The sequence below is a fragment of the Ambystoma mexicanum genome, chromosome 8, assembly GCF_040938575.1.
Source record: "Ambystoma mexicanum isolate Mex_15411 chromosome 8, UKY_AmexF1_1, whole genome shotgun sequence".
Lineage (NCBI taxonomy): Eukaryota > Metazoa > Chordata > Amphibia > Caudata > Ambystomatidae > Ambystoma > Ambystoma mexicanum.
Genome location: NC_090929.1, coordinates 281,045,069 through 281,189,247, shown reverse-complemented (window position 1 = coordinate 281,189,247; position 144,179 = coordinate 281,045,069).

Here is a 144,179-nt window from a genome sequence, read left to right as displayed (position 1 = left end):
AACTCTCCCAACAACACCAAACCTCTACCTAGCATTCTCCATCCCACCCCACTCCTCTAACAGCATCAGAACCTTATCGGGTGTTCTGCCTTCACTCCCCACCCAAATACAGAGACCTCCATCTGGCATTTTCCCTCCCCATCTTACTCCACACACAGCACCACAACCCTGTCTGGTATCCTGTCACCCACTGTCTTCCTCTATAACATAAGACACCCACCTGGACTCCTGCGTCTTCATGATTTCCCAGCTTGGGACCCCTTTAATTCGAGCCCTCAAGTTTCCCCATCCCCTACATGAGAAAGACATAGCCGAGGAAGATATTTTTTTTAAAGTTTCTCTGGACAGTAGGGCATGCAGGGAAGGCTTGGCATGTGTTTTGATTTGGCAGTATCTCTCAACTTGAGTCAAAGTGGAGCCAGCCACTGTGCCGGGGCCAGCCGAGCACTGCATATCTCCCCCACCTCGTGGTAAAGGGAGTTGCACTAGTTAACACTGTAAGAAAAAGTGGCCATGACTACAATGGTGGAAAGTTCCTGAGGTGGGAAAGGTAGGAATCTGTGCAGGATCTTTAGTTGCAAATGAACCAAGCTCACCACAGGCTTAATTTGAGGAATAGATGAGTTACTGAATTTAAAACCCTAGATTTGTCCAATAATATTGGAGGCTTTGGAAGAGAACAAATGAGGCATTCCAGAGTTTTGAACTTCTTTTTTTCTGTGTTAAGCTTCAACCAATGCTGGCTCATCCAGTGAATGACAACTGTGAGGCACTCTTGCAGCAGGGCAAGGTTGAGGTGTTTGGTGCCATTCTGAGGGACAGAAACACCCACCGATCCTGCTTTCTGTTTGGCCATGCTCCCCCTGGAAATATCCTTCTGGCTACATGGTGCTCTGACATTCAAGCAGCGCTCTTAGGTAAAATCGAGACCCTGAACTTAAAAATACTCCCACAACAAGCCAAATTCAATATTGACCCAACAGCCACAAACATCAGTTGCATTCCCCACACCCCCGTTTCCTTCACCAATCAATTCACCTTCAGACATCTCACTGAAAGCAAAGTCTTAAAGCTAATCCAAAGCCTTAAACCATCTAAATGCAAAGGCGATATTTTCCCAACATCCCTCGTCAAAGGCTGTGCTGACGTGCTAGCCCCAGTCATCACAGCCTTCATAATCGCATCCTTCTCCAAAAGCACTTTGCCAGCCAGCCTTAAAGAAGCTTGGGACACTCCCACTTTTGAAGAAATACCTCTTTAGACCCTTCCATTCAACTATAGGCCAAAAACAACTCTCCCCTTTCTACGAAAAATACTAGACCGTGCAGCCTACTTGCAGGTTCAGCAATTCTCGGAGGACAACATAACCCTACGGATTCACCAATATGGCTTCCGTCCAGGACCTGGATCAGAATCAGCCCTTCTCGATTTGAAAAATCAGCTTGATGAGATCAGGGATGAAGGAAACTGTGCCTTTCTCCTCCTCATAGACTTATCTGCCACATTCAACCTGGTCAACTATCAAATCCTCTGCCAACACCTTACCACCCATGCCAATTTCTCCCCACCAGCCTCTGCATGGATTGCATTCTTCCTGGAAGGCAGAGTCATGAGAGTCTTCTCAGACACTGCCAATGCCTTCCACTCCCCCATCACCTGCTGTGTTCCCCAAGGGTCCTGTTACAAAATAACACCTTCAGAGTAGCCCTCAATATCTCGAAACGTGAACACATCTCAAAAGCTAGAAGAGAAGCTAATTTGTTGCCCATCCAGGGGCGGATCCCCTTTAAATGCTGTCCATTGCCTGCAAGTGCATCTCCAATACAGCGCCCCTTACCTCACACAAAGAATCACCAAAGCCCATTCTTCAAGGCCCACTAGGACCCCATACACAGACACAGACAGACTTCTTGTGCCCAAAGTGAGGAGTGAGCTCCAGCTTCCCCTATCGCGCTGCCAAACTCTAGAATGCCCCCCCACTCCCTGAGGGCTGAGAAATCCTACCGGATCTTTCGTAAAGATCTCAAACCTCAACTCTTCTCCTAACCTGCCCTCTCCACCCACCCTATCCATCATGTCCGCAATTTAACCATAGTATACCATCTTACAGTATGTACAGTATGACCAATATGTAGGAGAATGCTCTGTCTCTATGCAACTGTAATATGACCGTTGCTCATTTGTGTCTATGCAAAAAATACTTTATTGTATGACTAAGCTTGCCTCCTTGACTTGTACCTCCAACAGCGCCTCAATGCCTCCAGGTTGTATGTGTGCTTTACAAATGAAATAAATAAATAACTAAATGAAGTCTCTGCAGCAGTGAAGCCTGCAGCCGGGCAAGGGTGCAGTGTTTAGCACTGTAGATGTTCAGTGCATTGGGGGGGGGGTGGGGCATCTGACAACAATCCCAGCAACTCTGTGGGGGAGGCTGACTCTCTGATAGAAGAGATCCACCAATTCCTGGGGCACAGCCAGGAGGCTATGGGAGGAGTAGGAATTGCACCAGATGATGGCCACCGAGAGGTGACACCCAGCAGCTTGGATGGCTTGCCTGCCATGTCCCATGGAGCAGGTTGCACAGTTATAAACTAGGGAGTCTTAGTCACTAATGGAAGTATGTCTTTAACTGGAGGGACATCTGTGCACATGTATATTGCCATGGTTGAAGCCATTGGCCTTGCCGGTGTGAATGCAAGTGTGGATGATTCCTCTGCCCCAACCCCAGTTGGCACCTCCCGGCACTGTGGCCTCCCAGATTCCAATTTGGCATCTATCGTGCACACTAAGCATCCGTCACCTGATCTGAAAAATCTTGTTATGGTGAAGCTGCTAATACCAGCGATGGATGACGTTACCTCGCCCGTACTCACCAATTGTACCCCAACACCACCAAAGCTTACCCCTGAGCCCACTGGCCCGGCCCGTGACTCTCTGCTAGCCCTTGGCTCCTATTTAGCCAATCACATACCCACCTCTGTTTCATGTTCTTTGGCCATGGCGGACACAGAGACCTATGATGCACCTGAAGACAAACCCCCTTCTAGCTCCTCCTGCAGCACCTGGAGGGAGATCCCGTCGATCATTCACTCAGTGGCTAGTTCCTTTGTCCACTTGATCCCATTCGGGGCCCCCAAACCTCTAAGACGTGCAATTAATTATGGCACTGACACCATTATCGACTTACCTGCTGAGGATGTTCGAAGAGCATGGAGGTCTAACTGTAATCAATTGCTTGCCGAGTTGCCAGTTATTAGAAAACGCCTACTAGTCACGATAGAGGCTCAGGTCAGGAGAGGAAGGGGGCTGCTCAGGGAGTTTCTCATTGTTTCACGTGCCGCCATGGATTCAAATACTCTACCCATCAAATGCTCTACTGAACAAGATAGTTTGAGTCCATTAACTCCTGAAGAGAACACTGCCCACAACATTATGGACCCTGTGAGTCCTTATCTGGTTAATGCCTCCTAGTGCACCTAACGTTAAGACCAGGGAGCTTAGCAAGGCTCTTAAATTTAAGGCAACATCTACATTACTGGTGGCCTGTGACTCAAGTACTATGGGAATCCAATGTCCTAGCATGGAGGAACTTAGTGCACATAGTCCACGGCATAGAGGGAGTACATCTAAGTGCTGTGATCAAGGGGGGCCCAGAAGTACCACAGTATATCTCCATGGGGAACCCAAACTGGTGGCAAAGAAGCAAGAACAAAGCGATGCCCTTTCAAACAAATGTCTGCACTGGTTATGCACTGTCAGGGGTTGGGCCTTTATGTCCAAGGAAGCCATGATGGGATACTGCAAAGTGCCCAGTGAGGGCAAGAAACCCTATGACACAGTAAAACTGGAATTTTGGGATTGGAGAGTGGCCAACGGTATCCTGGGAAGAAGTGGGCAGGGTGTCCGAACGGTCAAGAGTGGGATATCAATTAGCCTGCACTCTTGCCTAGGATCTTTTGGCCAAGCCGGAACTACTACACTATCTGCTCCCCTGACTGATGCAAATCTTACCTTAAATCTTAAAATCAGGGACTTCTAATCCACAGAGCTACGTGCTGTTCCTGTGAACCTCCATCCTACTCACATTGTTGACCCGTGTGTTGAAGAAACTCTCTCCCTTGGGGGTGAGTACACATGTTTTTTTATCTTTGGGATCAGACTTGAACAGACATCACCAATAGCACAACTTTTCAATGAAACTCCAGTTGTACTTTTGTTTGCTAATTGTTATAGAAATACCAGAGGTATTGTCTACACAGATATCCGTACATAACAGCCAAACTGATGTAGAAAGATTTAACTTAATTTGATGTTTTACAAATGGTATGGTTATCTCAACACTAATTATAGCTCACACATGTTACATTTACAGGTTGAACATTTAGATTTGGAAAATATAACTCGAAGGGCGTGAAGGTGAACTTATGAGTTTGAAATGCGTTGGCACTATTATGAGTTAACACTTTGAGTTTATTTGGATTTACTAACAAAATTTGAGGGCAACTCTGTGGAGCAATATGGGCAAGATCCCATCAAGGATTCCACCAACCAAGACATTATCCTAGCGGACGTTTACTGTTGGATGTAATGTTGTTACTTGCCTTACACTAATTCAGAAAATTGGTTGTTCTTCACTAAGAAGAAAGTATATATATGTCTTTGGTGGTTGTGGATTACACTTGAATGCAATTGTTGATTGAAACAATTGGGGCATTCTCTTTATGCCCCGGCTGCTTGTAATTACATTTTTGTACCTTCAAACTCAGACGCGAATTGCATGTTTTCTGTATCTACATACCTCTGTACTCTTACAGAAATAATTAATGTTATTTAAATCACAAAAGCTGTTGGAGCTTTTATTCTAACAGTGTGTGTTTGAAGATTTGAATTGGTTGTGGTATGACAACAAAAACAGGGCGTAGCCCCTATAGGAGTGCAGGAAAGTCTCCCCTTTGGCAACAAAGGGTTTACCTTGCTGACTGTGTTTGTTTCAATTCTCTAGAGAATTTATACTTTCCTGCACCTGAAATAATAAGTGAACGACTAAGTTATACGTAAAGAAACGAGGATACATTTGCATTACACAGGGTGTGCCTCTCAACAACCTCCTTTCCTAAAACAATGTTTTTCTTATACTTTTGTCGTTCCCTTTTCCTTCTTCTCTTGATATGCTGTATTATGTTTACTAAGTATAGTATTGTGATAGGATGTACTTTGATGGCCTGACGGCCGAATACAGATATTTGATGATGATGGAAGAAGGGCATAGAAGTCTTCTTTTTCTGTAACAGCATCCCTAAACTCAGAGGCAACCACAGTAGTAAGTGTGTGTGTGTGTGTGTGTGTGTGTGTGTGTGTGTGTGTGTGTGTGTGTGTGTGTGTGTGTGTGTGTGTGTGTGTGTGTGTGTGTGTGTGTGTGTGTGTGTGTGTGTGTGTGTGTGTGTGTGTGTGTGTGTGTGTGTGTGTGTGTGTGTGTGTGTGTGTGTGTGTGTGTGTGTGTGTGTGTGTGTGTGTGTGTGTGTGTGTGTGTGTGTGTGTGTGTGTGTGTGTGTGTGTGTGTGTGTGTGTGTGCGCGCGCGCTAAAGTGAATGTAAAGTGGTATTATATAGCAGACTTCTGCCACTTACTGTCTGTGGCTCTTTAAAAAAACTTATAAACAGTGGAATGTGTTAGTAGGATAGAGGTATAGGCAGATGATGAAAAACCTGTGGTGTTGAAGAGTGTGGGTCAGAACTAGCATTTGCCTTGGTGTCAGGGAGAAAAGTCGGTTTTATTGTGGGGCGGCGGTATATACCATGCAGTTTAGTTGTAAAGGGAACCCGTTGATTTTGATTATTTAAGTTCCTGATACAGGATGAAGCCATTTGAGCAAAGTCACACACAGCACAGCACTACCTAGTAGCAATCACTTGAAGTTCCCCTCCAGTCCAGACCCAGATGGGCAATGAATGCATTGTGGGTATGCAAAAGAGCTCAAATGCCAATTCTTTCCTGCAGGAAAATGTATTTGCCTATTTTAAACATATCATGTTTCATCCCAAAGCGGACAGTTCTCAAGGCTTCAGACAACTCCATTCCTGGTGTCACTCTTAATAGGGATGCTGAACGACAAAGAATAGGGTAGGTTTGTTAATGCCTCTCTCTACATCTCTACATACTTTACTAGGCACTCATTTGGTTTGGCCTGCTCCAGCAGTAAGCTACAAAACTATCCGAGAGGCAGATTTTAACTGAGCCGAGGGCTGCGCTAAACCTGCCCGTGCTTCTGAAGTTTGTGACTGCCTAAGTCTTTAAAAGCCTGAAATCTCCACCCCTTGGATTGGTAGGCCGCTGGTGCCCTGCATGAACTCTGCTAGGTGGGGTCATTCTTGTGATTGCTGTGGGCTGCTACTCAGTCAGGTGGTCTGTGGCAAACACTTTGGTCCCTCAAGACAGGGTCGATGGAGGGAACGGAAGCAATTAAATCATACTGAGGTAACCAGACCCAAATGTTGGAGCCTGGTGAGGAAAGCCCAAGTTTGGAGTTTTCCATGACTCACTCCTGGTGTTTATGGCTTCCTTATTAATGCCGAGGTCTCTGTAATGAGAACAAGGCAACTGTTTTTTTTTTGTTTTTTTTTAGCAAAATGAACATTTCGAGCAAGCCGCCACACAGTTTTCATGTCTAATAGCAGGGCCTGCCTCGTGGTGAATGCTGCCAGCAGAGTACTTGTAACAGCTCCAGTATGAGGGAGCAGATGTGCAGATCAGCCTTTCCTATGCACGGTGAGCACAAATACACGTTCCAGTCGAAAGGCATCTCCCATCACCAGGCAGAAGGCGCCATAAAGTTTAACAGGCAGCGGCAAATAGGAGTATTCATACAAACAAAATATGTGTAGTGGTTTGTATATCTTTGGTCTTCCAACATTCCTCCCCTTCTCCGTAATGGTCTATTCTAAACAGTTGTGTCGCTCATCCTTGGACTGCAGGCCTGGTCCACAGAACTGTTTGGCACAGAGGGGAGGCGCATTTTAGCGGATTGGCCTTGGGATACGGCGGCTTCCAGTCCGCTGACGGTGATTCTAAGCAGAGGTGAAATCTAGTATAAACAAGGGGTCCGCAAGGGATAGAGAGCATATTGCGCGCAGGCACGTGCAAGTCCCCGATTGCTTCCTTTTCATAGCAGACATCCAATCACCGACTAACAACATTCTCTCCATGGCCAAGTTCACAAAGGTTATATATCATTAACATCATATAGAAGGGTACACATGGCACATTGTTTTGATGGAAATCCCACAGTTTTGCAGGTTGTTGTGAAAGCAGCACATAGGACTCCTGAAGGGCGCCTCCATGTGGAATTTCTTCGGTATTATGCAAAGGCTCTCCTGTTTCTCTGCTCACTGAATTGTATGGTAACAGTATCCATTTTTAAAATAGCAATTCTATCCACATTGACCCCACATCTAAGCATGTAATATCAAGTGTTATTATAGGAAACCTTTATTTATGTATTTATGTATCAATTCACGGAGACCAGTTATCTTTGCTGTTTCCATAAAAAAAAAAAAATGTTTGCCTTGTTTGGTAATAATGCTTTTTACAATGTATACTATATTTTTTTCAGTTGGTATTTCATGCCTGAGTTGCTGTGTTGGATTGGTGTCCAAAGTGTGTCCCAACGATTCCTTTCATCTCTGTGTTGTGTTCACAGGGGACTTTCGGGTGTATCTCAGCTGGAGTCGTGCCTGCTTTCACCCAATGGGAGACGTGCATCACTTAGTACAGGTCAGAGTGATATAGTTTGTTATGTTTTCACTGTTGTATGTATTTTTGTTTTTTCTATTGCGCCAAACTGGTTGGAGCTCAACAGAGCTTTGTGCCGGAAAATGAGGAAAATAAACTGCCTCATCACGAGTTTGGCGGTAACACATAAGTGCTCTGAGCTGGGGGCAAATCCGCTGCTATTCTGCTGATTTTCAGCGATATTACCGCCACGCTAATACCGCCGGCAGAAGAAGCGCTGAAAATTCACCATTGGGCCCAATTGCCAATGGGGAATTCCCGAATGTGCCCAATGGGAAAGGGGACTTACCGTTCCGCCAAACCCGCAATCCAGCGCTAATAGCGCCAGGGGGTTTGGCAGTAACGCTAATAGCCCCAGCGGTAATACCACAGAGGATGCTGCCCAACTCGTGATGAAGCTGTGGCACATATCGAGAGGGTCAGAGGAGCAAAGGAGACCAGTAGTGGCCACACATTCTTTGAAGAGTAGAGCAAGCATTCCGGTATTTGAAGAGTAGAGCATTCAGATCATTGAAAAGTAGAGCATTCAGATCATTTCAGAAATGCATGAAGGTGGGAGCCTTCCTGATCACCACTGAAATACCCAAACCACATCAGCCATAACCTATGTCACATTGAGACTTTACGCACGAAGAGGAAGGAGAGCGGCTGTGCAGAGCACCACCTAATAGCCAAAACTAGTGAGGGATGCTTTTCTACTTCAGAATCATTCTGCCTTCATTCTTATCTATTGCTGTCCAATGTGTAGCAACACACAGTGTGGTAATAAAGCAATGTGTTCTATGCTGACCTGACTCTTGAAAAGCCTACCTAAGAGTGAAACACCTTTACAAAATAGAACAATGTCCTGATACGACTGTTCCTGGGAAGACCCAGGCATCTCCTTTCACATGTTATGTCCTCTCCCAGGTTATAGGTTAAAGGTTTGAATCAAAAGGTTCAAAATACAATAGGGTCAAAACAAAAGGACCGAAAACAAAAGGTTCGAAAAAATATATATATTTTTTTTATATTTGTTTTGGGGGGGCTCCCGCCCAACCCCTGTTTTTGTGGTAAAAAACACTTTTTTTACCTATACGGAAACCCCCAAAAAATATATAATAAAAAAAAATTGAACCTTTTGTTTTCGGTCCTATTGACCCAAACCTATTGCATTCGAACCTTTTGTAATCACACCTTTAACCGGATACCCCTCTCCCATGCACATCTGTCCCATAGAAAAGGTAAACAGAGAGAGAAAGAGAGAGTGTGGGTGTTTGTTTGTGTGTGTGTGTGTGTGTGTGTGTGTGTGTGTGTTAACTGGAGAGCAGGAATGGTAACCATGTGCATATTGTGTAAAGACTGTCTTTCGCCCATACCGGAAAGTCCTGATGGAGAATATCTCCTTCATCACCCTTGCTCGCCCCAGGTTTGGTCTTCCAATGATTCTTTAATCAGTTATCCGATAGGCACAGCTGTAATCCTATACTTGTGACACACATAGTGCCCAATCAGTGATCCTTTAAACACTCTCCACTCCAGTGGTATGTCGTTCTTAGTTCTCCACATTTCCATCCCTACCAGGCTGTTGAGTGAACCAATCAGATTTCAAATCCCCGGCTTGATGCTTCAGATCATTTAATGTGCTTTTTCGTTAGGGAACTATGGTAGTGTTACAAGCAACTTTCCTGATCATGCATTTGAGCCTATATTAAACCCTGAATCTAAAAGACTGCCATCTGGCAGAGGGAGCCAGCAGCATCACTGCTGAAACAGCATGGTCAGTAAGATCAACTGTGGTTCCAGAGATCCAGAAGCTTCACATCAGATTGGTGGAATATCAGCATTGAACAAATGTCTTCTCTACTTCACGACTTTACAAGAGGTTGAGCTAAACTAAAGTCTGTTACTCCATCAATGAACATTTTTGTAGGATTAAAAGTAATCTATCTTGGAAAGACAGGTCCATGTTGGTGCTTCAAAACAAGCAGTAGCAAGTAAAATATGTTTTCCCCTTCACTCGGGCTTTCAAATGTACCAGAGTGCATCCAATAGGAAAACATGCTGTGACATACAGACCACAACCAGAAGAAGGCTTTTTCTGAAGAGTGCAATCCTGCTTTATTTCCATAACAATTTTAGTGAGGGGAACTCCTGTCAAATGCCGGTCTGCTGCCCTGTGATCCGTCTTAGAGAGACTGCCACAGATACAATGAGAGTGAATCGACTCTAAGAGAACAAACACTCTGTGCCTACCAGTTTGGACAGGAGCTGGGACAGACTCTACCACTGTGAATCAACGTTTAAGGTTACGGATGAAAATTCAAGTTTGATTAACAACAGTTCGGTTGCCTGAAGATGGATATGATGACATATCCGAAACATGGTGGCATTTAAAAATTGAAATTTCAGACCTCATTTTTTCATTTTTTACAGTTAACCTGGACTTATCGCTTACAATGTGTTTACCATCAAGTGGTTCTGACTGATTAAGCCTTATTTTTTTCTGCTTCCCTATGAGTTCAACATTTTTAAAAAAACATTGGCCCTTGAATATGCACATAAACCCAGGTATTGGAAATTCAACAGCCGCTTGCCCCAATGGACTGAGTGATTATATTTTTTAAAGTGACTGAGTTCTCTGGGTGAACCTACTGTTTTATGCGATTCAATGATGAATGGCAGTTGTGCTTTGAAACACAATTATGTTGTATAAAGTGCCTTACAAATGATCAATGAATACATAAATAAATAAATACAATGCTATCATACTCACTAAATCTACACTAAAATCTTTTAGAATGTCAATCATTCCCATTTATAAGACGTCTTACTGCTTGAATCCAAGCAACTACCGCCCAATAACCCTCATAGATGTGGAAAGTAAGATCATAACATCTGTTGTACTTAGGGAATTAGAACATTGGGTAGATTCAGTGGGGAGGCTAAGGAAGTTTGAAATTGGATTCTGGAAGGGAATGGGGATGACATTAAATGGTTTTATTATGAACTGTCTACAGAAAAATGCATGGTCAGATGGCACTCTGTCTGTTTATGTGGCTTAGGTAGACTTCTCCCGAGCCTTTGATACTGTAAATAATGCCCTTTTATGGGAGAAATTGAAGAAATTGAACCTCCATAATCCTCTATAACAATTCTAATATATCTGAATACAGACGCAAGTCGGCAGGTAAGGCTGAACCGACAGGGTGGCCTAACAAAAGATTTTGTAACTCAGAGGCCTCCGCCAGGGCTATGTCCTTGCACGCTGTCTGCTCAACCTTTATCTTTTGGAACTAGGGGATTATTTTTCAGGCTCTTCAATTGCACCACTGAGAGTCCAAAATATATTATTCTATTGGCTAGCCTACGCCCATGTTGCTATCCTCTTAGACTATGCACAGCCGGGCTTACAATGCCTCATCGATGATATCAGCAAGTATGCTACGGCCAATGAATTATTAATCAACACTAATAAAACCAAAATGATTTGCTTTGGCAGAAGAGCGAGGAAACTGCATGTTTATTAATGGAAAATTGGGAATGTTCCTTTGATACCGCTTTTACACCTAACCTAACTGGGGTATGAATTGGATGCAGTCCATAATAATAAATTAATAGTTATGGGGCTAACAGGAAAAGACACTTTGCTGGAGGCTCAAATGAACAGAATTAATAATAAATATAGTAGATTCTCACTGCTACCCCATAGAGATTTTCAGGGGAAAATTATTCCAACCTTGCTCTATGGTTACAAGTTATGTTGTTTCGTTAGGAATATTGACTGGGACACTATTGAAGGTATTAACTGGAAAAAAATCTCTTAGCCTTCTTAGCTGTCATCCGATTGCGGCACTTAGGTATGAGTTGGGCCTTATTTCGATGACCGACTGGTGGCACTGGAAAGTACTTACCTTCAATAAAAACCTATTGAACCCACACAAAAACTCAAATTATACAGATTGAAAAGAAAGAATACTCAGGGGAACAAGGGCCTATTTGAAACATTATGGTTATAGGCGAGTAGATCTTCGGAGATATTGACCAAATTGCAGAAAAAATAAAGTGAAAATCCAATGCAAACCAAAAGACCTCTCTTTTGGAGAGATTGGAGGGATACTATCAAGTAGATGCGTAATTGTAAACTCTATGAAGCTTCTCCTTGACCGATAAACCATTTGGATCATTACCCAGATATCTGAAAAAAGGAAAGAATTCTTATTGGAGGGTCGAGTTCCTTTGATTCAGATTAAATCTGCTGCCTATAGGTGAAATCCAACACATTCTTTCAAAATATAGGGAAAAAGCCAATGTTTACCTCTTATGCAAGCATGAAGAAGGTATTCAAACTTTGGAACACCTATTGGTTACTTGTCCAACTCCACAAAACCTAAGACTGTTACTCTTTGGCAGACATATATATTTATTTATTTATTTATTTATTTATTTATTTGTAGGGCGTCAAAGCCCGCAGGTCGCAGGCAGCGCTAACACAAACATAGGACAGAGAAACAAAAAAAGATGGGACAGATGACCAACATGGGAAAGAGAGTCAGAAGCGGGGCGGGTTCTATGACAGAGAGGCGTGGCTGTAGAGAGCATTAGTTGAAAAGGACAGTTTTCAATCTCTAGCAAAAGGGATTGTATTCCTTTACCAGCCTGAGCTCCAAAGGCAAGGCATTCCAGATTTCCACGGCCTTGAAGGGGAAGGATCTGCCTAGACAACTGGAGAGAGCGAATTTAGGGATGTTGACCACCGCCAAGCCAGAGGAGCGCAACTTCCTTGGTGGCTCATAAAAGGACACAAGTTCTTTAATATAGACTGGGGCAGTACCATATAAAGCTCTATGGGTTAGAGCGGCAGCCTTAAATTCCAGCCCAGAGGCCACAGGGAGCCTCTGAAGCTCTTGCCGGCTATCAGAAATATGATCTCTTCTAGCTTTCTTTGTGATAATGCAAACTGCATCATTTTGAAGAGTCTGGTGGGCATGGATGTTTTTCTTGTTGGCCCCAATTAATGATCCATTGCTATAGTCCAATCTGGCCATCAAAACCGCAAAAGCCACTGAGGAGCAACTAGATGCTGACAGAAAGGGACTCAGGTTTCTCAGTATCCTAAGGTCGTAGGAACCAATTTTTACTGTCTGGTTGATATGAGTCTAAACAGAGGATCAAGATAGAAGCCCAAGCTGTAACACTCTGTGAGACCGGAATTAGACAACCGTGAATGGAGAATGACCAACAGCTTGGTATTATCCCCATTCAGACACATCCAGTTGTCGCTCATCCAGGTCTCAGCGCGAAGATAGATGGTCTGAAGAAGGACGGCGTCCTTGGCATAATCCCCTTATAACTCAAGAACTAGCTGGGTCTCAGCATGGTTCAAGAAGTACACTTCAAGCTCATCCAACAGGTAACAAAAAGGTTGAATATAAAGTTTGAAAAGTAGGGTTGTACATACATGCTCCCTGAGGGACCTCACAAGAAATGGGGGAAGAGGGAGAAGTGGCCTCACTAAACATACTCGAGAGGTACAATTCTGGAGAAATTATCTCACCCATAGAATTGAGTCAAGAGTGCAGCAACCATGTTTCTCTAAGACGAGCATGAGTTGGTCATGGTCAAGAAGATTAAAAGCTGCTGGTAAATCCAGCAGAACCAGCATGGCACAGCGACCTCCATTCAAGATTCTCAGCATGTGTATCTGCAGATCTAACAGAGTGGCCCCGGTACCATGGAGGGGTCTAAAACCAGACTGTCTAGGATGCAGGATGTTAGTCTTCTCCACAAAGGCTTGTAGTTGGTTGGTAGCAAATTTATCAAGGACCTTGAGGAGAAAATTACAGTTGGAGATGGGGCACAGGTTACCAGGGTCTCTTGGGTCCAGTCGTGGTTTCTTAACCAGAGGGGTGATGGTGGCTTTCTTTATGGAATCAGAGACTTGATTACTGGCAAAAGAGGAGTTGATGAATCTTATCAAAAAGGGTGCAAAGATATCCATATAGTCCAAGAAAAAAATAGGAGGAATGGTGTTCTCTGGACAGAGGGAGGGGCACATAGTCGAGAGGATGGTCATCATGTTGGCAAGAGAGACAGGAGTGAGGCTAAACATATGCTCCAATTTATTTTTCAAAGCAACAGGAGGAGGACAGAAAGATAGATGTTTATTAGCCCTAATTTTGTCCCTTGCCTTGTCCATCTTGGCTTCGTAGACAGTCTGTGGGCCTCATTACAACCCAGGTGGTTGACAATGGTGCTATTAGCACCATGGTCCATGCCGGAATCCGCCATGGTGAATGGCGGAATTACCGCCCCATTCCAAGGTTGGTGGGGCGGGAATTCCCCATTCACCATGGCCCCTTCCCATTTTTGGCCTATAGGGCTCAATGGGAATGGGGAAGGCACTAATTACGGCACCATAAATGATGGTGCCGTAATTAGCTCCTAGGTCCCTTTGCGGGTCGATTAAAGTGCAACCCGCAAAGGGACCTCGTAATCAGGCGTTAAGGGTTTAACGGCGCCGACACCTTTTACAGCGTTGTTAACCCCTTAACTCCAGGGTTGTAATGAGGCCCTGTATATCAACACAGACTTGGTCCATGGGAGCTATGATGAAGGAAAGAGTACTGGGTTTCTCTAAAGACTTCACAATCTCAAATCTTTTTTTAGAACTGTTGTTTGCTTCCTCAGTATGTTTAATATAGATTTTTTTTGTTGCTTTGTTAATAGCTATCCTCACGTTTTTGAATTTTCATTTGGCACAGATCCAGTGTGAACCATTTCTGGTGAGAAGGATTGTCTGTAACCAGTTTACTCCAAACCGGCGCCACATGATTTAGCATGGAAAGCATAAGGTCCAGAGCAGATGTTGCTGACATGATGCTGTCAAGGCAGTCTTTAAGGTCCAGCTGCGTAATCTTATTAAAGTTCTGATTTAAAAAATATTCTACAGGTTTAGTGGCTTACGAGTTGGGCCAGGATTAAGAATTGTAAAGAATACATGATAGTGGTCAGACCAGATGCAAGGGAGAATGTCTATCGCATTAGCTTTGAGATTATTTACTACAACCCAGTCAAGGGTGTGACCCCTAATATGAGTGGGCGCACTATTAAGGACATGGAAGTTGAGGTTAACACCTTCGATAGAATGGTTGCTTGCTGGTCAGCGACCTCATTACGCCAACGGTTGAAGTCCCCAACTAGCAAGGTGGAACAGTTAGGTCCTTGTAATTTATTGAGAAGGTGGAAAAGATCTTTATCAAAATTAGGTGTTTCATCTGGAGGATGTTAGATTAGGACAACATTATTGCAACTATTCGTTGATGGTGTCAGTTTGAAATGCAGAAACTCACAATCATTGAAGGAGCAAGGTGACTGAAAGAGATTAAGGTGATTTATTGCTATAATACCTCCCCCCGGCCAGAAAGGCGGTTCTGAAAGAAGATGCTGTAGCCATCTGGGGTGGCCAATTCAATCAGTGGGCTACTGGCTTCATTTAGCCATGACTCTGTAAGGCACAGTAAGTTCAAGTCTCCTTCCAGAATATAGTCATGAATATTAGTGGCATGCTTAGAGAGTGAGTGGGTGTTAAGCAGAGCACATAAATAACACATTAATAACAAGCCACTGGCGTAACAGGGGCCCCCGCAGCCCCCGCGGTGCGGGGGGGGCCGCGGTGTGGGGGGCCCCACCAGCACATGGCTGGGAGGGGGCCGCAGTAAAAAAAAAAAAAAAAAAAAAAATTCTAAAAAAAAAAAGTGTCTTTTGAAATTCACTCTGCATTCATAAAGAACATTTCTGTAACAGAAATAATTTCTTTATGAAGGCAGAGTGACTACAAAAAGAAACTTTCTTTTTGAAGTCTGGGGGCCCCCGTACCCCATGACATGGAAGACCCTAGGCTGGAGGCCTCCATGTCATGGGGTGGGGGGGTGGGGAACCCTATGCCTTCAAAAAGAAATTGTTTGTTTTTGAAGCCACTCAGCCATCATAAAGAAATTATTTCGATTATGGTTCGGTCCTTAACTGAAATAATTTCTTAATGAAGTTATAGTGACTTAAAAAAGAAACAATGGGGCTCATTCTGACCATGCCGGTCCGGAAACAACGGTGCTGGTAAGCTTACAGGCACTGTTGTTTCCGGACCGGCATATTACAGGTCTGCCTGGTGGGGCTGCTGTGCCCGACAGGTCTGACCCTGCCAGGCACAGCAGCCACGGTAGGCAGACCTGTCACGGAAGCACCGGCACCGTTAACAATGGTGCAGGTGCTTCTGTGTCCCCATTCCCGTGGAGTCTGGGGTTTAACGAAATTACCGGCACCTGATTTCCCAGCCGCCGGACTTGAAATAGCACGGTGGCACCGGGAAGTCAGGCCATAGTAATTTTTTATGGGTCTGGCGGCAACCCGCCGGTAGCACCGGCACGGTTACCGCTGGACCCGTAATGAGCCCCAATTTCTTTTTTAAGTAATAGGGCCCCCCATCAACTCCATGAGGTGTGCGTGTATGAGTCTATGGTGAAAGGTTGCACACTCAAATGTATAGCCGGCTGCCTGTGTGTGTATGGTGAAAGGGTGCACACTTAAATGTATGGGTGGCTGTGGGGGTGTGCCTGCATGGTGAAAGGGTGCACACATAAATGTATAGGTGGCTACCTGTGTGAGTGTATGGTGAAAGGGTGCACACTTAAATGTGTGGATGACTGGGTGTGTATAAGGTGAATGGTGTGTGTGCTTGTGTACAGGGGCACAAGAAAACCTTCATTTCGGGGGGCTAACCCTTCAAATGTTGGGAGAGGCGCTAACTTCACATGCGGTGGGGAGGGGGAAACTTATTTGTGTGGGCGCATCCAAACTATTTACGCATTTTAATGAGACTATTCTAGTGCAGATTCAATGTTACAAGCAGTTAACTCTCTCCTATAAGTCTCCTGTTCCCTCTCTACCCTTCCAATCACTCCCCTGGCATGCAAGTACTAAACCCACATCACGATTTCAATCGCCTAAACAATGTGGCATTTGAATGCAGGTACTAACAGTGAAATGCTTTACGTTGGTAATTGCTGGGTTCTTGTTAACAGCAAAAACCAGGTGCCGTTTAAAATCTGTGTCCTGTTCGGTCTGGCAACTGCTCTAAAGGTTAGCCAAGTTGAGTCAATATAGCCCAAAATGTCAGGGGGGGTAGTGCTGAAGCCCAGTCAACTCAATGGTGTTGCGCTACTACTTGTGTTTAATGCCTTGCTTACTCCTAGCCCTATTCTTCCTCGTCCCAGTACTTATATACGAGGCAGTACGTGTGTTTGAGGCACTCTGCCTCATACAAAAGTACTGGGAAGAGGTAGAGGTACATGGAGGTAATGCCTGATTTAGCTACCTGTAATCTTCATCACTCCTAGTCCCACTGTTCCTCATCCCAGTACTTACCTATGAGGCAAGGAGCCTCATACGAAAGCTCTGGGACAAGGAAGAGGGACGCAGAGGTAATTCTGGGCCAAGGAGCTGATTGTGGAGCTTGGGGTGGTGGGTGGGAGGGAGAGTGGATGTGTGGGGGGGCAGGATTGTGTGATAAATCATAATGGTTGTCCATGTCCAGGCTAAGCAGGCATGATATGTGGTATTAGTGGCTAGAGAGGCATTTTGATTTAGCCAGTCTAGTCATTCCTCAGTTTGGTATGACTTTCTTTTAACTGGACATTTCTGATAAAGTAGTCCTGCTAACTTTAATTACCTCGCTAGATTGGCATTTGGGTGCTGCCAGTCTAGCCATTTCTTACTGCGGCATTGTATATTTTTTTGGGCATCTGTGATAAAATGATATGATTTGATTCAAGTCATTTATAATGCGCCTGTACACAAGTGTACACAAGGGAGGGATGATAGAGGGAGGACAAGACAAACGATCTCACTAGGCCTTGTGTCATTGTGAGAACGAGAAGTGCAAGGGAAAAGGGAGCAGGGAAGTGCAAGTGAGAGGGGAGAGGAAAACAGGGCAGCAATGCTCTCAGTAAGTGCAGCCAGGGCAGAGCAGCTATTGGTTGTACAAGGAGAACAATGGACTGCAGGGTTACAGTTACAGCCCCTAAGTGCATGGTAGGCCCGGAGGCAGTGCAAGGGTGACCAATCAAGAAAGAGCCTGGACTCAGAGAGACTCTGAGGGTAGCCAAGCAGCCAGTCAGTACAGCAGACAGGTAGGTCAGGTAGGTCAGCAGGGGGGGAGAGAGAGCGAAAGCAGCAGAGAAGAGGAAAGCTTTTAGCTGCTTCCGAAACTTCAGGTTGTCCGCCTCAAGTTTGAGAGGGGCAGGGAGGCCATTCCAGTTGGAGGCACCAGCAGAGGAGAGAGGTCTACCCCCACTCTCTGCCTGGAGAAATGTCTAAGCCTTAGAGAGTTGGAGGTAGCTGAGTGAAGGGTTAGAGAAAGAAGGTATTTTGGAAGAGAGCATTGGATTTAGTGTTGGCACTGGCCCCAGAAAGCCTTGTGGGCAATGCAAAGGTTCTTGAACTTGATCCTTGCAGCCAGTGGAGAGATTTCAGGGCTGGAGAAATACAATCCCAGGGCTTGAGGCCAAGGCTAAATCTTGCAGTCCTGTTCTGGATTATTTGCAGATGACGGAGACTATAGGAAGACAGATTGAGAAAGTGGCTGTTGCAGTAGTCCAGCTTAGAGACAGTGAGCTTCTGGTGGAGAGTGAGAAAGGGAAGAGTCCCTTTGAGGAGGAGCAGCTGGTAGTGGGACTTCTTGGTGATGTCCGAGATGTTAGGCGAGAAAGAGAGTGTGGCGTTGAAGATGACACCAAGGTTTTTTGCCTCGCAGGAAGGCAAAGGAAGAGGGCCCAAGGTGGTCTGCTATAGTGAGAGAGGAAACACAGTGGCAAGGGTCCCAATGAGAAGGATCTCTGTCTTACTGGCATTAAGGCAGAGATTGTTGGAGGCGCACCAATCCTGAATCGTGGATAGACAGTCAGGAATGAGCAAGAGAGGAGAGGAGGATGAGGGTAGAGATCAGGGAGGCCAAAGTGGCCAAGTAGAGGTTTAAAAACCAGCGTGAGAGGATAGAGCCCTGGGGAATGCCACAGGTAGAGAGAGGTGGCAGAGGGAATGGGACCACGATCGACCACGGAGCGGAGTGGCGGTCCAAGTGGAAGTAGGTCAGTCACTCTAGGGTCTGATCTGTGATGCCCAGGTTCTCACAGAGTCGATTGATTAGGATGGCGATGTTGACCCTGTCGAAAGCAGAGGAAAGGTGAAGGATGAGAATAGAAGGAATGCTGGAATCAAGGTTAGAGAGCAGCACAGGTGTTAAGGAGAGCAGTTTCCATGCCTCTGGCAGCTCTAAAGCCAGACTGATGGTCATGGAGACAACCAACAGATTCAGTGTGGAGAGTAAGCTGGGAGATGGCAAGCTTTTCCAAGAGTTTGCTCAGGAAAGGTGGAGATTGAGCGATAGTTTTCCAGCAGGTAGGATCAGCAGACTGCTTCTTGAGGAGTGGGTGCACAAGGGAGTGCTCAAAGGGAGAGGGGAACATTGCAGTGGCGAAAGAGTGATTACAGAAATCGGCCAAGGCTGGAGTGAGGGTGTCAATATGGGCTTTGATGGTTCTGGAGGAGCAGCGAGGAGCACCTGTTTGGACGACACTTTCATAGATCGGACTTGTCTAGAAACCTCGTCAGGTGTTGTCAGAGAGAAAGAGGAAAAAGGAGGAGGAGAGAAGAGATGGCCAAAATGGGCCGAGAGAGGAAGAGGACATAGAGGACAGGATGTCCTGAGATTTAGCAGAGAAATGAGAGGCCAGAGCTGTACAGAGGGCATGGGAGGGAACAGAAGAGGTATAGACCACAACAGGATTGACCAGTTCCTTGCAGATTTTAAAGAGTTTGGCCGTGTTGTTCGAGGCCATGGAGACACATGCTTTATTGTGTGCTCTCTTCTTGATGAGTGTTATTGCTTTGACTGGCATTTTGCTGAAAACAGTCTAGGTATGTCTAAATGTGGCCTGGCATTCTGTACTATAATGTTATTACGTGTTTACACTGGTCTACATTGTGCAGCCAGTTGGAAGCATTAATGTTCCTGTGCACTGTTGGTGACTTGCATGTATTGGATTGTGTTACCCTACAACACAATTGCAAACACTCTGGCTTTATAGCCAATTTATCTCAGAAAGTGTGCTGTTTTTTGCATTAAAACACATATTTATATCTTTTTCCTAGTGCAGTGTGCGGCATACCCCTTCAGCAGCACGTTCATGCGTATTGTGCAAGCGTGACAGTCTAGGCCGGCCCAGAGTGTGGCGCAACCCGTGATTTGTTGCCGAGTTGGGGGGCCCCCTCAGCATGGCTCGCAGGGGGGCCCCCACATTTTGTGTTACGCCACAGCTGTGGTTGACAACACATGCGTTTTGGGTGAGATTGATGAGTGGTAATGAGACCTCCCTGTATATAGTGGTATTACATTTTTACAATGCATTAATTTGTTTGAGATTAGATAATACAAATCTTAGTGTTATAATCACATAAGGTAGTAATGTGTTGCCAATAGTAGTTTCAAAATGTCTAAAAAATGTTGGCTGCTCATTCTCTAGTTATCACAGCAGCTGCGATGCATATTTGGGACAAGATTTTGCCCAAATTAAAGTGATGTGATCTCTCTAGGCATATACACATGGGATGGAGATTTAAGATTGCTGCAAACGTGATTATGAGTATGTATCATACTGTGCACATGTTTTGTTTGTAAGATGTATGTATTTGGATGTTGAGGAATTAGAAGAAGTTTTTAAAGGATGCATTTTAAGTGTAATAAGGATTTATATGAAATGAAATGTATGTTTTTAATTTTGTTTATTTTGTTCTGATATGCGAAAGGCTAGAAACATTAGCCAAATGCATTACATATAAACAAACAAAAAATGACATGGTATTTGATATTTGATGGTAGATATTTTACATTGATAGTCATATTGGTTATTACTCTTGAGATTGATTTTTTCTTAGTGGAAAGCACTAAGCACTTTATTATTCTCATGTGATGGAAATGTCAACTTGATGCTCTATTTATGTCTTTTTTAAATTAGATCAAATTCAGTTATTCTCCAAAAATATATATTCTCTAATTATGGAAAATTAATGGACGTTACAGGTCAATGTAATGACCAGGTCAATGTTCCTCTATTTATATTTTAGGAATTATGAATATGTGTATCCCCATACCTGATTTTCTTTTTCTTTTATATGGAAATTAAATGTTGAGATTAGGATTCTCCAGGAACATTTAAGCAATATGTATCATACAGAATTTTCAGGATTTTAAATGATTAAGTATGTTTGTTTATAATGTGGATGGTTGATTATGTTTAACCAATTCACACTAAATACAAATAAATAAATGCTTAAGTGTAAGATGAATACAATTTGAAAAAGTTACTAATTCACACAAAGGCTAGTTTACTTACCAACCTCATTTGCAATTGCTGCCTTGGAATTTCTGGGGTGTTTTTGCAGCCATGATATGCCTATGACACTGCCAGCAAAGCCCTTCTTACCAAGATCACTTATTTATATCACTGTACAAAGACATGTGGCCAATTGCTGCCACCTTATGACTGTTAAAGCATGACATTCCAGGTGTAGTCATCAAGTGCCGCCTCATTAACCCTTTTGGTGACAGCCTGCACCACGATTAGCTTAATTTGCCGATCCTCAGGTGCAAGGTACAGCTTCACATGCCCAAATTAAGGCAGAATATGCCAAGCGGAGCCTCAAAAGCCTAAACTGTTGACATCTTATTTACAGTTAAGGCACCATGTGCTAGGCAGAGTTGTTATATTTATGTCACAAACTCACAAGCTTAGGTAATGTTATCATGTGCCAAATATATTTTGTTAAGTCCAAATACTGAAATAGTATTCCAAACAAATGTCACAATTATGGTATTGGTCATATTCAAAGTCTAGACATAATATGCGAGGTATAGCCTCACATGCCCACATGTGGCTATCACATGTCAAGTGCAGCTTGAAGTGCCCAGGTGCATCATATACTCAGGAATAATTCTGATACTAACCCTGGAATACATTCGATATTCTTGAGCAAATAAATTGCGTACCTGGGCCGTTGTGGCTTTACTAGACACATACAAACTGGCATGGGCATTCGAGGCTGGCAGCCCAATGTGATGTGGATAGCCCAGTCTCACGTATCTCTCTACATCTTCATCATTTCCCAGTGTCAATCTCTATCCCCTCCCCTTCCCCAGAAACTTTGGTGGTGATTAAAGCTGATGGTGTTGGTTGAACGGACAGGTTATTATCCATCTTCCTGCCATACATACTCCTATTGCAGGGAATGAGTGTGGTCTTCCCATCAGCATCAGCCTGTCTTCCTGTCCCCAGACCCTTGCTCCCTCTGCTACTTAAAATGGGAGAAAATATTTAATGATTATGGAGACCTTGCTCCAATATCTTGTTGAATCAAACATTTATGTCTAGTGTTTGCATACCAAGCACAAGCACCTGTGATGAATTTGGGCAATGAATCCCTTCTTCCCATGGGGGAGATGCCCCCCTTTGAGCACAGGGAGGTGAGCCCGCTAAGCATGAGCCTCCGTAGGGGCCACCCTGAATGACTCCCCTCTTGGAGACAAGGACTCCCATTCCCCCAAGATACTCCCTATGAAGAATATACTGTCCGCATATATGGGAACACAAATGTAGGAATGTGAATCCAAAATCCAATGCTAAAACACACTTTTTCAGAAAAGCAAGTTTAATTACATATAAACAGCCGGAAGGTGTTAGTCAGCTTTGTGAAACTGAAAACTAACAGTTCCTTCCAGTGCTCTACAAAGTTGCACATTTTATACACACTGAAGCAATTTACATAATTACACATATTCTGTTACAAAGTCATCCCAGAAAAATCTCATTGGTTAACCCTAAAACAAAGAAATCAAATCCCTCTACATTTTCTAACTCCATTGGTCACATGTCCTAAGCACAATTGCCTTTACAGGTGGTTTCAATGTAATCAGTCATGACATTCTAAAATATAATTGTTTTTTTAACTCAAAATAATTCAACTGTTAACTTGCCCCATTTTTCAGAGAAACCTTAACCCAGTATGTGAGGTGTGAGGCTTTTCATAAATATTTCAAAAACAAGAGGAGGGAGAGAAACAATAATCATTCCTTTGAACTAGCAGCAAAATGTGTATTGCCCCAATCACAACGGTGCCTCATATTATTTCTTCCTACATTCCTAAACATCACCTTGTTTGCAACTACCATCTCAGATGATATAGCCTGCAGCACACAACCTGCTTATCTTCTTTGAGAGCCCATAAAACAATGGACAAGCTCTGCCCTTAAAGTGCCCATTGCATGTGTTTTTATTAACTAACCCCCATTTCAACCCACCATGTACAAATAAGCCTACTTGCTCTCAGGAAGATTGCCCCTTGTATCTACAAATCCAATCTGGCTATGAAACCCAACCAGATGGCCTTTCATTCCGTTCTCGCCTTCAACCCTTTGTGGTTCCATGACCTCGGTCATCCAGGTCTACAAGCCATGTGAAAACCATTCCTGCAACCCAAAGATTCTGCTGCTCAAACAAACCCCAACTAAGCAATGTCTTCATTTACCCACAATGAACCCCATGTTCCCCAATGTCCTAAAATGTGTCTGCAATTTCCCCTCAGTGAAACATGATTCTAAGCACTAAGCACATCGCATATTCACACTGTATCCATTGTGAAGCCATCATGAAGTAAGAGCAGACAACAGATTTAAAGTTCAAACAAAATATATTTATTAACTTAAATTTCAGGATGGTTGAAGGCCTAACGTGCTCTGCGCTAAGGTGGGATTTCCCTACCTGAACGAAACTAAGGAAAGTCTGAGTCAAAGAGTTCAACTTAAATGTCTGTCTGTGTCCAATGCAAAACTAGCAAATGTGAAGAAATAGTGTTCAACTCAACCTTCTAAGCTTCTTTCAGCTCACAGCCTACTTTCAGTTCCCCTTACCAAGCATAAGAAAGTTCCATGTAAAAGTCTCAAAGTTTACCTTTCTCCAGTTGAATACAATATAGTTGAGAACATGCCTTCCCCAGGTTTCAAGTAGCTTAATCCAAAAGCAGAAAGGGTCTTGAGACTCTGATCTGAAGACAAGGGTTGTTCCTTTAAGTCTCAGGGTTCCCTTCCCAAGACTTCAACTCCGACCACTTATACTTGTTACTGTCTTTCCAGGTCACCCTGACCTTCTTTCTGGCTCCCTTCATCAGTTTGTATGCAGTGGTTTCATTAGGCTGTTGCTCGTTGTCCTTTCATTTCACCATACGAGGCTCTCTGGTCTAGGTGCAGTTGTTAGATCACATGGTCCACCCATTACAGGTCACGCAACAAGGGTCCTGGGACTCCTAAACACACACACACAGGATTCTTGGCACTTGCTCCTGTGCACCAAGTCACCTTCACTTAGTTCCTTTTATTGGCCTCTTGGCTTTTTGTTTATTCCTGCACTTCTCAGGCTTCTCCTTTTTAGCCTTGTGGCCTTGCAACACCTCCTACCAAGCCATGGTCTTGCCGCAATGCGTTCACTCATAAATGTTCACTGTGTGGCTCTTTTCCACCCTTTATACTCTTGGCTTTGATGTTTGAATTAAATCGTTGAGCAACATGTACTCAATTCAGTTCAGTGTTTAATGTGCACTTTTATTGATCAGGTTTACATTTCTATTTAGTTCAATATTCAATATACACTTTTTGGTTTCAAAGTTAAGTTTCTATTTAGTTTGGTATTCAATAGGCATTTATTTTCTCAAAGTTATGTTTCCCTTTAGTTTGGTATTCAATAAGCATGTAGTTGTTTAAGGTTAAGTTTCCCTTTAGTTTGGTATTAAAGAAGCATGAAGTTGCTTCCACATTACGAACCAGTGTTCACTCGCGGTCCTGTCGGAATGCCCCAGAGCCTCTATGCCCTCCTGACACTCACTGGTCTTCTGTACTTCTCCGATAGTTCCCATGACTTCCCTTTTGCTTCTGGAGTCTGGAAAACATTACTGGCATGAGCCACACTCGCTTTCCTTGTACCTCTCTCTGCTTTCAGGTGGGCTGTGTTCTCTCTGAACGGCTCCTGCTGCTCGCTCTGGAGTATGGAGGATCCCAGGCTGGGGAAAATCACACAGCCCATTCACGTTGGGTCCTCGAAGTCTGCTGGGATTATTGACGGCATCCTGACTCGATCTCTAGTCTCACCATGGATGCCTCCTCACAGAGGTCTTCTGCTGCTCTCTTCATTGCTCCCCTTGTCACGCTCCTTCTCCCTGTATGGCTGCTCTCCATTTATACACATGCAGCCCCTTGGCAGCCTGCAGGTGTGGATGTCCAATGAGCCCTGCCTGACCACAATCAATGGCATATGCCTGACCCTCACAACTCTTAGTAAGCATCTTCTTCGTCCCAGTACTAAAGTGGTAAAAAGGTGTAATCATCATTGGTCTTAGAGGTCTCTTCTTCATTCCAGTACTGTCATGTGTTACATGTGGAAAGATGAGGGAACTGGCTTATAATAGCCCATAAAGGTTGGGGGAGAGTTAGTGTCATGGCTCCAAAATTCCAGGTGCGCGAACCAACTACCCCCACTACGGTCTGGGCACCTGCAAGACAATGCTTACACAGGCCTCCAAGACCCCAGCAGGGAAAGTGGGTTAGGGTCTCGTTGGTTGGATAGGTCTCGAACAGAGGGTAACCAGATTGAGGGTTAGGAAAGGGGAAGTGGACAGGCAAGGGAACATATGGGAAAAAACAACAATAACATTTACATAATTGCCCCCACACATACACACTGTGCTTTACAATAACTTTTGATACAAAAGAGGCACTTAGCTCTGTGGATGAGTGCTGGCCTCCTGTCTGTGCACTCTAAGGTCCAGAGCTCAGAGCAGTTCAAATGCTGCAAGAGAGTTTTAGCATTAGTGACCTGTGTTACCTCACATAGGCACAATACAAACCACAAACATACAACAGTGAGGCATTCCACCTCTGGGTTTAGTTAGTGCAGGCACATGCACATTAAGGGTTAATCAGCTCATAGAGCTTAACAGTGCCCAAGAATAGTCGGGCAATGGAGGGTGTAGCGCTCCACTATGTTAAGAGGTTCAGAACGTGTGGCCCAAGTTCGCCGCACGTGGCATAAAAAGAATGAAACCCATCATGCTGCCAAAGTATTGCCGCACATGGTTTAAAATCAAAAGCATTACGTGCTGCCAACGTTTGCCGCACGTGGCTGTGCTCAGAAGGCTCTACGTGCTGCCAAAGTTTGCAGCACGTGGCTGAAAGTATGTTGGCAAACAAACGCTGCTCATGTTAGTCTTAGTGCTGCATGCAAGCCGAAATCAGCGTTGGTTAAATGCAATGGAACGCGGTTAGGCACTTAGCTTTGCCCTCGGCAGGGGACATGATGTGGCTGGGCAATGCCCCCTGCGCGTGCCACTCAGAGGATTGGGACTCCCAATGCTTTCCTTTTGCTTCTGCGCTCTCCCCACGTAGCTGCGCGTCTAATTCCCATGTGCGCTCGATCGCTGGGGATTTGCTGCACTTATCTTCTATGGGCGAGGGGCCGGAATGCTGGTTCCTTGGGGCGTGGCCCCTCGCTTGATCTCCGTCGGCAGGAGCTCTGGAAGATGCGTCCTTTCCGGTCAGGAGCTTAAGCACAAGCCCCGTGTCTTTGTCCTTTGTGCATGCGCGTGCGCGAGCCCCTCCCAACCTGGGAGTGAAAAAGTAGTTCCCGGCCTGGAGGCTGCTGGGAATCGTGGTTCGTAGACTTTTCTGCCTGCAAAAGGGACAGAGCAGCCTCCTATAAGGCTGGAGGCTGTTCTTTTGGGTTTGTCTTGTTTTGGGTTCTGTTTTTCTGTGCCTGGGGCCTCTCACTGAGCCCTGATTCCCCCTCATAACACCCTGCATCCTGACAGTTAGGTTGGTTGTCAATAGAGAAAGCGGGATACCATGTCTCTCTCAAGGGCACCCCACTCTCATTCCACCCAAGTGATCTTCCCCCACTTCTACACTTCTACACTTCCAGGATCAGGATCCAATAACAATGGCCTTTCCCTGGCCACCTGCGCAGAGGATCCCAGAGGAGTAGGACTGAGAAAACCATCAATTTTCTCAAACCATGAATTATGTTCCTAACTATTGTAAATCTAAAATGTATCAAAACTGCACACTAATTAACATGTATTTCTATTCATTTCTAATCCTGCTACATCATGGTCTAGTGCAATTTGCGTAACGTAAATCTCTTTCCCACATTGGGACCTCAAACGTCCACCCCAACAGAACAGACTGATGTTACTACTGTTTTGCATCCAACAAATACTGACATTACTTTTATATCATTGGCGGAAGGTAATATTAGCATCCCTTGAACTCAGCAACTGGCAAAAATCAACACTCGCCTTTGAAACACAGAAGCGAGAATAAAGGGATGAAGAACCTGGAATGGAGTTTGATGAATCCTTCGCAGATGCGAGCCTCTGACATACAGACATCCTGGATGGGTAAAGCCAAGCTATACCACTTAGCCAGCGATAGTGTGGAGAGACATGGGGAGAAGGCAGAGGCACCGGCAGGCAGCCACCACTGAGAAATGCGATAGAGCCAAGAAAGAGACAGGGATGGAAGCACTGTTTTTCAGGGTAGCATGACCATGCTGCTGCCATGGTGAGCCTGGGACCCTGGAAACTATGACTAGTGGGTCATTTCAATAGCCAAGGACACAAACCGGAAGAACTCAGGTGGACAGTAGTTCTAAAAATTGATAAAACCGAGGATATCAACAATGATAAACACAAATTATGTGTACAAGAACAAAAATTGATCTTCTTGACTAAGAGTTACCCAGATGGACTAAACAAGAATATCGATTGGAGCATATTCATTAAATGATGTTCAATTATATCTTTCAACTATCATAGGTTTGGCCATATTTACTAGTCATTTGCACAGACAAACTACTGACAGTACTTGCCGATATTCTTTATATAGTAAGATTTTATCCTTGAACATCTTAATCGTCCCCCCTAGAGCTGCACGCAAAACATTCAACAGATGATGACCCATCCATTTTCCAAGCTTGCATTAGATCAGTTCCAAAGATCAGACTAGTACTACCCCAGGCTAGGACGGCATCAATGCGGAGCTTCAACACCGCCTGGTTTTACATGTACTATGACATTACCATCCAAGATGAGTATTTAAACGTCTGGCACACACTTTTTTCATCTAGTATACCACTAATATTAATTAGTGGCTCTACTACACATCTCTTGCATTTAGATTACCACTATTTATCAGTGTTATCACTATACTTCTTCAATGAGACACTATTCCATTGAGGGAGACGTCTACGATACCTATTCCATTACAGAGGCCGATACTTGTGCCTATATATTGGCGTTTACCATGTTGTCCATACTGCCTCCTGCTTACACGTTACGGGAGTTCCCTAACAAGGATTATGCGTCCTTTTCCTCCTCATATTTTTGCCAACACTGATTGTCGAGAAGGACGACTTTAGGATCAGTGCTGCCCCATTGACACATGCGCATTAAGCATCTAGTGCCAGGACTAAGCATGCTCGGTCTCCATAGAAACTATTATTGAAGCTACCACATAGATACTGTTCACAATATACTATAACGTGACTTTTCACAACTGTATAATTAATTATCGACCAAGTAGACTGTTGCCACGTCCATATTACTCCTTCACTACCTTTCGACTTATTCCACCTTACGGTTAAAAATGAACACTACATGCTTGACTATCATCGGGATGATGTACTGTTCAAGTTAAGCGCATGCGCAGATACAACTATGTGTTAGCTTCCCGGCGTTTCAGCTGCCCTAGCAACGTATATACAGAAACCCGAACGGCGTCCGTGCTAATGAAACTGCAGACACAGAGCAGTGCTACTCCGTAACTTAAGGTAAGCATTGTGCCCACGCGATCTTTTTAGTAACTCCTGTGCGGTACCTTACACCTAGTGACACTGTTAATCATACCAGTTTCTACTAACTATTTTAAACAAGCGTTGGGTGCACACCTACGCTTTAGTTACTCTTGTACGGTACCCCGTAACCTGCAGCTCTTATAAGTATACAAGTGCCTATTACTTATAACATTAGACTAATTTAACTGTGCGCCTTTATTAGCTTGAGTACTCTACTAACGTAGTACGTGTAAACACTCCACCATCTATGCTATTTTGATTCACACCGCATAAAGCTACTTTTAAGACAGACCGCCTACTCGATATTGAGCTCCTCTGCATTACTACTTTACTTTTTACCCACAGAATACAATTAGTCTTCCAATTTTGAGCCTGACTATACAGCAGCACATCAATACTATACTATAACAGAAGACACAGGAAATATGATTTCAACCCTAAGATGAAGTCCAAAGTAAGTCTTCCCCTTCTGTGTTTTTTGACTGCAGCACCTTCATATTGGCGACAGTTACCCAAATATTACACGCCCGTTGTTTGAGTACAGCACCACTCTACCTACTGATTAGTGTATATTAAGTTTTATGTCCGTGTGTTTACAGGGAAATCCCTGAGGACTGCAACACTATGAACCTGCGCAGTACCTAGGCAATACTTACCGATACTGTGACGGTAAGCCCCTAATTTCAGGGTGTTTTCATTCTTTTTACAATGACTAATGCATTGATTAAGAAACCACAATAAATTAAAGGTGGTTTTCTGTTTTTTTTGTTTAGGTTTGACCTGGCAATCTCAAAACCTGTATTAAGAACAAGAGTTTGCGACTGGTTATCTACATAGACTTAGGGCCTCATTACACGGATGGCGGTAGGGATTTACCGGTACCGGTAAAATACTGGTACCGGTAAATCCTTACCGCCTTACTACGAGGTCCCTTTGCGGGTTGGGGGATTTAACGCCTGCTTTTTGCAGGCGTTAAAATCCAACCCGCTAAGGGACCTCGGAACTAATTACGGCACTGCAAAATTGCAGTGCCGTAATTAGCGCCTTCCCCATTCCCATAGAGCCCTATGGGGCAGAAATGGGAATGGGGAAGGGCAATGGCGGAAGGGGGATTTACCGCCCCTCCAACCTTGGAATGGGGCGGTAAATCCCCTTTCCGCCAAGGCGGTGCCGGTATTTTACCGGCATGAGCCATGGAGCTAATAGCGCCATGGGTCACCGCCTACCGTGTAATGAGGCCCTTAGTCTCTATAAATACAATTGAGGACTCTACGCTGCTACAACAGCCTGTACAAGTTCTGTTTTATCAAGCTTCCACCCTGACTTGAGCTGAGGACGCATTTAGTCTCTGCTTCCACACATTCCCCTGAATAAGTTCCTAAATTAATCCTAAGGACTGTAGGAACGAAACATGTAGGGCTTATGTAGATACTAACATTAAGTACCTCAACAAGGATTAAATACTGACTAAGGTGTATTTTAGGTATCTGGCAACCTCAAAACCACATTTTTTTGAGACATTCGAACAAAATAGGTCTCTTTTGTTTTATTTGGTGTGGTTTCTTCTCTTTTTTTCTGTTTATTATAACAAGTCAAAGGCCGTCTGTTCTTACACGTTTCATTGCCAAATTTGTAACTAAGTACTTGTTAATCTAGAACTTGTTTTTGCTTGTAAAACAGAGAAAGCTATATTATGTATTTTGTATTTTTGGTGATTTGCACACTGCACTTTATTCACAGCACTGGTCACTTTGTACATTGACTGCATTTTATGTATATGCTCTTTTAACTTCGTATGTTTTATATTAAAATTGTTTTTAATAGCATCAACAATGAAGTAAGGTTGTATTCTCCATGAACTTCAAAACATTATTGTACTGATCCATGTTGTAGTGCGATAATTTGTGTTTAACCCTTTATTTGAGTGCCTAAACCCCTATAAGGTACGGGAGCTTTATGTTCTTTTGTTTTCTAATAAGATATGTCAGGTTTGCTCCTCATTTACCTTCAGTATACCTGATTTCCCCTTAAATCTATATACTTCATTAAATAGCATCATCCTTGCACATTTACATACAAAAATAAAGTTTTTTTGGGTTTTGGGTAAATCCATATCATATAAATGTAGCCAGTATGGATAAGACAAGTACTTTCGACCAAGTCAATCGAGAAAGACTATGGGCCAAGCTAAATTGTTGGGTTATCCCAGAAGCGTTACTGAGACTAATTGCACTACTCCACGAGAACAATCACATTAAGATTAGATTGAAAATCATGTCGGACCAAGTAGATTATGCTTCATTTAGGCAGAAGATAAACTACTTCGAGAATGGTGAAAAGGCCAGTAGGCTTTTAGCCCACAGGCTGAATGAAAGTGGCTGAGAGTGACCGTATCATCACTGCAGTCCGAAAACCTGAAGTGGGTTTTGAAACGCAACAAAAGTGAATCAATACATTGGGCCTCATTACGACCCTGGCGTTAAGGATTTAACGGTGCCGTAAAAGGTGTCGGCGCCGTTAAACCCTTAACGCCTGATTACGAGGTCCCTTTGCGGGACCCGACCTTAATGCCTGCTTTTAGCAGGCGTTAAATTAGGGTGCCGCAAAGGGACCTTGGTGCTAAGTACGGTGCTGCAATTTGCGGCACCGTACTTAGCGCCTTCCCCATTCCCATTGAGCCCTATGGGGCAAAAATGGGAATGGGGAAGGGCCCATGGTGAATGGGGAATTACCGCCCCGCCAACCTTGGAATGGGGCGGTAATTCCGCCATTCACCATGGCGGACCCCGGCATGGACCATGGTGCTAATAGCACCATGGTTTAGCGCTGGGGTCGTGATGAGGCCCATTGTTTCATAATTTTTATGAAAGACTCTACAGGTCGGAATTGAGCTGCGAGCCAGAGGCTATAAAGTCTTCCTAGACTCCACAGAACTCTCTTGCCTAACTGATGAACAGACAAGAACTCTCAAGGGTTATGTACACATAGAAGATGTTCAGTGGGCTATTTCATCACTCAGTGTAGGCAAATCGCCTACTATTGATGGACTGCCCACAGAATTCTAAAGGATATTGCCTGACAGTGCACTGCTGCTATTGTGTGATGTGTATAATGCATCCTTTGATGCTGGCTCCCTGCCAGATACTATGTGGCACGCCTTGATAACTGTGCTACCAAAAAAAGACAGGTCACCTACTTGATGTGCCAATTATAGGCCAATCAGCTTAATCAATACGGACTGTAAGATCTTGGTTAAAATACTTGCTAAAAGACAGGAGCCAGTGATACCATTGTTGAGCAATAATAATCAGGTCGCCTTTGTCACCGGGAGGTCCAGCTGACAATATGAGGCATTTACTATTAACAATTGAACATGGGCATGCACAGGCGACCGCTGCAGCTGTGGTATCCCTAGACCCTGAAAAAGCGTTTGACCGTATTGAATGGGCCTTTCTTTTGAATTGCTTGAAGAAAATGAGAGTTGGTCAAGGCTTTTTGACATGGGTGTGTCTTCTATATAAGGATCCATCGGCCAGTGTAATCACCAGCGGTCTAATATCAGAATCATTCAACCTTGCCAGGGGTACCAGACAGGGGTGCCCTCTTTCGCCTTTATTGTTCATTTTGTCAATGGAACCGCTGGCAGTATTACTTCGATCTGATGCCAATCTCCTCCCAATAATAGAAGATGACCATGAAAATAAAATCTGGTTATACGCAGATGACCTGATGGTGGCTAGACAGGATCCAGCACTTGGCATCCCTTATCTGATGCAAGACATTCAGCGATTTTCTTCTATGCCTGGATATAAGGTAAATTGGTGTAAGTCGGAAATTCTCCCAATCAACAACTTGTGTATGCAATTCACATATAGTCAGTACCAGTTTACTTGGTGTCAAAACAGATTGAAATATTTGGGGATTTGGATTGGGCCAGAGGTGGTGAAGTTACCAAAAATGAACTTTGATGTGATCATGCCAAAACTACGGTCGGACATGGATAGATGGGGAGTCCTGAAACTGTCAACATGTGGGAAAATTAATTGTATTAAAATGAATCTCGCACCTCGTGTAAATTACCTTCTTTCCATGCTTCCAATGAAAGTGCCAAATCACTACTTCAAAGAGATCAATAGAATGATACAGATATGTATATGGGATGGGAAACTTCCAAGACTTGCGCTATGGAAAATGCAGCTGCCTCAGAAGTATGGTGGAATGAATCTACCTCACTTCTCAGAATATCATTTGGCCTTCACGGTTAGGCATCTGTGTAAAATTATCGACACTGATGGGGAGCCAACGGTTGACATACTGAGAGAAAGTAATGCATCGTCTCATTTGGCCTCCAAGCCCTTATTATCTACACTGTCAAAACAGTCCAAAAGGTGTAATACCCTGACTGCTTTTTTGAAGGAGTGCTGGCGTGACCTGTCTAACTATATTGGGACCAATCCCTTCCTATTTCCGGAGGCTTCGATCTGGATCAATCCAGCTTTGAAGCTACATGGAAAAGTGCTATTCTGGCCATCATGGTTCCTAGCAGGGATGCAATATATTGCAGACCTAATTAAAGATGAGGAATGGATTCCGTTTGCACAACTTTGCCGTACTTTTGATTTAACGGATTGCACCTACGCAGAGTATAGAAAGCTGAAGAGCATCATCTGCGTAAACATGGATCCCGCACAATTGGCGGTCCAGGGCAAAGTTTGGGCAGCTTTAGAGACATGCAAACATACTACTCACACAGCCACAACTATGTACAAGGTCCTGAGAACATGTCATAAGGGGAACTTAGAGACGACGAATGCTTGGACAGTGGAGCTGGGTGAAGTGATTGGCCAGAAATGCTGGCTGCGTTGCTGTGGTAATGTGAGGTTTGTGAGCATGGACTGGAGCTTAAGAGCGTTGCAAACCAAGCTTCTATTTAGGGTCTTTTGGACGCCAGTGCGTCTGTTTAAGAGATACTAGTTGGGAAATGATCTGTGCTGGAAATGCAAATGAGCAAGAGGTACTTTAAGTCATAAGATCTGGTTCTGTCCCAAGACTAAGGTATTCTGGGAGAGAGTTTGTGAGAGATTAGGTTTGGTGTTGAGCTGCACCATTCCAATGGTTGTGTCTCTCTTAGTACTGGGTGATGTGTCATTGTTAGAGGATGTTGACTTTAGAATGAAAATGTGGTTCCTTAGGGCCTGTATGATTGCAAAAAAGATGATTCTTAGAGCTTGGAAGTCGTCCAGCTCTTTTGCATCGATGAGTGGGTGGATGAGTTGCTTACGATCTCCACCTAGGAAAAGTCAATTTGCAAATTGAAAGGAGAGACTGAAAAGTTTATGGACATATGGGGGATCTTTCTCAATGTGTATGGTTTTAAAGTCTCATGGTGACTCAATATGCTGGTGTGTTTTGTCCAAATTCACTATTACCCTGAAATGTATTCTGATTTGCTCTTATGCTAGCCAAGATCATGCCATGTTACCTGGGGATGTGTTTATTGATTATTTATAAATTGTACTACCAAATGATACAGTTAGATATTATTCTGTTTCTTTCTCTTCTCCTTTTCTTGTCTCTTTTCAATTTTCTCTCTTCTTCTACTTTTTCTTCTTATTTATGTTGTGTTATGCATTATGAGATGATTGTTTATTTTTCTTCTCTTTTGGACTCAATTTTGTGACCAGGTTTGTAATGTTATGACGCTTCTTTATTTCTGATTGTATTGCAAACTTTATTGGTGAAAATTTTATGATAATTGAATATTAGATTGAGTAATGGGGGCCTGCTTTCCTGTTCTATCAATACTTTCACTGGTCTCAGACAGGCTGTATTTTCGCAACTATGCTCTTTCATTTATACATCGCAGATTTAATTTGTTTCTGGTAAAAATGGGTGCTCTGACTTTACCCTGGCTTGCTTTCGCCGATGACTTGCTTTTCTTTGATTCCACCCCCACGGCCTTCAAAGAAAGCAGACTACTTCCACTTCATATGCCATCGACAATAATTTTTGATTCAATGGAAGCAAGTTCAAGATGATCCATTTCACCAACAAAAGATCACCCAAAACAATTCAGAAGACAGTCAGTGATTTTAAATTGGAAAACAATACCACCCTTAAATTTTTGAGGTTTACTATATCTCCTTGTTCCTCTATACAAGTCTTTAAGGAGCACTTTCGAGTGGGAATGCTGCAGGTGTCTGCACAAATGAAGAAGTATTACTTACGTTTTTGTAAATTCTCTATTTTACCCAGTATAAATCTATGGACTAGACACTGTTCTGGTCGAACTGGGGACATTTATTAATTCCCTTTTAGGTATTATGTGGAAAAAAAAACTCTGGGTGTGGCTTTATCTGTCCCAAACAGTTAGAATCCATAGTATTGTGGAAATAGCTTTTTCTTCTTGCCAAAATGATAGATCCTCTGCCAAACACTGCATTTGTAGATTTCAAGAACACTCTTAATGACAACTCTGTTTCTTCACTAGCCAAATTCAGAAGTCCTCTTGACAATCTGTTGAAGGAGATCGATTTTGATGTGGAAGAATTGATCGATAATCCCACCAAAACTAAAAAGAGAAAGTATGAGATTGGCAATTAACGGTTGAAAGATTGTGCTCTTATTCCCTATATTATGAATGCTCAAAATCTATTTGGAAATGATTGTCCCTACCAAAGTGTATATACATATATATTTCCATGTAATAAAGTAAGATCGTGTTAAATTATATTTAAGTTGAATCAGGTCCCGACACTTGATTGTCTTGGTCCTAGGATTGGCTTTAGTAAAGAAGAAAGAATGTGCAGGTTGTGTGGTGTGGAAAAGGAATTTGAGACAATAATTCAATGTATTTATTTTTTGTATTTGTAGACCGTGCACTAACTCAAAGTCATCTGGGCGCTGGTTACATGAGAGAAACAGTATCGAGAGCGCAGTACAAGACAGTAGGCCATATATCAAGACATTTGTATAAGAGGTAGATAAGTCAGCTGACTGAATAGAACATACACAGCATGGGCAACTTAGTTAAATATTAAATAGCAAGGTCTTAAAGTTCTTTTTGAAGGACTTGTAGGATGGTTCTGAAGTGAGGGCAAGGAGTAGGGAGTTCCAGAACTGGGCGACTTTAACAGGTTAGCTGGAGCCTTCATCATTTGAATCTGGGCATTGAGAGCTTGAGGGTGTTGGAGGAGCAAGTGGGTCTTGAATAAATGGGGAGGGATAGTCTTTGCTAGAGGTAGGGTGGTGCTGAGTTGGAGAGATACTGATGAGTAATGACCAGGGTTTTCAAGTTGATGTGGTCCCGGACAGGAAACCACTGGGCTTCCCTCCAGTGGCTGTGATGTGTTCACATTTGGAGAGTTGAAGAGTGCCGCAGAGCATATTATGTTCTATAACTTATAGTTTGTTGAGGTTTTGTTCAGTGGTGCCCACAAAAAGATAATTACAGTAGTCAAATTTGGTTTCAATGACGTCAGGTGAAATGGCAAGGCGATTGTTGGTTGAGAGAAAGGGTTTACATGCATTGAGGTGTCTTGTAGTGTAGTGTGATGGCATCAATGTTCCCTTACGTATTTAGGGAGGAATCAAGATACACTCCTAGTGTTTTTATGGATGGGGATACAGGGATGGGGTGGGCATTAGTAAGGAAGGATTGGCAGGATGGACCAAGACTGGTGAGGGAAGTACAAGTGACAACAATAAAAATCTCAGTTTTGTCATCGTTCCGGCAGAGGCTGTGGGGTGCTATACAGGCATGGATAGATTTGTAGAAGTAGTTATGGGTGGCAGTGTCTTTTGAGTAGATGCCTGAGAGAGGGATGAGGATCTGGCTATCATCAGCATAAATTGTGTGCGAGATGCTCAGGGAGTCGAGGTTCTCAAAAAGGGATTCAGTGTAAATGTTGTAGAGGGTAGGAGAGACACATGAGTCTTTTTGAACTCCACGGAAGACAGGAGAAGGGGCAGTGGTAGAATTTCAAATTTAAACATGTGAGGACCTATCTGCTAGCAAAGATGCGCTGCAATAATTAGGCTGGGTGAAGAAATTGGCTGCTGAGATGAGGTGGTGGCATGGGATGTGGTGGTTGACCAGGTCAAAGGCAGCAGAGAGGTCCATTAGAAGTAGCAAGAGAAGTTTCCCTGAGTCACGTAGATCGGATTTGTGTGGTCAAGAAGGGTTTATTCTGTGCTGAGACGAGGACGGAATCTGGACTGATGGAGGCTGAGGATATGGTGTTGCTCGAGGAAGGTTAGGATCTGGAGATGTGCAGCTTTGTCAACGATTTTTAGGAGGAATGGAACTGTGGTGAATGGGTAGTAGTTAGTAGGAACCACATGGTCAAATGACTGTTTTTTAAGAAGAGGGGAGATCCATGCTTCTTTTAGCTTGGTGAGAACTCAGCCTGATTCAGAGGAGGTGTTGATGATGGCAGTGATGAGGGGAAGTACGGCATCAGCGCAATATTTAACGAATGGGGTGGGGCAGGTGTCACTTTGCACTGGGATGGTTAAAGACCCTTTATTATTTGGGCTGCATCTATTTCAGCAATACGGTGGAAGTTGAAGGGCGGGTAGGATGGCGGGCTGGTAGGAAGATGACGTTGAGCTATGCGTTAATGGTAAATTGTTCAGCAACAATCTTATGGAGAGGGACAATTTTTTCAGACAGCACATTCTCAAATTTTGTGAACCAAGAGTCATTGATGGTGATGGTAGTGGGAGGGAGCAGGGCGTCTCTAGTTCCCATAGGTTGGAAAAGAGCTCACGAGAGTTAGAGTTGGTGATTTGAGTGTTAAAGCTGGAGGCCTTCACTGCACGTACTGCAAGTTTGTACTCATTAGCTAGTTTGGAAAAGAGGAATTTTGAAGTGGTAGAGGGGTTTAGTCAATGGCATAGTAGAGGCCCCTGCAGCCCCCGTGGTGTGGGGGGCCTTGCTGTCATATGTCCAGGCCGGGGCACCTCAGAGTACAAGTTAGAGGCCTCCATGTCAGGGGGGTGTGAGCCGTATAACTTCAAATATAAATAGCCTCTTTTTGAAGTCCCTCTGCCTTCATATTGAAATTATTTCCGCTACGGTAATCGGTCCCGTAATGCAAATAATTTATTTGTGACTATTTCTTTTTTAATTCATAGGGTACCCACGAACACATGAAATCCTCCAACTCCATGAAGGAAACAAGCTTTCGTGCTGCAGGGAGCTGAAGGCATTGTTCCCTTTTCTAGATCAATGGTGTGTGCTTGTGTTTAATGCCCAGGTTACTTATTGGTAATCTTCATTAGTCCTAGCCCTACTCTTCCTTGTCCCAGTACTTGTGTATGAGACACAATGGGCCTCATTATAAGGTTGCCGGTCCGGTAACAACGCTACTGGTAAGCTTGCCAGTACCATTGTTACCAGACTGGCATACTACAAGGTCTGTGAGTGGGTGCCTGTCGGGTCTGACCTGCAGGGTGGAATGGCACCCGCTCGCAGACCATGTCGGATGCACCGGCACCATTCACGAATGGTGCCGGGGCATCTGGCTTTCCTCATTCCCATTGATGTGAATGGAGACTAATATTTACTGGCACCCGGGAAAGGGCAATTACCTGGTCTGCCGGGGCTGTAATGACCCTGTTAATTGCCCATTCCTGGGCGCAGGTAAATTCATGACTCTGGTGGCAGCCGTTTCGGTAAATACCGGCATGGCTACCACTGAAGTCAGAAAAAGGCCCAATGCCTTAGACACAAGTACTGGGACGAGGTAGAGGGATGTGGACGTAATGTCTGGTTTAGTTACCTGAAATCTTCATTGCTCTTAGTCCCACTCTTCCTCCTCTCAGTACTTACCTATGAGAGAAAGTGCCTCATAGTTAAACAGTGGGACTAGGAAGGGGGACATGGAGGCAATTCTGTGCTGAGGAGCTGATTTTGGTGTAGGGTGTGTGAAAGAGATGGGAGTGCAGTGTGCCGATACAGCAGCATGATCATTGTGTATATTGTGCAAGCATGGTAGTCTAGGCCAGCCCAGAGTGTGGCGCGACCCATGATTTGTTGCCGAGCGTGGGATGGGAGGTGCTCTCTCAGCATGGCTTGCACTGGGGCCCCCAAATCTGTTGCTACGCCACTGGGTTAAGTTGCCATTCAGTTTTGCTGGCTCATTTCTTGACACAAATGGCTGCAAGGTCAGGGGTGAACCATGACTTCCTATGGGTGTTTGACTTGGATTTGCGTGGTTTGAGGGAGCAAGGGTGTTAACAGCATGGGAGATCAGATCATTGTAGGTGTTGACAAGGGCATTGGGGTCACAAAAGGCAGGGGTCAGCAGTGTGTTCTCAGCCAGTAGGAGCAGAAGGCGATCTTAAGTGAGGATCTTCATGCAACGTGACAAGGCAAGTGGAAGCGAGGTAGGGGCGTGGGTAGGGTGGTCTGCAGTGGGGATAGTGAATGTAATAATGTGTTGGTCTGACCAAGGGCAGGGTGTATTAGCGTAGCCCACAAATCAGTGTCTTTAGGCAAAAAAAGTGAAAGATTTTTACAATCCACTTTTATTCATGCTGGAGAGTGTGGACTAGGTTGATGCTGGGAGAGAACATTTCTTTGATAATAACACTTTATAGGTTTTTAACAAATCTTTTTTAATTAATGTATACTATAGTCAACTAATCTTTTAATAGCAGGCAATGATCTAATATTGTATGTAATTGTAATGATATATGTTCCTTATTTTTGTCATAATGTTTATTCATATTGGAAATATTACAATGATGCTGGTGTACGGTTTTATTTGGAAAAAAAAAAGGTGAGGACATTTTTCTTGTCACTTTCCTTTTCTCGCGATCAACCCAAATAATAGGTAACTATGTTATTAGTGGAACAACACAATGTTTTCCACCTCCTTGTCAACTCCCTCAGCAGTCTCAATTTTGATGTGAGAAGGAGGGGAAAGGGTTAGGGGTGAATAAGACAGAAAGTAGATATCCCTCTAAGGACCGGATTTGCAAAACGATTTTCAATGGGCCTTTATCATGTTAAAACATTTTTGTAAATCAGCCCCTAAGATTCGTTGTGGCTTATCTTCTCTGCATTGCCCCTGTCACTTCTGAACCAGAAATTGCAGGAGGGTGTCAGGAAAGCAAAGTGGAAGCCACGAGTTGCACACACAGGACCCGCAAATCCCCTACTGATGTCAATTGCACCAGAGTTGGTAGTTTCCAAAGCATCGCCGGCAGTAAACAACCAGAATGCACTACTTGGTCTAAATTGACTTGTTCGGGGACATGTATGATACTCTTATGTAGATACTCTGAGGCTCCATTATAAGCACATCTACTTGCACTGGTGTCTAGCCATAGTCTGCTTAGATATGATATGATATGGCATTTATAACGCGCCTGTACACAAGTATTTCTCTGCTCGAAGATATAATGCTTAATCATTTCTAGGCATGTCAGTTGCTCTACAGGAGTCACAGATGCGTCCCTTGTGTTTGAAAATAATAACTACAAGATCATTAAACACCTGTTCTGATTGCATATTCGTACAGGTGTTATTTAAATATGCATCCACAATGCGTTCAGCTGTGGGCTCCATGGCTGTGCTATCCTCAGGTCCAGCAACATTGAATAGTTTAGATCAGGGGTCTGCCACCTGTGTCTCTCCAGATGTATTGGATTACAACTGCCATGGTCCCTTGCCATTGACTGTGCTCACTAGGAAAGGACATGTAGTCCAAAGGTTGCAGAACCGTGCTTTAGCTTCAGGAATCTAATCCCACATGCCTTTGTAACATGCACACTCTCAAGCGAAATGAAAACTCCTTTCTACCTTAACTGCTGGGAAAAGCAAGATTTTAGCTGTAAATATTGCTCACGCTTTCCATTTAATTTCCTTTTAGTTATGTTCAAAACTGCATCACTCCGCACTACCCTGATATTCGTTCTGTCAAAATTGTTCTACTTAAATATCCATCCTTGAGCCGACCCCTTCAGATTTGGCCGCAAAGGCCAAAATCGTGTGCTCATTTTGTAAATAGAACGTCCTGTCCCTAGTGCACGGAGACTACATTTGAAATGTTTGGATAAGAGATTAAGGGATTGGTTTCTTTAAGTGATGCTTGCCCTCGGCCTGTGAAGAGCACCAGCCTTCCTTGAACACTAGGCAGCACCGGGTAATAATAACAAGTTCGACCTCGGAAATCTTGCTGGTCCCTTAATCGTATTACTGCACGGATCCCAAACATCCAAACGAGCTGTCCGTGACATTAAACAGTACAACTTGAAGCTTCTTTTTAAAAGGCAGTGGGAGCTGCTTCGCTTTAAGATGCCAATGGAAGTGGTCCAACTGCTTACCATCTAACAAGGTGCCATGTATTTATACCCGAGTTTTCAATCCATATGCCACAATCAGCACTGTTTTTCAGGGTAAGGCATCAAACAGTGCTGTGCATTGTCATTTTACCCAGGTACCACCAATAAGAGCACCTTCATTTTCAGGATTGGACAGCTGTCCAACTGCAACTCTCTTGAACCCTAGCCAGCATAGTCAATGGTGAGGGATCATTAGAGTCATAGTTCAAAACATCTGGAGAGCAACCGGTTGTAGGCCCCTCCTGTACAGTCATCTATGTGATGTGCTGTTTGTGCAGACAACCTTTCCCTGCATTTTGCCACTTTTCAATTTGTGCAACCATCCAGCAGTTCATTTCGATCACTATCTGACATTCACTCTTGCAGAACTCCACATTTTATACTGTAACTGAGGGTCAATTGGAATCAAGTGTGTATGGTTAGTTTCAAATGCCTGTCCCTGCCTGGCTCTATTAAATGGACAGACTAGTGGTGTAGTGTAGGCCTCTCCAGTCATCTTCCGCTGCACAGTACTGTTCCTCTGGGTAATCGTTCTAACTAATACATTCCTCTTCCTCTTCCCGGTACATGTTGGAAATGGGGAGGGAGAGATAGGAGAAAACTGACAATACCCCAAAACGGTTGAGGGAGAGTGTGCTGATGTACAATTGGAAAGGGGGACTGCCATGTCTCACCTTTAGGCATTCTACAACCAACCCCCCACCACCCGCCACTCAGGTGATCCTCCCTCGCTTGTTCACCCCCAGGGTCGGGATCCAAAATCGAAGTCCCATCCTATGCCACTTGAATGGAAGATCCCAGGGGAGTAGGTAGGAGAATACCTTCAGGTTTCTCACATACCCTTCCCCTATGCGGTTTGGACTTAATTGCTTCACAGGAGGACCTCGAAATGAAATCTACGTATCCCTGTTCTTCGCCCTTTTGATGTTCCACTGAGAAGCAATAGAGTTGCAAGTCCAAGAAGGGCATAACCCTTGGGTTAGACTCTGTCCTTTGACTTACTATGGGGGAGTGGTTGGTGATCAATTAAAATTTCCAGCCTCATAAGTAGTACCTAAGAAGTCAAATCCCCCATTTTATCACTAAGGCTTCCAATTTGATCACAGAACAGTTCTTCTCTGTGTGAAACTGTTTTTGACGATCATACAGAATGGGATGGTCCAGCCCGTCAAGGTTCTGAGACAAAACTGCACCCAACTCGGTCAAGAAGACATCAGTCTGTAATATGAAGTTCTTAGAAAAGCCTGCCAACTTTGAAATAGGACCTTGACATAATGTTTGTTTCAGGGCCTGATAGCATACTTCATACCCTTCAAGTTTCTGGGGGTCTGCATTTCGTAGTTTGTCAGTCAACTTGCCAGTTTTACTAGAAAAGTCAGTAATATTCAATTAACCCTAGGAATGATCTTAAATCCTTTATGGTCTTGGGTGCAGGTGATTCAAGGACAGCTCTAACCTTTTCCTCTTGAGGTTGAACACTGCCATTTCTGACAAAAAATAACAGATAGTTAATGGCTAATTTTTATTCCTTGGGGTTGCCCGTTAATCCTGCTTTCTTATGGTTCTTACTACGGTATACAGATGGTACAGATGGTCTTCCCAAGTTTTAATGTGGATTACAATGTAATCAATGTATGCCCCGAAATATTGGGAGTAAGACTGGAGAATTTTATCCATCAACCTTTGGAAGGTTGCTGGGACACCATGTAACCCAAAGGTTAAGACCTTAAACTGATACAGTCCTACCAGGGTGGCAAGGCTGTCTTTTCTTGATCTGGTCCATGCAGCAGTGGGACTTGCCAATAACCCTTGGTTAGATATAGGGTCGACAAATTGACAGCACTACCCAATTTATCGATAAGATCATCAATATGAGGCAATTGGTAGGAAGCAAAGGCTGAGATGTTATTCACCTTCCTAAAATCTGTACAAAATCTCCAACACTTGTCTCTTTTTTAAACTAGCTCAATGAGAGAGAACCAGGGTCTGGTAAATTGCTCAATTATGTTGGCCTGGAGCATTTGCTCTACTTCCTTGATGACAATGGTTTCACAGGCCTTAGGTAGTCAATATGGTTTAAGATATACTACCTTGACTGCAGGGGTGCAGATATGATGGTATATTCCTTTCACCCTGCCAAGCTCTTCATGAAAACCATCTCAGAATGTATCTATCAACTCAAGGAGATCTTGTTGTTGACTGTTAGTAACATCAGAGTCAATAAAAAAACTAACACGGTGGCATTAGACTCAGAGATGTTCTCCTTCCACTCCTTCAACAAGTTTACATGGTAGACATGCATCTTCTGGTGACAGTCTGGTTGGGCAATTTTATAACTACATGGCCCTGTCTTTTCCAATACCTCCCATGGCCATCGCCATTTAGAAATAAGTGTGTTATATGAGGTAGTGAGAAGCACAAGGACTATTTGCCGGATGGAAAATTATCATAGAGAGACCTTTTTGTCATAAAATGACTTTTTGGGATTTTGGGCTGGTCTTGTACCAGGTATCGCACAGTTGTCATATGTTTTTGTAAGCTGGAGGCTGTCTGGGAGAGTGGTACTGGGGCGTCTTCTCTTTCCACCCATGTTTCTCAGAGCATATCCAAAACATTTGTGGTTTCTCGCCCATAGAGCAGTTTGAAGGGTGAGAAACAAGTGGCGGCCTCAGGAGTTTTTCTTAAGGCAAACAAGGCCCATGGAATCACCTGATCCCAGTTGGTCCCGTCTTCATCGACTAATTTCCTAAGAATGGCCTTAAAAGTCTTGTTAAACCGTTCCACTTTACTGTCCATTTGGGGATGATATACAGACGTCATCAAGATAGTTATATGAAGTAGCTCTTTTACCTCACCCATCAGCTTACTCATAAAGGCTGAACCCTGGTCCGATAAGACTTGTTTATGAAAGCCCACCCGAGAGAAGAAGGAGAGCAAATGTTTTAGTATCTGCTGGGGATATGCCTCAGGGTATCAGGTGGCATAATTAAGTATTATTAGCATGTATTTATTGCCCAATTTAGATTTTTCAAGGGGCCCAATAATATCCATCCCGATCCTCATAAATGGTACTTCGATGATGGGTAATGGATTTAAAGGGGCTGGTGGTGGTAAGTGAGTATTGGTAAGTGACATATTTCACAGGTCGGAATGACATATTTAGTGTTGACATGTATCCCTGGCTATTAGAATTTTCTGGCTAGGTGAGCCTGAGTTTTGGCCTAGCCCAGATGTCCCCCTGTAAGGTGTGAGTGGGCGATCTCGAGCACCTGTTTGTGACTTGGGGGAATCAATAGTTGTGTTCTTGGTAGCCCCTCTGATGTAGTTTCCCCTCTGTACAGGAGTCCATTCTTTAGAAAGAAAAATGCCCTCCCTCCCTTAGAACCCTCAGACTCATGAACAACTTGTAGGAGGGCTTCGGCCAGTAAAATATCATTTTGCTGAGCAAATGCCAAATAGGAAGTGTGTCTGAATTTTCATCACTGATTGGTGGAGGTCGGGAGAACTTGGTTGTGCATCGGCTTCCGCAAAGCCTAAGGCACATCTCTCAGTAGTAATTTTCTGATCTTCTTCATTGAGGAGAGGTAGCATCATCCTCTCAACTATCCCCTGGACTATCTGATCTCCTGCCTGAATCTGCAAGGCCTATTCTCCATGCCTATGGAGTAATACCTTCACGACCCCTCTAAAATCAGGGTCAATAACCCCTGCAAGGATGTCAATACCAAATTTCCATGCAAGTCCTGACTTGGGTGCCAACCTGATGTAAATTCCTGGAGGTGGTATAAGGACAAGGTCGGTAGGGATTAGACGTCTTTCTTTTGGCGAGATGGTTTCTGACAGGCTACTACAAAGGTCAAACCCAACAGACCCTTTAGTGGACACTGTGGGGTTGGAGACTCTATTGCTTAGCTTTTTGCATTTCAGGGTACCCCAGCATGTTTTGTTTGAGCTGCATACCACTCTGACACCATGGAACACTAATGGTATCAAGAGAGACACAGCCTCAAATGTAACAGTATGAAAACCTTTATTATAAAACCCTGTAGGGTTGGTATAATGCCTAACCGACCCTAACTTTAATGGGGTTGTTCCCTCAACTGATGCTTCTAAGGGCCGTTGATGTCTGTAAGTTCAAAACCAAAGACTGTCTGTGTAAAAACCTATGCTTGCTCTCAGACCTAAAACAAATGTGATGGTAGGTCTTCTTAAAGAAAAATGGTGGTTCAAAAAGAAATGCAAACCAAGGCTGGTTTCAGATAGCTGTACTGCCAGGTTTAGTTCTGCAAGATTAAAAATCGTCAATAAATAAGGTGCACTTGGTATCTTCCAGGTAGGGCTCTTGCAGCAGGACAATACAGTTTACAATGTCTCTGGGTCTCTTGGGGTTCCCTTCCCCAATCTCTGACCCCTCTGGTTCCCAATATGAAGAGTCACAGTTCATTTTAGGCCTCTCAAAGTTCCCTTCCCCAAGTCTAGGCCTCTCTCTTTTCAACAATGTCTTTCATAGTTTCCTTTCAGCCTCTCTGCGTTCCCATCCCAGAGTCCTGGCCTCTCTTGTATCAAAATGTTCACTTAAAAATTCACAAACACAAAACACCAAAAGTTCACCTTGTCAGGATAGACCTCTCAAAGCACATATCTTTCTTGTGAGGGTTCAACAGCTGTTCCTTCACTTAGGAGGATTTTGCTCCCAGTTTGCTCTCAGTGTAGCTCCCCCTTTTTCCACCTTTTATCAAGTGGTGCTGTGCATCCCCTTTGGCAAATACTGGGGCAATATCAGAGACATTCAAGAACACAGGGCTTTTGTTCCTTCCTATGCACAACGACTCTGATACCTGGCCCCTGTCTTACACTCTTTATCTTCCTACAGGTACCTTTTGCACCTCTGTGACTTTTGCACAATTTCCTTTTTCACGTTTTATCTTTCTGTGCCTCTTGCACACTGTCCTTTTTTTACCTGTTGTCTAATCTGTGCCTCTTCCACACTTTTCTGGCACTCTCTGCCTTTCCGTGCCTTTTGCACACTTTTCTGTTTTGCCATGCATGTGCACTATTCTTTTACCTTGCTGTGCCTCTTGCACACTTTTTTTTTACCTTGCCGTGCCTCTTGCACTCTTTGACTCTGTTTGCTTTGTGCTGCCCGCACCTTTCTCACTTTTTCCTTCTTTCTTTCGGGTCTCTTGCACACTCTCTTTTCTGTTGTTTACAACTCAATTTTTCTCCTTTTGCGCCACTCGTGCACATTTTTTTCTCTTACCTCTTTCAATTATCGTGCCGCTTGAACTTTCAGCTGCTACTGCTCCCGCTCCAGCCACCCGCACGCTTCTGAGTTTCTCTCTGTCTGTCATAAAAATCACTGAGTAGTGGCTTGCTGGTGGGCAGTTTCCATGGTATGAGTATGTCGAAGTCAGGGTCTCACCACCTCTCCCTTAGAACACCCCTGGGTCCTGCTGTCGTGACCCGCTTCATCCCGCTGTCACTACGATCTGCTTCCACAAGGGTCTGGAGATTGCCTTGGAGTCTGTCACAACACCAATACCAAAAAAACTGCATCTCCCGGCATCCCCGGTTCGGGGATAGTCACGTGACTCGCACGCAACATGCTTTCCCTTTATCCCACTGTGCGGATACATGTACAGGAAGAGAAAGCTGCCTAAGTGCTCCTTACCCATTACTTTCTGTCCGTGTGTTAAGTTGCACTTGATTTCTGCTGGATTAACTGGAATCCTGATTTTTATACTGTTATTCGACCATGGAATCCAGATTACCCTATTTCTGTCTCCTGACGCCTGGCTCCTCCTCCGTACTGCTTCTCTTGATTACCGGACCCCTGGTTTACCACCCGACATTGTTTTTGCTCAGCCCCATATTTTGTTCTTCGTGCTTCTCGCATACATCCGTCCTGCTCCGAGCACCGACGCCACGCGCTGGCACACCTCAGTTCAGTTCTATGTGCAGCCACCGCATAGTAACATCAGACTCCTCACACGGGATACAGGTATACTGTACTGACCGTGAATACCCTAATTCTGCTATTTTCCTTTTGCACCAAAACCCCACAAGGAACAAACCTTCCAGTGACCCCATGGACGCTCTGATGATTGACATCTGGGTCACTTGTGGTTCTCTTGTTTAGGTGAACTTCACTTTGGGACGTTTTGCTGCTTTTGGATTTTCTTTGGGGCACTTTGCTGCTTCTGGATTTTCCTTGGGACGCTTTGCCGCTGCACTTTGGATTGTGTTTCTTTTTGAACTTTAGTTGCACCCTCGTGCTGTTCGTGTTAGCTGATCTGGACTTTCACCTCCTGGAACTTATTGGATTCTTCTCACTCATTTCCAGCACCTCTTCCTAAATCTCAAGTAGGTTCTTTGCGTTACCACTAATCACAGCAGGTAAGAGTTGGGTTGCTGACGGAGGTGCGGCAGGGATTCACTGACATAGGAGTGTACATTGAACCTGTGATCTTTATCTTTTTCCCTTAGCTCTGTTGCTGCTCCTAACTTTTCACTCAAGCCCCTGGCCTGGCAGGTGTTTCCTGTCCTGCAGGCCGCACTCTTGGGGGGAAGGTTTCACTGTCTACGGTCTACTGTTCAACGGCTGTATTTTCTACGAGTGAACAGTCTTCTAGTAGGGGTACTTCTTTAGTTGCCTCATCTAGATCACAACACCTGCACACATCCCGGGGGAAGGAGCACTGGCCTGGATACAGCCAACACATCAACGTTTTACAGCCAACACATCAACGTTTTTCCCAATCCGGCTCCATGGAGACATGCCCCCCTTGCCATGCTGCTACCGCCCTGACACACTGGGTCAGCGTCCTAGTGTCCCATTCTCCTCTGCATCCTCCGGGCTCCTCCTGCTGCATACTCCTGTTCCCTGGCTTCCATTGTCCATCCAGAAACCACAGCTCGCTCATTCACTCTGGCAGAACGCCACGTTTCATACCGTAACTGAGAGTTAATTGGAGGCAAGTGTGTATGGTTAGTTTAAAATGCCTGACCCTGCCCGACTCTATTACATGTATAGCCTCATGGTGCAGTGTATGCTTCTCCAGTCATCTTCCTCTGCACAGTACCATTCCTATGGGTAATCTTCTTTGTCCCAGTACATGTTGAAAATGGGGAGAGGGAGATGGGATGAGACTGAAAATACCCCATATGGGCTTAGGGAGAGTGTGCTGATGTACAATTGGGAAAGAGAGAATACTGTGGCACCTCATTACGAGTTCAGCAGTAACCCACTGATGCTACCGGCGGCTTGCTGCCAAACTTCTAACACCATTCTGCCGCCAGATATCCCAGTGCCACCGGGACATTATAGGTCCTGACGGGCCGGGATATCAGGAGGCGGAAAGTGTAAGTCCCCATTCCCGTGGAGTCTGATAGGACGCCACGTGAATGGGAACACAGAAGTACGGGCACTGTTGCTAACTGTGCCAGTGCTTCTGTGAAAAACTTGCTTGCAGGCGCTGGTGTAGTATAGGCTTCTCCAATCACCTTCCTCTGAACAGTACCGTTCCTATGGGTAATCTTCCTTGTCACAGTACAGGTTGAAAATGGGGAGAGAGGGATGGGATGAGACTGAAAATACCCCATAAAGGCTGAAGGAGAGTGTGCTGATGTACAATTGGGAAAGAGGGAATACCATGGGGCCTCCTTCTGAGTTCGGCTGTAACCCGCTGATGCTACCAGTGGTTTGCCGCCAAACTCGTAACACCATTCCACTGCCTGATATCCCAGTAACACTGGGACATTAGAGGTCCTGACGGGCTGGGATATCAGGCGGCGGTAAGTGTAAGTCCCCATTTCCGTGGAGTCTGATAGGACTCCACGTGAATGGGGACACATAAACACTGGCACCGTTGCTAACGGAGCCAGTGCTTCTGTGAAAACCTTGCTTGCAGTAGCTGTTGCCCCGGCAGGTCAGACCTGTCAAGAGCAACAGCCCCTGCAGACATAGTTGTAGTCTGGTGGTCTGGAAAGGGTGCCGGTACGTTGCTACCGGCACCTTTATTTCCAGACCACCAGACTTAGAATGAGGCCCCATGTCTCGCCTTTAGGTGTTTTCCTCCAAATCGCCTGCGACCCTCCACTCAGGAGATCTTCCCTCGCTTGTCCACCCCCAAGGTCGGTATCCAAAAGCGATGGCCCTTCCATGTCCACCTGAATGGAAGATCCCAGGGCAGTAGGTAGGAGAATTCACATTGGGCATACCCGCCCAACTCTGTGTTACTTCAGGAAAACAAAAGAGGTAATGGCTGTGAGGTTTAGAATTAATCTTAACCTCTGGCATCACTCTGGGCAACCCTCCAGACCATTGTTCTTTGTCCTGCCCCTTCATTACAAGAAGGCAAAAGAACATATGCACTGTGAAAGTCTCTATCATCAGCTGTAGACCTGTCAGATTATCCTGAAATAGGACTGTACCAATGTTATAAAGAGTGATATTGCCCATGGAGAGCCACCCCTCCCACCGGCAATGAAGAATAGCTCTCCAACTTCGATCTGCATGATAGCGTTCACTAAATGAACTTCAGTCATCACGTTCACCCAAGAAGGGATCTTATGTGTTTACATTAACAGGTCGGCTGCAGGATTATGACACAGGTGTTGGTGAAAAGGCTTTAGGCAAACCATGCATAAGCAGAAAGTATGGCTTTGAAGGTGTACGTCTTCAGCAACCGATTTAAACAGTTGACCAATCAGGCCTAGTCAAATCAATTGCGTAATAGCAATCAGTTAAGAACAGTTAATTACATGATCAGTAAAATCTAACCAATGACTTATACATGAATATGGATATTCTTCCTTTGTGAAAAGTACAGTGACCTAAAAGTGATGGCTGCGAAATCTCAAAGTGGGAAAAAAAAACACAGAACAAATGATCATACCATGTTCTTTCTAGAGAGGGGCGCCTGCTACCTTTTTTGTATTTGTGTAAGGAACCTGGGGTCGGTCACCCTAAATTACCTGGGGAAACCCAGACATGGAACACTTGCTCACTGTGCTCAGAGAGGCACAGCTCCACCTCAAAGATGAGGCCCAACAAGGCTGAAACACTTATCAGGGTTTGCCGTTGGTATTCTTGTTCAAAGCAGGTATGCTTGCTATTTTGGTGCTGGACTGCCCTTGTTGGCAGGACAAGACGGACAAAGACTGATATGCAAACGACTATATTCCTCCTTTGTAAAAAGTACAGTGAGCTAAAAGCGATGGCTGCAGACCCTCAAAGTGGGAAAAAACCATAGAATAGGTTATCATGCCATGTTCTTTCTAGAGAGTGGCTCCTGCTATCTTTTTTGTATTTTTGTAAGGAACTTTGTGGTGGTCACCCTAAGTTACCTGGGGAAACCCAGACGTGGACCCCTTGCTCACTGTGCTCAGAGAGGCACAGCACCACCTCACTGATGAGGCCCAACAAGGATGAAACATGTGTCTAGGGTTACTCTTGGTACTAATGTTCAAAGGAGGTTTGCCTGGCATTTCGGTGCTGGACTGCCCTTCTGAGCAGGGCAAAGACTGATTTGCAATTGGATATTCCTCCTTAGTGAAAAGTACAGCGAGCTAAAAGCGATGGCTGAGGACTCTCAAATTGGGAGAAAAACACACAACAGGTTATAATGCCATTTTCTTTCTAGAGATGGGTGCGTACTACCTTTTTTGTATTTTTGTAAGGATAATGGGGTTTGTCACCCTAAGTGACCTGAGGAAACCCAGACGTGGACCCCTTGATCTCTGTGATCAGATAGGTACAGCTCCAACTCACTGATGAGGCCCAGCAAGGCTGAAACATGAGTCTGGGGTTGCTGTAATCACTCTTGTTCAAAGGAGGTTTGCCTGGCATTTCGGTGCTGGACTGCCCTTGTGGGCAGGACAAAGACTGACATGCAAATGAATATCCCTCCTTTGTGAAAAGTACAGTGAGCTAAAAGCGATGGCTGTGGATGCTCAATGTGGGAAAAAAAACCACAAGACAGGTGATCATGCCATGTTCTTTCTAGAGAGGGGCACCTGCTATCTTTTTTGTATTTTTGTAAGGAACTTTGGGTTGGTCACCCTAAGTTACCTGGGGAAACCCAGATGTGGACCCCTTGCTCACTGTGCTCAGAGAGGCACAGCTGCACCTCACTGATGAGGCCCAACAAGGTTGAAACGTGTCTGGGGTTGCTGGTGGTACTCTTGTTCAAAGGAGGTTTACCTGGCATTTCGATGCTGGACTGCCCTTGTGGGAGGGACAAAGATTGATATGCAAATGGATATTCCTCCTTTGTGAATAGTACAGTGAGCTAAAAGTGATGGCTATGGACGCTCAACGTGGGAAAAAAACACAGAACAGGTTATCATGCCATGTTCTTTCTAGAGAGGGGCGCCTGCTATCTTTTTTGTATTTTTGTAAGGAGCTTAGGGTTGGTCACCCTAAGTTACCTGGGGAGACCCAGGCGTGGACGTCTTGCTCACTGTGCTCAGTAAGGCACAGTTCCACCTCACTGATGAGGCCCAACATGGCTGAAACACGTGCCTGGGGTTGATGTTGGCACTCTTGTTCAAAGGAGGTTTGCCTGGCATTTCGGTGATGGACTGCCTTTGTGTGCAGGACAAAGGCTGATATGCAAATGGATATTCCTCCTTTGTGAAAAGTACAGTTAGCTAAAAATGATGGCTGCAGAATTTCAAAGTGGGAAAAAAAACACAGAACAGATTATCATGCCATGTTCTTTCTAGAGAGGGGCGCCTGCTATCTTTTTTTGTATTTTTGTAAGGAACTTTGGGTTGGTCACCCTAAGTTACCTGGGGAAACCCAGATGTGGAACCCTTGCTCATTGTGCTCAGAGAGGCACAGCTCCACCTCACTGATGAGGCCCAACGAGGCTGAAACACGTATCTGGGTTTGCTGTTGGTATTCTTGTTCAAAGCAGGTATGTTTGCTATTTTGGTGCTGGACTGCCCTTGTGGGCGGGACAAGACGGACAAAGACTGATATGCAAATCAATATTCCTCCTTTGTAAAAAGTACAGTGAGCTAAAAGCAATGGCTGCAGACTCTCAAAGTGGGAAAAAACCACAGAACAGGTTATCATGCCATGTTCTTTCTGGAGAGTGGTGCCTGCTATCTTTTTTGAATTTCTGAAAGGAACTTTGATGTGGTCACCCTAAGTTACCTGGGGAAACCCAGACGTGGACCCCTTGCACACTGTGCTCAGAGAGACACAGCTCCACCTCACTGATGAGGCGCAACAAGGATGAAATATGTATCTGGGGTTGCTGTTGGTAATCTTGTTCAAAGGAGGTTTGCCTGGCATTTTGGTGCTGGACTGCCCTTGTAAGCAGGACAAATACTGATTTGCATTTGGATATTCCTCCTTTGTGAAAAGTACAGTGAGCTAAAAGTGATGGCTGAGGACTCTCAAATTGACAGAAAAACACACAACAGGTTATAATGCCATGTTCTTTCTAGAGAGGGGTGCCTGCTACCTTTTTTGTAATTTTGTAAGGATCTTGGGGTTTGTCACCATAATTGACCTGATGAAAGCCAGGCGTGGACCCCTTGATCACTGTGCTATGAGAGGTACAGCTCCACCACACTGATGAGGCCCAACAAGGCTGAAACGTCTCTGGGGATGCTGTTGGTACTCTTGTTCAAAGGAGGTTTGCCTGGCATTTCAGTGCTGGACTGCCCTTGTGGGCGGGACAAAGACTGATATGCAAATGGATATTCCTCCTTTGTGAAAAGTACAGTGAGCTAAACGCGATGGCTGTGGATTCTCAAAGTGGGAAAAAAACCACAAGACAGGTGATCATGCCATGTTCTTTCTAGAGAGGGGCGCCTGCTACCTTTTTTGTATTTTTGTAAGGATCTTGGGGTTGGTCACCCTAAATTACTTGGGGAAACCCAGGCGGGGACTTCATGCTCACTGTGCTCAGTGAAGCAACGCTCCACCTCACTGATGAGGCCCAACAAGGCTGAAACACGTGCCAGGGGTTGATGTTGGTACTCTTGTTCAAAGGAGGTTTGACTGGCATTTCGGTGCTGGACTGCCTTTGTGGGCAGGACAAAGACCTCCTTTGTGGAAAGTAGAGTGAGCTAAAAGTGATGGCTACGGACTCTCAAAGTGGGAAAAAAACCACTGAACAGATTATTATCACATGTTCTAGAGAGGGGCGCCTGCTACCTTTTTTGTACTTAAACATGAAGGTCCAGATTGCTGAAGATTTGCAACACATAATTTAGGTTTCAAGTGTATCTTTATTAAAGCACAAATATTTGTTTTTCCCTGAAAACCCCCTCTGGGAATTACGTGTAGACATTTCCTTTCTCTAATTTGCACTTGGAATCACTAAGAATGCAATTGAATGAAGCAACTTATGTAAAATATACGTATTTATCAAACTCCCTGTACCGTCTAATTCTGCAGTATCTCATCAGCAACCAGTAAGTAGCATATATGAAACAGCTTTAGCTGCCCACAGATACACTGATCTGAAATTATAGCAACTGAGAAGACTGAATTCCTCCCCAAGTGCAATTGCATTGTTGTCATCAAAGATCGTTGAAGTTTTAATAATTGGACTGCACTTGCTGTCATAGGGATGCTAATCTTTAGGTCCTATTGATGTAAGACTTTGGCGAAGTCCATATGGCGGCTAGAGTTCACACGCACTGAGCTATTATCTATATTATAAGTCTCCGTGTACATGCAAGACTGGAAGAGATTGTATAGGTGCTCAAACTGCTTTATGACAACTTTATCACGGTTCCTGCACTTACTGCCTCCTGAGTCAGACCTATGGGATGTCCTTGACTCACTTCTGTGCATTTTTCTACGCAAAGTTTAGTTCCTTGTGAGTTTCCGAAAGAATTATTAGGACTCCCATCGGTTTTGTATATGAGGCAAAGAGTGTCCTGCGGCCTTAAGTGTTGTGTTATGTAAATGCTGAAGTGCCCGCGGAGCGACATCTGCTGAAGCAGCATCATGAAGAGAAGCAGAAATGTGATAGGTCCTTCCCGTTCACTCCATCAGGCAGATCATAAACATAGAGGCTTTTACGTCCTGACACTTGACTTTTAGGGCTCCCATATTCCCTACAGCGTGTTGATCCTGGTGGCAATGTCCACAATGCTACTAACTCGTTGTTCCTGTTCTAGTACTCTCCTCTTCAAGATAATCCCAGGTTCATATATATTTAAGCCATACAATCCTCCGAGTGCACCTATCTTGTTCCATCAAGCCGTTAACAGTTCCACACAATTTGTAGCAATTAAGGACTTTGACCGTCACAGCGGCACATAGCTCAGCATGCAGAAGTAGATGCAATGCGTTTGTTGGCCTGTCAGGAATCTCTGAATCAGGAGAGTGAAATTAAGTAGATCAGCAGAAAGAAGGGCAGTATAGAGAAAGAAAAGAACAGCTGATCAGCCAGAAGCAGAATGTCAAACTCGGCTTTTTGTGACATAAGTGGTGTGGGTATGTGGAAATTGTTTTAGCGCGTCACACTTACCTGAATCGCAGGCGGAGAGGATGGCGTCCTGCCACTTCGAAGAAGGCCGATTGGCGATTTTGCCATGTGGTAAAGTATCCGTTCTGAGCCTCTTGATTGGCTGGGAGGCAAATAACTTTATGATACTGGAGTAGCTGTGGTACTCAGGAGGTTGTAGATTCCAAGTCCAGATAGGAGGAGATTCCCACCCTGAACGGCATGAGGCTGCATATACTAGGCATGCAGAAGCATATTTACTCTTCCCGAGCCTTGTGCTGCAGCCCCAGGAAGTAAAGAGAAGTGGAGAACAAAGTGGATGGTCCCCGGGAGCGAGACAACTTGTACTCAGTGTGCCAGCAAGCAAAAGGTTTTCACTATCCTGGTAAGGAAAGAAGGCAGCACCAGGAGGCCACGTCCCTACATCATAACTCCTGCCAGCTACAAAGAACAGAAAATGAAGGAGGTGAATACCAAAGGCGAGGCAGCACAACTATGAAGTCAGAGGCAGCACAGGCAGAGTCCCGGGTGACTCATAGGAAGGAGTCTGCAATGCAGGCGCCCCCAGCAGTAAGGAGAGGTGGTATGCCAAGGGGACATGCCCTCGGGGCAAGATGCTCTAAGTTAACTGAGCCGGCAGGTGTGGGGTGTTCATTCACCTGGGGAAGAAAGAAACCAGCAGCAGTAGGTTGCATCCCCATAACAGACCTCCCTGCAGTTCAGTGGAGAAAGTCGAGTAGGAGTCTCTCACTGGAGGTGAGGCAGCATAAGATTGCAGTGCAGGCGGGGGCTCAAGTAGATCTCCTACCAGGTGAAGGCTGGAGTACCACGCCCCTGAACTCCACCTCAGAAAATCTTTAAAGGCAGTGACCGCCTCCACCTGGTGACCCTTAACGTCCGCTCAGCCAACAAACGCTCTGCTGACATCTGGCTCCTTCTCGAAGACACTGACCTCAACATTCTTGTTGTTACCGAGACTTGGTTCAATGCCAGCTCGGACACTGCTTTGACTCCCTCCTACCTGATGGCTTTTAGATCATTTCCAAGCCTCGACCTCACTGTGCTGGCGGGGTTGCCTCAATCTTCCCTGAGTGGGTTCCTTCTTCCATCATACCCGCCCAGCTCTACTCCCCCTTTGAGAGCTTGGTTGTCAAGTTGGTCATCTTTCCCTCCTCCACCTTGACCATTGCTACCATTTACCAGCCTCCAGGTACTACCTCCCTGTTCCTCTCTAAACGGGCTGATTTCTGCTCCTCCTTACTTTCAACCTCCTCTAATCTGCTTCTTTTTTGTGATTTCAACATCTAATTCGACTCTCCTAGCAACACTCTCCATTCTAAAATCAGCCCCTGTCACACCTGAAGAAGTCACCAGAGTTGTCTGCTCCATGAATGTCTCTTCCAAACAGGTCTGTCCTTGCTCATCCAGAACCACCAAGGACAACATTGGCTCTCAAGCCCCCTCACTCGCTGACCTCTGCAACCACTCTTTTGCCACTGGTTCTTGCCCTTCCTCCCTCAAGCACTCCCTTGTGCACCCCCTCCTTCAAAACCCTCAGCAGGTCCTACCTGCCCAGCCAACTAATGCCCTATCTTCTTCAACCCATTCCTGGTGAAACTGCTGGAGAAGTTGGCCTTGCCCCAACTCAACTTTCACACTGAACTTTTGGTGGTCTTCACGACCATCGATGTGGATTCCGAGCATCCAGAGGACGGATACTGCTCTTCTGAACACCTGTGAAGAACTTCTTGCATCCTCAATTCCAACTCCCCAGCTGTCCTCACCCTACTTGAACGCTCCTTTGCCTTTGACACAGTCAACCACTCCATCCTCATACAAAGGCTCCATGACACCCTTCGTATCTCGGAATGGGCACTGGACTGGCTGACCTTCCTAACTGACCGCTCCTCCCAAGTCATCCTGGGTACCTTCTCTTCTCCTAAGTCCTTCCACTCATGTGGTGTCCCCTAGGGATCTATCCTCTCCCCCTGGCCCTTTAACATCTACCTTACTCAGCTGGAACTCCTCATCTCCTCCTTCTCCCCCAACTTCCAGTGTTATGCAGATGACACACAAACAACGATCCTGCTCATTGGGATCCATCTACCATCTTCTTCCCTTCTCTCTGACCTTCCTCCATTGGCTAACTCCCTTGTATTTCTTCTGAAGCCAACTCCTCTCTCTTCTTCTTCCCTCACACTCAGGAGATTGCTAAGAAGTCCCACTTTCAGCTGTTCCTTCTTAACGGACTTCTACCTTTTCTCACCTTCCCCAACAAGCTTAATGTTACCTGAGCCCTGGTCCTCCCTAAGCTTGACTATTGCAATAACCTCCACCTGAATCTACCTTTTTCCACTCTGCAACCCCTCCAGCTAATCCTGGATAGGGCAGCAAAACTTATCCTTGGCCTCAAGCCGAGGGACCACATCTCTCCTGCCCTAAAAGTCTTGACTGGCTCCTGCTTGCTTTACGGATTACATTCAAATCCCTCTGTATCATCCACAAGGCTGCCTGTGGCCAGGGACCACACTACCTGCAACTCTCTCTTACTAAATATTCTCCCTCTAGACCTCTGCATTTCTCTGGCACAAACTCTTTTTGTGTAAAGCAGGAGGGTCAGGAAGTCGATCGCTTTCCACAGATGGCTCCCTTCTAAGGAACAGCCTCAAACTCCCTCTGCATCTTGAGCAGGATGTTCTTTAATTCTGGAAGCTCCTGAAGACTTTCCTCTTTACACCCCCCTCTCCCACCCAGCTCCTCTGTTAATTTCACAGTTGCTTTTATTGTGTCCAGGGCCCTTATGCATCCTTGGGGCCCTGACCTCCCACACCGAATCTCCCCCAGCATCTGTCTATCCTCAACTCTTGCCTCTGCACCCCCTCCATCCTGGAGGCTCACACCCACCATGACTTGCACTTAATATGTTGCTCACCCATGGGCATAGGCACCCCAGCACTTACCCCCACTGCCCCCTCCCTTCCGCACTTGCATGTTCTGAATACTGTCAAGGCGTAGTAGGTTTGTCCTTTTTCCCCCTCCAATGTATTTAATATCTCAATGTATTTAATGTGTCTCTTTCCCATGTCCCCTCCCTGATGCCCTGTGGGCACTTTGAAATTGAATTTACTTACTGTATAAGCGCCTAACAAGCAAACAATAAATACATAAATACATAAATAAATAAACAAGGAAAAAAACGAAGTGGTGGCTGATAGGACTCCAGAATCCAACAAAATTGAGAAAACCAATCCATATTACCAAAGCAGAACAAGAGCCGTTATCAAGTTGAGAGAAAGTCTGTGTCAGCAATAAAGTAGTCGGGCGAGGGAATGGAAGACATAAGAATTGGGAATGAGGAAGGGGTCAGGTTAGGAAAAGGAAGGATACAGTAACTAGAACAACTAAATGCTGGGCAGCTAGGCAACAAAGACTCACAGCTTTGTTGTCGAGCAACCACCATCCTTTTTCTGTCCTGGCAGACAGAGGCACTTACGTGACAATGCTTGCATTTCTTGATATCACCTTGTCTTACTACATGTGACATGTGCATCACGCGCCCGCTCCTGGGACGTGGAGTGCTGTCTGTTACCCACTAGGGCAGCCGCCAACCTGATTCCCCAAAAGTGTTGGAACGTGAAAGCACAGCAACCTTGACATTGATAAACCTCTAAGCCACTGGTTCTCCCTTCAGAAATCTTAGCGTTGTGCATTATGACAGGGTGGTCAAAGATGTAATGAATGAAAATGCATGTGGGAACTGGCAACGCCCGTTTTGATAAACTGGTGCTGATCTCTCTGTGAGACATTTGTAATGAAAATACAAATGTTACTTATTAACTCTCAATTCACAGCTCAACCTACCAGTTTGAGTATATTCACGCCAAAAGGGGACTTGAACCTGCAACCTTGGCATTGGTAAGCCCATGCTTTAACCTGTGAAAGACAGGGTCTCTTCAGAAAGCATAGCTTTATGCATTATTGCATCAAGGTTAGAAGTGTAATGGATGAAGGTGCATCCGTGAACAAGCAATGTATGTTGGTATTAACAAATGTGCTGGTCATCTCAGAGTTATTAGTATACAAATATTTGTATAACAGTCAAAATATAACATTAAACATGTTCGTTGCAATGCACAGCCCAACCTACCAGTTTGAGCATGTTTATGACAATGAGGGCACTTTAACTCACAACCTTGCCACTGGTAAAACCCCCTCTAAACTCTGAGCTATTTATTGTCTGTCTCTTCCACAAACATACCTTTTTGCATCATAACACAGTTGTGAAAATTGTACTTGATGAAGATGCATCTTGTAAATAGCCAGGGTCGGACTAGAGCATAACATCTGTTAAGGCACCAATGAGAAAATGGCTGATAATCACACAACACAATTCATTACTATCAATAGCAGACTGTTTGAGCACTGCCAAAGAAGGTATTTTGGGCAAAAGGTGTTGCAAATAATGGATTTGAAAACATATTTGCAGAGTAGCATTGGTTAAAACTAGTGTAAATACTTACAAAACTGGCCCACTCTGGCAAACAGAGAAGTCCATGCTGTCTTTGTGTGTGTGGTTGAGGTGAGAGACGAGACAGAAAACCATCCACCCGAAAGCCTGCATCTTACCTTCATAACAAACTCAAGCCCATCACTCACACAAGCACCAGATAAGCACGCCAGCACGTCCTACACATTCCACTCTGCAGACTAACATGCAAACAAACACTAGAATGTACCCACTGGGGGCAGACGGTATTAGAACTTTAAAACATACGTGTTTCCCCACACATACCCCACTCTCCATCTTCCCTGCTACCACTTGTCTATTCTAATCTTCCTATCATGAAAACTTCATGTAACTTCTGTTTCACCTCCCAATTTCAACCTTTGAACATTGTCTGGAGCTCTGCTGCCTTCTTGGTAGAGCCAGCACTGATCAAATATTAAAATAAATAAATACCTGTTAGTTAACATATTTTGACACATGCACAGTGTCACAGAAATAGCTACTTGTGCAATAAGGAGAATCAACTTCTGTAGCTTCAGCATTAAAAGAACATGCAGTGATATGTTAGGTTATTGGGTTTTAAATGGTGGTCTGCCCCCATGTTATGTTACCCATGTTCACAGTGTATAAGGTTTCATAGATCTGCAAAATAACGTCCTATGCATGGGCGTAATTTAAGGGAGGACAGGGGTGTTTGTTCCCCCCAACTTTCATGGCACACCCTTCTGTCCCCATTCATTTGGCTGGGACACCTTTTCTTCAGATGTCATGTCCCCCACAACATTTTCAGCAAAGTTACTCCACTGGTCCTATAATCCATGAAAAAGCGGTGTTGTACAGTGTTTCTGGCCTGTTGTCAGTACCGAATGACTGTGTCATGCTTTCACCTGTGTGTGTGTGCATGTCTCAACCAATTCAGTTTTGTCTTCACCAAAAATCTCCCTTTAGGTTTTCCCCACGAGCCGTGAGGGCTTTATTTAGAACACTTGGGGCCCGCTTCTGTGCGTGTGGGAAATGTGGGAGTACATGCAAGACCATTCACAATACTACGTTTTGTTTTAATACATGTATTAAAGAATGTTGGGGGCTTGCCACTGGAAAATGCCCATTATTCAATACAATTTTTTTTTGTTTTTCTAAATCGGGGACTGTCCATGTTTAATCGTCGTTAAATGAGTGTAGTGTTCTTAATATAGTTATTTGTGCTTCCATGTCTTCATTTCCTGTGCCCCACAGGCCCACCCAAGATAGACAGGAAGGGACGTGTGGTCTTTGTGAGCCCCCTTTGTGGACTTCATCTATGTATTCCTTTCCGCAGGAACTATGGCATGAATTATTCCATCAAGCTTATTTCCCAGACTGTTGACTTTGGGTTCTTTGCGCTGAACATGTTCACCGCGTTATGAGGAATTCCTCCGGCAGAATGAACTCCTGCTGTTAATAGATTTTCCAGCCGCTGCTCAGTAATCCTGGCGAGGGCTACATCAATATATTGAGTGGATCGCCTTCTCATCTGAATACATTGTTGCTACCAGATTTCTCATTTACTGTAACTAAGTCTCCTTACAAGTAACAGTGCCACAATGCCCCTGGGCTGCCTGTGCGCTATATAAATGTAATAAATAAATAAATAGGACTCTAAGCACTACATTGATCTCTCCACTCAGCACTTGAGGTTACAGTGATTGCTTCTATGCCTATCCATGCAAATCATGCCTATGATTTTTCTTGGTAGAAGTACAAATAATTAAAAAAAAAAGAAATAAACACTGCACAACTTAAACATGCCGGTATGTATACCAGGGCACACTTAGATGGTTTACTAGTCTGGAGCATTTCTCTATATTACACACGTACAATCTGAGTAGACGAATCAGAAGAATGCATGATTCATTCGTATTCCAATATATGAGAACCTGAACAAGTTGATTTATCAAGCTTTCCATTTAAAGCTTAGACGGTGGCTGTCAGACCCTGTGATGAGAGATGATTCCATTAGTTGTGTGAGTGATGACAATTATTTACAAGTACCTGTTTCCCACCCTATTCAAGTAATACAACACATACCATTCACATAACATATTTTGGTTTACCTTGAAGCAACAACATTGTAGAAAACCAATGCAAGTTTTGAACTTGTCCGCAGGTAGAATGCAAATGTTGTCACTTATACAGACTAATGAATTGTTATCGAACTACAATACCTCTGACTGATGCTTGAGCATGTGTTTTCTTAATTGCTATCCCAAAATCTTCATGCTGGTTTGGTCCAATATATCTTAATCATTGGTGCTGCCTCATCAACTGGGTGAACTTTAAACCATCTCGATCCAAGAATTTGACGGACTGTAAAAGAATGCCATCAGGGGAGGGTATGGAAGCCCTGCCTTTTTGATTTGTACTAAATAATAAAATAATGCAGGTAATTCACTTTCTGAAATGGGAGTCTGCCATAGGCATAGTGCATGCATGTTCCCTTGCTGCAACAGTCTCCCAACTACTACAGCACCTTCTCTTCAGTGGAATAAGGCAGGTTTTGTTCAGCTGTGAATTCCTGACAGCTGCTGTTTCTCAATGTCCCAGCAGTCAGAGGTGACATTTTAATAGTGTGCCTCCGACTGAAAGAGTAATACCTGATACATTATCAGTCTGGTGGCAGATTCATCTCTAAGAATAAACCATACATGGTTATGTTATGGTGAATGATAAGAGAACACACATATTAAAGCCACACCAATTTGATCCCATACAGCTGGTAGCTCTTTGAGCCCAGACAAGCTATTTGAAGGAAATGTGTATTCATGGCAAACTGGCTATTTCCACTTCAGCAAGTGAGACAATAGGCAGGATGCTGTCATCCTTCCATTCCACAAGAAGTAAGGTAACACAATCTTTCAAGTACAGGAGCTTAAACCAGGAGATCTAGTGGGAACACTGCTTCTAAGAGGCACTCACATAATAAATAAGAAAGGCCAGCTTCACAGTGGGGTGCTGCACACCAATGGGCCTTTGAAGTCTGCAGACATGGGAATGGAGTAGATTTAGATTAACCAGAGAAGGAAAAATGTAGATAAGAAAGGGTTCTGCCATCTAGGTTTGTTTTTGGGGTTCTTCTTCATCCTGTTCACTCCATTTTATGTTGGACAAGGCATTCTGGGTATGATGCTAGAAGGCAAGGGTCACTTGTTACAGCAACAGGGATTGAACCTCTTATAGCATGCTTGCATTTGTCTGAGTTCAATTTTGCCTTTGTAAGGAAGGGTCTCCCACTCCTGCTTCAGTTCATATTTGGACCATCAAGAGAAGAAGAGGGATGTGCTTTAGGACCTCTGTTGGGAGTGCAGGCCATTCCATGGTCCTCTGCCATAGAGGTGATGGCAGAAGACATTGAATGCAGAGGATAGCTCTGTCGTCTGCACACCCTCCAGGGAAAAGTGGGAGTAACTGTTCTTGGAACAAGGTTTCTCGGCTTGCTGCACTGGAACAAGGACCCTGCTCAGTTGAGGTTAAGGATCACCTGTAGGTGCCAGTCAAGAGCTTTGGAGTGATAGTGCAACCAACGCACTTACCTTGTGACTGATAATCCTGGGTTGGGCCTCAAGTAACACAAAAGTCAAAGAACTGCTGTCAGCCCTGATTCCCCCAGTGAATCACTTGTGTGCTACATAAACTTGGACTTACCCTGCCTGCCACAAGCTTCTTCGTCCGATATGCTGGTGCTTTGACTGCTGGTTATGTTGGAGCCAGTAAACAATCTTACCAATCCAATGGCAAATCATTACCTCTGGAAGCTCATAAACGCCTGGTTCAATGTTGTTGAGCCCCCAAAGACAAGGATACAGTATGTAAAGAGGACCTGTCCCCATGGTTCACGTTTGGGACCATTTTGACATTTAAGTGCCCATCTCTTCTTTTTTTCTGAAAGACCTAGCCTCTGAACAGTGACATTGCAACACTTGTTTGCCTGATCACCCCTACTCAAGTTCACAGAGTAGTCTGTAACTGGTCTGCATTTTCTGGGCTATCTCCAAAGGGCTAGGTTTTCATTGGTGCTTTTAGTTAATATATATAGGGTTGTGAACTAGCAACAAGTTAGCCTTGGGAGGACCATACTTTGATGGTTCTTTTTTCAATTCTGTGTGCTGTGATTTTCCCTGATTTTCCCTGATTTTACTTAATAAAGGAAGAAATGGTTGTATGAAGTATTGCGGATCTGGATTATTTATTTTTTGATCACTGTGGAGAGTGCTGCTCACCTTTTTTCTCTCTCTCTCTCTCTCTCTCTCTCCCTCTCTCTCCCCCTCTCTCTCTCTTTCTCTCTCTGTCTCTCTCTCTCTCTCACTCTCGGTGAGTCGAACCGCATAGGACACCTGAAGAAATGAATTGCTAATAACTTTTGACTCGTGTGACAGATGTGGTTGAAATTCAAAAGACTGCTAGGTATGCCCAGGCCCCGCAGAGACTGCAAGTTGTGGGAATGACTTGTTAAAAAAAGTTTTTTAGAAAACAAAACAATAAAAATTGAAATTGCGGCTCGTCACTGTACATTTTCCCATAGACAAAAAAATGTAAATGTTTGCTCCACTGCACAGCACAAACTGCTGGACATAGTTGGGCAATGTGCAAAACAACTCGGATACGAAACGTTGACTTGAGTCCTTTTTGTGGTTTGGGGTAATTAGTTATTTTATTATTTGATGTAGAACAGGGTGCCGCCTTCTCCTAATAAACCTATAACCACTAAACTGGCTAGACCCGGTTACATGTCTTTCCATCTAAAATGTTCCATCTACACATTTTTCCCTAGAATTTTTTCTAACAAAAACATTTTCATCAAATACATTTTTTTAAACATTTTTACATTTTTTTCAGGAGTTCCCCTCCTCAACCCCCTTTTTAAACCCTTAGAAACCCACCCCAAACAAAATGAACCCTTTACCTCACACAAATATGCATTTGACGGACATATTTTCATCAAATGACCACGTTGTGCAGGCCCACAGGGCAAACGGCTGGACAGATTTTCACCAAATGTGCGGCAGGAGCGGCGGCTTGGTCCCGAAGCTGTGTTTTTGTAAATTTGGTGAACATTTGACAAGTACTTTGTTGAAAAACAGCTAAAATGTACGGCTCTAAAAAATAGTGATCTCTGTCTCTGCTCCGTGATCCCACTTCCCTGTTCGCTCCACGATCCAATGTCTCATTGGCCTGGAGTGTGGCGTGATGTCGGTGAAAATTCGACGCAGCCGCTGGTTGGCTGGAGGGAAGCGTGCTGTGTGTCACAATTTTGGGTTACGGCGCCATGTTCTATCAGTGGACAGTGCGTCGCCGAAAGGGCCTGGCAAAAATACGTTACACCATGTGGTGGTGGGAAGAAAGGATGGAAAGGGTGGGGGAATGAAAAGTGGTTCATTAAATGTATGCCTGTAACCAGTCTCTTAAGTTTGAAGCGCCTAGATACCACTGGGTTTTGTGCACTATATGAATGTTCAAATAAATAAATAAATACATAAATAAAAATAGCTATAACTCAGGTAAATTGCCAAGAAACCGGATGTTTATAATATAATTGAAACAGCTGCCATATTTTTTTTTCCTCTCAATGCAAGAGATAGCCACGGCTATAGACAAGGATATTGGATAATGAAATGCAGAAAAAGCCATTTGCAGGTCAAAAACATGCAAATGCTGACAGGCTAGAGGTATGGGGGAGGACAATAGAACACCAAGTGAAATGTAGGAGTTGGAGGGGGTCTAGGGACTGAGTTTGCAACACAAAGCTTTTCTGTAACCTCGGCTATAGCCGCAAATAGGTGACATCTCAAAGCAAATTGCGTCAGAGAAACACTGTATGTTGTGGGATTAATGGGAGAGGGCCAGGGAGGTGAGGAGGCCCTCTCGGGAGTAGGGGGATCTGGCACAGATGACTGGGGCACTTGGTGAAGGTCTGCGGGGACAGGGAAGCATTTTTCTTGTGTTAGATGTTTTTCCTGACAACTGCGGTTTTAGGGACTACAAAATTATAACCAATATATATAACAACCAATATAACAATATATATATATTCTATATATCCTGTTAGCCACACCATTCCTACTATATATTTTCTGCCCAAGACCCATAAGTCTTTGACCCATCCACCTGGCAGGCCTATCGTAACCCTTTGTGGTTCCCTCCTAGAACATATGGCTCAATTCATTGATGAGACCCTGTTTCCGTTGGTGTCAGCCCTGCCTTCGTATCTACGCGATACCAAGGATTTTTTTAGCCATATTTTTGATATACCTTGGGAGGAGGGATTAATGCTAGCTACCCTTGATGTCTTTTCTCTTTATGCATCTATAGATTAAACGACTGGGTTGACAGCCTGCAAGCATTTTTTGGATACCCGCTCTTTGAATTTCTTGGGGCACAGTGGTATGATTTTGGATATGCTTCTGTTCTGTTTAACTAACAATGTTTTTCTTTTTGAGGGTTCCTTTTATCACCGGGTTAGAGGTACTGCGATGGGCAGTACCTTTGCCCATCATATGCTAACTTGACCACGGGGTTGTGGGAGTCCACTTTTTTGTCTGAATTACTTTTACTCAGTTTTCCTGCACAAGTTATTGGTTGGTGGCGGTACATCAATGATGTCTTTGTAATTTGGAAAGGAAATGAGATTGAGTGGGGATCCTTTGTGGACAGTATTAACAACAATGCTGTAAATCTGAGATTCACCGAATGTCACAGCTCCACTGAGATCGTATATTTGGATGTGAATGTAAGACTCGACAATCTAGGCATTCATACCTCCCTACATAAAAAACCCACCAATACAGGCCTTCCCTTGCATGCAACTAGTTGTCACTCGCCTTCTTGTAAGAACAGTATCCCTTATGGCGAATTTATTCACTTTTGGCGCAACTGCACAGATATCCATTGGTTTGACTGCTGTTGCAATTTGGCTGCCATTGATTTTCTACAACAGGGATATCAAAAAAAGATTATTGAATGGCCTTTTCTAAAGCACGGGCACTCTCAAGGGAATAGTTACTACATGGTCCTACTGGTAGGAAGAAAAATAAGGATCAGGATGACCCTCGCCTCATTGTGACATTCAACAATGCATCATACCATGTTCGTAAGATCATCACAAAACATTGGCATATCCTTAGGTTGGTCAAGGACCTTGGCCCATTACTACCTAAATGCCCTACTTTAACTTTTAAACAGGCACCTTCATTAAAGGATAGACTGGTTTCCAGTTACTTATCCCCTGTCCAGAAAAAAATTCCACTATGACCAAGTGTCTACCTGGCTTACTTAAAGGCTTTACTAAGTGCCAAAAATGTAAAGCCTGTCCTCATGCCACTACCTGTAAATCTTTTATACATCCGATCACGGGCATTGAATTCAGATTAAAGCATATTATAAACTGTGACACTCAATTTGTAGTGTACGTCCTTGCCTGTCCCTGCCGTAAATGGTACGTTGGATCCACCACATGTATACTCAAGCTCCGTATTTTGCAGTATCTCAGGGCTATTAAGAACTTTGACCCTACGTACCCCATGGCTAAACACTTCAGGCAGGAACATGATAGCGATGTCCATTTGCTTACATTTTTCGCTGTGGCTCACGTGCCGATCGACCCGAGAGGAGGTGATCGCACTCTGAGATTAAGACAACTGGAAACCAGGCTCATTTTGCATTTTGACACTAAATATCCCAATGGTCACAATGTGGATGAAGAGATGCATACCTTTATGGGAATTTGATTCTTTTGTTTTTTGTGTTCCCACCCCTCTCCTCTCTCTCCTTGTTGCTTTGCTTGATCCTGGTCCCCTGCTATTTAATACTGCTTCTCTTGATTTTCATTTAGATGTGTTGCCCTGGCTTGGAATTGCTTTATTTGTTTTAATTGGATTATCTTTGTTATCCAACTTGATTTACTTTCTTGTTGGTCCATTTTGGCTGTCTTGCCTTCCTGATGTTTTAGGGGGATGTGAATTTGCGAGTACACTATGACATCTGTATATTTAGTTTTATATTGCCTTCCTTATTACTTTTCTGCCCTTTCTCTTCCACAAGTTTTAATAGTGTGCTGGTGTGTTTCCTTATTGTGGTTTCCCTATATGTGGGCACTACTGGTTTGTTAGATTCTAGGGTGCATATGGTTCTTATTTGCACCCGAGCCAGTAGCCACTTATATTTGAATATGGATACACATATCAGGAGGACATTGGTATTGTTTGCACTTGCACTTTATGATGACTATTTGTCTGCCTGTCTATCGCTGCTAAGTCGACATGTTTACGATCTAATGCACTTGCACTTTATACTGTAGCCTTGGACTTATGCCTTTTTGAAGATCTACATTTTGCACTTTATGGTTGTTCCCTGAAACATGCTTTTATTCTAAGGGTTGCATATATTGACTGCCTGTAACTGTCAATAGAGATTCCACATTTGACAGTATTATTCTGTCCCTGCTGTTCTTTTAGTGTTTATTGTTAGTATGTTGCCATGTTGAGCTAGATATGAATTTGCACTTTATCGTATAGCCATTATGCTGCATGTTTCATGTACTATGTTCACATGTGCGCATAGGAATGCACTTGCACTTTATGCTACAGCTGTGGATTACTAGATTACTTTTACTGATTGAGATCTGTTGACACCTATCTCATTATGCGTCCCTTTTTATTCATTAGTATCATCATTGTACTTGTTTCTTGATGGATTCCAATGTGTTTTTGCATAACACAGTTATTTCTAACCTGTTTCTACAATGGCTATTGCAGGATTCTGCTACACTGTAATATGGGCGCCATGGTTTTGTAACAAAGCTGTTAGCTTGTGGAGTTAGGCAACATGGGCAAAGGACTAATGTGCAATATCTACTGTAATTGTTTTCACGTCTCCCTAACGTGAACAAGCGCTCAGGGAAGCGCGAAACGCGTCATTCAGGACACTGCCCTGGCGTCCTGTGTTGTTTTGCTGTGTGTTTTGCCTACTTTTTTTTACCACTTATTAAACTCGTTTTTGCTTATTTGCTTTGAGTTTGTCACTTTTTTCCTGGGACTGATAGACCTCATGCTTGGAGTGCGATGTTTTTCCTCCTTGTCTCATATATATATATGTATGTATATATATATATATATATATATATATATATATATATATATATATATATATATATATACATATGTGTGTGTGTGTATATGTATATATATTACACATCCATGTTAGTGGCTGTGTAGTTATGGTTAAGTTGCTAATCCCATAGGAAGAGCACTTTTTGGGTTGCTTATAACTTCGCTCCCCCTGGATGAATCCACATCAAACTTTGCAAAAAAGAAAGTATATGGCCCACTCTGAATTTGTTTGTGAGGTTTGTCCAGGGGGGCAAAATTATAAGGGGGGCCCAAAATGTCTTTTTTTCCCATAGACTGAATGGGGAAAAAACTTTGCTCACACCTACAGCCCAAACCGCTGGATGGATTTTCACCAAATTTGTAGCAGGAGCAATGGCTTGGTCCCAGAAGCGTGCTTTTATTAATTTGGTGAAAATCTGTCCAGTATTTTTTTTAAAACGACCAAAAAGTAGGTCACAAAAAATGTGTGATATCTATGTCCGCTCTGCGGACACTCTTCCCTGTTCGCTCCGCGGACAGGACACCGATTGGCTAATCGGCTTGCGTCATGTCCGTGGACATGCAACGTGTCTGCTGATTGGCTGGAATGAAGCATGGGTGTGTCGTATTGTTTTGATGCGCCCGCCATCTTGGATCCGCGGACAGCGCGGTGATGAACGGGGAGAAATACAAGTTTGGCATGTGTGTTGGTGTGTTCATCATGTCCGCGGTCACCGCGGCTGTCTGCGGACATAAAAAATGCATTGCAGTAGCCCATATAGCACAGTTCAAATGTTTGATTCTATGGGTGTGTGATGCTGCGGTAGTTGTGGCCAGGGTCTAGAGTCTTGGGTGCATGGCTGTAGGCCGTAGGCCATGCAGCCAAGACTCTAGGCCCTGGCCACAACCACTGCAGCATAAAACACCCATAGAATCAAACATCTATCAAATATCCACAAATCTACCGTTTGTGTACTGATTGATGTGTATAGTTGTATGTGAAGTTTTGGCTACGTCATGTCATTAAGATTGTAGAGTTTGGTAACAAGCACTGCAGTATAACATATTCATGGAATTAAACATTTTGTATTGTGGTGTATGGTTAGATGTTTGCTTCAATGGTTGCATAATGGAGCAGTATTTATGAGTTGTATTTATAATAATATACTTACTGTTTGATTTTTTGTGTTTGGATATATTTTTTTCATGACATGGGTAACTGGAGTAGATATATTCTTTGTCAATTTATGTGATAAAAGAAAAGATCATGCTAGTGTAGGTAGTTTATAAAGACTTATTACATTGCATAATAGACATTTCTGCTTTATGTCAACCCTCATTTTTAGTAGTTTACAAACCAGTGTACTCTGCAATTTGCTCAGTTTCTGTGTTTGTTGCTTAAATCCTTGGGTCTGAGGAAAAAACAAAAAATCCATGTTGGATAAAAAAAAACCTTTATTGTTATGGTACAGTACATTTGTTTCTTTGTTTTCAGTGTTTACTTGTTGTTTCTGGCTAATGTTCTGTCTGTTGGCTTGTTATAGATTGTTAGATACCTGTTGTCGAATTGTAACTGGTTATAGTTTTTTATTTATATTCTCAAATTGCTAATCTATCTGTTCGGTTGTTGCAGATTCTTGGGGCAGTTAGATACATGTTGGCGTATTCTAACTGTTTATTTCTTTTTATAATTTAGTGGTATTGATTTATCTGTTTGGTTGTTGCAGAATTTTGGGGCAGTTAGATACCTGTTGGCGTATTGAAGCTGTTTATAGTTTTCTAATTGAAGTTTTATGAATGTTTATGCACAGATTAGTTATTGGTGGTATTGATTTATTTGTTTGGTTGTTGCAAAATCTTGGGGCAGTTAGATACCTGTTGGTGTATTCTAACTGTTTATTTCTTGTTATATTTTAGTGGTATTGATTTATCTGTTTGGTTGTTGCAGAATCTTGGGGCATTTAGATACCTGTTGGTGTATTCTAACTGTTTATAGTTTTCTAATTGAACTTTTATTAATGTTTATGCACAGATTAGGTATAAAAGTTTGGTTTTAAGAATATTAAATAAGCGTTTATAAGATTTGCTGGTAATCTTTGCTTTAGAGTAATGGTACTATCAATTATTTTTTATATATGCAGTGTAGTGACCTGCATTGGTTGTCGCTCCTGCATGGTAGATTATACCTATCGTTGTGAAGGTTTTCTTACCAAGTGATAATTGATCATGTGTGAATCCAGTCAGCTTGCGGTTGTTTATGGTACCATCTGCATTGTAACGTAAAAGCATTAGTATTACGTATTTACTATGTCTTTGTATTTGTAAGGTGGAACGATTATCTGAATTGCAAGTAGTACACAATCTGCCATGGTTTGCATTTTGCACAAGTTGCTGAAATGGAACTGATTCACAGCAAGGTACGGATACATACACAATACGTTCATTAGGGATTTGTTCCTGTGCCGTATTGTTGCACAGAGTGCTTGTATGTTTCCACATGTATGAAATCTCGAAGATTTCATTTATAGTATTGTTTTTGTTTTCCAGTACTTGTAGTAAGTACATTAGAAATTCTTGTGGATCTTCTTGTGAGTTTATAGTGAATTTCACCACTCCAGCACAGTAGTCCAATTCTTGTCTTATTCCATGAACACTATATGTGTAGTCAGGATTGTTGCTTGCATTTCTATGAAGGACTAACATTTGCAAACACAATTGGTCTGTATTGTCTTAGTAAATGTTGTCAACAATTGGTGGCAATTGAAATAAAATATTTATTGCTACATTTGCGTATCAATTTACACCAATTATATTTGAAAATTTGAATGGACCAGATAGTTCTGTGTCCAAGTCTTTTCTTCGCAGTGTTTGTTACTTCTTTGAAGAAGAACCTGAGTTACTTTGAGTAGTACATTCTTCTTTGGTTGTAGTAATTGATGCATTATTAGCTTATTTTATTCTTTTTGGAGGATTTGCAGTGATATCCTGTTGCATTTCTGTTTGAACTAGTTTTATTTTACAACATTTTGCTTTTTGTGGAACAGGATAGGTTTTTACGTAGTCTATTGTATTCTAAAATGCAAGGAATATCAGCGTTTACTTTACTTGCATCAAAGTTGACTAGAAATAGACCGTCAAGTGTACGTAGGCGTGATAGTGCTAAGTAGCTCACGCCTTCTTTAAAGACTGTGTTCCCAATATCTATCAATGCTTTATCTAGGGTAAGACCTTGTGATTTGCGAATGGTGACTGTGTATGCTAGAGTTAGAGAAAATTGTTCTCTGTGTACATACATGTCTTTGAAAAGAAGGAATCGAGCTGTTGAGCGTCCTATCATTTTTACTTCTGATAGTTTGTCAAAGAGAATATTGACAAACTGAATGTTGTCACGTGGGTATGTTTGAAAACCAACAACTGTACCAAGTGCTCTATTAACTAGTCGTTGCTCCACGTCAAGGTTATGTTTAAGCATTACTCAACAGTTTAAAGATAATTTTAATTTTTTCTCCAAACCAGCTGTGTTGGAGATAGAGTTTTCTAAGGTATTCAGTCTTGTTGTGGCTTGTTGACACATGGGTAGTGTCATACCATGTACGTCCAGTTTGTGTGTGGAGCAAATTTCAATTATTGGTTGCATTTACTTTTTCAACATTGTTTCATTGAATTTGGAACAGCTTGCAAGAGTTGGCATCAAGGACATACAATTGACATTTTTGTGTGCTAATTGTTCCATGACATGAGTAGCACATGAGTTATGGCCATAGAGTGCATGGATGTGCAGGGTTTTTAATATTCCTTGTGCTTCTTGAGATAGTACACCAACTCTAATACTTTTAAAAATGTTGGCGTAGGTGAGGTCTGCAGACTGGCACATGTTTTCTGTTAATTCTCTGTATTGGAAATGTTGCCAAAGGTTAACATTTCCTATGCTGCCAACAGTTTTACGGCAGTGTTTGTGTCCTAAGGTTTTAAAAATAGGTTCACCTTTCGCTGTTGTCAATTGAAGAAGATCTCTGATAAAAATAATGTGTTTTTCTCCAAAGAGCTCTTCATAGTTTTTTTGAGTACTTCTTGTAATCTGAGGTGAATCAAAGCCAACATTAGGTTGGAGACCATGCTCACTTCGTCTATTAGTAGCATTTTCATTTGTTTTAACACTGTGCGCAGTTCCATTGCAGGTTCTGTAAAAAGTTTGTAATATTCTAATTTGTTTTGGCGTTCCACTGGAGGAGTAGTAATCAGTGTACAGTGACACTACCTATGTTGTAGGCAGCTAAACCTGTGGGGCAGTTTGTTGTTTGTCAATTGTTGAAGGAACGTGCTGATGATTTTGATTAAGAATGTTTCGCCTGAACCAGCTTCACCACTGACGTATAATAGTATAAGTTTCAAATTTTGGCAGGTACATTCTTTATTTTCATGTTGTACACCATGTGCAATTTCTTTTGTTACTTCTTGAACATGGTATGCTACTCTTTGTTCAGTTTTGATTGTAGTATAGTTAAGTCTTCTGTATTTTCTTCTTAGTGACACATGGTGTTTTCTACTTCTGTCAGAGCCAATTCTGCCTCATTTGCTATTAGTTGCTGTCTCAGTGGTTCTTGGCTTCCTGTTACAGAAGGTTGACTACTGTCGGGAGTGTCCTTATCTAGTTGGGCCTGGAGTTCTTTTTTGTGTTGCTGTTCATTGTGCAACATTGTTTTATACTGTATAAAGTTTACATTGGTTATAGTGATTTCTTTTGCTTTGAAAGCGTCTTCATGGGAGTCATACATATCTAGTATCTCTTCTTCTTTTCTCCATGGTTTAAAACGTTGTAGCATGGACATGTAATATAGTTTTTTATGACTAATTAAGCTTCGTTTGGTACGTTTCACTAAGCGGCCTTCACAATTTGTCACTCTGTATCTACCTTTTTTTTCATTGGGTTTTATATTATTTTTGTATGTGAAGTTTTGGGCTATGTGGTATAGACACATGGTTTCCAAAGTGGTACTCGTGTCTGGGTAGTATGTGTCTAGTAAATTGTTTTTCAAAATGTCCTAGCTGTTGGGATCATTTTTGGCTATTGTTTCTATGTAGTCGTATGATTTGAGAACTCTTTTTCTAGATTTAGTAGGACCAAGATTTAGACATACTATATTTTCAGATTTTTCATACAAAGCAGTACTGGTTAAACGATCTTCAGCTTCATATCAGCCACATTCTCTATGAGAGAGCATTTTTATGCCTAAGTTGTACAATTTCTGAGAGAGTGTTTTGGCCAATGATAGGTAATTTCAGAGGTCTTCAAGCTCTGTTTTTTCTGCTTTGGTTAAGTAGGCTGTAACATATCGTGCAACTGCAGTGGAATTGTCTGCAATGTACTGCACATCTATGTTTGCATTCCATAAGTGGGCAATGATTGCATTGTAATCATTGATATATTTTGATTCTTCTGTTCTTATTATGTAATATGTGTTCTTAGGTGATTTACCGTTAACGCTATGTCTAACTGAAGACATGAAGTTGTTCACCTGTTTCTGTAACTGGTCTAGGGAAATCAAGTGGCAATTGGTGTAGTATTCCCTTTGTTTTTGTATTTCCGAGAACAATAGTTCCCACATTTGTGTCTTTGAAATTGTAAAATGTGTGCATGAAGATCACTATTTGTGGATTCTGATGGAATTTCACAAGTGACATATTTTTCAATAAACTGTAAAACAGTGGCATCACTGTCTTGACCAAATTTAGGAGCATCTTTAATCCATAAAAGCATGTGGATATGTAGTGCTCCTCTGGCTTGGTATTCTTTTCTCCAAAAGAGGTGTTGCATTTCTCAGAGGGGAGGAATAGTTTTAGTACAAATAAAGTGTAGCATAGCAATGAAGCGATGATGGAATTATCATGAAACATTAACAGGATCTAGAGAGCAAAGTTCTCCAGGTGTTAGTATATCCATGTTTGTTTTATTTTTGTTTGATATGCGTAGGAAATCATGTAAATCTTCCCATGCATATTCTGCACAACTTAATGTAACAAACCATGTGAGTGGGTCAAGGTTTCTTATCATACAACATACATCTCTGTGACATCGTAACCAGTACTCTTTAGTACCACGCATGTTTGCTAACAGATTTGTAATGCTTTATTGTAAAACCTCATCTTTTTCTTGCACTTTTTGTAGTAATTGCGTAGCTGACATATTTTGAAAGTGGGTTCCTGATTTCAATGTGTGTGCAACTCAGTAACATAGAGTTGCTAGTTCACTTTCAAAGAGTAGGTAGAATATGTATTCCACATTTTGTCTTAATCTGGGATCTTCAGAATACATTCGTAACAAGCGATATTCTAATGCTATTATCTGAATGGGTCTATCATCGTACCTTCCACCTTTCCCAGTAGAAAAGAGTAGAGGAAAAGCACGTGTTTCTATACTTTTTTCCCATATGCTGATTGGTGATCCTTTGGTTTGTCACATTTGGTACGTTTCTAGTGCATCATCTATGTTGTCATTAGAGTGTAATGGATGAATTGTATAATGTTCTGAAAATACTGGATACTGTAGCAGGATCTAGAAGTTCAAATTGACCCATTTCTAGTGACTCTTGAATTATTTTAGTTGTTTCCCTTTTTTCTTCAATATTTATTTCTTTGTAGCATTCATTATTGTCTTTTAGATATTGCAAGGCTTGTCTAACTTTATGTAAGTCTACGAGTTGTTAACAAATTGTTTTGTCTTTTGTAGGTACACCATTTACTAAGACAATTAAATATTGCTCTATTGGACGTTGCATTCCCAGAGTGTGCACATTTTCTTTTATATCGAATGGTAAATAAACTACTTTACCACAAATGCCTTTCACTAATTCAGAGGGAGGTAATTTTGCTGTTTTTGGTTGAAGGTGTATTATTGCTTGAAATGGGTGCACTGTTTGAATTATGATGCTCTCATATAAATTGAGTTGTTGCAGGGGTTTTGGTAGTGGGAATAATTCTAAGTTATTTGTGATAGCATGTGAAGGAGTTTGGTTGTTGTAAAGTTTTGTAGTGCAGTAACTGCAAAGTATTAAGGGGTCAGTTATTTCATATTTTTTTCTGCTATAAGGTAGAGAGCTAATTCAAACCATTTAGAATCTTCATTGTCTTCTATTTTGTATGTTAAATCTATAGTTTTTGTGTTACTTTTATAAAAAGTTTTGCTGCAAAACACACACACATGGTTTGGTACTTCAGTGGATGTACTTTTAAATTTTAGTATTTCTTTTTTGTATGTGTGTAGTAGAAGGTTGCCATCTGTACAATTGTTGCTGGTCTGTTGTAAAGCTATCGCATTTTGTAAGTGGCTTTCACTTCCAAAATATTTTCTCTGAATATGCCCTATTTCTTCGAGTAGGTGTTTGTCTGTACCATGAAGAAGATTGTTATTTACATTGGCTACTGCTAAAGCAGGACTTTTAACATAGTACAGTTTATAGACTATATTTCATATAGTTGAATGATGTGTTGATATCATTTTGATATGATGGAAGGTGCTTTTGCAAATAGGTCCTGAAATGCAGGCTAATGAATGTCCTTGTAGTCTTGTGTATTTGCGCACTGGACAGGTATCCATATTTTGTAGCAGTTTCATTTTGATTTTGTCTTTGCCTTTCACATACTGATTGAGGAACTGGTGTAAAGATTTGAAAGATATTTTGGCAATGTTACACATTGACGTGCATGGCCATTTGTATACTGGACGTTCTGGTTCAGTCAAATGGATAGGTGATACTGAGTTTTCTGGGGATATTTTTGTAAACAGTATTTCTTGTTGCATTATGGTATTATTACGTTTTCCATACCCTCGTCCACTGCTATGTATGGCAATTGTGTCTGTTTGCTTTTGTTTGTATGCTTCTTCATTGAAATATGGTTCTGTGCACATAGTGTGACTCCATTCACCGCCACAGATATTTAAGAAGTTATTTTTGTTTACATTCTGTTTATTGAGAAGTCTTTTTTGTAATTTAGTAGTTAGCTTTGTTAGTGGTTTCGTTCTGTTTAACACTAAAATAAATAACTTCCTTTGATAAGGATTGCACTATCTATCAAAGCTTCTAAGATACATTTTCTACGGTAGGTTTTAAGGGTTGTGCATGATTTGTCTCCAGTTTTTATAAGATTCTGAAGGACTCTGTGGCAGAACATTTTTGTTAAAAAAAAATTTTTTTGGTACGGTTACTTGCCAATACATCGAGATTTATAGGACCAGTGTTAGCAGTAGTGGTAGCTGATTTCTTATTAATAACTTTCTGTTTTGTTTTACATTTTGATAGAGGAGGCAACGTTTCTGTACTGGAAGATTGTTTTGTTTTGCTTAATGACTGTATTAGCTGTTTTGTTTTCTACTTCTGTGTTGTTTTCTACGGACTTGCTTTTTGGTAGGCATTCTTTGAGGTCTGTTGAAAAAAAGAAGGTATGGGTTGGGCTGTTCTGCTATGTATGTTTGCTCTGCGCATGAGTGTCTGATTATGATGGTATGGATGTATGTGGTGGTGTGTGATTGTGCATTGGGCAGCTACAACTAGTTGGGAAGGCTAGTCTTCTATGTGTGTGTTACTATACTGGGGTTCAGATGACAGTAGGAAGTAAGGTAGTGGTGAGGTGAAGCACTAATAGTACATCTAATGGTATAGAATTAAAACAGTTCTTTGTTTTGTAATACTAACATTCTAGGGGCTTAGTTATGTCATTTGTGCGCCAAAAAACAGGGATTTGTGTGCCATTCTGCCTGCTAATCCCTATTTAACAAATGGGGATTTGTGGGCAGAATGGTGCACAAATATCTGTTTTTCAGTGGACAAATTCCATGAATCAACCCCACAGTGTGTTTGAGTAACAGTAAGAATATTACAGTAGTATTGTATTTACACCTTTTGTGTGGAATGAGCAGGTTTCTTCTGAGTTGTTGTTTGTACTTCAGATGCTGCTGCTTTTCAGGAGAGTGGTCTTCACTGCAATTGTAAAAGAAAGAAGTTAGTAATTTTGTGTGTTTATAGCACTGATGTTAATTTAGACGTTGATTTTTATGTTTTTGTAGTGGTATTCCTGTTTGATATCTGAACATAGTGTGTGTATGCAGTTTCCTTTGACTATGTGCAGCCTTTATATTTTACTTACAATATGTTAGTTCAACATGCTTTGCAAATGAGTAGAATACTAAGTGTATGAAACTCACTTGGTTTTTTAAGGCTGTGTTATTGAATGTTAGGCGAAAGAAGAAATAATGATATACTTATTTTGCAATTTATAAAAGGTAAATTGCAGATACTGTATAGAAAAGCATGGAATGTATGCATTTGTGAAGGTGTGGGTAATACATCAGAAGGATGTGATTTATAGGCAGTGGTGTTATTGCAGCTGGGAGCTTTTCAATGATAGTGTCTATCTGTGTGAGTGTATGAAGATGCATGACCTTTTCCTGGCTGTGTCTAATTTTATAATACATTACTAATTGTTCTTCTACTATTATACTGTTATTTCTTCCATCTTCTAATATTATAATTTTTTAGATAGCTGTGTGTGTAAAAAAATGTTTAGATAGCAGAAAGGTTTGGAAGTGACAGTGGATTATAGCAGATGGGAAAAAGGACAGTAAGTTCATTTTATAGATTTTACATGTTAAGTGGCAGTTACTCTGTTTATATGCATTCATAAGAGTTGTACATGTACTGGGCAGAAAATATGCTTACCTGTAGTTTGTATTCATGAATGTGGATATGCATGCAGCTGCAAGTAGAAATCTTGGAGACCTGTAGAGTAGTTTTTGTAGTGGGGGCAACCAGACGTGGACTCCCTGCTCACTGTGCTTAGAGAGGCTCAGCTTCACCTCACTGATGATGCCCAACAAGGCTGAAACACGTGTATGGGGTTGCTGATGGTACTCTTGTTCAGAGAGGAATTGCCATAGCATTTCGGTGCTGGACTGCCTTTGTGGGCGGGAGAAAGACTGATATGCAAATGGATATTTCCCATCTGTGAAGGTACAGTGAGCAAAAAGCAATGGCTGCAAACTCTCAATGTGGTTAATAACCACTGAACAGGTTATCATGCCTTGTTCTTTCGAGAGAGGGGCGCCTGCTACCTTTTTTGTATTTTTGAAAGGAACTTGGGGTTGGTCACCCTAGGTTACCTGGGGGCAACCAGACGTGGACTCCCTGCTCACTGTGCTTAGAGAGGCTCAGCTTCACCTCACTGATGATGCCCAACAAGGCTGAAACACGTGTATGGGGTTGCTGATGGTACTCTTGTTCAGAGAGGAATTGCCATAGCATTTCGGTGCTGGACTGCCTTTGTGGGCGGGACAAAGACTGATATGCAAATGGATATTTCCCATCTGTGAAGGTATAGTGAGCAAAAAGCAATGGCTGCAAACTCTCAATGTGGTTAATAACCACTGAACAGGTTATCATGCCTTGTTCTTTCGAGAGAGGGGCGCCTGCTACCTTTTTTGTATTTTTGAAAGGAACTTGGGGTTGGTCACCCTAGGTTACCTGGGGGCAACCAGACGTGGACTCTCTGCTCACTGCTCTTAGAGAGGCTCAGCTTCCCCTCACTGATGATGCCCAACAAGGCTGAAACACGTGTATGGGGTTGCTGATGGTACTCTTGTTCAGAGAGCAAGTGCCATAGCATTTCGGTGCTGGACTGCCTTTGTGGGCGGGACAAAGACTGATATGCAAATGGATATTTCCCATCTGTGAAGGTACAGTGAGCAAAAAGCAATGGCTGCGAACTCGCAATGTGGTTAATAACCACTGAACAGGTTATCATGCCTTGTTCTTTCGAGAGTGGGGCGCCTGCTACCTTTTTTCTATTTTTTAAAGGAACTTGGGGTTGGTCACCCTAGGTTACCTGGGGGCAACCAGACGTGGACTCTCTGCTCACTGTGCTTAGAGAGGCTCAGCTTCACCTCACTGATGATGCCCAACAAGGCTGAAACACGTGTATGGGGATGCTGATGGTACTCTTGTTCAGAGAGGAATTGCCATAGCATTTCGGTGCTGGACTGCCTTTGTGGGCGGGACAAAGACTGATATGCAAATGGATATTTCCCATTTGTGAAGGTACAGTGAGCAAAAAGCAATGGCTGCGAACTCTCAATGTGGTTAATAACCACTGAACAGGTTATCATGCCTTGTTCTTTCGAGAGAGGGGAGCCTGCTACCTTTTTTGTATTTTTGAAAGGAACTTGGGGTTGGTCACCCTAGGTTACCTGGGGGCAACCAGACGTGGACTCCCTGCTCACTGTGCTTAGAGAGGCTCAGCTTCACCTCACTGATGATGCCCAACAAGGCTGAAACACGTGTATGGGGTTGCTGATGGTACTCTTGTTCAGAGAGGAATTGCCATAGCATTTCGGTGCTGGACTGCCTTTGTGGGCGGGAGAAAGACTGATATGCAAATGGATATTTCCCATCTGTGAAGGTACAGTGAGCAAAAAGCAATGGCTGCAAACTCTCAATGTGGTTAATAACCACTGAACAGGTTATCATGCCTTGTTCTTTCGAGAGAGGGGCGCCTGCTACCTTTTTTGTATTTTTGAAAGGAACTTGGGGTTGGTCACCCTAGGTTACCTGGGGGCAACCAGACGTGGACTCCCTGCTCACTGTGCTTAGAGAGGCTCAGCTTCACCTCACTGATGATGCCCAACAAGGCTGAAACACGTGTATGGGGTTGCTGATGGTACTCTTGTTCAGAGAGGAATTGCCATAGCATTTCGGTGCTGGACTGCCTTTGTGGGCGGGACAAAGACTGATATGCAAATGGATATTTCCCATCTGTGAAGGTACAGTGAGCAAAAAGCAATGGCTGCAAACTCTCAATGTGGTTAATAACCACTGAACAGGTTATCATGCCTTGTTCTTTCGAGAGAGGGGCGCCTGCTACCTTTTTTTTATAGTTTTTGTAGTAGGTGCTTTCCAATGATATGAGACTTGTACTCAGAGTGATCAACAGTACATTTGAAGTGTTGAACTATGATGATGGTGTTAGAGGTAGAGGTCTTGGATGTGATTGGTGGATGGTTATGTGACTGCTTAGCGGTATCCAATGAGGGAATGGCACAGAGAGTGAAGTGGAAAGGGTAGAAGGGCTGTCTAAGAGTTACACGGTCCGCAGACATTGCGACTGTCCGTGGACAGCGCATGCCACATCCAGGGGTTTCCAGCAAATCCAGCATGGAAAGGGGACTGTATGGGTCAGCCAATCATATGTTGAGGTTGTGGATGTGTGTTGAAAGAGACTGTGTTTAGTGAAGATGGCAGAGGTGGAGAAAGTCAGGGTGTTGGTGCTTGGAGATATGTTTGTGCATGGTTTACAGCAGTATGCTCAATGCAGGCATGTGGCAAACAATTTTGATGTTAAAGGAGTAGAGGTGGTGTGGAGCACTGTGCCTGATTGTAATGTACAGGAAATTGTACAAGTTTTTGAAGATATGGGCAGGATGAAGAGTCCCCATTTGGTAGTTTTGCACTGTGGTGCTTTCCATTTGGGCTATGTCAGTGCCCCTACTTTGTTGGCAGATTTGGTACATTTGGTTCAAGCAGTAATGAACATCCTTCCAAAGTATTTTTTTCTGGATTAGTACCTAGGGCAATATGGGACAATAGTTCTTTTTTTTTGTCCTCAGCAAAAAATTGCAAGGTGTGCGATCAACCAAGGCATGTGTGCTTTCATGCTGGTCTGTTCTTCTGTAATAATGAGAATATTGATTCCAATAATGCTGTTGCTTTGGAGAAGGTTATGTGAAGATTTTAGGAGTAAAGTAAGAAAAAAAATACAAAATAACAGGTGTCTGTCAAGCATCTGCAAAATAACCAAAAAAATGGCTCTTTTCAGAGCCAACCTCAAAGGGGAAATGGGGCACACTATTTAAATTTACATTCACCATGCTCAGATTTTCGATATGTCCGCGGACATTGTGGTAGTCCGCGGACAGCACGGATTACATACAGGGATTTTGGGGTGGAGAGGCATGCAAATGAGAATGAGCAGAGCAAGGGATTAGTCAATAAAGTTTACTGGGTGTGTTGTGTAAGGACAGAGTTTGTCAGAAAGTCTTTTTCCTGAGATTAGAACAGATAGCTATGGCTCTTTGTTTCAGAAAACAGATTACCTGGATTTTGGGAGACTCATGGATACATTGGTTGGATGTGCATGCAGAATGCTGTGGGGTAGCTGGATAGATCGAACACCTCAAAAAGGCCAAAAAAGTTCCAAAAAGTATGTAGAAAGCCAGGGTCATTGTCTGGGACATTTGCAATGGTGAAATCTTACTGTAAAATACTTTGGATTGTCTGAAAAATTACTTTTAAAATGTTCGGGGACCCGGACATCAGGACACATGCTCAGCGTGGGTGCATTCACATGACGATGTTGCGAACACGTCCGCGAAGGTAACAGGTGTCTGCAGGACACCAAATGCACAGGAACGGTCGTGCGCATGCGCACAGGTGTTCTACGGACTGTGTTCGAAACCTCAAACTAATTAAAAGTGCGACACAAGTGAAATGGACAGCTACAGACAGGCGCGATTTTGGTAGGACTTATGGGTGTGGTGCACAAGTGCGTAGATGTTCTACAGACTGAACAGACAGGTATAGTGACCTTAGAACACCCTCATTTGGGTTAATTGCAAACATTCCGGACACCAGATGTGTTCTAATAACAGTTCCATGCTGCTTGCGGACAGTACGGACAGGTATAGTGTCCTAGGGCACCCCCATTTTGGTTAATTACAGACATCCCGGACACCACACGTGTTCTAAGAACAGTTCCATTTTGCTTGCCTACAGTACGGACAGGTATAGTGTCCTTAAGACACCTCCATTTTGTTTAATTACAAACATCCCGGACACCGGGTGTTCTAAGAGCAGTTCCATTTTGCTTTTGTACAGTACGGACAGGTAAAGTGTCCTTAGGACACCTCCATTTTGTTTACTTACGGACATCCCGGATACCAGGTTTGTTTTAAGAACAGTTCCATCTTGCTTGTGAATGGTACAGACATGTATAGTGTCCTTAGGACACATCCATTTAGGTTAATTACAGACATCCCGGACACCCGCGCTGTCCGCAGACATCCCAACTGCCTTTAAAAAAAAATAAGACACAAAAGACTGAATTAAAAGACATATGATATTTGTTTTATTATATACAGATACAACATTTATGAAAGTGAGGGGGAAGCAGAAACTGACACAAATACAGGGGAATTAGGGGTTTGGAGAGGATGGATGAGAGGTAAGCTAAGCAACTATAACTTGTGCAACCAACGTACATTGCTAAGACTAACACCCAGGAAATCACTGATGACAATCACAAATTTCATTGATGACATCACTGATGACATCACATGTGCATGTACTTTTCATGAAAAGTCTGTACAAGGGATTCTTATTATAATGTTGATAAAAAAAGTGTCAAGGATCATAGGAATAGATGTCATGAGCTATGTAGTGCATTAAGAAATGCATTGATATAAATAGCAATCTATTATGAATTTCTTAACAGTATAATAATGTACTCATGTATAACCATACGCATTGTGTGCAGCATACATGATGGAGGTGCAATTTTCATAATCTTCCCATGTTAAATAGTGAAATGCTAAATGCTTTCTTATTAGATGTTTGTGTACTGTGCAATATGTTATACGTAGCTAATGAAACCCACTTCCTATATAATTTCATTATTACATACAAAACACAGAAACACAACACATACAAATATGAGAATATACAGGGAAAGTGAAGTGTGCAAAAAAGCAGCAGTAGAACCAAAAATTGTTCATAACCTACCTGATTATCTTTATGCACATAAATTATTGTTCTTTTTCAAACCTACTACTTCTCTATGTATACCTATCACATGATGTGACTGCACCCTAAAGAGAGTAATGCAAATAGAAATATGAGCATATCCAGAGAAAGTACAGTAATAAAAAAACAGCAGAACAATAAGAAAGTGTTCATTACCTTACTGATTGTCTTCATACACAGAACACATTGCTATCTTTCAAGTATGTGTTCTCCCTATGTATATGTTTCATATGCTGTGAGTGAACCCCAAATGAATTACTGTAAGAACATATTTCAAGTGTAAGTCTACAAATATAGTACTTTTCGATTGTTTTGTTCCTAAGTATTACTGGCTAAGATATATTACTAAAGGAAAAAAGAGGGAGCCAGACATGTGATGTCACCAGGATGGCCACCATGGAAATGGAAGGCTGGGGTTCATACAGGGCCCCTCATCGCTTTCCATGGCAGCCTGCAGAAGGCAAAAAGAGAACCCAATGACCATATTACCACAAGCACATTTTTCTTCCCTTTCAAATCTATCCTAATTTCAAATAACTTTACCATAAAGCCAGTCCCATGTGGACATGGAGACTTTAATCCTATGTTTTGTCCCTTTTGGTCATGGCCAGTAGCCAGATTGTCTGGATCATGACCTTATTCCATGACCCAGGCAATCTGGCCACTGCCCATGGTCACAGGCTACCCCCAGTCACTAAAGGTATACCGCTATTTTTTGTAGCTACAGTATGACACTTGTCAACAATTAAAACACTGGCACATTTTCAAAACCATTCTTGTATGTCATTGGTAATGCTCCTTATGCAAGTTTGCTGGAAATCCACCCAGGTTTTATTTTTTCAAAAGTGTCAAATGTATGCACATACAATCGTCATATAAACTAGCCCCCACTTGACAAAATCCATTCAGACTTTACGAAAACATTTATATATAGATCTATAATATTTTTGCAAACCTTTGTGTAGATTTGTCAAATGGCACCGCAATAGTAAGCCTTTACAATATTTTGGGACCCCCCCTCTAATTTTGCTCCCTCTTGACAGAATCCCACCAAACTTTGCAAAAACATTTACTTCTAGATCTATTATCAGTTTGCCTAATGTAGTCTAGATTTGTCAAATGGCACCTCATTTATAAGCCGTTACATTATTTGGGGACCCAAACTTTGTAATCTCATTCGAAATCAGGTCAGAAATATCCCACCTATCGTCATTACCCCTCACCTCCCCAGACATTATTTCATAAGTTTCACATGTGCAATGCTCAGAAAATATTATTGTCCCGAGGGTTCGGCCATGTATTTTTATACATACGTTGATCTATTGCAAGCATTTCCAATTCACCTTACCTCACTTTTCCTCTTTTAAAAACACAAAATCTGGCAGCAGGGTACATCCATCTTCTGCTATTCTTATCCATTGCTGCATCTGCCTGATGTAATCTGCCCTGACGTCATTAAATCATATGCCCCGCCCCTGAACATCACATTCCTCGTTCCTCGTCAGCATAACCAAACACACCCACAATCACCTGCGTGACGTGACGCAGAACCAGGAAATCAACACACATCGACTAACAACACAGGACTTCACAATTTGGAATATTAAACTGTACTTTAAAAGAAAACAATAACACTGTACAATTTGTAAAGTACTTTTATTTTACAATAAACGCTCCGAGAACAACCGACTATTGCCATATTCAATCAAATTGCAAATTTGTTGCTTCGCTCGCAATCCAAAATGTTTATCATGAGGCACACATTGTTCTTTTTGCACACACAAGGTGTTCGTTTTCAGTAAAAGAACCACTTGGGTCGCACAATGAATTCCAGGGCTTCTACATCAACTTGAGGCTTGACCACCATAAAGGATGTTATGTTACTCCTAATCGCTAGTACAGAGTAAGGCCATATGGGCCCTGGGCGATCGTCCCAAAAACGAGTCACTGTGATCCAGGCGTTGACAGCTACATTCAGCTGCCGATTGAAGAAGCTGTCATTTGGCATCTGGAATCTATGACAATCACAGAATGGCAGAATATATCTGTTTCAAAAACATAATAGAAAATGTGTCTCAATACCGGAACTTTATTCCAATGTATCTATTGACTTATTAATTCGGCATAGACTTTAAACTAATGATTAGCACAGACATCAAACAATCTCAACAAAGAGAAAACAACGTGGAGACTGATACACAATTCGATATGGTCGTACATGACATTTTAATGAAATATTAGCGTTGAACCTGGGTGAACCTAGTGGTGGTCCACATGTACCTTGATGCTGCACTCCCCATAACCACGTAAAAAAGACAACTACTCACAAAGATAGTACTTGCGTTTCATTGCAATAAGCAACACAGAACAGACAAATAGAATATAACCCAAAAATAATCTTCAGATAATAATAAGTTAATGCTCATTCCGGTATACAATCGTCGAAAATCAAACTTACATTATATTCACCATTTCCATTCTCTTGGCGTAAGTCAGACCATAACGCTTACTGCGTTTGCACTAAAGATTCTTCATAAACTGAATTTACATGTTCCTCACACACTTTTAGAATGCATCACCTTATCAAATCTTCATTATTACAAACCTCCTCTCATTGCATTCCTTACGGAAGGGTCCCTTTGTCTCAAGGTCAAAAAACAATTGAACCCTATACTGTGTGTCCCATGCGTGGGCTTCCTTAGCTCGCAACCAAACATTCTAAGCTGGTGACCTTCACTCAGAATCAAAATACATTCTCACTTTGCAATAACTTGCCAAACCGCATCCATGAGAAGTGTTATTTTCATCCGCGTCCATCAAGCACTGCAGGTGGCTACCTGACATACCAGGCTCTAGGGGGCGCCAGTCTGACTCCATTAATATTTTAATTACATTTTAACCCAGACACATTAGCCCTTTATTTGCCGTTCTCTGGGTGTACCACCATCACAACAATTTATAAACATCAAGCGTTTTAATTAAGAGTGTACAATAACCCGAGATTGCTTCTTTTTAATATATATAAATATTGGGCAACCAATATAAACAATATAGAGGAATGGGCATTGGGAATGTAGTATTACTCTGTAAGAGCACAAGGTAAGGTTGGGATTGCAGACTGCAGAAGCAACAATCTATATTTACAAGTCCACAATTCCATGATTATACATCTCTACCCTTGAATGCCAAAATGCAATATCTTTCGCCTGTAGTTTACGCACATATTGTGGAACACCTCCAAATGTACCGTGTGACTTTTGTGACAAAAAACACCAGTTTTTTGCTTCCAGCAGCCATATCCTATCCCATTCTCATCACCCCTCACCTCCCCAGAGATTATTTGATAAGTTTACCAAGTGCAATGTTGTGTTTTTTAATATGTTTTTGCCGCGATGTCCGTGGACACCAAAACACGGATCCAAGATGGCGGGCGCATCGGAACAATCTGCCGCACTTCACGCTCTTCACCATCCAATCAGCGAATGCGTCACATGTCCGTGGACATGACGCGAGCGATCAGCCAATCGATATCCTGTCCTCTGAGCGAACAGGATACTGTGTCCGCGGAGTGGACATAGATATCACTAATTTTTTTAGACCTACTTTCTGATTGTTTAAAAAACAACTACTGGACGGATTTTCACCAAATTCACAAAAGCACACTTTTGGGACCAAGCCGCTGCTCCTGCCGCAAATTTGGTGAAAATCTGTCCAGCGGTTTGGGCTGTAGGCGTGAGCAAAGTTTTTTCCCCATTCACTCTATGGGAAAAAAGATATTTTAGGACCCCCCCTATAACTTTGCCCCCCCACACCAAACCTCACCAAAATTTTCAAAAAAATTCAGAGTGGGCCACATACTTTTTATGGTGAGGATTCATCCAGGGGGTGCGAAGTTATAAGCTGCCCAAAAGGTGCTCTTCCTATGGGTTTAGCAACTTAACCATACCTACACGGCCACTACCGTGGCCGTGTAATATATATATTCAGTAAAAATGTTGTTAAAATGACGTTACGGTTACAAATAAAATTGAAAAAACCTTGAACTTCACCAATTATGGTAAACTAAGCAACCATAACTCGCACCAGCACTGTGCACTGCTAAGACTAACACCCAGGACATCAAAGATGACATCACAAATATCATTGATCACACACTGATGGCATCACATGTCTAGCCCCTTCTTTTTTGTTCACTGCCATATCTAGGCCAGGTGGGTTCATTTACTGGCAGTCAGAAACTTAACTTTCAAAAGGTATCACATTTATAGATATTGCTATTCTCACATGTTCTTACACTACTTTCCTTAGAATTTAATCACATCTTATGATGTACATATATAGGGGAAGAAGCAGGCCTGAAACACAGCAATCATTTTTTTACGTGAATACAATCATGTAGATTATACGCAGTTTCTAATGATACTGCCTGTTGTTTGTGTACTTTACTCTCCATATATAAGCCCCATATGTGTATGCAGTGTAGACTATTTATGTTTTGTGTGTTTTAGTAGAAGTATGTAGTAAGTGATGCATTATTAGCAACTTAGTACATGTTTCACAGTGCAGAAAAGTCTGATACAGAAGCATTCACCATTTTATTATATAACTTTGGAAAATTACAAATATAGCACCTCTGTGGTGTATGCTGCAGCCAATACCTACATTTCTGTATGAGTAGGTTCCTGTACTAGAAAGAACACTGCAATGGAATGTTCTTTAGAACGCTACATTGTGTGATGAAGTATGTAGTTTATTACACATCTCCCAATAATCCCTGATACTATTTTGGCCACATTACATTCCAACCCCTTGTATGAAATGTAAATGCACATGTGATGTAATCAGTGATGTCATCAATGATATTTGGATGTCATCTTGGATGTCCTGGTGTTAGTCTTAGCAGTGCACGGTGGTGGCACGAGTTATGGTTGCTTAGCTTACCATAACTGGCGAATTTCAGGGTTTTTTACCAGTGCATGCTATTTTCCTACAATTTACTAATATCATACTTACCAAATATAATAATATTTGTTTCCAGTTTACAAAGTGTTACCTTAAAACTCTGCCATTTCCCACCTTCTAGAATCATATTTAAAACTGCTGTACACTTTTTGCAATTATTTCAACTAGTTTTGCTTCCGTAGACGTCTAAGAACATCTGACTTCATTGCGGACCTTTGGGACAGTGCCACATGACCATACGCTGGCGTGCGGCATAATGGCGTGTCCGAGAACCCCTCCACCCTTCACGATAAGATCCATTCTTCGCAGACAGTTCGGGACTGCATTTTCTAATGATCTAGGAACTTTCAATTTCAAAATTTCCCTTGCACACCTCCTACACCTTTTCGTATAATTATCTATTACCAATCTAGTAAACAGTACATACTTGGAAGAATGTTATCAAAACTGCTACTTACCTTAAAAATGGAATTAGTTATTGCCATCCCTCCTCCCCAAGAGCCACCACCACCACCACCATCTGGAGGACCTTCACAACAAAAAAAGCGCAATAATTTCAAAGACAATGAAGAGGACCAAGAAGATGAGGTTGATGAAGTGCCTACTTCTTGCACCAAGATCGAATCATGGGTGTGCCAGTTCTTTGCTACTGTTGGGAGTGTACCAAAGCTAAAGCTACCAAAGTGAAATGCACTGAGTTGCAGAATACCTGGACAGTACTCCTATGGGACCACCTCCATGCACCGCCATACCAAATCCAATGACGGCAATGCTCTCAGAAAAGTTGTTCCTTTCTCAGCAAGTAGTAAGCTGTCTTCCTCCACCTCATCTTCCTCAACAAATGCTGTAATCAGACAGCCTGATGTCTGCGGGCTTTGGTGTGTTATAAATAAATAAATAACTAAGGAGGGCTACGCACCATTATCGTCCATTGCAGCCCCTGAAATGGGGAATAAAGGCCATTAGCAGCCCTGGTTCCCAAAGCTTCCTATAGTGGAACGCCTGAGGCATCCTGCTGTAAGAAGGAAGGATTATTCTTCCTACAACGGGACGCCTCCAGTGTCCCGCTGTAGGAAGAAAAATCCTTTTACAAGACAGCCAACATGGAAAGAGAAGGTGGGACTCCGTACACAGCCCCTATTCCCTTGCCATGGCAGCCTGCAAAACCCTATGAACATATTACCACAAGCACTTTTTTCCCCTTTCAGGTAGACGTAGACATAGCCACTTTAACACCATTTTTCGTCCATAGCGGTCATGGCCAGTAGCCAGATTGTCCGCGTCATGACCTTATGCCATGACTGAGACAATCTGGCTACTGCCCACGGCCACAGGCTATACCTCAGTCACCAAAGTTATATGATTATTTTTTGTACCTACATTATTACACTTGTAAAAAAATAAAAAACAGCCACATTTGTAAAACTGTGCTTTAATGTCCTTGCCAATGCTCCTCACGAGTTTGCTCGAAATCCACCCATGTTTTATTTTTTTAAAAGTGTCAAAATTTATGTACATACAATAGTCATATAACTTAGCCCCCACTTGACAAAATCCATTCAGTCTTTACACAAACATTGAAGTTTGGGTCTATAATCTTTCTCAAAACTTTTGTCCACATTCGTCAAATAGCAACAAAGTTATAAGCCATCTAAAAATGTTAAGACCCCCCCTCTAATTTTGCCCTCTTGAGAAAATCCCACCAAACTTTAGAAAACCATTTATATCTAGATCCAAAATCGTTTTGCCACATGTTGTGCAGATTTGTCAAATGATACCACATTTAGATGCCTTAACAATATTTTGGGACCCCCCCTCTAATTTTGCCCCCTCTTGATAGAATCCCACAAAACTTTGCAAAACCATTCAGGATTAGTTCTAGAATAAAATTGCAAAATTACATGCAGTTTCATTTGATGGCGCAAAAGTTATAAGCCATCCGAAACCTGCTTTTCCCCAACCCTGTAATGCAGAAATAGGTACAGATGTGCTAGGACATCTGGAGTGTTTGCGGACTTTCGGTGGTGAAACAACCCCTTTTTTGGCTTCTTATGGCCATATCCAATCCAATCCTCATCCCCCCCACATCCCCAGAGATTGTTTGTTGAGTTTGACAAGTGAAATGCTGCTTTTTAAAAAATGTTTTCACTGCGCTGTCCCCAAAAAAGTCTGCAAATCCAAGATGGCGGACGCTTCAGGAAAACCGATGCATTTCACGTTTTCCCACCAGCCAATCAGTGGACCACGCAAAAGTCTGCACATTTTCTGGCCAATCGGAGGCCAGTCCGCAGACAGCACAGCCAATCAGAGGCCAGTTCACGGACCGAACATGGAAGTGAGTCCGCGGAGCGGACATGGATATCACTAATTTATTTGCCTCACATTGTGGTCATTTAAAAAAAAAATACTGGACAGATTTACACCAAATTAACAAATGCACGCTTTCAGGACCAAGCTGCCACTCCTGCCGCAAATTTGGTGAAAATCCATCCAGCAATTTGGGCTGTAGGCGTGAGCAAAGTTTTTTCCAATTATGTCTATGGGAATTTATGGGAATTATGTCTACATTTTGGGAACCCCTATAAGTTTGCCCCCCCCGGACCAAATCTTAAACTTTGCAAAAACAATTCAGAGTCGGCCATATACTTTTCTTGCAAAGTTTAGTGAGATTTGGTCCAGAGGGGGCAAAGTTATAGGGGGGGGTCCCAAAATTTCTGCCCGTGTAATATTACACGGCCACGGTAGTGGATGTGTAGTTATGGTTAAATTTCTAATCCCATAGGAAGAACACTTTTTGGGTGGCTTATAACTTTGCTCTCCCTGGACGAATCTTCACCAAACTTTGTAAATTGTTTTGCAAAGTTTGTTGAGGTTTGTTCCAGGGTGTTCAAAGTTACAGGCGGGGTCCCAAAATGTCTTTTTTCCTATAGACTGAATGGGGAAAAAACTTTGCTCACGCCTTCAGCCGAAACAGCTGGACGGATTTTCACCAAATTTGCAGCAGGAGCAGCGGCTTGGTCCCGGAAGCGTGCTTTTGTAAATTTGGTGAAAATCCATCCAGTAGTTTTTAAAAAAATGATCAAAATTAGGTCAAGTAGGTCACAAAGAATTTGTGATATCTATGTCCGGTCCGCAGACACACTTCCCTGTTCGATGCGCGAGAGTGTCCTGATTGGCTAATCGCCTTGCGTCATGTCCGTGGACATGCAACGTGTCTGCTGATTGGATGGTGAAGAGCGTGGAGTGCGTCGGATTTTTGGGAATGCCCGCCATCTTGTGTCTGTTGACATCCACGGACAGCACAGTGACAGATGGTGGAGAATTACAATTTTGGCTAGTGTGTTGGTGTGTTGGCGTGCAAGACTGTTTGGGGAGGGTGGGGGAGTAAGAGATGGGTCAAATATTGTATCTATTTAGGTGGCAGGCACCCCTGTTGTGTTTGATGTGTCCGCGGACAGACACGCTGTCCTCGATGTCCACAATCAACCTAAATGGGGGTGTCCTGTTGTGTTTGATGTGTCCGCGGACAGACACGCTGTCCTCGATGTCCACAATCAACCTAAATGGGGGTGTCCTAAGGACACTACACCTGTCTGTACATTTCACAGGCAAGTTGAAACTGTTCTAAGAACACACACCGTGTCCGGGATGTCCGTAATTGGGCAAGCGGGGGTGTCCTAAGGACACTATTCCTCTCCGTACTGTTTGCAGGCAAGTTGAAACTGTTCTAAGAACACACACAGTGTCCGGGATGTCTGTAATTAAACGAAAATGGAGGTCTCCTAAGGACACCATACCTCTCCGTACTGTTCGCAGGCAAGTGAAACTGTTCTAAGAACATACGCAGTGTCCACGGACATAAAAAATGCCCATATGGCATAGTTAAAATGTTTGATTCTATGGGTGTGATCTATGGGTGTGATATGCTGCGGTGGTTGTGGCCAGGGCCTAGAGACTTGGGTGCATGGCCGAAAGCTTTAGGCCGTTGGCCATGCACCCAAGACTCTAGGCCCTGGCCACAACCACCGCAGCATATCGCACCCATAGATCACACCCATAGAATCAAATATGGGTGTGATCTATGGGTGTGATATTCTGCAGTGGTTGTGGCAAGGCCTAGAGTCTTGGGTGCATGTGGTGGTTGTGGTCAGGGCCTAGAGTCTTGGATGCATGTGGTGGTTGTGGTGAGGGCCTAGAGTCTTGGGTGCACCCAAGACCAAAGTTCAAGACCAAAGTTATAAGTACCGAAGTTATAGTCAGTAATCAAACGAAAATGAAGGTGTCCTAAGGACACTATACCTGTCTGTACTGTTCGCAGGCAAGTTGAAACTGTTCTAAGAACACACATGGTGTCCAGGATGTATGTAATTAAATGCAAATGAAAGTGCCCTAATCATACTATACCTGTCCGTACTGTTGGCAGGCAAGTTGAAACTGTTCTAAGAACACACACGATGTCCGTGGACATAGAAATTGCCCATATGACATAGTTAAAATGTTTGATTCTGTGGGTTTTATCTATGGGTGTGATATGCTGTGGTGTTTGTGGCCAGGGCCTAGGGTCTTGGGTGTATGTGGTGGTTGTGGTGAGGGCATAGAGTCTTGCGTGCATGGCCGAAGGTCATGCACCCAAGACCAAAGTTCAAGACCAAAGTTATAAGTACTGAAGTTATAAGCTAGCATGGGTGTGATATGTTGTGGTGGTTGTGGCCAGGGCCTACCCAAGACCGAAGTTATAAGTACCGATGTTATAAGCTACCATGGGCGTGATATGTTATGGTGGTTGTGGCCAGGGCCTACCCAAGACCGAAGTTATAAGTACCAAAGTTATAAGCTACCATGGGTGTGATATGTGCGGTGGTTGTGGCCAGGGCCTACCTAAGACCAAAGTTATAAGTACCGAAGTTATAAACTACCATGTGTGTGATATGCTGCGGTGGTTGTGGCTAGGTCCTAGAGTCTTGGGTGCCTGGGCCATGCACCCAAGACCGAATTTATATGCACTGTTTGCTTCAATGGTTGTGTTATGGAGCAGTATTTATTAGTTGTACTTATTGTAATATACTTACTGTTTGGTTTGGTAACTGGAGTACATATATTCTTTGTCAATTTCTGTGATATAAGAAAAGATCATGTTAGTATTTTTAGTTTGTAAAGACTTATAGCATTGAATAATAGACATTGTTTATTCATTTTGACCCTCATATTTAGTAGATTACAAACCAGTGTACTGTGCTATTTGCTCAGGTTCTGTGTTTGTTATTCAAATCATTGGGTCTGTGGGAAAAAAAATCCATGTCGGATTAAAAAAACACTTTTATTGTTATGCTACAATCTATTTGTTTCTTTTCAGAGTTCACTTGTTGTTTCTGGCTAACATTCTATCTGTTGGCTTGTTGCATATTTTTGGAGCAGTTAGATACCTGTTGGCGTATTCTAACTGTCTACTTTTTGTTATAATTAAGTGGTATTGATTTATCTGTTTGGTCGTTGCAAAATTATGGGGTAGTTAGATATCTGTTGGCGTATTGGAACAGTTTATAGTTTTTTTAATTGAAGTTTTGTTAATGTATAAATACAGATTAGTTATTATATTTTGATTTTAAGAAGATTAAATAAGCGTTTGTAAGATTTGCTTACAATCTCTGCTTTAGAGTAATGGTACTATCATTACATTTGAAACATCCACATGTCTTTTTAATATATGCAGTGTAGTGACCTGCATTGGTTGTGGCTCCTGCGTGGTAGATAAAAAAACTATTTTTGCTATGCTACAGTCTATTTGTTTTTAGTGTTCACTTGCTGTTTTTGACTAATGTTCTATCTGTTGGCTTGTTGTATATTTTTGGAGCCGTTAAATACATGTTGGCGTATTCTGTCTATTTTTGTTATAATTTAGTGGAATTGATTTATCTGTTTGGTTCTTGCAAAATATTGGGGCAGTTAGATACCTGTTGGCGTTTTCTAACTATTTATTTCTTGTTATAATTTAGTGGTATTCATTTATCTGTTTGGTTGTTATAGAATCTTGGGGCAGTTAGATACCTGTTGGCGTATTGAAACAGTTTATAGTTTTTTTAATTGAAGTTTTGTTAATGTTAAAATACAGATTAGTTATAGAATTTTGGTTTTAAGAAGATTAAATAAGCGTTTGTAAGATGTGCTGGTAATCTCTGCTTTAGAGTAATGGTACCATCATTACATTCGAACCATATACATTTATTTTTAATATATGCAGTCTAGTGACCTGCATTGCTTGTGGCTCCTGCATGGTAGATTATACCTATTGTTGTGAAGGTTTTCTTACCAAGTGATACTTGACCATGTGTGAATCCAGTCAGCTTGCAGTTGTTTTTGGTACCATGTGCATTGTAACGTAGAAGCATTCGTATTATGTATTTACTATGTGTTTGTATTAGTAAGGTGGAGCAATTATCTGAATTGCAGGTAGTACATAATCCACCATGGTTTGCATTTTGTACACGTTGCTGAAATGGAACAGATTCACAATTAGGTATGGATACATACACAAAGCGCTCATTAGGGATTTGTTCCTGTGTCACATTGTTGCAGAGAGTGCATGTATGTTTCCACATGTATGAAATCTGGAAAATGTCATTTATAGATATGTTTTTGTTTTCAAGTACTTGCAGTAAGTACATTATACATTCTTGTGGATCTTCTTGTGAGTGTATAGTGAATTTCACCATTCCAGCACAGTAGTCCAATTCTTGTCTTATTCCATGAACACTACACGTGTTGTCAGGAATGTGTATTGCGTTTCTATGAAGTCCTAACATTTGCAAACACAATTGGTCTGTACTGTGTAAGTAAATGTTATCAACAATTGGTGGTAATTGAAATAGAATATTCATTGCTACATTTGCATAGCAACTTACACCAGTTATATTTGAAAATTTGAATGGACCAGATAGGTCTGTGTCCAACTCATTTTTTCGGAGTGTTTGTTGCTTCTTTGAAGACGTACCTGAGTTATTTTGAGTAATAGGTTCTTCTTTGGTTGTGGTCATTGATTAAGTATTAGCTTATTTTTGTCTCTTTTGAGGATTCGCAGTGAGATCCTGTTGCATTTCTGTTTGAACTATTTTTATTTTTTGTGGAACAGGATATGTTTTTAGATGCGGGGAGTATAGTGAAAATAGTCTATTTTATTCTAAAATGCAAGGAATATCAGTGTTTACTCTACTTGCATCAAAGTTCATTAGACATAGACTGTCACGTATATGTAAGCGTGATAGTGCTACGTAGATCATGCCTTCTTCAAAGACTGTGTTACCAATATCTATCAATGCTTTGTCTAGGGTAAGACCTTGTGATTTATGAATGGTGACTGCGTATGCTAGAGTTAGAGAAAATTGTTCTCTGCGTACATACATGTCTTTGAAGAGAAGGAATCGAGCTATTGAGCGCCCTATTCTTTTTACTTCTGAAAGTTTGTCAAAGAGAATATTGAAAAACTGAATGTTGTTGTCACGTGGGTATGTTTGAAAGTCAACAACTGTACCCAGTGCTCCATTAACTAGTCCTTGCTCCATGTCAAGGTTACGTTTAAGCATTACTCTAAAGTTTAAGGATAATTTTTATATTTTTTCCAAACCAGCTCTGTTGGAGATCAAATTTTCTAAGGTATCTACAGGGTAATTCATAGAATCCAGCGCACAAGTAGCGCACGCGGCTGGCGCACAGCGTGCGCCTGCGATAGTCTGCGCCAGCCGCGTGCGCCAAAACCGAATCCGGCGCACAGCGTATTCATGGATTTTAGCTTCCCCAGGCAGCCGTGGCGCACAGTGGCGCAGCGACTCGCTGCAGCGCCAGTTACGCCCCCAGGAACGCCCCTTGCGCTGTGAAATCTCATAAAAATCACAAACCAGCGCAAGGGGCTGCGCTAACACTGGACCATCACGGCAAGCGGCCCATGCGATTTTCAAGGGTGCGCGGGAAGTTTCACACGTCAAATCCCAGGCTACGTCCATTTCAGGGGTGCGCGGGAAGTTCCACACGCGAATAGCCTGGCCGCGTGTATTTCAGGGGTGCGTGGGAAGTCCCACACGCGAATAGCCTGGGCGCGTGTATTTCAGGGGTGCGCGGGAAGTCCCACACGCGATTACAGCAGGGTACTTGTATTCCAGGGGTGCGCGGGAAGTTCCACACGCGAATAGCCTGGGCGCGTGTATTTCAGGGGTGCGCGGGAATTTCCACACGCGAATAGCCTGGGCGCGTGTATTTCAGGGGTGCGCGGGAATTATCACACGCGAATAGCCTGTGCGCGTGTATTTCAGGGGTGCGCGGGAAATTCCACACGCGAATAGGCTGGGCGCGTGTATTACAGGGGTGCGCGGGAAGTTTTACACGCGACTTCAGCAGGGTACGTGTATTTCAGGGGTGCGTGGGAATTCTCACACGCGAATTGGCTTGGTACGTGTATTACAGGGGTGCGTGGGAAGTTACACACGCGATTAGGCTGGGTGGGCCCTCACAGGTGTACCCTGTACACCCTCCACGGCCCCTGCAGGCAGCCCACAAAACAGGGGACTACCCTGCACACCTGATCATGTCCCCCTGCACCCCCATCCACCAGGGGCACCCTCCACCAGGCCCCCACCCATGTCTCCCACCACCCCCACCCCCCATCCACCAGGGGCACCCTCCACCAGGCCCCCACCCATGTCTCCCACCCCCCCCACCCACCAGCACTGTGGGGCACGTGGCCAGCAGGCAGTCAGGCAGCAGCAGATGGCAGGTGGGAGCGTGCTCAGGGCTCTGGGGGACTGTAATTTTGCCTCCTGGCCAGGAGCGTGGTCTTTCGTGTTTGAACGCGTGGACAGCCTGATAGGGAGTGAATCTGCACGTGAAAACCCCACACTCAGCGAATCGCGCGAAAACCCGTCACCAGCATATGTGCGTCTATAGTTACCTGCACGTGCAGTGTCAAAGCGTGTGATTGGTGAAAATGGATCTACACGCAGGAGTGACAAAGCGTGTGATTGGTGAAAAGTGAGCTACACGCAGGAGTGTCAAAGCGTGTGATTGGTGAAAAAGGATCCACACGCAGAAGTGACAAAGCGTGTGATTGGTGAACATGGGCCAAGCACGTACACGCCGTAAGTGACGCTGTACGTGTGGGCCTGTATATAAGGTAGTGTTGAACACCATTTCCTTGTACGTGCTTTTCGTGGAGAGCGAGTGGGTGAATTCTGTACTTCTTGTCGTTTCACACGCGATTTACTTCACGGCGTTTCCAGTTCGTACTCCCTGTTACCTCTGACAGCTTTTTCTCTTTTTCCTCTTGTACTGGTTTACCTGGGCCTGTTCCCTCAAACAGTGTCCCCTTCTACTGTTGTCCTGTCTCCTCAGACAGCGTACACATCTTCTTTTGGCGGGGGTGTTGCCAACCAAACGCGCTCATTTTTCACGCTCTTTTACCTGGCAGACGGTGAGTCACGCACGTATCTAACTTCTGTGCTTGCCCCGTGTGTAGCCTACCCCTTCAGAGGTCATTCTAGGCTGCGTGTGACACGCATACGTTCATTGTGTTACTGGATGCCACAGCGTAGTGCAGGGTTTTCCATCAGCACACGTGGTCTAGGAGGGGTATTGTGCACGTTCCTGAACTTTTCTGGGGTGCCTGTGCGTTGCGTGACCCGTCATCTTTCCCCAGGGGTGTCATATAGCCTTGCCACTGCACTAGGGTACGAATACCATCTGGTACCCAACCCCTTTGACACCCAATTGCCCAGGACAATTGTGCACACCGACTCCCATACGCACAATAACATCAGTGCCATGGTTGGGAGGCGTGCAAGCCGTAAGGGTGGCAAAGGTGGCCGAGCCACACGTGGTGGCCGTGGACGATCCACTAGGGGACGTGGTTGTGACTTGCAGGGTGCCCCTGTCCCCCCCAGTCTGGAGGACCAGTCAGGGACACCCATGCCCCCCCCCCCCAGTTGAGGGTCATGTGGCTGATACCAACCCTGATCAGCCCTTGTTGGACCAGCCCATTGTGGCAGCAGACCTGTCCGAGGGTGATCCCATCGCTGACATCCAGGTCAGCAGGTCCACTGCACGTGCACCGGTGCACATTGGTGTCATCAGGGCACGCGCATCTATGCCAGATAGGTCATCTGCTGGCCCCCGTAGCCAGGGTGTGGCTCCATCCACCCCACCTCTCATACACCCTGCCAAGACTGTGTCGGTCCTAGTTCATGCACCTCAGATCAGGCCTGACCCCATCCCACTACCCCCAATGCCTGCACCTACTCCCATGCTGAGTGTGCAATCCCACACACCCAGTACTGAGTCCACCACGGCTCCTGCCCCTAGTGTCCACAGCGGCGTAGGACACTCTGGATCCCCACCCCCTTCCAAGCGCAAGAGGAAGAGTGCACGTCCGGCACAGGCTGATTCCCCAGGCACGGCTGCACAGTCCGGCCCATCAAGGAAGCCAAGCTTCACAGACGCCGAACTGAATGCACTTGTTCAGTATGTGTCAGATCATGATAGGGAAATGGTCATCGTTGCAGGGTCCAAGACCACACATGCCAGACGCCAGGCACACTGGCAGACCATTGCTGACAGAATAAGTGCCCTTGGAGTAGTGAGGCGCACAGCTAGTGATTGCCAGAAGCGCTGGAATGACCTTAAGCGCAGGGCAAAGGATAAGCTGGCCTCAAGTCATGCCGCAACCTTGGTGACTGGAGGTGGGTCCCCAGCACAGGAAATAGAACTCACACCACACGAGTCCGTAGCTGGATCCTACGTCACCGAGGGACAACTCCAAGGTGTGGGAGATCTCCCTGATTACGAGGCATCATCCGGTGAGTGCACATGCATGTGTGTATTATCCATGTGCATGGTGTGTGTGTGAAGCATTCATGTTGGGTGCCTGTCAAGGGGGTGTGTGGCAGAGTAGATAGTGGCACCCATGTGCCTCATCCAGTATGTTCAGTGCAACACCATCTGCCCACAGCACTATCCCAACTGGCAACAGTGCACATATGGCCCTACACCATGGAAGTTGCCCTTGAATTGTCATTTTGTCACTACATTGTTGCTCATACTCCCCTGTCTATTCATCTGATGTCTTACATACCATTCCTATACTTTCCCCCAGCCAATCAAGTTTCATCTTCACATGCCTGACATGCAATGATACCACATGCTAATGCGTCCTCTGTATATAAATGCCTACCAACATGCTGTCATACTGTGGATGTTGCCTTGACATCCACCTCCTACCTGTGTGCTTTGGTACCGTCTGGTTTCGAGCCCCATTCCCTCACACTCCATGCTGCTCTTCATGGTCTATCTTCCCTGACTTCTACAGTTCAGACCATCGTGCCCTACTCACGACACCTGCTTGCTAACAGTCAAATGAGGGCACCCTGCCCTCCAATGCGACCCACCCTATTGCTGACAAGTGCATCTGAGCCTACTCAAAGCCAACTCTCACTGACATCTGCTCATACATGCCTTTGCCTGTCCCATAGACCCTTCACATGGTCCCTGTCCTCTCTCCTTGCTCCTCTTCCACCATCAATGGTGGGACCCGTTGGGGTGTACTCCTGGCCTCCTTCCAACCCTCAGAGGCCACAATTGATGTGCATGGTAATGGGAGCATCTCAGTCCAAGGCCCTTAGGCCAACCTCATTCTCCTTGAGAAATGCTAGCCACATCTCATCAACTTCCTTACCTCTCCTGCTGTCCCCCCTCCTCTCTCCTCATCAATCCTGCACTGCCTCCCTGCACCCTCCCATGATCCTTCTCCGCCTCCCACTCCAACTCCTACACATGCTGCACCTCTGATCTCTAGCACTCCCCGTAAGTCCTCCAAGGCTGTCAACCTCCTCCACAATTACACTCCTTTCACTGCGGCTGCATCAGGCATTCCTCCGATATCTGTCACTTACATGAGGTTATGCACCTTGACATCCTTGGTCTCATGGAAACATGTCTGACGGCCATCTCTGTCTGCATCCTTCACACACTCCTACCTGATGTTCAGGAGACCCTCTCCTTTGCCCGCCACTACTGTGCAGGGGGGGTGTGCCCTTGGCTTCCCTGAGGGTATTCCTGCCACTGTCACTCCTACTTAGACCTACTCCACTCTGGAATGGCTTGTGTGACGTCTCTCTCTACCACACCTTGACATTCACAAACTATGCGTACTGTGTCTGGGAAAACTGGTCAAATGTACTACTTCCTTTCTGAGTGTCCTCACCTCTCCTCCTCACTCATGTCCCCAGACACAGAAATCCTCTTCCTTGTTGCTGTACGCATCCACCTGCATGCTTGTTGACCCCCCCACGTGACCTTTCTGTGACCTCAGCAACTCCCTCTCACCCTCTAGACTCCCGTCTGTCCCTACTCATTCTGCAGGGCACACTCTTGATGCTCTGATCTCATCTGACTTTCCCCTCTCCGTCCATCTCTGCACTCCTCTCTCCTGGAGTGATCACATTCTCCTCTCCTCCCAGCTCACCCTCACCACACCACAGGCAAAGCCACCCTCACCACTGTCACACACCTTCTTGGTATTCCAACCCATGAAGTGTGTGTCAGTCGAGGCTCATGCTGCCAAAATCTCCCCCCCATCCAGCTCCCCCTTAGGCTCACTCCCATCCTGACAGGGCCCACTCCATGCTCCACTCTATGTCAGGTACACTGGATGTCTTTGCCACGGTCATGACCACCTGTCTGAAGCCCCATGCCAATGCAGAGTCCTGGCATGACTCGGATCATGTGAACCCAGACCACAGGTGCCGGGTGGCAGAGAGGGAATGTCCTGCATCATGCTCATCCTCTGGCAAACTGGCCTGCCACATGCTCCAAAGGCAATAGCGCCTCACCCTTCTCACCAAGATGAGATCCCCAATCCAAGGGCACATATCTGCGGCATGTGACAACTCTGCAGGACAGATAGAAATCTGCAAGGACCTTGCCGAGCCAGATGCAGTGTGTACCTCCCCTGTCCCCTCCGAGCCCACAGCACTGCATGATTGTCTCTGTACCCCTATAGGCCACCCCCCCCCAGCACTTGTCTGCGCCTAACACCATCTGCCCTTGACGTTAAGTCCTACTTACCTTGTACAGCACTTCCAGCCGCCACTTCCCCTTGCACATCATTGTGCCACCCACCCCTGCACTTGCGTGACATGAATGACACCAGCACCAGTAGGATTGTTGACTGGCATCCCCTACTGCCCCACCACCCCTCAGTGCTCCGCTGTACCTTCATACATTTCTGGACCGGTGCTTCACGAATGCTATATGATTCCTTTACAGGTGATGGGGAGGTGGAATCTCATTGTTTACTGCATTTTGTTGATGTAGACAAGGCACTGTGCATTGTGGCCAATTTGGACTAGCAGATCCATGTACAACATGTCAACTTATTGATGTGATGATGCAATGTCAGGACCAGAGTGGTAGAAATCCAAAAAAGTTGCCCTCCTCTCCCTCTTCACTTGGTGGCTATGTCACATGCCATGTGTGTGATGGCATGAGCCTTTGACATGGCAATCACCGGCCAATGTGTGATGGCAGTGCTAGGCAGCATGGTGAGCAGGCGTTGCTCTCCAATCTGTACATTGTATGCCCTGAGCCTCCCCTACAGACCCAGTGATGGTGAATGCATAGGAGGTCTCCCAGTCATGTGGGACATGTGTCGTAGAACTACTGCCTCTGTTGTTCATCAGCCCTTGTTGCATGCCATGGTGCTAATGCCTGTTTCCATTTTTCTCTTTCATGTCTTTGCAGGGGACGAAGCACTTGTTGATGCTGGGGATGTGGTGGTTGAGCCGTCCCAGGAGGGCAACCCGGGCCGACCTTCCACAAGTGAGGGACGTGGTGTGTTTGTGGGTGAAAACCCACAAGTGCTGCAGGTCGTGCTGTCGAGGGGTGTCTCTGGGGGTTCCTCCCCCGAGCAGTATTCAGGTGTAGACTCGGAGGATGACACCTATGTGCAGTCGCAGGTGAGTGTTCTTGGGAGAGAATCTCCTCTGTCCGACCCACCTGCAGCCGGGCCATTGCCCTCAATGGGGATGTCAGTGTCGGCAGCTCAGCCTCCGGTGGTTACGGATGCAGGGCCACACCACACAATCTCTGATCCTGTTCCTGGGGCTGCAGATCAGAGAGGGAATGCAGTCCTGCAGCCTGAGGCCTTGCCGGCACAGCAAGGCGCAGTCCGCCTTGCCCCAGGCAGGTGTGGTGCCCGTCAACGTGGTGGCCGTATGCCACCTGGCAATACCGCTTGGGAGCAATCCATCTACGGTATGGCCAACCAACAGGCAGCATCATCCGAGATGATTGCACAGGCCATGGATAGGGTGGCCACTTCCATTGTCCCCCCAGAAAGGCTGATGGAGCGACTGGAGCAGGCTACAGAGTCCATCTGCCAGGCACACAGGGAGGATATGTTGGCGTCCAACAAGGACAGGCGGGCGGCACTGGCGACTCTGCGGGAATCACTTTCCATGGAGTCCCAGCGCCACAGGGAAGGCCTGAGGGAAGAATTCCGTCACCTCAGGTCGACCCTGTTAGAGCTTGAGGCTTCATCCCATAGAAGGACAGAGGAGCAGCTGGAGCGTCTGACACGGACGCTCTCGGCCGAGATGCAGGCAACTCGTGCGGAGGTCAGGTCATCCCGGGAGTTACTGCATGGGGACCTCCGCATGATTATAACCCAGAACCAGAACTACCAGACCCGCCTGCTTGCAGCCATGGAGGAGCAAACTCGTGCTTTGCGTGGGCTGCCTCCCATTGTCACACCATCTTCTGAGGCAGCTCCCCCACCTCCTGAGTCAGCTGCAGGGTCTGGCCAGAGCGATAGCGACTCATCTCCCACAACAGAGTAGCCGTGTGGGCCACGAGCCTATGGGGTGTTTTAGTTTCCCATGATCCACACAGGTGGATTGTGGCGTGCATCCTGACCTCGGACCTCATAGGTGCCCCCCCCCCCCCCGCCGGCCCTTTCATGGCCATTTTTTCTCAATTTTCTTTTTTCTTTTCCAAGAGTGTTGCCTTGTGTGGGTACCTGGGCATACACTGTATTGTGGCTGGGCACATGCAGGCTTGTCCTGAGTTTGGTTTAGATGCTTGGGTAGCAGACATCCACACCCCTCCTGCTTCCGTTTCCATGGGCTTGCAAAGGGTGTGCCCAAGTGACAGCAAATTACACGGTGACATTGGACTCCCATGAGCTGTTGGACATGTCGGACATGGACCTTTTATTTACTTTGCCACATAGTTGTATGTTTTATTGGTTTACTTGATTTGTGTTTTTAATACATTTTTATATTATCTTACACTTGTGTTATTTTCTCTTTGGTTTCTTACATGTCATGATATGGGTTTTGACATTCACTTGCACCCATTGTGTATGTGTGTGTGACAGACATGTGTTCTTTTGCATACTTGCCTTTGGGGTTGTGTCATGTGATTGCATTCACTATGTGGGTGCATGCAATCCTTGCCTGGGTGTTTGTGCTGGGTATGCTGGCCATTACTGCCATGATTGTGTATCGTCAGGACCTGGGGCCAGGGGGACATGGGTGGGGGCCTGCTGGCAGGTTCCCCACAGTGCTGGGGGTGGTGGGAGAAATGGGTGGGGGCCTGGTGGAGGGTGTCCCTGGTGGATGGGGGGTGGGGGTGGTGGGAGACATGGGTTGGACATGGGTGGGGGCCTGCTGGCAGGTTCCCCACAGTGCTGGGGGTGGTGGGAGACATGGGTGGGGGCCTGGTAGAGGGTGTCCCTGGTGGATGGGGGGTGGGGGTGGTGGGAGACATGGGTTGGACATGGGTGGGGGCCTGCTGGCAGGTTCCCCACAGTGCTGGGGGTGGGGGTGGTGGGAGACATGGGTTGGACATGGGTGGGGGCCTGCTGGCAGGTTCCCCACAGTGCTGGGGGTGGGGGTGGTGGGAGACATGGGTTGGACATGGGTGGGGGCCTGCTGGCAGGTTCCCCACAGTGCTGGGGGTGGGGGTGGTGGGAGACATGGGTTGGACAAGGGTGGGGGCCTGCTGGCAGGTTCCCCACAGTGCTGGGGGTGGGGGTGGTGGGAGACATGGGTTGGACATGGGTGGGGGCCTGCTGGCAGGTTCCCCACAGTGCTGGGGGTGGGGGTGGTGGGAGACATGGGTTGGACATGGGTGGGGGCCTGCTGGCAGGTTCCCCACAGTGCTGGGGGTGGGGGTGGTGGGAGACATGGGTTGGACATGGGTGGGGGCCTGCTGGCAGGTTCCCCACAGTGCTGGGGGTGGTGGGAGACATGGGTGGGGGCCTGGTGGAGGGTGTCCCTGGTGGATGGGGGGTGGGGGTGGTGGGAGACATGGGTTGGACATGGGTGGGGGCCTGCTGGCAGGTTCCCCACAGTGCTGGGGGTGGTGGGAGACATGGGTGGGGGCCTGGTAGAGGGTGTCCTTGGTGGATGGGGGGTGGGGGTGGTGGGAGACATGGGTTGGACATGGGTGGGGGCCTGCTGGCAGGTTCCCCACAGTGCTGGGGGTGGGGGTGGTGGGAGACATGGGTTGGACATGGGTGGGGGCCTGCTGGCAGGTTCCCCACAGTGCTGGGGGTGGGGGTGGTGGGAGACATGGGTTGGACATGGGTGGGGGCCTGCTGGCAGGTTCCCCACAGTGCTGGGGGTGGGGGTGGTGGGAGACATGGGTTGGACATGGGTGGGGGCCTGCTGGCAGGTTCCCCACAGTGCTGGGGGTGGGGGTGGTGGGAGACATGGGTTGGACATGGGTGGGGGCCTGCTGGCAGGTTCCCCACAGTGCTGGGGGTGGGGGTGGTGGGAGACATGGGTTGGACATGGGTGGGGGCCTGCTGGCAGGTTCCCCACAGTGCTGGGGGTGGTGGGAGACATGGGTGGGGGCCTGGTGGAGGGTGTCCCTGGTGGATGGGGGGTGGGGGTGGTGGGAGACATGGGTTGGACATGGGTGGGGGCCTGCTGGCAGGTTCCCCACAGTGCTGGGGGTGGTGGGAGACATGGGTGGGGGCCTGGTAGAGGGTGTCCCTGGTGGATGGGGGGTGGGGGTGGTGGGAGACATGGGTTGGACATGGGTGGGGGCCTGCTGGCAGGTTCCCCACAGTGCTGGGGGTGGGGGTGGTGGGAGACATGGGTTGGACATGGGTGGGGGCCTGCTGGCAGGTTCCCCACAGTGCTGGGGGTGGGGGTGGTGGGAGACATGGGTTGGACATGGGTGGGGGCCTGCTGGCAGGTTCCCCACAGTGCTGGGGGTGGGGGTGGTGGGAGACATGGGTTGGACATGGGTGGGGGCCTGCTGGCAGGTTCCCCACAGTGCTGGGGGTGGGGGTGGTGGGAGACATGGGTTGGACATGGGTGGGGGCCTGCTGGCAGGTTCCCCACAGTGCTGGGGGTGGTGGGAGACATGGGTGGGGGCCTGATGGAGGGTGTCCCTGGTGGATGGGGGGTGGGGGTGGTGGGAGACATGGGTGGGGGCCTGGTGGAGGGTGTCCCTGGTGGATGGGGGGTGGGGGTGGTGGGAGACATGAGCAGGTGTGCAGGGTAGTTCCCTGTGGTGTTTGCTGCCTGCAGGGGCCGTGGAGGGTGTACAGGTAATGCCTGGGAGCACACAGCCATATCGCGTGTGGAACTTCCCGCGCACCCCTGAAATCCACGTACACGGCCATATCGCGTGTGGAACTTCCCGCGCACCCCTGAAATCCACGTACCCTGACTAATCGCGTGTGGAACTTCCCGCGCACCCCTGCAATCCACGTACCCGGCCATATCGCGTGTGGAACTTCCCGCGCACCCCTGCAATCCACGTACCCTGCCATATCGCGTGTGGTACTTCCCGCGCACCCCTGAAATCCACGTACCCGGCCATATCGCGTGTGGTACTTCCCGCGCACCCCTGAAATCCACGTACACGGCCATATCGCGTGTGGAACTTCCCGCGCACCCCTGCAATCCACGTACCCTGCCATATCGCGTGTGGTACTTCCCGCGCACCCCTGAAATCCACGTACCCTGACTAATCGCGTGTGGAACTTCCCGCGCACCCCTGCAATCCACGTACCCGGCCATATCGCGTGTGGAACTTCCCGCGCACCCCTGAAATCCACGTACCCGGCCATATCGCGTGTGGAACTTCCCGCGCACCCCTGAAATCAACGTACCCAGCCATATCGCGTGTGGAACTTCCCGCGCACCCCTGCAATCCACGTACCCGGCCATATCGCGTGTGGAACTTCCCGCGCACCCCTGAAATCCACGTACCCGGCCATATCGCGTGTGGAACTTCCCGCGCACCCCTGAAATCCACGTACCCTGCCATATCGCGTGTGGTACTTCCCGCGCACCCCTGAAATCCACGTACCCTGACTAATCGCGTGTGGAACTTCCCGCGCACCCCTGCAATCCACGTACCCGGCCATATCGCGTGTGGAACTTCCCGCGCACCCCTGAAATCCACGTACCCGGCCATATCGCGTGTGGTACTTCCCGCGCACCCCTGAAATCCACGTACCCGGCCATATCGCGTGTCGAACTTCCCGCGCACCCCTGCAATCCACGTACCCTGCCATATCGCGTGTGGTACTTCCCGCGCACCCCTGCAATCCACGTACCCTGACTAATCGCGTGTGGAACTTCCCGCGCACCCCTGAAATCCACGTACCCGGCCATATCGCGTGTGGAACTTCCCGCGCACCCCTGAAATCCACGTACCCTGCCATATCGCGTGTGGTACTTCCCGCGCACCCCTGAAATCCACGTACCCTGACTAATCGCGTGTGGAACTTCCCGCGCACCCCTGCAATCCACGTACCCGGCCATATCGCGTGTGGAACTTCCCGCGCACCCCTGAAATCCACGTACCCGGCCATATCGCGTGTGGTACTTCCCGCGCACCCCTGAAATCCACGTACCCGGCCATATCGCGTGTGGAACTTCCCGCGCACCCCTGCAATCCACGTACCCTGCCATATCGCGTGTGGTACTTCCCGCGCACCCCTGCAATCCACGTACCCTGACTAATCGTGTGTGGAACTTCCCGCGCACCCCTGTAATCCACGTACCCGGCCATATCGCGTGTGCAACTTCCCGCGCACCCCGGTATGCACGCACACGTTTATTTTTTCTCTCAGCCCGTGTCTGTGTTTGTGGGTACCCCTTTGTACGTCATTTGTCCTGGAGGGCCACAGTATTGGACATTGATCATGTCTGTATATAGGTGCTATTTGTTGGCGCACCTTTTAGCGCACATTTCTTGCAGGCGCAGAGACGCTACCGCCTGCTTTCTTGTGGCGGTCGTGTTTGTGCCTGTTTGTGCCTGTGCGCTGCTTTGAGCGTGCGCTTTTTTGCCCTATTCTATTCCATGAATACGTGTTGTATGCGAGCGTGTGGGCGTTCCGCGCACTTGCCTCCTATACTTTCCCCGTGCCGCCCACATTCTTCCCCATTCCGAGTGTTGTGCCCCATTTTATTCCCCATTCCGAGTGTCCCGCCCTGTGTTCCGCCTACTTTAGAGCTGTGCGCTGCGCTCGGAGTGATAGCGCAGTGGCCGTGGCGCACGACGTTGGTTGACCTGTGCGCCGGCCTGCGCCGCGCGCTTTTTCAGCGCACGTCCTCTGCTTTTCTTGCGCACGGACTTCCATGAATCGACGTGCGCTGGTTTCCCTGCGCTTTTCGCTTATTTTCGGCGCAGCGCACGTATTGGCCCCTCTGCGCCGGGATTTTCGGCGCACATTTATTCCATGAATCGGCCTGCAAGTCTTGTTGTGGCTTGTTGACACATGGGTAGTGTCATACCATGTACGTCCAGTTTGTCTTTTGTGGATATTTCAATTATTGGTTTCATTTCTTTTTTCAACATTGTTTCATTGAATTTGGAACAGCTTGCAAGAGTTGGCATTAAGGACATACAATTGACAGTTTTGTGTGTTAATTGTTCCATAGCATCAGTAGCACATGAGTCATGGCCATGGATGTGCCGGGTTTTCAATATTGCTTGTGCTTCTTGAGATAGTACACCAACTTTAATACTTTTAAAAATATTGGCATAGGTGAGGTTTGCAGACTGTGTCATGTTTTCTATTAATTCTCTCTATTGGAAATGTTGCCAAAGGTTGACATTTCCTATGCTGCCTACAGTTTTACAGCACAGTTTGTGTCCTAAGGTTTTAAAAATTGGTTCACCTTTCACTAGTGTCAACTGAAGACATTTTCCGAAAACAATACTGTGTTTTCCCCCAAAGAGCTCTTCAGAGTTTGTTTTAAGTACTTCTTGTAATCTGAGGTGAATCAAAGCCAACATTAGGTTGGAGACCATGCTCATCTCATCTATTAGTAGAATTTTCATTTGTTTTAACACTCTGCGTAGTTCCATTGCAGCTTCTGCAGAAAGTTTGTAATATTCTAATTTGTTTTGGTGTTCTTCTGGCAGGAGTAGTAATCAGTGTAAAGTGACACCACCTATGTTGTAGGCAGCTAAACCTGTGGGGGCAGTTAGAACAGCTGACAGTTTGTTGTTTGTCAATTGTTGAAGGAACTTGCTGATGATTTTGATTAAAAATGTTTTGCCTGAACCAGCTTCACCACTGACGTATAATAGTATAGGTTTGTAATTTTGGCAGGTACATTCTTTATTTTCATGCTGTACACCATGTGCAATTTCTTTTGTTACTTCTTGAAAAATGCTACGCTACTCATTGTTTCGTTTTGATTGTAGTGTACTTAAGTCTTCTGTATCTTCATACTGACACATGGCGTTTTCTACTTCTGCCATAGCTAATTCTGCCTCATTTGCTATAAGTGGCTGTGCCAGTGGTTGTTCGCTTCCTTTTACAGAAGGTTGACTACTGTCAGGAGTGTCCTTATCTAGTTGGGCCTGAAGTTCTTCTTTGTGTTTCTGTTCATTGTGCAACATTGTTTTTATACTGTGTAATGTTTACAATGGTGATAGTGCTATTATTTGCTTTGAAAGCGTGTTCATAGGAGTCATAGTTATCTAGTATTTCTTCGTCTTTTCTCCATGGTTTAAAGAGTTGTAGCAGGGACATGTAATACAGTTCTTTATGTTGAGTAGTTTTTAATGACAATTTGATAGGATTAATTAAACATGGTTTGGTAAGTTTTATTAAGCTGCCTTCACAATTTGTCACTCTGTATCTACCTTTTTTTCATCGGGTTGTATACTATTTTTGTCTGTGAAGTTTTGGGCTATGTGGTATAGACACATGGTTTCCAAAGTGGTACTTCTGTTTGGGTAGTATGTGTCTAGCAAATTGTTTTTCAAAATGTCTTGGCTGTTGGGATCATTTTTGGCTAATGTTTTTATGTCGTCATATGATTTGAGAACTCTTTTCCTAGATTTAGCAGGACCAAGACTTAGCCATACTATATTTTCAGATTTACCATACAAAGCAGTACCGGTTAAACGATCTGCAGCCTCATAGCAGCCACATTCTCATTGGGAGAGCATTTTTATGCCCAAGCTGTACAATTTCTGAAACAGTGTTTTGTCTGATGACAGGTCATTCCAGAGGTCTTGAAGCTCTGTTTTTTTCTGCTTTGGTTAAGTAGGCTGTAACATATTGTGCAACTGCAGTAGAATTGTCTGCAATGCACTGCCCATCTATGTTTGCATTCCACAATAGGGCAATGATTGCATTTTAATCATTGATATATTGTGCTTCTTCTGTTCTTTTTATGTAATATGTATTTTTAGGTGATTTACCTATAACACTATGTGTATCTGAAGACATGAAGTTGTTCACTTCACCTGTTTTTGTATTTGCGAGGAAAATATTTGCCACATTTGTGTCTTTGAAATTGTAGAATTTGTGCATGAAGATCACTATTTGTTGCTTCTGATGGAATTTCAGAAGTGACATATTTTTTGATAAACTGTAACACAGTGGCATCACTGTCTTGACCAAATTTAATCCATAAAAGCATGCGGATATGTGGTGCTCCTCTGGCTTGGTATTCTTTTCTCCAAAAGAAGTGTTGCACTTCTCTGAGGGGAGGAACAGTTTTATTACAAATATAGTGGTCGTAGCAATGAAGCGATGATGGAAATATCTTGAAACATTAACAGGATCTAGAGAGAAAAGTTCTCCAGGTGTTAGTATATCTATGTTTGTTTTGTTTTTGTTTGATATGCATAGGAAATCATGTAGCTCTTCCCATGCATATTCTGCACAACTTAATTTAACAAACCATGTGGGTGGGCCAAGGTTTCTTACCATACAACGTACATCTCTGTGACATCGGAACCAGTACTATTTCGTACCACGCATGTTTGCTAACAGATTTGTAATGCTTGATTGCACTATTTGTAGTAATTGTGTAGCTGACATATTTTGAAAGTGGGTTCCTGATTTTAGTGTGTATGCAACTCTGTAGCATAGAGTTGCTAGTTCACTTTCAAAGAGTAGGTGGAATATGTATTCCACATTTTGTCTACTACTGGGATCTTCAGAATACTTTTGTAATGAGCGGTATTCTGATGCTGTTATCTGAGTGGGTCTATCATCGTGCCTTCCTCCTTTGCCAGTAGGAAAGAGTAGAGGAAAAAAATGTGCTTCTATCTTCTATGCTGTCATTAGAGTGTAATGGATGAATTCTATAATGGTCTAAAATATTGGATACTATAGCAGGATCTAGAAGTTCAAATTGACCAGTTTCTGGTGACTCTTGAATTATTTCAGTTGTTTCCCTTAACTTTTCTTCAATATTTATTTCTTTGTAGAATTCATTATTGTCTTTTGGATATTGCAAGGCTTGTCTAACTTTATGTAAGTCTACCAGTTGTTGCCAAATTATTTTGTCTTTTGTAGGTACATCATTTACTAAGACAATTAAAGATTGTTCTATTAGACGTTGCACTCCCAGAGTGTGCACATTTTCTTTTAGATCTAATGGTCAATATACTACTTTGCCGCGAATGCCTTTCACCAATTCAGAGGGAGGTAATTTAGGTGTTAACTATTTCAAGTTTTTCAAACACAAAAATACAACCCCAAAAGGCTCTTTTCAGAGCCACCACTTCCTCCCAGAGAAAAGTGCAATGATTTTGATAGGGCAGCACCCCAAAATTTTTGATGTTCGCGAACTGTCCGGGGACTTCTAAAAAAAAGCACATGGCCCTGCTCCATTTATTTGTCACTTCTATTTTTAGACTGTGAAAGGTGGCTCTGAAAAGAGCCTTTTTTATTTTTGTTGTTTTATATTATTTTTGGGTTTTTTACACACGACACACTAGGAGAGGAGGGGAAAGGAGGATAAGGGGGACACCAACCACAGGGATAAGAAAGAACAGGTAGAGAGAGCCTTACATAGGTAGTGGTCAGGTCTTCTTGTGCTCCAAGACCATAGTCTCAAAAGCACTTTGAAGTCTCTCTCCCCTGCAGAGAACTGCATCGCAGTACATACACAAAATTGTGACCCTCAAAAAGTAAGGGTCATCAGCATTGTGAATGGACTGTGAGGCAGCTGGAGGGATGCGCTCTCCCACAGGAGTGTCTCTTTTGGTGAGAGGAGCGGAAACAGAGGATGAAGTAGAGGAACTCAACCTACTACGCTCCGCAGAAGGTACAACCGTGCAAACGGCCCCACCGTGGAACGACCTTAGATGTTGCTTCATAGTTGTCGTACTAAAGCTGTACGGAGCAAGCATTCCACGACTCAGCACCATTTTGCACTGGTTGCAGGTGACTTTGTTCGCACGCGCCTTGGGTACGTTACCATGAATGGTAAATAACCACCACACCCAAGACTCACGGCGAGTGCTGGTAGTAGGCTCTTCCACTAGCTCATCCTCATCATCCTCTTCTTCCTCCTGTACATCCTCATGCCTGTTCCCCTCTTCAGGCCCTTGGGGAGGTGGTGGTGGTGGAGGGGGTGGGGTTGGTCCTGAGGCAGATGTAGCACCAGGCTGAAGTACAGCAGCCATGGATGCAATCTGGTTTCAAGATGCACCAGAAAAGGCAGCAAAAGCAGGTCAATCTTCAATAGTAGAAAGACATAATGAAGATGATCTCTGGGGTGTGGCCTTTTATAGGGATGCGTGTGCGCACTTCGCGGAAACCCGGGCTGTCCAAGGACAGATGGAACACCCCAAAAAGGCTCAAAAAGTTCACAAAAAAACGTAGAAAGTCAGGGTCATTGTCTGGGACATGAGCTATGGTGGATTTTTACTATAAAATACTGTGGATTGCATGAAAAGGTACTTTTAAAATGTTCGGGGACCCGGACAGTGTCTGCAATTCAGGACACACGCTCAGCGTGGGTGCGGTCACATAATGGAGCCATGACCATGTCCGCAAAGTGAACGGGTGTCAGCAGGACACCAAATGCACGGGAACAGTTATGCGCATGTGTGCGGGTGTTCTACGGACAGTGTTCGGGTCCCAAAACTAAGTAAAAGTGCGACACAAGTGAGACAAACAGTTACGGACAGGCACGATGTTCGGAAAACTTACAGGTGTGGTGCGCATGTGCGTAGATGTTCTTTAGGTGGTACGGACAGGTATAGTGTCCTTAGAACACCCCCATTTTGCATATGCGGACATCCTAGACACCGTGTTTGTTCTTAGAACAGATTCAACTTGCCTGTGAACAATACGGACAGGTATTATGTTCTTAGGACACCTCAATTTTTGTTTGCTTATGGAAATCCCGGACACCACGTGTGTTCTTAGAACAGTTTCAACTTGCCTGAGAACAGTACGGACAGTTATAGTGTCCTTAGGACACCTCCATTTTGGTTAATTGCGGACATCCCAGACACCGAGTGTGTTCTAAGAACGATTCCTTTTTGCTTGCGGACAGTAAGGACAGGTGTAGTGTCCTTAGGGCACCCCCATTTTGGTTAATTACGGACATCCCAGACACCCACGCTGTCTACGGACACCCCAACTTCCTTTTTAATTATTATTTTTTTAAAACACTAAAAAGAACTGAATTAAAACACATATAATATTTTTGTTTTATTATATATAGATGTACAATTTATGAAAGAGAAGGGGAAGCAGAAACTGACACAAACACAGGGGATTAGGGGTTTTCAAGAGGCTGGATAGTAGGAGATGAAGGGATGCAAGTCTCATCAAAATGTTTTTCTTTGTGTAGAGGGTTAGGGGATAATTGACTGGGATATGCAGGGGGCAGGTACATGTGGGACAATGGTATTTATTTTTTTCTTTTATGTGGTCCTCCACAAAGTTTTTCAAAAGGTTGAAAATTGCCATTTTTTAATTCCATGCGCTGGAGAGTCTTTTCCAATGTATCTTTCGGTGTACTATTTTCAATGTTTGTATGGTCTGTTAAAAAAAAAAAAAAATATATATATATATATATATATATATATATATATATATATATATATATATATATATATATATATATATATATATTTATATATATATATATATGTTAAGTGTACATAAAGTAATGTTTATTAATTTGGTTATATAGAGAAGTGTCTACCATTAGTATCACTATCTTTAGACATTTCCTCATGTGGGAAATTCTCCTCAAGACACTCCAAAGTACTGGACATGTCTGTGAGAAAAAAAAATTATATAACTTTTATTGTATATAATACAGAAATTTTAGAAATATATAAGACAAATACAGCTTCTGGTAAGTTGTCTTCTTACTGGTCTGTAGATCTGCTGTTGCTCCTAGTTGTGCCGTTTCTGTGAGGTAATTATGTTGGAAGCCTATCTTTCTTCTTTTGGTATATTCCATTTTAGTACATATGGTATTTAAATGAATGGTTGATGTGTTAGATATATAGGTTCCACTTCTTATTTATTACTACATATAATATGTTTGTGTGCTGGTTTTTGAATTTTTGAATTGTTCATATGGCACGATATAACAATTTAAGATACCCCCTGAGTTTTTGGGTAGTGTTGCTGTTGTCCACGTCCGTCTGCGGACATAGGCACAGTCCGCGGACATCCAAAACACTAGCTGGGGGTTCAGTATGTTCTATGTTACATGTATATAAAGTCAGGGACATTATGGTTAAGTTGTGCTACTAAAAACCTATGAAATTCAGTAAAATAACTGTTAAAGGGACGTTACGGTTAAGTTGCGCCACTTAAATAACCTATGCAATTTAGTGGAAAAACTTTGATAAAGGGACCTTGTGGTTCCAAGTAAAACCGAAAAACCCCTAAAATTTGCCAGTTATGGTAAACTAAGCACCATTAACTCGCGCCACCACTGTGCACTGCTAAGACTAACACCCAGGACATCAAAGATGACATTACAAATGTCATTGATGACATCACTGATGACATCACATGTGCATTTACCTTTCATGAAAAATCAGTACAAGGGATTCTTATTTTAATGTTCATAAAAAAGTGTCAAGGATCATTGGAATAAATATCATGAGGTACGTAGTGTATTAAGTAATGCATTAATCCAAATAGCATTGTATTATGAAGTTGTTGTCAATATAGTAAGGTACACATGGAGTAACATAGGCATAGTGTGCAGCAGATATGATGGAGATGCAATATTAATAATCTTGCCATGTTAAATACTAAAATTATAAATGGTTTCTTATTAGAGTCTTGCATACTGTGAGACATTTAATGAGTATCTAATCAATCTCACTTACTACATTATTGTATTACTGCACACAAAAAGGCCAAACAGACAACAACACATATAAATAGAGCATATACACAGAAATTGAAGTAAACAAAAAACAGCAGTATTACCGGAGAATCTTCATAACCTAACTGGTTTTCTACATGCACAGAAAACATTGCTCTGCTTCAAAGCTATGACTTCCCTAGGTATAACTATCACATATTGTGACTAGACCCTAAGGAAAGTAGTGTAAGTGCAATGTGTACAAATATGAGCATATCCAGGGAAAGTACAGTAATAAAGAAAACAACAGAACTATAAGACAGTGTTGATAGCTTTACTAATCATCTTCATACATAGAAAGGATTGCTGTCTTCCAAGTCTGTCTTTTCCCCTTTGTATATGTTTCATATGCTTTGAGTGGACCCTAAGTGAATTACTGTAAAACCATATTTGAAGTATAAGTCTACAAATATAGTACTTTGTACTATAGTACAGTGACATTTTAGTTCCTGACTGTTACAGGCCTAGATATATCAGTGAAGGAAAAAAGAGTGAGCCAGACATGCGATGTCATCAGTTATGTAATCAATGACATTTGTGATGTCATATTTGATGTCCTGGGTGTTAGTCTTAGCAGTGCACAAGGTGGCGTGAGTTATGGTTGCTTAGTTTACCATAAATGGCAGATTTCAGGGGTTTTTCAGTTTTATTTGGAACCATAAGGTCCCTTTATCAAAGTTTTTTCACTAAATTTCATAGGTTTTTTAGTAGCGCAACTTAACCATAACATCCCTTTAACAAAGTTTTTTTTACTGAATATATATATACATTTGTTTAAATTTTTTAGACGAGATGCGTCTACTGCGCCAGGATGGCAGGAAAAACAAGTCAACAAGGGGGGGGAAATCAAAACCGGGGGAGAGGCAGCGGTGGCAAAAAACCACGAGGAGGGGCAGAGGAGCCGGAAATATAAAGAGCACTACCCTGGCCAGATCTCTGCGCTCTGGAAACTAAGTGATATGGAGCAAGAAGATGACAGCAAGTTCAAAATAATCAACTTATCTGAACATATTCTCACCCGAAGCCAGACCAAAATACTTAGTCTGGGTCTGAACTTTTGCCCCAATGCAAAAAATGACTATGTACAAACGATGCTTGATTTCAAACAATATGTGCGTAAAATACGTCTAAAGAAATTTTTTGCAACAAATGAAATAAAGAAACGCCCAATACAGAAAACAATGGGAAAAACAGAGGTCAAAATAAATTAAATTAACACATTAGCAGACTTGATTGGCTTAGAAAAGGGCCTAGACATGGGGGCTGAAGATGAGCCCATTGACTTCGAAGAACTTGACATCAGAACAGACTGGGCAGCCAAAAGCAAATTGAAACAAAAGTCCAGGTTTAATCCCATTATGAGTGCTGGAAGTAACATTGAAGCATTTCAGAGTTTGGTTATTGAAGATCTCAAAACTTTGCGAAGGAAGGAACATAGGCGGAAATTCAAGGATAATATGTCAGTCCTTGACAGACAAGCCTTAACAGAGCTACAGGAGCTACATAATTGCATCATCAAACCTTCAGACAAGGGGCGTAATATAGTCTTACAGAATAGAACAGACTATATTAAAGAAGCATAGAAACAGCTGAATGAAAAAACATGCTATATAAGAATCACCACCAATTCAATTAAGGAATTGGAGACCAGAATAAATGCACTCCTATAGGGATGGGAACAACAAGGCATTCTTACAGGGGAGACTCGAAAGTTTGTGTCAACCAGCAACTCAATTGTACCTACTATCCATTTTCTTCCTAAGCTACATAAAGATCTGAATAAACCACCAGGAAGGCCCATTGTCTGTTTGATCGGCTCGGCTCTCGAAAACATGTCCAAATACATCGATGAGGCCCTTTTTCCCTTTGTAACTGTGCTACCGTCATACCTCAAAGACACCACAGATTTTCTGTTGCGCGTTGAGGACATACCATGTGAATCAGATTATCTGATGGTGACCATGGACAAAAAGGCGTGCTGACATTTTCTGAATACCAAATCTCTGAATTATTTGGAACATACCGAGATGCTCCTTACAATGATAGATCTTTGCCTCACGAACAATGTTTTTCTGTTCAGTAATGAATACTTCAAGCAAATGCAGGGGACTTGACAATGTGAGCATGGGAGGAACTTCAGGTATGGGCAGATTGCAACTGCGAGTACACAGACAATGTGGTACTGTGGTTAGGATTTATAGATGATTTGTTGATAATTTGGAAAGGCACAGAAAGAAAATGGTTGGACTTTGTGAAACTTCTAAATCAGAACTCGAACAATCTGAGATTTACGGAAACGCACAGCCGCACGTTAATAACTTTTTTAGATGTAAATGTGAGAATTGTAAATAACAAAGTAACTTGTGAGCTACACAGAAAGAGCACTGGATGTAACACCCCACTACATGCAAAAAGTGGACACCCCAAAAATCTAATTTGGAGTGTCCCATATGGGGAGTTCATATGACTCAGAAGAAACAACAGCACATTAGAAGTTTTTGACTCAGAAAGCAAAATTACAGCTCAAGGTTTCCAACGTCAAACATATCCGAAGAAGGTGATAGAGAGGGCCTATCTCAAAGCAAGATCAAAAGAGAGTCAGAGCCTCCTATCAGGATCAAGCAAGAAAGCAAATGTAGGCACATAGGTGAGTTGAAACTGTTCTAAGAACACAGGCAGTATCCAGAAATGTTTGTAAATAAACTAAATAGGGGTGTCCTAAGGACGGTATACTTGTCCGTATTGTTCGGAGGCAAGCTGAAACTGTCCTAAGAACACACACAGTGTCCTTTAATGTTCGTCAATAAACAAAATGGGGGTGTCCTGAGGATGCTAGACCTGTCCGTATTGTTCGCAGGCGAGTTGAAACAGTTCTATGAACACAAGCAGTGTCCTGATATGTTCGTAAATAACCAAAATGGGTGTGTCCTGAGGACGCTATGCCTGTCCGTATTGTTCAGAGGGAGGCAAACTGAAACTGTCCTAAGAACAAAGGCTGTGACCTGAAATGTTTGTAAATAAACAAAATGGGGGTGTCCTGAGGATGCTAGATCTGTCCGTATTCTTCGCAGGCAAGTTGAAACTGTTCTAAGAACACAGGCAGTATCCTGAAATGTTCGTAAATAAACAAAATGGGGATGTCCTGAGGACGCTATACCTGTCTGTATTGTTCGGAGGCAAGCTGAAAATGGCCTAAGAACACACATGGTGTCCTAAAATATTCGTAAATAAACAAAATCGGGGTGTCCTATGGACGCTAGACCTGTTTGTGCTGTTCGTAAGCATGTTCAAACGGTTCTCAGAACACATCAAGTGTCCCGGGATGTTCGCAAATAAACAAAATGGGGTGTCCTGAGGATTCTATGCCTGTCCGTATTGTTCGCAAGCGAGTTAAAACTGTTCTAAGAACAAATGCCTGTCTGTAATTGTTCGTTTCACTTGTGACGCACTTTTAATTAGTTTCAGGACCCAAACAGTGTCCGTAAAACACAAACGTGCATGCGCAAAACAGTATCAGTGCATTTGATGTCCTGCGGACACCAGCTCCCTTCGCGGACATGTTCGCAAAGTTATCGTATGACCGCACCCACGCTGAGCGTGTGTTCTGACTGCGAACACTGTTCGTGTCCCCGAACAATTTAAAACTACCTTTTCAAGCAATCCACAATATTTTTCAATAATAACTCACCATAGCACAAGTCCCACATAGTAATCCTGAGTTTCTACATACTTTTTGGGACTTTTGAAAACTTTTTTTGGTGTTCGATCTGTCCGCGGACAGCGCGCATGTCTCTGAACCATGCACAAGCACCCCTACAAAGGGCCACATCCTAGAGCTCATGCTCATTGTGTTTCTGGCTATCTTACAGAACACAGTGATTTTCCAGCCAACTTTCCAGATTTTAATCTGAAACCTGATGGCATCCATGGCTGCAGTACTGCCATCTGGTACTACATCTGCCTCAGCACCACCCCCACCCCTTCCACCACCACCACCTCCCCAAGGGCCTGAAGAGGGGAACAGGAGTGAGGATGCAGAGGAGGATGAAGAGGATGACGAGAATGAGGTAGAGGAACTCCCTACTACCAGCACTCGGCGTGAGTCTAGGATGTGGCAGTTATTTACCATTCACCGAGTCACCTGCAAAGAGTGCAAAATGGTACTCAGTCGCGGGCGGCCTGGTTCATACAGCTTTGAGACAACTACCATGAAGCAACACCTTAAGTCATTCCACACTGGGGCCATTCGCAAGGTTGTACCTTGCAATGACCGTAGTAGGTTGACTTCCTCTACTTCATCCTCCGTTTCCGATCCTGTCACCAAAAGGACAGCGTATTCCTCAAACTGCCTCACAGGCCATACGCAATACTGATGACCCGTACCTTTTGAGGGTCACAGTTGTGTGTGTGTACTGCGATGCAGTACTCTGCAGGGGGGAGAGACTTTGAAGTGCTTTTGAGGCTCTGGTCTCAGAGCACGAGAAGATCTGCTCACTACCCTAGTAAACCCCACTGTACATCTTACTCTCTCCACCTGCCCTTTCTTATCCCCGTGGTTGGTGTCCCCCCCTTACCCTCCTTTCCCTCTTCTCCTAGTGTGTCGTGTATAAAAAAACAAAAAAAATATTTAAAAAAGGCTCTTCGCAGAGCCGCCTTTGACAGTTTAAAAATAGAATTGAAAATAAATGAAGCAGGGCCCTGTGTATTTTTTTGAAGTCCACGCACAGTCCGCGAACATCTAAAATTTTGGGGTGCTGCCCTATCATAACCATTGCAGTTTTGGCTGAGAGGAAGTGGTGGCTCTGAAAAGAGCCTTTTGAGGGTGTTTGTTTGTGTTTGAAAAATTTGAAATGATCAACACCTACTACAAAATGGATGCTGTAATTCCAAAAAAGGTTGCAATGCATTTTGTACATTTCTCAGAAAAATCTGATTGCCAGCAAAAGTAAAATGGACTCCATCTCTGTGAAAAATGTATGTACTATGAAACATAATATTTTCATTGTGAAAAGAGGACATGCCAAAATCTCTTAGAAAGGCACAAACAGCCTCATTGACATTGTGCCTTGCTTTCTCCATTTATGGACCAAATTAATAAGAACAAAGCAACATTTGTCTCTGCGCAATCCGTTAAAAAATTACTTGAGAATTTGGAAACATGTCCATGACCTTCCCAAGTCCTTCTTTCATTGCAAATTGCAAAGAAATTCCAGACACATGTCCTAAACTGTTCCCTCCACAATGAATTACAATTATGTCTGGATGTTGCTCTTTCTCCAAAGTAGCACAGAGAGGTAGCAAGTCCAACCACTTATTTCCATGTACTCCATGCCAGTGCACTTCCATATGTGGGAATCCAAGATCTACAGCTTCTCCACAGCTTTCTGCATGCACCTTCAACTAATGTATCCACGTGTCTCCCAAAATCCAAACAATCTGTTTTCTGAAACACAAAGCCATAGCTATCTGTTCTTCTCTCAGCAAAAGAGTATCTGAGAAACTCTCTCCTGGCACAACACACCCACTAAACTTTACTGACCAATCCCTTGGTCTGCTCATTCTTATTTGCATGCCTCCCCACCCCAAAATCCCCGGATGTAACACGCAATGTCCACGGACTACCGCTATGTCTGCGGACATATTGTAACATGGAGAGTCCTTCTACCATTTTCATTTCACTTTCTGTGCTATTCTCTCATTGGATATAGCTAAGAAGTCACACGACCATCCACCAATCACATCCAATACCTCTACATCTAACTGCATCATTATAGATCAGCACTTCAAATTTACTGTTAATCTCTCTGAGTACAAGTGTCATATCATTGGAAAACACCTTCTACAATAAATACTGTACAAGCCTCCAAGATTTCTACTTGCAGCTGCATCCATATCCATATGCATTAACACAAACAACAGGTATGCATATTTTCTGTATAGTACCTGTAGAATTCTTATAGATTCATATAAACAGATTAACTGACTTTTAGCTTGTGTAATCTATAAAATGAATTTACTGTCATTTTTTCCATCTCCTATAATCAACTGTCACTTCCAAACCTATCTGCTATTTAATTTCTTTTTACACACACATTGCAAAACATGTTGAACTAACATATTTAAAGTACAATATAAAGAGTTAACATACTCTAACAAAATTGCATGCACACAGTATGTTCAAATATCAAACAACAATACTTATACAAAAACATGAAAATGTATTTATTTATTTATTTATATTTATATTGCGCGCAAGCAGCCCATGGGCATTGAGGCGCTGTTACTTGCAGGAATAGTGGCATTCAGTGGTACATTATGAATTCCACAAGCATAGAACTGATATTTTGGTTGGTACAGTTAGTCATTACAATACAGCTTATGCATTACGAACATATGATATGTATTCAACTGGTGCGACGTATCTTATGTGAATAAGATAGTTTTCATGGTTTTGCGGAAGGCGCTGAGGGTCAATGTCAATTAAAAAAATCAATGTCTAAATTAAAAACAGTGCTATAGACAAACAAAATTACTAATTTGTTTCCTTTACAATTGCAGTGAAGACCATTCTCCTGAAAAGAAGCAGCTGAATTTGAAGTACAAAGAACAACTAAGAAGAAACCTGCTCATTCCAGAAAAAAAGTAAGTTTAATACCACCATAATGTTTGTACTATTACTCAAACACACGTTAAGGTTAATTCATGCTATTTCTGCCCCTAAAAATATAGATTGTGCACTATTCTGTCCACAAATCCCCATTTCTTAAACAGAGATTTACACACAGAATGGAGCACAAATTCCTATTTTTTGGCACACAAATGACCCAACTCAGCACCTAGAATTTTGATATTATAGAACAAACAACTGTTTTAATTGTATTTCATTTGATTTAGTATTTGTACTTCTCCACACCACTAGCTTACTTTCTACTTTCATCTGAACGCCAGCTTAGTAGCACATAAATTCAAGAATACACATCCCAATGAGTTGTAGTTGCCCAAAGCATAATCACACACCATCACATACATCTTTATCATCTTACTCAGACACTCATGCACACAGCACACATACATTGCAGAACACCCCAACCCATACCTTCTTTATTTTTTTCAACAGACCCTAAAGAATCCCTACTAAAAATCAAGTCCGTAGAAAGCAACGCAGAAGCAGAGCAAATGAAAATAGAAGTGTCCAAAATAAGCATCCATCTCTAGCAGAATTTATAAAAATAAGTTCACACAAAACAGCTAATACAGTCATTTAGCGAAACAAAACAAGCTTCAAGTACTGAAACTTTGCCTCCTCTATCAACATGTAAAACGAACCAGAAAACAATTAACAAAAATTCAGCTACCACTACAGATACAACTGCTCCTATAAATTTTAATATAGTGCAAAGTAAGCATACCAAAAAAAGTATTTTAGCAAAAATGTTCCGTCACAGAGTCCTTCAAAATCTTATAAAAACAGGAGAGAAAACAGGCACAACCCTTAAAACCTATCGTAGGAAATTAATCTTAGAAGCGTTGATAGACAGTGCAATCCTTCTCAAAAGAAAATTATTTATTTTAGTGTTAAACAAAATGAAACCACTAACAAAACTAATGACTACATTAACAAAAAGACTTCTCAATAAACAAAATGTCAACAGAAATAACGTCTTAAGTATCTGTGGAGGTGAGTGGAGTCACACTACAAGCACAGAACCATATTTTAATAAAGAAGCATACAAACAAAAGCAAACAAATACAATTGCAATACACAGCAGTGGACGAGGTTATGAAAAAGTTATTAAAACCATAATGGAACAAGAAATACTGCTTACAAAAATATCCCCAGAAAACTTAGAATTACCTCTCCATTCAACTGAATCAGAATGTCTAGTATACAAACGGCCAAGCAAGTCAAAGTGTAACATTCCCAAAAAATCTTTCAAGTCTTTACTCCAATTCTTCAATCAATATGTGAAAGGCAAAGACAAAATCAAAATGAAACTACTGCGAAATATGGATACCTGTTCAGTGCACAAGTACACAGGACTACAAGGACATTCATTGGCCTGCATTTCAGTACCTACTTGCAAAACCACCTTCCATTATATCAAAATGATATCAACACATCATTCAACTATAAGGCATCTAGTCTATAAACTGCATTATGCTAAAAGTCCTGCTTTAGCACTAGCCAATTTAAATAACATTCTTCTACATGGTACAGCAAAAGACCTACTTGAAGAAATCGACTATATCCAGAAATATTTTGGAAGTGAAAGCCACTTACAGAATGAAATAGCTTTAAAGCAAATTAGCAACAATTCTAGGCATGGCAACCTTCTACTACACACATACAAAAAAGAAATACTGCAATTTAAAAGTACATCGGCTGAATTACCAAACCATCTGTGTGAATGTTGCCGTAGAACTTTTTATAAAAGTAACACAAAACTGTAGACATAACATACAAAATAGAAGACAATGAAGATTCTAAATGGTTTGAATTAGCTCTCTACCTCATAGCAGAAAACAAATACGAAATAACTGACCCCTTAATACTTTGCAGTTACTGCACTACAAAACTTGACAACAACCAAACTCCCTCACGTGCTATCACAAATAATTTGGAATTATTTCCACTACCAAAATCCTTACAACAACTCAATTTATATGAGAGCACCATAATTCAAACAGTGCACCCCTTTCAAGCAATAATATGCCTTCAACCAAAAACAGCAAAATTATCTCCCTCTGAATTAGTGAAAGGTATTCGTGGGAAGGTAGTGTATTTACCATTATATCTAAAGCAAAATGTGCACACTCTAGGAGTGCAAAGTCCCATGGAGCAATCTTTAACTATCTTAGTAAATGGTGTACCTACAAAAGACAAACAAATTTGGCAACAACTGGTAGATTTACATAAAGTTAGACAAGCCTTGCGATATCTAAAAGACAATAATGAATACTGCCAAGAAATTAATATTGAAGAAAACTTGAAGGATACCACTGAAATAATTCAAGAGACACAAGAAGCTGGTCAATTTGAGCTCCTAGATCCTGCTACAATATCCAATACGTTAAACCATTATACAATTCATCAATTGCACTCTAATGACACCGTAGAAGATGCACTAGAAACGTACCAAATGTGTCAAACAAAAGGATCACCAGTCAGCATATGGGAAAAAAAAGTATAGAAGCACATGCTTTTCCTCTACTCTTTCCTACTGGTAAAGGAGGAAATTGCGATGATAGACCTATTCAAATAACAGCATCAGAATACCCCTCATTACGGATGTATTCTGAAGATCCCAGATTTAGACAAAAGTGAACTAGCAACTTTATGTTACAGAGTTGCACACACATTACAATCAGGATCCCACTTTCAAAATATGTCAGCTACACAATTATTACAATTATTACAAAACGTGCAACAAAAAGATGAGGTTTTACAATCAAATATTACAAACCTATTAGCAAACATGCGTGGTACAAAAGAGTTCTGGTTTCAACGTCATGGAGATGCACGTTGTGTGATAAGAAACCTTGGCCCACCCACTTGGTTTGTTACATTAAGTTGTGCAGAATATGCATGGGAAGATTTACATGATTTCCTACGCATATCAAACAAAACAAAACAAACATAGATATACTAACACCTGGAGAACTTTGTTCTCTAGATCCTGTTAATGTTTCAAGATATTTTCACCATCGCTTCATTGCTATGTTACATTTTATTTGTAATAAAACTGCTCCTCACCTCGGAGAAGTGCAACAATTCTTTTGGAGAAAAGAATACCAAGCCAGATATCCACATATCCACATGCTTTCATGGATTAAAGATGCTCCTAAATTTGGTCAAGACGATGACGCCACTGTGTTAGAGTTTATTGAAAAATATGTGACTTGTGAAATTCCATCAGAAGCAACAAATAGTGATCTTCATGCACAAATTTTACAATTTCAAAGAAACAAATGTGGCAAATATTGTCGTTGCAAATACAAAAACAAAGGGAAATACTACACCAAATTCCGCTTTGGTTTCCCTAGACGGGTTACAAAAACAGGTCAAGTGAACAACTTCATGTCTTCAGTTAGACATAGTGTTAAAGGTAAATCACCTAAAAATACATATTACATAAAAAGAACAGAAGAAGAAAAATATATCAATCATTACAATGCAATAATTGCCCACTTATGGAATGTAAACATAGATGTGCAGTACATTGCAGACAATTCCACTGCAGTTGCACGATATGTTACAGCATACTTAACCAAAGCAGAAAAAACAGAGCTCCAAGACCTCCAAGATCACTGTCTCAGAAATTGTACAGCTTGGGAATAAAAATGCTCTCCCATAAAGAATGTGGCTCCTATGAAGCAGCCGATCGTTTAACTGGTACTGCTTTGTATAGAAAATCTGGAAATGTAGTATGGTTAAGTCTTGGTCCTGCTAAATCTAGAAAAAGAGTTCTAAAATCATACGAAGATATAAAAACAATAGCCAAACATGATCCCAACAGACAAGACATTTTCAAAAACAATTTAATGGACACATACTACCCAAACAGAAATACCACTTTGGAAACCATGTGTATATACCACATAGCCCAAAACTTCACATACAAAAATAATATAAAACCCGATGAAAAAAAAAGGTCAATACAGAGTGACAAATTGTGAAGGCCGCTTAGTAAAACTCACCAAACCAAATTTAATGAATCATATCAAATTGTCATTAAAGACTCCTCAACATAAAGAACTATTTTACATGTCCCTGCTACAACTCTTTAAACCATGGAGAAAATAAGAAGAAATACTAGATAACTATGACTCCTATGAAGACGCTTTCAAAGCAAATGAAAGCACTATAACTGATTTAAACTTTACACAGTATAAAACAATGTTGCACAATGAACAGCAACACGAAGAAGAACTCCAGGCCCAACTAGATAAGGACACTCCTGACAGTAGTCAACCTTCTGTAACAGGAAGCCAAGTACCACTGGGAGAGCCACTAATAACAAATGAGGCAGAATTAGCTATGACATAAGTAGAAAACACCATGTGTCAGTATGAAGATAGAGAAGACTTAACTATACTGCAATCAAAACTAAACAATGAGCAACGTAGCATTTTTGAAGAAGTAACAAAAGAAATTACACATGGTGTACAACATGAAAACAAAGAATGCACCTGCCAAAATTACAAACCTATACTACTGTATGTCAGTGGTGTAGCTGGTTCTGGCAAAACATTCTTAATCAAAATCATCAGTAAATTCCTTCAACAATTAACAAACAACAAACTGTCAGCTGTTGTCACTGCCCCCACAGGTTTAGCTGAATACAACATAGGTGGTGTCACTTTACACCGATTACTACTCCTGCCAGTAGAACACCAAAACAAATTAGAATATTACATACTTTCTACAGAAGCTGCGATGGAACTACGCAGAGTATTAAAACAAATGAAAATGCTAGTAATAGATGAAGTGAGCATGGTCTCCAACCTAATGCTGGCTTTGATTCACCTCAGATTTAAGGAAGTACTCAAACCAAACTATGAAGAGCTCTTTGGAGGAAAACACATTATTGTTCTCAGAGATCTTCTTCAATTGACACTAGTGAAAGGTGAGCGTATTATTTAAAACCTTAGGACACAAACTCTGCCGTAAAACTGTTGGCAGCATTGGAAATGTCAATCTTTGGCAACATTTCCAATACAGAGAATTAACAGAAAACATGCAGCAATCTGCAGATCTCACTTATGCCAACATCTTAAAAAGTATCAGAGTTGGTATATTATCTCAAGAAGCACAAGCAATATTGGAAACCCGGCACATTCATGCACTTTATGGCGATAATGCATGTGCTACGGATGTTATGGAACAATTAGCCCACAAAAATGTCAATTGTATGGCCTTAATGCCAACTCTTACAAGCTGTTTCAAATTCAATGAAACAATGTTAAAAAAAGAAATGCAACCAATAATTGAAATTAGCGCCACAGACAAGCTAGACATACATGGTATTACACTACATATGTGTGAACAAGCCTCCACAAGACTAAGGGGGCGATTCATGGAACAAATGTGCGCTGAAAAAAGTGGCGCAGGTGGCGCAAGCTGGCGCATGCAAGCGCAAGCAGGCGCAAGCAGGCGCAAGTGTGAAAAAGGAAGCGCATGCGCACACGTGCGATTCATGGAAGTCCCAGCGCATGTTTTTCTCGGGATGTGCGCCAAACCCATGCGTGACACACACGGGCGCACATGTCATTGCAACATCCCGAACGCTGTGTGCGACACGCAGAGGGAAAGTGCACAACGTCCGCGCACATACCAAAAAGGGGGCGGGACATGGGGCGTAACGCATGGAATGGGGAACAACGCGTGAAAAAGAAGGCGTAACTGGGGAAGTACTGCAGGGAAATACACGGAATGCCCACACGCACGCAAACAACTGGTATTCATGGATTTGAATACGGGAAACAAGCGCACGCTAAAAGACGCGCACAGGTGTCAACACATCCGCCACAGGAAGGCAGGCGTAAGCGTCCCTGCGCACAGTATAAAAGCATGCACAAGCAACAAACACTTACATACCGCTACGATGAATGCCACATTTGTCGCAGCACTGATCGTGTGACACCGCAGGAGGAGGAGAATAGCCAGGCCCGCATTTTATCCCCCCGAACAAGCCTTTTTGGAAAGCCTGACGACCAGGTCTATGGCAGGTATAGGTTTCCACTTCGTATCATCCTAGACCTGGTCAGGGAGTGGTAAGATGACCTTACATCACCAACCCTCTGCACCCAAGCATTGAGTCCCTTGGAGAAGGTGCTCAATGTCCTGCATTTTTTGGCCACTGGGTCATTTCAGCAGACTACTGCGATAGTGGTGGGGGTTCTCACAGGCCATGCAGTCATGCTGCCTACACCGGGTGTTGGCAATCATGACTGCGCGCCCCTCAGTCCGCAGGCACATATACATGCCCAGAACACCCGCAGAAAGGCAGGCCGTCGTCCAAAACTTTTACAGGGTGGCACACTTCCCCAAAGTGCTCAGTGCCATAGATTGCACCATGTGGCCCTACGTCCACCTAGGGCCACTGAGGACATCTACCGAAACCGCAAGCCCTGGCATTCCATCAACATGCAGGTTATATGCGATGCCAAGGAAATCATCGCCTCTGTCTATGCAAACTACCCCGGCTCCACCCATGACAGTTTCATATACAGAATGTCCGCCCTGAGCCGGGCCCTGGAAGCTGGGCAGCATGGCAACACATGGCTCCTAGGCGAGTACAAATGCCCGTGCACATGCATGCATGTCACACACAGACAAATACACAAACCCCAATAATCACAACCATTATCACCTCTCCAGGGGACAGTGCCTACCGTCTGAGCAACCACATGATGACGCCAATCTAGAACCCCACCACACAACCCCAGGTAAGATAGAATGCTGCCCATATTGCAACCAGGGCCATAGTGGAGCGCACATTTGGAGTTTTCAAGTCACGCTTCTGCTCCCTTGACCGCTCTGGCGGCCAGCTACTCTATGCACCCCCAGTAGTGTGCAGGATCATTGTGGCAGCATGGGTCCTGCACAATGTTGCAACATGGCAGGGCGTACCGGTGGACATGGTGGTGCCCCCACATCCCCAACCACAGGCACAGGCGCGGCCCATGGGAGGGGATAGGGCAAGTGCGAGGCAGCCCAGACCCAGCTTGTGGCCACATTTTGCACCTAATCTCCCACCCCTGTGGAGTGCACACAGGCCTGGCACATACCAGGTGAGAATCGATGATGACAAAGAGACAGTCAACTGTCACAACCTTACCACCCTGAGAATGTTGCCATGGAAGTGCCACATTGTGTGCATCCCTAGCTAGTATCCGCAAATGGTCATAGATCATGTGCTGCAGGGACACAGTGGTCCCCGGAAGGCTAACTGTGTGCACATGTGGACCTGGAAGGGTGGTTGTACATGTTGTGGATCATAGGGCGAGTGTGTGTGTCAGTAGGGACATGCACTCAATACATGCATGTGCAATCAAGTGACCATCAGTGTCCTCATCACATGTGAACATTGCCCATGTGTACACCTCAGCATGTCAAACCACAACTATACCCTCACACCTGAAAGGTAAACACAACACATGAACAGCCATTGATCAGCAGAATACATCATGTACATAGGATACCACAATTACAATGCCAGGGTGCCCATCACACTGTGGGGCAAGGCAACTGTCCAACAACAAAATCCCCCCCTCCCTCACATATCACCATGACTCACTGAACAACTGCGCATGGGGTATGTAGCCTTCATCCTTGAAGTTCACCTGGCCACAGGATCACCTTTCCCCTTCGTCTCCATCTTCCACCTTCCGTGTAAAAGTGTCCAGCACCCTCAGAAGCCACCTTGACTTGCAAAAACAACAAATCAAAGAGAACTCAAAGCAGGCCAACACATAAGCCAAGCAAAAAGCCTGCAGGCAGCAAAACAAACCAGAAGAGCCTCCAGTAGATGACTTGAAGTAGCAGTACGATACAAAGCCCAAGTACTTGCACAATGATGGAACAACCAAGGTAGCACAGTAAAACAATGTCACAACAGGATGTGTACCATGTGTGGTACATAATATTGAATGATGCACCACAAACTGATGTGTACTGTCACAGCTCCCGTGTACAGGCGCAGGAGTGGCACAAACCAACCACCCCCACCGTGGTCTGGGTGCCTGCAAGATCAAACTCACACAGGCCTCTCAGACCCCGGTGGGGAATGAGGGTCAGGGATATGCAGTCGGGACAGGCATTGGTAACCGGATAACTGGAATGAGGTGCAGGAGAGCGTAGTAGGATTTACAAGGGAAAGTAGGGAATGTACAAAAAAATAATAATCACATTAACACATACACAATCAGGCCAAATGGAAACTTATCTGTGGGGTGACTGCTGGCCTCCTGCCTGCACACTCTCAGGTCCGGTAACATGAGCAGTTCAATGCTGCAAAGAGAGCCAGAGTCACTAATATGTGCGTGCCCATAACACACACACACATCACCATGCATGCCCCAAAGTGAAAAGATACTCTATAAACTATCTGGTGTGGTGCTTCGTACCCATACGTAAGATTCCCCCGTGATGGTTTATACACAGTCAATGCAGAAAGTAATGCGCCGGTGGGTGCGTGGCAAATGTAAGACCAATGTGTTAAGATTCACACAACATCCAATGTTCCCTGGGTAAGCATCCAGACGCATTTAGCAAGGTACGACTTCAGTACAAGTCGTGTTCCAGCGTAACCTAAATAAAGTAGGTAGTGCATGTGGCAATTCAAACCTGTGAATGAAATGCACTGCACACGAGTCTGTCCCTCGCTGTCTGTCCCTGTGAGCTGCTTCTTTCCCTGTCTTGGAACGCTATATGGCTAATACAACTGCCTCAATGGACCATGTTGGACCAGAGGATATGTGCCACTGCCCCTGCATGTGCCCCTGACAACTTTCCCATCAACTACCCATTACTCCACCAACGCATCTTAGCTGTACTGTGCGCTTCAACACCAATATCTGTCAAAGCTCACCATCAGTGGTGCTACTTAGCATGCATGTGCAACTGTCCTGGTGGACGGTTGGCTGCGGTGTGGCCCCCTTTTGCTGCTCACCTTGCCTGGAGTTCCTTGAAACACGTCAGCTTCTGTATGATGTATGAGCGCAATCCCTGTGGCTTTGCCTGCACACACATGTGCATGTCTGCACCACCGAACATGGCCAGCTTCCTGACAGACAATGGGCCATGTCTGCTGGGAAAGGTGGTCTGGAGGCTCATCCCCCTGCAGAAAGGGCAGAAAACATATGATTAATGCATGATATTTTCCTGTGTGTGTCTCCTCAGGCATGTCATGAGTGGATCATGTCAGAGACGTACATCTGAAATCACTCCATCAGTGCAACTTTCCCAGCCAAAGTGTGTCAGCCACTGTCTACAGCATGAATTGCATGAAGCACATGTACAGCAAAGATAAGAAACACACTACACAATGTATAGCAATTAATGCACACATGAATCATGAAACCACCCATCTAGCATAGGATGAACTGCTGTCAAAATCACCTCTATCATCTGCACTAGGGGTGTCAACACAAGTAGTACAGCAGCAGACATGTCACAGATATGACAGTCCTAAACCCTTGTGTAATAGGCTGTTACACTGAACCACCTTGCGAGCCCATGGATAAGGGAAGCAGGAATGGCATATGTGAGTCAGGACCCCAACCTGCAAACACATACACAAAACAAGCTTGAAGGGACGAGCTGGAACAGACAGTGGATGCTTTCAAAAGCCACAAAGCACCACACCGTCACATGAAAGCACAACAGACAAGCAATTTTAAACTATATTAACTAATTACACTAATTATAAAAAACCTACATTACCTAATTAAACTAACTATCAAATAGAAACTTAACTAACTTAACTAAAAGAAAAATCAAAAATGGCCACATACAACCCCGGGGGGATGCGCCCAGGAGGGGGGAGGTACAGGGTGCTGCTCAACACCCACATGCGATGATGTTGAGGAAAAAAAAACCTCCATGGGCTCAACGCCTGCACAGGCCGACCTATGTGGGAGAGACCTCGTCATCCGAGTCTGGCTCTTCCTGAAAAGGAGGACGTGTCAAAGGAGCCTGACCACGTCTAGCTGCAGCTTGCCCCTTGTCGGCAGCAAGTCTGCTGGACGGGTAAACCTGGTTCTGTGCGGCGATGACACGTAGTTCTGCATGCAGAACCTCACGTGATACGCGTGCTTCCTCTTGCAAGGTAACATGTGTAACACGGAGTTCCTCCTGCAAGGCCTGGCTGGACAACTGATGCACCTCCCGGCAAGCATGTAGCTCAGCCGAGATGGTACGCTTAAGCTGCGCAACCCTCTCCTCTGACCGCTCCATCTGGGACATCAGAAGGACACCCAGAGTGGATCTGAGGGTCCATACTCCTCCCTCAGGGCCTCCATGTGTGCCTCTGCAATTGCTTCATGCAGAGACAACATTTCAGCCTGCTGTGCCCTGTATGAGGCTGCCATGCCCAGCCTGAGCGAGCGGGCCATGGACCGTGACGCCTGCTGCTGGAGAAGCACCTGCCTAGCAGGGGGGAGCACGGATTGGGCCACACGCTCCATGCTCACAGCGATGTTCTCCATTGCTGCTCCCTGGCGTTCAGAATTGGCAGTCATGTCTTGCTCCCACTCAGTATACAGCGTTTGCGCGCAGCGACCGCGTTGCTGGGCTTGACACCTGCGGGACCCAAGGACCGGGTGTCCTCGTTGTGTTGGCACACGACTACATGCCCCCGTCGACGTGATAGCCCAGGCACATCAGTGCTTGGTGTGGAGGGTGACCCTGCATCCCGATCCACCACAGGCGGAGGTTCCAAGACTGTCTGACCCCTCAGTGCAGGTGTCAGTGACAGAGGAGTGCCCACATCAGAATCACTCACCCCTGACATATGGACCTCATGCACATCCAACTCTACATGGACGTCAGAGTGGTCATCAGGGCTGGACTCATTGCCAGCCATGGACAAGATGGACTGTAGCACATGTGGGTTTTCGTGGCCTACCACCCCACAACCCCCACTTGTGCCGGGTCGCTGTAGTGATAACAACCCTGTGCCTGGCATGACAACACCATCCTCTGGCTCCATTGCATCATCATCTGAAAAGTAGAGAGAAAAAAGGTCACTACACATGTTAGAAGCACACAACACACACACACACATAGACATCACACAGACATCAAACACATGAAGCAGACATGTCACACACAAAAGAGAACCTGCCATGCATGCTGGGTCAACTTGACATTGCTTCTGTGATTAGGCATGTAGAAGGGTGTTATATCGCTCTGAAGTGGGTCGATGCAGTGCAGCACATTTGTACGTTACTTTCTATCCACATGTACAAGTACTTCATGATGTGTATCAGAAAATGTGAAGGCAGTGCAAGGTCAACTTCAGCCATCACGTGCAATGTGCATGCAATGGGTAGCATGGCTACAAGCAAACCACCCCTCCCCCCAAGTGCAAATGCAGGGATGTCTTGCATGGCATCAAAAGGATGACCATAGACCTGCGTATTGACAGACAGTGTTGACTAGCATCAATTGCATCATGTGAGTCAAGTGACAACACAGCAGATGATGATGGGACAGTAAGCAGGACACATGATGAAACCTCGGGAGTACACCCATGTTTGAATAAGACACTACACCAGTTGGACAGAGTCATTGGCCATGAAACAGGCTGAGGCCTGTGACCCACACAGACTGTCACACCCTAAACATGTGTGTGACGCAGGACTGAGCCACAGTGGCCATGGGAAGGCTGATTAAATGCCATGCAATGTAGGTCACCCTGGACACGTACTGCAATGATCATCCAGTCAAGGACACATAGGGGCATGCATGTAATCCACATGGAGCATGAATGGACACTCATGTCCCTGTGGGGCATCTGATCTCTGCACAGTCCAAGTGAGACACCCTGCATCAAGTACAAAGGATGTACCCCACAACATATGTCTGGCAGATTGGCTGGTGGAAGTTAGCATGTACACAGGACGCATGAACATGCAAGTACTCAACAGCAAAATTGAAGCAGACCAGTGCAAAGGTGAAATTGGGGTGCAGAAGGGGGGTGGAGGGGCAAGTGGGCATGCCTACGTGGATTACCCACATGCAGGCATAGGACACATGCACGTCAGTCATGCTATCACATAGCCCCAGAGCTGAGAGGAAGGTCACCCCAGGCTACATGCAGAAGGGCCAGTGAGCTGGAACATGGACCGGAGGGGCATCCTGGTGACCATCATGTGAGTAGGGTGCAATAGTGGTGATGCGGACAGTCCTCATCCGCTCCACATGTCCACCATCCTGCAGAGCAGCCATGCATCAGTGAAGCATTGCATTACTTGCACATCAGAACCATGTACACATGACATGTAGTGGCAGTCATGCACAACACATCACACAAGTAAAACACAAATGTGCTCACCAAACACGCAGCAACACTCACTGGACTGGGCATCAAAGTCTGGCATCTCTCCCACTACTTCAACCGATTCAGGTGGTATGAAGGTCTTCCTCCTCAGGTGCAGGCCCACTGCCAGTCACCAGAGTCAAGTTGTAATTTGAGGCACGCTTAGCCTTAGCGCTGTGTTTGAGGTCATTCTAATGCTTTTTGCACTCACGTTCCGCAACTTGCTTCCAGTGGGTATCACGGTGGGCAGCCGTAGTCTGACAATTAGGCCCCACTAGCATGTCATGGCTGTGGTCCCGCACATAGTCCACAAGGAAGTCCAGTTCCTGGTTGCAGAAAGGCTTCTTCCTTGACATGCAGGAGATTGTGGCTGTGTGTGGCGTCCCAGCCTGTGCTGCAGGTGCAACCTTCCTCATCTTGGATTATGGCTCAGACCCTGACTTGCAAATGCTGCACTGATCAGTATGGCCAGTGGCACCAGTGGATTGAGCCAAGGGAGTGGCAGGTGGAGGGACGACCAAAGGCCTGACTTGTGTCAGTGGCAGCTGGGTGCCCTCTAATGGACCCTGCGCAGCAACATCCACTGTGGCAGGGTCATTGACCACGACTGTCCTGGCTGGCAGACTTCCAACCGGGGTGTAGTTGGCTGCATCTGCCCCTGCACTTGCCAACACCCAGCTGGTCGGGGCAGCAGATGACATTACTGCCCCAGGGACACGTGTCTCCTGCCCTGTTGGAAATCTTCCAAGGACTCCTCGAGTGCCAACGCAGCCTGCGATGGCAGACCCTGAGCCAGGGTGGTGGTTTCCACAGCTGCACCTGCAGCTACCACTACCCTTGGTCCTGTGGCAGTCGATGAAATGGACTGCCGGGTCACACGGGCACCAGTGCCAGATGCAGAAGCTGCATCTCCCGGAACCACAGGGGGTTGTGGCATGACTGCACTGACACATGGCACAGCATTGTGCACAAGTGGCGCACCCCTGCCTCTTCCCCCTCTGCAGCCACCCTGGACACCCTGGAGTCCCCCTACTCCCTGGTTACCCCGGCCACGTCCCTGACCATGCCCGCCACGAGGAGGACACCCAGCTGAGGCGCCCCTCACCTTTGGTGACCTCCCAACCATGGCACAGATGGAGTAGTGCCGGCCCAGATGGAAGAGTGCCAATGGGAGGTGTACACCACAATTGTCCTGGGCAATTGGGGTGAAGGGGGTGGGATGCAAGATGTTAACAGCACCCCTGCACCTGCAAGGCTCTATGTGACCCTGGTGATGTAGTGACGGGTCACGCAATGCTCAGGCACCCCAAAACTGCAGTAAAACCGTGCACGCAACCCCTGCAGCCTACGTGCGTGGAATAAACCTCCCGCAGTACGCGGTGGCACCCAGTAACATGAAAAACGGGTACGCGTGGGACACGCAGGCTACTATGACCTCGAAAATGGGTGTGATACACAGGGGCACCCACAGTGGGAAAAATAGCATGCGTGACTCACAGTCAGACTAGCGCGATGATGAAAAACACGCGTAGCCAATACCCCCGCCAAAAGAAGAGAAACGTCCTTGATCCATTGTGAAGTTGTGATGGCGTGCAAAACAACACGAAGTAGCAACACACACATCGGTCTCCACAAAAGGCACATACAGCGAACTGCAGGCCCTGCTAACCTTTAACCCGTGCTGAGGGAAATGCCTGCACGTGTTGTGTCACTTACGCGCGTTGGCCCTTTCCTCGGATTACACGCATTTACACGCAGACGTGCAGTTTTTTCAGGCGCTGAACCACTATGCACATGTCACGAGGGAAACGCCACGTGCGTAATGTCACAGACACGCTTAGACACTAATGGCCTTTCCTCGGATTTCACACTGACATGCACTTTTGTCACGTGCCAAATCACTCTGTATCAAGCTGGCCACGCAAAAACACACGGAAGACCACGATCGTGCCCAGAAGGCCATATTCCTGCCCCACAGAGCACAGAGAACGGTCTCCCACCTGCCATCTGCTGCTGCCAGCCTGCCTGCTGCCCACGTGCCCTGCTATTTGGTGCCTGCACATCAGCCAGGGTGCAGTTGCTGTGACCACCCCTGCTGGAACTGAAGACTCCCGACTGGGATACCATAGCTCCACAGCCCAGCCCCAGGACCAGTTGCCTACCCACACATGGGGTTGCCATGTCAGACACTACACCATCTGGCACCACTGGCAACCCCCAGGCAGAGAGTCAGAGGGCCACCAGCTCCAGTGCCAGTGAAGTTGGTGTCCTGGTGGAGCAAGTCCTGGGGCAGTATGATGCCCTCTTTGGAGGTTTGCGCGCCGACAATGAAGGACGGAAGAGGATCTGGATGGACATCGTGACTGCCATCAACGAGGAGGGGTGACAGTCCGCGAGATCAAACATGTCTGGAAGCGCTGGGAGGACTTCAGGTCCAGGACCCTCAACAAGGCCCAGTGCCTCTTGAAGGCAGCGGATGCCAAGGGATGTCGGGTCCACCTGACTGACAACCAGATGAAGGTCAAGGAACGCATACGCCCAGCACTCAATGTCCAGGTCCTTGAGGGGCAGACCTGTCTGGAGTCGAGCGGTAAGAGTACATGCATACTGATCGGACGCTTTGTGTGTTGTGGTGTGCCAGGAGTGTGCAGGTTGCACATATGCCTTTGTAGGGACATGTATGGCTGCATATGTACAGGGACGTGAACCTGCCACATGTGATTCCTATCAAGTGTGAGACACGTCGATGGTGTATGTGTTGGTAAGCATGCTGTGCAAATGTATGTGTGGATGCACACATGCAATGAATTATGAGTATGTACTGTGGCATGGTTGTGATGTCACACATGGATGCTGGTTCATGCTGCATTTATCTGCACTATGCACATGTGCATGTGGGTGTATTTGACAAGTGTGCAACTGTGATGCAACATGGATGCATGTGACATGTAGAAGGCTGAATGCGAGATGTGACATGGATGGCGATCTCATCACTGCGACAGTTGGTAGAGATGTTGCATGTAAGTCTGGTAGCGTGTGTGGATGTGTTGTGCACTCCCCGTGTTTCATGTGACCTCAGGCTCACCTTCGGCTGCTTGTGCTGTTGTTTGTGTATGGACGGTGCTGCCTGGTGCAAGATTCCTGTTGATTTGCTCATGTGTGTGAGTTGAAATGACATGTGTGTTGGGGAGTGTGATGCCATGTCTGTAGTTTTACTCTGCCACTCATGTGCAACTGACATGTGTATATCAGTCCTTTGTACAGTGCCCTGATGCCTGTGTTCTATTTCTCCCTGTCCGCAGCGTCAACTGATGAAGAGGGCGGAGAGGGTGCTGTGGAGCAAAGCGGCAGGGATTGCACCACCAGCCGGAGACGCAGGGCCCGGCTCCCCTCCTACGTTGTCATCTCGTCGGGGAGTGAGGAGTATGGTGCCCCGTCCCAGGCCGCAGCTGGCGAGGGTTTGGTCCAAGAGGCAGAGGTCGGAGGTGGACTCCTCAGCAGCAGAAGGAGCAGCTGAGACCCCACAGGGTCCGACGGAGGAAGATGGCATGGAGTCATCCAGGTTGGTGGGGGGTTTGGTGGAGGAGGAGGCCGTGGAAGGGACACACACGGGTCTGGAGTTGGGGATTCCACTGGTGCTAGTGGTGCAGTCCAGGGGCAGGGACAGGAGGCAGCACAGGCTGCCGCAGAGGTGCCTATGTGTAATCCTGTCCCAGATCCTGTGACTGCATCATCCTGCACCAGCAGGGATACCTACGCCCAGACCCGTTTTCAGGGAGTGGATGAGCACACAACAACTGGCCTTCCTCTCCCTGCGGATGTGGCAATCCGGGACCGGGTTCAGCCTGTCCTGACTGGGATGGCGTTGCGTCAACGGAGCATGCGAGGTGACCTGCAGTGTTTTCGTGAAGACACTGCCTCGTTGACCGCGTTGAGCTACTGGGACGGGTCACCAGGGCTGGATTCCTCCGTATGCTGGACATTATTCCAACCCCTCCTCACCTGAACCCCCTATGCACCAGTCGTCCTCCATGCCATCTTCCCACCCATGTATCACTTGGGTACCCTGTGGAGCTGCCTCTGACCCATCAGCCAGGCTGGTGGAGGACACATCCCTGCCACAGTCGGGAGTCGGACATGCAGCAGGGGTGGCCACCACGACAACTGCACCCCAGCTGGAGGAGGACATGCAGGCAGCAAGAGCCAGGGCATAGGCGCAGCAGCAGCAGCAACAAGTTGGGAGCGATGATGGCTCTGGGCCATCAACATCGGAGGGGCAGGCATCGGCCACAGGGCAGGAGGACCCAGGATTGGGAGTGTCTTTCGTGTGGCAGCGGTTGGGCCAGGCCATAGGTGCGGAGTGGCGGCGGGCAGAAGAGGCATGGCTCACAATGGTCAGGGCGGAGAACTCCATGCGGAGGGCACTGAGGCAGGCCGAGTGCCTTGAGGCTATTCGCAGGGAGTTGGAGTCCAACATGGCATCGTCCCTGCGAACCCTCAGGGCCATGGAAGAGGACCGCCTCCAGGACATTGAGCAGGAGTTCGATGATGCCCTGGCCCAGGGCATCGGAAAGTGAGCCGTCAGACTAGCCCGCTGCCATTGTAAATAGTTTTTAGTGTTAGGTTTCATTTTCGTTTTGCTTTATTTTGGGGTGATTGGACTATGCTCCACACTTTTGTATATAGTTCTTTTCTTAGGTAGTTTTTTTGGATAGGTTTCATTTCTTTCGTTGGGCTCATGGACCCTGGATGAACTTGGTGAAGATAGTTGAACAGTAGATGATGTAAGGATTTTATTTTATTAATCACCATGGATCAATGGATTTTTCAATTTATGTTTCCTTTGGATTTCATTTGGTGGACCGTGAGATTGGACACATGTTTTTTTTCATCACTTTGGATTGGTTATTCATATGTTTTTTTATTCTGTTTCGGACATACATTTCATTTACATCGTTTGAAATATGTTTTATTCTTTAATTTCATTTCATTCATTTTGTTAATAATACATTTTTGTTTCTTACTTCCATGTGTGGTGTTCGCTCATTGGGTTACTGCATGTGAAAAAGTGGATTTAGACAATCACTTGCACCCAGTGTGTGTGTGTGTGAGGGACATGTTTTGATGTACATAGTTCACTTTCATTTTGTGCCATGGAATAGCCATTTCAGTGTGGGGTGGATTGGGGACTTGATTGCCTCTCAAGACTGGTGTGGGATGCTGTGGGATTTTGGTGCACATGAGGCCCATGATTGTGCATCTTTATGACGTGTTGGGGGGACATGAGTCGGGGCCTGCTGGCAGGTGCCCGTCAATGCTGGGTGGGTGGGGGTGCAGGGGGACATGAGTCAGGGCCTGTGTAGAGACTCTGGCAGGTGACTGTCACTGCTGGGTGGGTGGGGGTGCAGGGGGCATGAGTTGGGGCCTGCTGGCAGGTGACTGTCACTGCTGGGTGGGTGAGGGTGCAGGGGGACATGAGTCGTGGCCTGCTGGCAGGTGCCCGTCAATGCTGGGTGGGTGGGGGTGCTGGGGGACATGAGTCGGGGTCTGCTGGCAAGTGCCCGTCAATGCTGGGGGCGTGGGGGTGCTGAGGGACATGAGTCAGGGCCTGCTGGCAGGTGCCTGTCAATGCTGGGTGGGTGGGGGTACTGGGGGACATGAGTCGGGGCCTGCTGGCAGGTGCCCGTCAATGCTGGGTGGGTGGGGGTGCTGAGGGACATGAGTCGGGGCCTGCTGTCAGGTGCCCGTCAATGCTGGGTGGGTGAGGGTGCTGAGGACATGAGTCGGGGCCTGCTGGCAGGTGCCCGTCAATGCTGGGTGGGTGGGGGTGAAGGGGGACATGAGTCGGGGCCTGCTGGCAGGTGCCCGTCAATGCTGGGTGGGTGGGGGTGTTGAGGGACATGAGTCGGGGCCTGCTGGCAGGTGCCCATCAATGCTGGGTGGGTGGGGGTGCTGAGGGACATGAGTCGGGGCCTGCTGGCAGGTGCCCCTCAATGCTGGGTGGGTGGGGTGCTGAGGGATATGAGTCAGTGATCACTAGTGCAAGGTGACATGTGGGCTGGCTGGGGGGCATGTCCATGGTGGATGGGCTGCTGCGGGACATGACCAGGGGTGCAGGGTAGTCCCCTGTGGTGTGGGCTGCCTGCACGGGCTGGGTAGGGGGTCGAGGGCACACCTTCGAGGACCCACACAGGCAATTCACGTGTGTAACACCCCGCGCACCCCACTGGATACATGTACCCCACTCGCACAGGGCCAATTTGCATGTGAAAGTTTCTGCGCACCCCAGAAATACACATACCCCACTCGCACAGGGCCAATTTCATGTGAAACTCCCCGCGCACCCCCGAAATACACATACCCTGCTCGCACAGGGCCAATCACGTGTGAAAGTTCCCGCGCACCCCAGAAATACATGTACCCCGCTCGCACAGGCCCAATCGCGTGTGAAACTTCCCGCGCACGCCCAAAATACACGTACACTGCTCGTACAGGGCCAATCACGTGTGAAGGTTCCCACGCACCCCCGAAATACACGTACCCCGCTCACACAGGGCCAATCGCGAGTGAAAGTTCCAGCGCACCCCACAAATACACGTACCCCGCTCGCACAGGGCCAATCACGTGTGAAAGTTCCTGTCCACCCCAGAAATACACGTACCCCGCTCGCACAAGGCCGATCGTGTGTGAAAGTTCCCACGCACCCCTGAAAGACACGTACCCCACTCGCACAGGGCCAATCGCATGTGAAACTTCCTGTGCACCCCAGAAATACATGTACCCAGCTCGCACAGGGCCAATCGTGTGTGAAACTTCCCGAGCAACCCCGAAATACCCCGCTTGCACAGGGCCGATCGCGTGTGAAACTTCCCACGCAATCCCCAAAAGACACGTACCCCACTCGCACAGGGCCGATCGCGTGTGAAAGTTCCTGCGCACCCCCGAAAAACACGTACCCTGCTCGCACAGTGCCAATGGCATGTGAAGCTTCCCACGCACCCCAGAAATACACGTACCCTGCTCACACAGGGCCAATCGCGTGTGAAACTTTCCTCACACAGCGGGGTACGTGTATTCGGTGGGGTGAGTGGGGAGTATTACAGACATTTTCGTGGTTGGGGGGCTGTATGCTGGTCCACTGGCCTGTGCACCGTGTACGGGATTTGTGCGCTGTTCGTGGCACACGGGGAGGGGTTGGGGGCGTAACTGGCGCTGAGCTTCTCTGCACCACGGCTGGTTATGGATGTTGAAATCCTTGAATACGCGGTGCGCGGAAATTGATTTTGGCGCACGCAGCTGGCGCAGACTGCCGCACGCGCACACTGTGCGCCAGCCGCATTTGCGCAACTTGTATGCTGAATTCTATGAATTACCCCCTAAATAGTTTAGAAAATTCAATCTCCAACACAGATGGATTGGAAAAAATATTAAAATTATCCTTAAATTGCAGAGTAATGCTTAAATGTAACGTTGACGTGGATCAAGGACTAGTTAATGGAGCACTGGGTACAGTTGTTGACTTTCAAACATACCCACGTGACAGCAACATTCAGTTTGTCAATATTCTGTTTGACAAACTTTCAGAAGTGAAAAGGATAGGACGCTCAACAGCTCGATTCCTTCTCTTCAAAGACATGTATGTACGCAGAGAACCATTTTCTCTAACTCTTGCATACACAGTCACCATTCATAAATCACAAGGTCTTACCCTAGACAAAGCATTGATAGACATTGGTCACACAGTCTTTAAAGAAGGCATGAACTACGTAGCACTATCATGCTCACGTACACTTGATGGTCTATTTCTAATCAACTTTGATGCAAGTAAAGTAAACGCTGATATTCCTTGCATTTCAGAATACAATAGACTTTGTTCACTATACACCACCCATCTAAAAACATATCCTATTCCGTAAAAAGTAAAATGTCACTGCAAATCCTCCAAAGAGATTAAAAGAAACTAATACTTCATCAAGTACCACAATCAAAAAAGAACATATTAGGGAAAGTAAACCAGGTACTTCTTCAAAGAAGGAAGACAAACTCCAAAAAAAGCACTCAGCTACAGAACTACCTGGTCCATTTAAACTTTCAAATGTAATTGGTGTAAGTTGCTACGCAAATGTAGCAATGATTTTTCTATTTCAATTACCACCAATAGTTGACAACATTTACTTACACAGTACAGACCAATTGTGTTTGCAAATGTTAGTACTTCATAGAAACGCAACAAACAATCCTGACAACACGTATAGTGTTTATGGAATAAGACAACAATTGGACTACTGTGCTGGAATGGTGAAATTCACTATAAACTCACAGGAAGATCCACAAGAATTTCTAATGTACTTACTACAAGTACTGGAAAATAAAAACATACCAGATGGCCATGCTCCCAAGACTCTATGCCCTGGCCGAAACCACCGCAGCATATTGCACCCATAGAGTAAAACATTTGAACTATGCCATATTGGCACTTTTAATGTCCGTGGACATGATGAGTATTCTTAGAACAGTTTCAACTTGCCTACGAACAGTACGGACAGGCATAGCGTCCTCAGGACACCCCCATTTTGTTTATTTACTAACATCCCAGGACACATAATGTGTTCTAAGAACACTTTCATCTTGCCAGCAAACAATACGGACAGTGTCCTCAGGACACCCCCATTTCGTCCATTGATGAACATTTCAGGACACTGTGAGTGTTCTTAGAACAGTTTCAACTTGCTTTCGAACAATACGTACAGGCGTAGTGTCCTCAGAACACCCCCATTGCAAAGTTTGGTGAGGATTCGTCCAGGGGGGGCAAAGTTATAAGGGGGTCCCAAAACAATTTTTTTCCATAGACTGAATGGCCTACTGCCCAAACCGCTGGACGGACTTTCACCAAATTCAGACCAGGAGTAGCGGCTTGGTCCTGAAAGCGTGCTTTTGCAAATTTGGTGAAAATCCGTCCAGTAGTTTTTTTTTAAAATGACCAAAAAGTAGGTCACAAAAAATGAGTGATATCTGTGTTCGGTCCGCGGACACACTTCCCTGTTCTCTCCGCCGACAGTGTCCTGATTGGCCAACCGGCCTGCATCATGTCCGCGGACATGCAACGTGTTCGCTGATTGCGCGGCGCAGAGCGTGGAGCACGTCAAATTTTCGGTAGCGCCCGCCATCTTGGATTTGCAGACGTCTGCGGACAGCGCAGTGAAACATGGTTGAAAAATTGTATTTAGTAGAGTGTGTTGATGTGTAAGAGTGTTTGGGGAGGTGGGAGAGTATGAGATGGGTTAAATGTTGTATTTATCTATGTGGTAGACCCTCTTGTTGTGTTTGATTTGTCTGCGGAGAAATGTTCTAAATAAACTAAATGGGGGTGTTCTAAGGACGCAATATGTGTCCGTGTTGTTTGCAAGCAAGCTGAAACTGTTCTTAGAACATTTGCGGTGTCCTGAAATGTCCTTAAATAAACAAGATGGGGGTGTCCTGAGGACGATGTCTGTATTGTTCGCTGGTAAATTGAAAGTGTTCTAAGATCACTTGCGGTGTCCTGAAATGTTCATAAATAAATAAAATGGGGTTGTCCTGAGAACGGTATGCCTGTCCGTTTTGTTCGCAGATAAGTTGAAACTGTTCTAAGAATATATCATGTGTTCTGGCATGTTCGTCAATAAACAAAATGGGGGTGTCCTGAGGACACTGTCCGTATTGTTCGCAGGCAAGTTGAAAGTGTTGTAAGAACACTTGCGGTGTCCTGAAATGTTCGTAAATAAACAAAATTGGTGCGTCCTGAGGACGCTCTCTGTATTGTTCTCTGGCAAGTTGAAAGTGTTCTACGAACACTCGCGGTGTCCTGAAATGTTCGTAAATAAACAAAATGGGGGTGTCCTGAGGACGCTGTCCGTATTGTTTGCTGGCAAGTTGGAAGTGTTCTATGAACACTTGTGGTGTCCTGAAATGTTCGTAAATAAACAAAATGGGGGTGTCCTGAGGACGATGTGCGTATTGTTCGCTGGCAAGTTGAAAGTGTTCTAAGAACACTCGCGGTGTCCTGAAATGTTCGTAAATAAACAAAATGGGGTGTCCTGAGGACGTTGTCCCTATTATTCGCGGGCAAGTTGAAAGTGTTCTAAGAACACTTGCGGTGTCCTGAAATGTTCGTAAAATCAACAAAATGGGTGTGACCTGAGGACGATGTCTGTATTGCTCGCTGGCAAGTTGAAAGTGTTCTAAGAACACTTGCGGTGTCCTGAAATGTTCGTAAATAAACAAAATGGGGGTGTCCTGAGGACGATGTCCGTAAAGTTCGCTGGCAAGTTGAACGTGTTCTAGGAACACTCGCGGTGTCCTGAAATGTTCATAAATAAACAAAATGGGGGTGTCCTGAGGACGCTGTCCGTATTGTTCGCTGGCAAGTTGAAAGTGTTCTAAGAACACT